This window comes from Phytophthora cinnamomi (genome assembly GCF_018691715.1).
Source record: "Phytophthora cinnamomi strain GKB4 chromosome Unknown Contig81, whole genome shotgun sequence".
NCBI classification, from domain to species: Eukaryota; Oomycota; class Peronosporomycetes; order Peronosporales; family Peronosporaceae; genus Phytophthora; species Phytophthora cinnamomi.
The window spans coordinates 1,032,565-1,140,850 of record NW_027151014.1 but is presented as its reverse complement, the minus strand read 5'-3'; the positions used below and the strand labels follow the sequence as shown (position 1 = coordinate 1,140,850).

The window sequence follows — 108,286 nt, the reverse complement described above, 5'->3', positions numbered from 1 at the left end:
CGCGGAGCAAGCTTGCTTGCTCCGAAATCGGTAACTGCATGTTTAGGCAGGTTTTGCGTAGCTAACAAAACCAATGAACTAACCTTGAATTCATTTGTGTTGCCTCTGCCCACATTGTCCGCGTTCAGCTTCTGTTGGTCAACAGAAGCTGCTATCGCGTCCTGGACAAACCGAATTACGGCTTGTCAGCGATGGATGAAGTCTATCGCATCCGAGCTGAACGAGTTCAGTTCGCTTTCCGCAAGAGGGCCGGCCTCTGCGTTGTTCTCCGGTGGTGTCTGCGCCCTGCGCAGACCCGTGGTCCTTGTTCCTTGTGGAGTCTGTACCCTGCCCAGACTCGTTCTCCTTGTTCTGGGTGTCGGCCCCCTGCGCCGACCTCGCTGTCTTGTTCCTTGTTGTCGCGGCTGACACTATGCAAGTGTCAGCGGTTTTCTGCGGCTGCTGTATTGTAGTCGTAGATCCTCCCCCACTTAAAGTGGGAGCCATCACTCCGAGTAAACTCGGTAGACGTGGATGCCACATAGCATTCACGTAGAACGGTGTATGCCCGGTCGAGGCATGCACTGAGTTGTTGATGGCGAATTCCGCCATCGACAAACACTCGCTCCAGTATTGGAACGAGTGAGCGTAGCTCTTCAGAATGTCGACGAGCACGCGATTCACGCGCTCGATTTGGACGTCCATCTGCGGATGGCCCGCAGTCGACATTGAAAGCTGGCTCCCAAGAAGTGTAAACACTTCTTGCCACAGGTGCGCTGTGAAGCGCGGGTCTCGGTCCGACACAATGTCGGTCGGCATGCCATGGTGTTTGAACACCATGTCAACGAACAGGCGGGTCCTCTGTTTCGCAGTCACTTCTGCCGGTACCGCAGCAAGATGTACCATCTTGCTGAAGCGGTCGACGAAGACCACAACACCGGTATTCCCTCCGCTGTCCGGGGGAAGACCAAAGATGAAGTCCAAAGACATGGACTTCCAACACTCCGACGGAGTCGGTAGTGATTGCAGTGGAGCCTGCGCGAATGGCGCAGGCTTTACGCGTTGGCATACCTCGCAAGCACGGATGTACTTGCGCACCCACTTATACTGGTGGTGCCAGTAGAAGTCGCGCGTGAGAAGGACGTAAGTCTTCTCACGTCCGAGATGTGCCGCAATCGGGGCATCATGATACTCGTACATGATCCTGAGTCCCAGGTCATGGTCATTCGGCACGACAACGCGGTCCGCGTTGTCGTCGACTGCATTATAAAGAAGCAGTCCGTCGTGCACCAAATATCGATGTGCACGCGCACGAAGGTGCTTGGGCAACTTCTGACGAGCCTTCTCAGAAGGTGTTGTGCCATAGGCCAGCAAGAGTTTCGCGTACGTGGCCTTCACATCGTCCAACAGAGACGATGTGGGTTTGCTCGATCGCATGGCGTCAATGGCATTGACGTCAGCAGCTTCTGCGTAGTCCGGCCGACGTGATAACGCGTCGGCCACCACATTCAATCTTCCGGGTTTGTATTCGACCCGGAAGTTATACTCCGCAAAGAATGAGAGCCATCTCGCCATTCTTTGTGATATGTGTGGCGACTTCACTGCGGTGCGCAGTGAAGCAAGGTCGGTGTAGACCACAAATGGTCTACTCCCAAGCAAATACACTCGGAACTTCGCGAGTGCATATTTCATGGCAAGGAGTTCCTTGTCATGTACCGGATAGTTGCGCTCAGCTGGCTTCAGCTGACGCAATTGGTAGTAGACGACACGATCACCGCCCTCGTGATCGTGCTGCATCAACGCGCATCCGATCGCGAAGTCGGATGCGTCGCACGCTACGTGAAATGGGCGATCTTGGTCAGCCACTGCCAAGATCGGCGCCTCAGTCAAGCCCCGCTTGACTGCATCGAATGCCTTTTGGCAATCGGTTGTCCAATTCCACACAGCTTCCTTCTTAAGAAGCTGTGACAGCGGGCGGACCTTGTCCGCGTAATCCTCCACGTACTTGCACAAGTACGTGGCCAAGCCAAGGAACTGCCTCAGTTCCTTGACACTTGAAGGCGTTGGCCATTCATTAATCGCTCTGACATTTTCCGGGTCAGGGCGAACGCCATTTTTCCCTACGAGACACCCGAGGGCGGGTATCGCGCTCGCCCCGAAGATACACTTCTTCAGGTTCGCGTAGAGCTTATGTTTTCGCATAAGATCAAGTAGCTTCTGGAGATGCACCCTGTGCATCTCTACGTCGGTCTTCCCGTCCACAGCTCGGCTGTGGATGAACACATCATCGAAGTAGCTCGGTGCGAAGTCGCGCACCGAGCGCAACAAGTGCGTCACGCACCTGTTGAAGGTCGCAGGGGCGTCCTTATGCCCCTGCGGCATTACCAGCCATTCCCAGAGCATGTCGCTCGGCGTGCTCACTGCCGTGAGAGGGATATCGCTCTCACGCATTAGGATTTGATAGAATCCGTCTCGTAAGTCGAGAGCACTGTAAACGGTGCTCCCGGCCATCGAATCGATGATAACATCTTTTCGCGGTATCGGCGTCTGCGCCGGTACCGTCGCATCGTTCAGCTTGTTATACGCATGAACGATGCGCCATCCGCCCTGTGTTTTTTTGACACAGAACGTCGGAGCACTGTGCGGGGACTTTGATTGCCGCACTTGTCCTGCTTTGCGACGACTTTCAAAGAAGTCGTCGATCGCTTTTACTTGCTCTCGCGGCAGTGGCCACTACCGCGTAACACAATACTTCGTGCCCGGCACGAGATCAATCTCGTGCTGAATGCCCTTATCCTGCGGAAGCTCCGAAGGAATCGCTTCCGGGGGTACGTCTTTGTACTCCCTCATCAATTCGTAATAGGGACTCGACTTCAGCGAGTCCCAGCCTTGTTCCTCGAAGCGCTATCGCTTCGTCTTCGCAGTGAGAGTGTCTTCACTCTCAGTGGTACTTCCCATGAAGAGCTGCCTCAGCTCTTCGCTCTCGCTCTCCGTTCTTTCGCTGTCCGAAAGAACGCAAACCTGCTCGATGCGTCCATCGTGCAAGTCGCGCGTGAAGCGCTTCCAGCTCATGACTGGAAGCGAAGTCAACTCCGACGCCGTCGTCGGAGGACTAGCGAGTTCCATGTCACGATACTGGAATCCAGTATCGGTGCGCGTCAAGACGCTTAGCGTCTCGACATCCGGCGTCACCGCCTAAGTCTGCCCAGCAGACTGCTCTTGTAGCGTCTCGGTCCCGGACCGAGACTTGCGCAGCGTTCTCCGCTTGCGCCGCCTTCTTGTTGTTCTTCTGGTCCAGGCCCGGCCGTGGACAGTTGTTCGCCGGCGGACCCTGTCCGCGGGCGCGCGGTATCAAGCCCGGCTTGATCGCATGGCGCTTCGTCGTGCAGCGGGCTGCACGACAGCATGCAAATTGCGTCAGTGCGGTACGTTTGCAACCGTCCGCACTGTTTGCAGCGTCAACTCCCGGAGTTGACACGCCTTCGTCACCTCGACGCCATTCATTGGCGGAGCCCCTCATGACCGAGGGTGCGTCGGCTCCCGGAGCCGACGCGTCGTTGTCGACCTGACCTCTTCGGGTCAGGGACTGTCCCTTACACGCTTGAACGTGGGTGTTGGTTCCCGGAACCGACACATCCTCATCTTCTGACGTCGGCAGCACCGCCAACTTTGGTTTCACTTGTGCGCGCCCTCGCGCACTTCTTGGGCACTCCGGGTCAGCAGCATTAAGCGCTGTCTCGACTGGGGAGCCGCGCACACCTGCTGGTGCGTGCGCTGCGGTAACAGGGCCATCGCTCTCTGTTCCGCTGTCGCGACCGAAGCGCACGAGCGTGCGCTTCTTCCAGTCTACACCGGATCATGCCGTGCAAGCCACGGCATGCCCATAACAACGTCGAACTTATCGTCCAGGTCCAGGACGATAAAGTGTTCGACAAACACTCGTTGTTTGTACGAGAAGCGCACGTTCACGACACGCTTCTCGGTCTTCACGATGGCACCTGTTGCCAGTCGTACCTCCAGAAGACTTCGAGGTGTATCTACCTCGTCGAAGTCAAGTCTCGACAGGCTTCGTAGTCGAACAAAGTTGTTCGACGGGCCTGAATCTACCAAAGCTCGAAGAGAGTCACTCGCTCTCTTCGAGTAAACCTTCAAGATGACTAGGTTTGGCCTGTCATCTTGTTTCTTGCAGTGAGAGCTGGTCTCACTGGGGGCTGCAGTCCTCAGTGTCGCGTGCCCGATGTCGGCACGCGTGACTGCGTTACCAGTAGGGCGCCCCGCGCCTACTGGATGTTCGCGTTTTTTGTTGGTCCGCGGCGATGCCTAGCGTCGTCACGACGGCCACCTCCAGGGAGCATGGGAGCTGTGCACTCCCGTGCAAAGTGACCGATCCTTCCGCAACGGAAGCATGGCACGTTGCCTCCCTGCTGCTAGTTGTTGCGTTCGAGAGGTCCATTGGTTCCGGACCTCCCGTGCTCACTACCGGGCGCGGTTGCGACCTCGGCACGTTTACGTGGAGTTTAGCCTGCCACAGGCTAAACTCTTCTTGCATGGCAAGGGTGATTGCAGCTTCGAGAGTACTCGGGTACTCTCGGAAGAGATAGGTCTTCACAGGCCCATCTCTAAGCCCCTTCATGAATGTGACGACCTTGGTCGCCTCGTCAATCGGGTTAGTCACGATATTTGATACCAAATATCGTGCGCGCTGCGCGTCAGCATGGACGTCATGCTTACCCTGCTGAAGGTCGAGGAACTCCGCCCTCGACCGGAACTCGTTTTGCGGGGGCTCAAACGCTTGTTTGAGCTCCTCTTTGAACACTTCGTACGTGCTGAAGCACGTAGGATCGGACAGTCGGCGTCCGTACGCCCAACTCCTTGCGCGTCCGCCAAGGCAGGACATGCCGAACGCGACTTTCGACAGCGGGTCGACGATGCATCGAGCCGCTATGGCTGTGTCGAGCTCGACAAGCCATCGGAGGAGAGGCTCGCCCTCTCTTCCCACGTAATTGCTTACGCTCAACTTTAATGGTTGAGCACGCGGTGTCGTCCCTGACGACGCCGTCACTGAGGAAGCAGAATCACGCTGCTCCTTCATGATGAATCCCAGAGCAACACCATGTTGCTCCGTCGGCGATAGCGTACGCAGCATCGTAGCTATCGCCGCTTCTCCAATGACTGTTGACAGTCGTTGGAGGGCTTCCCACTCTGGGTCAGACAGGTGGGGGCAGTCGGCGCGTGCAATATGCGTTGCAGGAGTGTTGGAGCTCTCCATGGGCACCTCCGTGCTCACGTGGTTCTCGGCTCCGCGTTCGTACACCTCGTACGAACGTCAAGCAGTCGGTCGTTGGACGGACTACAAAGTGCTACCAGGTGTAGTGGGTCTAACTTGACTCACTACTTTAGCTTACACGTTGCGCAACGTGTATGAGGAAGCGTAAGCACTTAGTAATTACTTAGATTAATTATATTTGAATACACAAATACAATTTAAATCAGATAAGACTCCAAGTGACTTAGATTAGGTGAAATGAGAACTGTATTGTTTGTATATTGGTCTTCCTCTAAAATCTGCTAAAACTGTTTATCATCTATGAAAGGAGTTGGCAGCGGCTGGCTGTCAGAGCCCCGCTAATATGCATGTCTCTGATTGGTAGAAATATGCTGCTTTCTACCAATAGGATCTTAGGGTAGGTGTGGCCCACTCATTGTGGTGGCCCACTTCAATGTATCCATTGGTGTGACTTACACCAATGTGAGGAAGTACCTATATTCCAACAGATATCCTATCTGTTAAAATCACAAGTGGCTTGTAGCCACTTGTATGTGTAACCCCGTTACAGTATTCCCTTACTTATTGAGGGTCGTGCGCGAACACTGAGTGCGCATCCAGTACTGACCAGTGTACTGGGTGAAGACTCGATTGTTGACTGGTGTATAGACCCCCCACCCAAGGACCTCAAAGCATAAGTGGTAGCTGTATATTGTGTGACGTTTAGCTTGGCATTGCATTTCTGTATTTCTGTGTGGTTGGTTATTCTAAATTACGGGTCTGACTGTGACTCCTACCATTCAGTTTGATCATACTCCATTCAGGACAGCCCCGTAGCGATTTACATTTCTGTATACCCAATTGCATATTATTAACAACTTCAGGTGACAAATCCGGTCCGCCAAATATAAACTCACCGACAGGGGTTGACACAAGGACACTCGTCAATACTGGATCCCCGATTCAGTAGTCCTGATGCCGTTCCAGTTCCAACTCATTTAGTGTGTTGGTGACTGGATCGTGGTGACAAGACACCAAAGGTACTCCGAGGGTGGAATTTCATTTCCAGTCCCCCACGGGCACTCGCACTATACACCTGGACGATAAAAACGTTCATCCGCCTCGCCTCATTAGCACCACACAAAATCCCGTTGAAGGAGTTCACCAACCTTCGTAAGAAGGCTGAGGACAAGGGTGGACTCCATCCAGTTTCAGGTTATCCCTGAGTCAAGCCTTCCGAGGCTATGACCTGGATTGAGGTGGAAGTCCTCTTCTGGAGATACGTATCTGCAGCGGGGCTGCCGTAGCTTTGTGTCAGAGGAAGACGGGTTAGAATCACCGAGTCTTAGCTAAGGATAGCGGTCGTTCTAATACGTACGAGTCCGCACACCCTGCGGACTCCAAGAGTTTATGCTAGACGCTTAGTTGTAAAACCCATACTGAATGAATTCTCTTTATTCTGGTGTAAATGTATGACGCTCACTATCTATCATAGTGAGCTCTATTCTCTTACATATCCATTGGTAATAAAGTCACCTGCTGATGTTACCACTGATTTAGGTTAAGATGTGGACACCACAACTCCTGTGTGTATCACACTCTGTACCCATCGGGTAATCTTCGTGTAACCCCATTGCAGTACCTCACAAAGGGTATTCCGACTAGGGGTATAAAGAACTCCGCGAGGACCGCTTGATATCTGCTATACTGAACAAGCGCGACCTCCGCGTCGAGTTCAACGACCTCGTGAGCAAGCGCAAACTCTAACCAATGACGGAGGAGCTCAAGCAACAGGCAAAACCCGAAGCTCGTGAAGAGCGTGGGCACGGTGCGACTGCGTCTGCTATCGTGCCCCGTACATCGGCCAAGATGCCAAGGGCTAACGGATTTCACCGATTACAAACCCTTCACAAAATAGAAACCCGGTCACGTTTTAAATTTTGGATCAGAACATAAAAGCCCTGTACAAAATATAAACCCGGTGGTACAGTTGATATCGAATGAATGACAGACGTGAGAGCTTCTTTTTTCAGCCATCAATGCACCGGACCAGTGACACGCGCGTCGCTGGTTGAGCGATTGAGGAGCTCAGTAACGCACTTGACGACGTCGAAGTCGTTGACGAGTAAGGCAAAAATCCATTTCGTTTAAAACGTGAAGTACCGTACTGTCGTAGTTGTTGGCGACGTTTAATACTTGGCGACAAGGCCAATGAGCCAATCACACATATAGAAATAGACCATATGACAGCTGCTGATTTTAGCTTTGGTTCAGTCTAAATGGTTGGCGCCATTTGTCAACAGCAGCTCTACGGATGGGGAGGCCATGCATCAAGGGAAAACGGAAGCAGCCACAAAAGTACGAGCGGGTCGCAGTAGACTACGATCCTAAGAGCATGCTACTTGAGTACTTGTCAGCAGGATATACAATCGGTGAAGCTTTAGATCATTTTTTACCATGACTTGGCGGGACGACAACGTAGGGCTAAACAACAGCTTTTAAGCAAGTGGAGAGCTAATAATGCGACTATTGAGCTGACTTGTGAGACCGGAAGGGACAGCCATCTTAATTTACGTGAGCGCGGTGTAGATACGGTTCTAACCCCGTCAGCAGAGGAAGCGATCGTGCAATGGATCAATTGTTTGCGAAAGGATGACGCTCCAGTCTATCGCACAATGCTCGAGTTGAAAGCGAACGAAGTTGCTGCTGAATGCGACCTCAGATAAGATCGATTTAGAGCAACATCCACTTGGATGAGGTTGTTTATGTGCCGGCATCGACTTTCCCTCCGAACGCGGCAAGGACAAACAACACCAGAGGACTCGAAGGAAAAGTATCGTTAACTCAGCGAGCCGGTACGCCGGACATCCCGGGTGTCGTTACTCTTCAAGTCGGGTTGTTCCTGTCCGGTGGTCTTTAAAAGTGCTCGAGGGCCGCTGTTCATCCTTTGGTAGAGAGCGCAGGAGCTTGTGAACGGAGTCCGCTAGCTCGGCGGATCTCCGGAGAGTGGACCTCGGTTGGCAGGTGTCGACCAAGGGCGAGACCCCGCTGTGCCGGTTGGGCCAAACCGCGAGGGGATAACCCCTGGACAGGACAACAAACGCCGACCTAACTCGACGCTTGTCGTAGTTTCCGCTGAGGAATCCATATCTGACGGTATTTGTGTGTTCTGCAACACCGCAATTTTCGCATTCGTTCGAGAGGATTTCCTCCCCATCGAGATACATGGGAGTTGCGGAGCGTCTTGCTGGAGGGCGTTTCCGGAAATGGTGAAGACCGGTACGCACTGGAGCGGCAGAAGTAGTACGAGCGTTGCGATCATAGCCATCACCCGGAGCCTCGCGTGCTAGGAACTTAGCACGCTGCGCCTGCAGCGCTCGGGCTTAGAGCGCCAGCAGCAGAGAGTGGAGTGTCGCGCTTGCTTCGCAAATGCTTCGAACTCGAAGCGTCTGATTCATGTGAGATTGGGTTTTGACTGCGGAGTGGAGCCACCGGACCGAAGTCTAACGGCGTCGAGAGTTTGAGAGAAGACGACCGAGGTCTCCTATTGGCTACTCACATTCACCGCGTCAGAGTGACAGAAAGCTAGTTAGTGATTGCGACGCTTGGCGGGCCCTAATAAATTCTCGCTGAGCTCTCCAGATAGTCATAGTGGATACACCTTTTGCCTCCTATTAGGAATCCGAACTTAAGACGAAGGCTCGTCCGGTTGTAGGATTAGACCGAAGGCTCGGTCCATAATAGATATTTGTATAGACATTAGGGATTAGTTATAGTCGAGGCCTCACCGCCTCTAACTATTAAATCAGAGCAGAATATTCCCCCCAACCCATCAGGGTCAAGTCCGTCTACGGTAAGTCTAGCTAGCTTCGCGGTAGGGTAAGGATACGCTCGGCCGACGCGGGGTATGTCTGCCGGTGAGCTTAAGGTACATTGACCGAGAGTTCGCCCTGGTAAGGCCAAGAGTGGATAGTGGCCGAGTGTTGGGAGGTAGAGAGTCCTCCCTGTACGTTTGTACGTTGTCCTGGGTGCGTGGCGTGGCCCCCCAGTGTATTTGACTCGTTGGCCGAGGTTTCACCTCGGCGCCCCTGTCAAAAGCCTTGACCGGCCCGGTACCCTTCCTTTCTGAGGGACCACAGTGGGTTTAGCGCGAAAGCGTTTATATTTACGCACCCCAGACGTCGCTCGTGGTTGGTGGTGCCTGTGTGTGAGTTCTACCTACCTGACCAATACTTCGACACAAGGCATGTTTCCAGTCCGGTGTAAGGGATCGGATCTGGTCTTCAGGTTTAATCCCACCAATCTTCGCCGACCTTTCAAGTGAAGCGTGTGTTGTTGGTAGGACTCGTCCCATTTGTCGAGGCTGAGGGACGAGGACTCGTAAAATCGTGAATTCATACACGACAACTGGTGCCGCGACCCGGGACTGGTGTGACCGAGTGTTTGTTGTTACGGTCTGTGTAGGTATTGCCCATTAACGAGCATTGAGGAGAGAAGGAAGAAGAAGAAAGAAGAGAACAAGAACAAGAAGAACAAGATGGCGAACGGATCCAAGTCAGCGGTACCAGCAACGCCGGCAAAGTCGACGCGCGGACCCACCGAATACTCGTCAACCGTCGCAAGCGACTTGACGTCTCGGTTGTCGGTGATCACCGAACGATCGGTCAGCTTCGAAGCGTCGGTGGATGAAGATTCCGACGCCTTGGATGAAATGATGGACTATGATGACCTGGAAGAGAAGTCATCTGCAGCGATGCAGGAGACGGACGACCAGGAAGACGCGATGTTGTCCGCGGGATACAGCGGGGTTCCCCGCTCGCTCTCGCGAAACCTCGTCGAAGAATTTGATGAAGTGGCGGAGCCGGACCACGCCTACGACGACTATGAGGACGGCACCGAGGGCTCGAAAGCCCTGGTGCAGGTTACTAAGGGCCCTCAAGTTGCCCAAGGCAACCGACCGCCGATGAATGGCAGCACTCCAGCTGCAAACAAGGTGCTTGGACGAGTGTTCAAGCAGATGATGGAAGAAAGCGAGTGGATGCAGCAATACTCGCCCAAGTCGGTCCGACCGGTCATTTGGGTGGAGCTGAAAGGCGAGCTGGCTTGGTCAGTGAACTCTATTAGCACCACTCAAGTGGCCGAGGACACGGTGTCACTCTTACGGGCTATGGGGTGCGAGCCCCAAACTCACCCGTCGGACGCCGCAATCCGTGACTGGCCCCCTGCCATAGCGGGCCGTGAGCTCCAGAAGTGGAAGCGCAAGCTCCGTCTGAGCTTTGGCACCACAGACATCGGCCTGGCTGGCCAAACCAAGGCCTCGGTGGAGCAGAAGGACGACGACCCGTCGAAAATCCCACTCCCACAGACGCCTCAGAAGAAACCAGAGAGCTCGGCCAGACGGCAGACTACTTATGGTGTGTTTTCGGTCCGTACCGAGGGTACGCCGTACTTCCAAGATTCGAACATGGTGACTCCCCGGTCGACGAGCCGCGCGGAACGCATTTCGCGCACCGAGGGGTCGAAGCCCACTCGCAGTACACAACGTGGGAAAACAAACCGACGGTTCGCCCCTCGGTCGGCCTCCTCTGACGAGGATGATGATGATGATGATTACCTGGACCACGTTGACGGCCGCGACAGTCCTAGTGACGAATTGGCCCGCCAGGTCCGGGAGGTGAGCGAGATGGAGCGCTTGAGCTCGACGCCGAGACTTGAGCTCGCGACGCACCGACCCCTCGCTCAGATCAAGCATTTTTCCGGAGCCCGCAACAAGAGTGAAAACTCGATGCAGTGGCTCCGAGCTTTCGTCTACGAGATGGAGGGCACTCACACACCGCCCAACGGCGTTAAGCCTTCGGGACGGTGCCCTTCACTGGTACCGTCAACTTCCGAGGAAAACGAAACGTCAGTGGAAGTTGCTCAGCGACGCCTTCATTAAGTACTACTCCTCACAATTCAAGCAGTCTGCTAAGGCTCGGTACTACTCGGCGAAGAGGGATGGTGCCGAGCACATTTGCGACTACCTAAACCGACTGAATGGCTACGCTCGCAACGCTGGCCTCCAGTTCGAGAAGGATGGTCTCGATGCGAAAGACCATGTGCACCGATTCCTCGAGTCGTGTGGGGACCGAGGGCTTGAACGGTGGCTCTGCCACGTTCGAGTGAAGGACATTCACGAGTTGGAAGACATGATTAATGACATCTTGAAATTGGAAGAGCGTGGACAGTCCCGCGAGACTTCGGCTTACCCACCGAGAAGCCGTGAGAGTACTCGCCGACGCGATGACAAACGCCCCGAGGCTTCGCGGGACAGTCACCGACGCGATGACCGACGCACCGATTCTTCGCGTGACGGTTACCGTCGCGACCGCTACGATCGTCGGGACCGAGACTTTGACCGCCGTCACGATGACTCGCGCCATGTGCCGCGAATCTCGCTGGCAGAGGCTTCGCTCGCCGACATGATGACCGAACTCCAAGTCCGAGGGTCTAGGGGTGGCCGGACCGAGCGTTCGTCACCACGCCGACACTCGTACAGCAGTAGCGAGAGCGAAGCTGGCAACGGCCTCTACTCTGAGGACGATCAAAGCGGCGGCGACTATAATGATGACTACAGCTCCGAAGATGAAGGTGGGCACGTAGCCGCGGCGAACGATCATAAAAGTCGTACAACAGCAGACGGGACCTATGCCCGCTCCGACCACCGTCAGCGCAAGAGTGGCGACTTCGGTCGAAACCTCGACCGAGGAAATCGAAACCTCGGCCGCGATAACCGCGAGGGTCGCCCCCGTCAATATGGACCGTGTGTTGTATGCGGAGGGCTCGGTCACTCGGCCCACTACTGCTACCGTCGCTGTAAGCTATGCCAGCAAGTGCATGATGTCGGAAAATGTGAAGCTCTTCAAGCGCTCACTTCTCTCCTTCGAACGAAGGTTGAGAAGAAGGACCTCACGCCCGAGCTCCAAGGCCTAGTCTTCGGTGGCCATTTAAACTAGGCAGCCCGCCAACTGAAACTGGGTTGGTCCCAATCGGGCTGCCACAGTTAGCCGAACCCGCGATCAACGCAGACTGTGTCTACGCGTTCGTGGGGAAGTGCAAATGGCAGAACAATGACAAGAAATATATGAACCCGATGGAAAATGAAAAGGAGAGAGGTGGAAACCTCGGTGGAGGTGAAATGAGTGACGCGAACGATGAAGATGAAGATGGAAATGGCACAGAGGTTTGGGTTTCAAGCGCAGTGCCGGTAGGACGCACCAGCCCAAAACTCGGTGGAGTGCTGAAGCTACTCCCTGGCGAGAGGCTGGGGTGGTGGTCCGCATGGAAATTCGACCAGAGGGCTCGAATGAGAGCTCTGGCCCGAGGCACGGTGAATGATGTGCGCACCCGAGTCCTTTTGGACACAGGAGCGAATGTGAGTGTGATCTGGGAGAGATTTGCAAAGAAGTTGCGGCTGCGTGAAATTCAGGGTCACGGCCGCTGTATGGAAATACAAGGGTTTACCAAAGGAACGATGGCTACAGAGCGCCGAGCTTTGGTCAAAGTGACGCTCGGCTGGGAACGAGTGTACGAGGTTGAATTGTGGATTATGGATCATGGCGCCGGTGTGGACGTAGTCCTCGGCACCGACTTTATGATTCCGGCTGGTGTGCGCCTGGACATGTTCCACGCGACTGCCGAATTGCCGGGTAAGGTGAGCATTCCGCTCATCAAGACGAAGAACATGCTCGAAGAACGAAGTCTCGGTCCGCACATCAACAGCGGACCCGCCGAGGATTTACTTATCCCCGGTCACGATTGGGTTGACTATCGACCACCGAGGCGTCAACCCTCGGAGGAGACCCACGAGCTGTGGATACACCGGGCCGAGACGTTGGTACCCACGGTGAAAGCGTTTAGACGGGGCAAGGTCTCTCGAGTACGAGTGACCAATGTGAGCGACCGGCTGTTGTCTTGCCGAGCTCACACGCCTCTGCTTCTGTGGGTCCCAATTGGGGACCTCCCGTATGATGAGGGGTACACTCGGTTGGAGTCGACCAAGTACCGAGGGTGGCAGGTGGCCGCATTTGAGGAATCTCGCGACGAAGATTTGCTCCAGCGCGAGTACGAACTCTACCAGAAGTGGCTCGCCGCGCAACCACCGGCAGTTGATCGGCCGAGTTATCCAACCCCGGCCGGAATAAAACCTCGGCCGCTTGATGACTCACCGGGTCAGGCGGGTCGTTTAAGCTGCGCCGAGCTTTGGGAACGAGAACGCGCGAGGCGCGAAGAGATGGCGCAACTTGCCGCCGACGGCTCACCAGTGGGTGATGATCCGGCGGCGCTCCCTACTCAGCGCACCGAGCTTGAGTACACTAGTACCGAGACCTCGGCGAAAGTAACGAACGAAGTCACGTTCGACCAGCCCAGCGGCGATGGCTCCGACGTGAGCTCAGAACTAAGCGTGTCTGCCGATGAGGCCCCAGAGGCGGTGGAATCCACTTATTACCAACGTAAGCCCGGGCTGTCTGAAGACTCGGCCGAGGAGTCGGCGAATGAAGACTCGATGGATATCCTAGAAGCAACGTACCTGTCTATAGCTACTGCGTTGGCGACGGAAGAGGGCACAGATGACGGGGGTGATCAACCCTCGTCGGAGCACATGCCCAATGAAATCAACTTAGAGGACTACGCTCACGAACTGGCGTTCCTTCCCGACCTAACAGAGACCTCGGTGACAGACCTCGACTACTCGGCGCCGAATGTGCGTCTCCCAGGGGTGAGTGCGGAACGCCAGGATCGCGTTGTGGAAGTGCTCAAGAAGCACGAGAAGATCGTGATCTCTAGTGGGAATGCTTTGCCTCCGCCCGCTTATGGGGTGGTGTGCGATATCGAGGTGAACGAACACTCGCCCATCAAACAGAGAACTCGGCGAGTGCCCCTTCGGTACCTACGGAAGTTGTACGAACTGCTACGAGGCCTGCTCAAGGCAGGCCTGATAGCGTTTTCGAACAGCCCGTGGGCTTCGCCAATCGTGATTGTGTTGAAAAAGAACGGCGAGGACATCCGGCTATGCATTGATTACAAGATGGTGAATGCCATCACCGCAATCATGGAATATGCAATGCCTCTGGTCGATGACCTTCTCACCGACCTCGAGAAGTATCTGTAGTACTGCTCGTTGGATGCGGCAAGTGGATTTTGGGCGATTATGATGACAATGAGGGCTCGCCAAATCTCGGCCTTCGTGTGTGCCCTCGGTCACTTTGAGTGGCTCAGGATGCCTTTTGGACTAAAGAATGCACCGAGGATTTTACCAACGCATGCTCGATAATGCACTGTGGGGGTTGTACAACCGAAAGGTGGATGGAAACACTACGCAGAATTAATGCGGTGTGCGGAGGGGAGTGACCGAGACCTTGGTCGAACCCTCGGACGGACCCGGGCTGAACCGTCGGACGATCCGTCACCTGACCCAAACCAAACACCCACGAAGTTTGAAGCAAGCTGCGACAGCACTCGGGCCGAGGACACGGTCGCGGAACTCATTAATAGCCCGGCGGCCGACATGTTCGCAACTGGAGAACAGGACGAGTCCTCGCTAGTCCCGGAGTTTGAGCGCCGATCATTTGTGGACGATATTTGCTTCGGGGGTGAGTCGTTTGACGACTGCCTCGAGACTTTGGACCGACTGCTCGCCCGCTTCGAAGAGTGCCGTATTAGTGTGAGCTTTACTAAGAGCATCTTTGTGCAGCCCAAGGTTGATTTTTGTCGCATGGGGTGACGCGAGAAGGCATTAGAGCTGACTCCAAAAAGCTCAAAGCAGTAGCCGAGCTTTCATTTCCTCGATAAAAAAGGGGGTACAAGCATTCCTCGGTGCGCTAAATTACTACAGCCGGTTCATCCAAGACTTTGCAGTATATGGAGCGGCACTATATCAGCTGAAGGACGAAGATTTCACGGACGGGGGTGACCTCAGGGCCGCCAAGCGAAGCTTTGCTGCGTTACAACGAAAGGTCGGTGAGGCACCGATCCTCTGACACTTCGACCGTGACCGAGCAGTCCACGTAACACTCTTTGCAAATGAGTGGGCGCTCAGTACAACGCTGATGCAAGAACACGGTGGAAAAATGCACCCGGTACGATTCTGCGGCCGAGTCCTCAAGGACGCAGAGATGAATTATCGCCCGGCCGAAAAGGAGGTCCTGGCCCTGCTCCAAATATTGAAGGTGTGTTACACCCAACTCGCAGGTCGGACCATCCATGTCTTCACGCGATTTTCAACACTCGACTGGGTCCACAAGTCGAAGACTCTGTTTGGACGAGCCACCCAATTTGCGGTATTACTGTCGCCGTGGCACCTGGTGGTGCAGCGAGTTAAGGAGAAAGATTGCGCTTTTGCACAACTCTTGCAGTCGACCATTACTAGTTTCGTCGACCTCGAAGACTCGCTGGCCCCGGTAACCCCACCGACACGTGGTTCCCCGACTGTTCGTATGGACCCCTAGTTGCTATATGCGCGACTACCCCGTGCACACCGAGGTTTTGTACTCTCGTTCGATGGATCAGCCAAAACCGAAAAAACACGGTGGCTATGGCAGTTGTGCCTGGATTTTGTGGCAACTCCCGGAATGGAACATAGTGATCGCTGCGAGTGCTTTTCTCGAGACCACGACGGTAAACCTCGCCGAGTACACCGGCATGAACAATGGCGTCTCGGCGGCCCTAGAACATGGGGCCGAGGACTTAGTTATCGTGGGAGACTCGAGACTCGCAATCCAGCAATCCCTAGGGGTGATCGCTTGTCGTAAGGAGTCGTTAATGGCACAACTAAACAAGCACAAGGAACTCACGGCGAGACTTCGCTTGGTGAAATACCTGCATGCAATACGTGAATTTAATGCGGCCGCTGATTCGCTCGCGAGCGAAACATTGGAAAAGAAGGCCTCGGTAGTAGTGGACAGTGATGAACGGAAGCAAGAATTGATGGAGTTGAATCGAATCCGAGAAGTTATCTACGAAGGCTCGGCGGACGCTTCGGAAAACTCGGCGGAAGAGACTACATGTTCTGTCAACTCAGTTCAAGTACTGACACCGCACGACCAAAACCGTAGTCGAACTTTTTTCGATTTTGTACGGGAATCAGGATATGTAGCTGCGGTGACCAGACGCCAAGCAAAAGAGCGGCGAAAACATGTCCGCTTTGCGAAGGAAGTCTCGGTGATCGATCCAGGCCGCGTAGAACACGCGTCAGACCCAACTGGGGCCAACACCGAGGGTTTAAACGACGAACAGGTCCAACCGAGGCTTGATGCAACAGCGGTGCACAAACCGAGTGCAGACGACATTGACCCCACGGTGGTGCAGGAAGAGCGCCGCCGACGCATAAGCGCCGCCCAAGATGAAGAATTACGCTGGTCGAAGCTAAAGATGGTGCTGAAAGGAGAAGAGGCAAACCTGAGTTACAAAGCCGCTCGCGAAGCCTGGAAAATGGCCGACAAGTTTGCACTGAGTGAAGATGGATTGCTTTATTTCCTTGGAGTGTACCGTCGGTGGGGAAAGGAACGGACCGACGAGACTACATTTAGGATGGTGGTGCCGACAACGATGGTCCAGGAGGTCCTACAGAGCTGCCATGACTCACTGGAGGGCGGATATCAAGGTATCGTCCGCACCTACCACCGAGTTAAGGCGGACTATTACTGGATCGGCCTGTTCGCTGATGTGGAGCGGCATGTGCGCTCGTGCCCGGACTGTAGCTCAAGTAAAAGCGTCCCACAATTCCGTGGGTACTCACCAGGGAACATCCTGGCCGAGCGACCGATGCAAATTGTATCGATGGACTTCGTTATACCTCTGCCGAGGTCTCGGCGAGGGAACACCGCACTGTTGCTATTTCAGTGCGCATTCACAGGTTTTGTCATGGGCAAAGCCATGGCCGACACTTCAGCCCTCTGTGTGGCACAAGCGTTCGAGGAATGCGTCTACCGAAGGTTCGGTGTGCCGTCGTTGATACGTCACGACCGAGATCCTCGTTTCATGAGCGAGGTCTTCCAAGCATTCACCGAGATGATGCAATCGAGGTCTCGGGCTACACTAAGCTACCGTCCACAAGCAAATGGCCAGCAGGAACGCTCGGTTATGACCGTAATGCAGTCTGTGCGAGTGTATGCGGAGGACCCGCTCCAGCAAGATTGGGATGAGATTGTGGAAAAGCTCATCTTCGCTATCAACAATTCGCATGATGCTACAAGGAAGGACACCCCATTATATCTCGTGCATGGTTGGGACGCTCGATCGAGCCTTCGAGCGATGTTTACGTCTCTTAAGCGAGGGCTCGGCCGGCAGTCCAACGCCTTAGCGTGGCGACGTGAAGTCAACCGACAACAAGAGATCGCCCTGGCTATGGCTAAAGAGTATCAGGCGACCGAGAAGGCTCGGCGTGCTGAGAAGCATAACGCCACGCTGAGCGGACTGGAGAGGGCAGCTATGCCTGGGTCAGTACAGGACGACGTTTCCGACGGTGCACGAGGAGTCGGCAGAACTGATGGAACCGACGAAGAGTCGGTGGCGAACTCTCTGTTCAAACCTGGAGATCCAGCGTGGTTATACATGGAGCGCGTGAAACCGGGGCTGACAAAGAAACTTGCACATCGCTGGCATGGACCTTTCCGTGTCAAGAAAAAGGTCGACGAGTATGCATATGAGTTGGAGCTTCCTGGTCGAAGTGGATACCGGTTCTACCCGGTGGTACATGTGTCGCGATTAAAAGCTGTGAACGAATTTGGCGATCGACCGAGAACTCGGCTGACCCCAGAAGTCACCGAGGGATCGAGACTTGACTTTGACGAGGAGCTGCTGCCCGAGGACAGCTGGGAGCCAGACCAGCTCGCTAGCGAGTACGAGGTGGAGGCGATCTGAGACGATCGAGTTCCGCTTTCGAACAGCACCGAGCGCTCGGTCAGAGAGTTTCTGGTGAAGTGGGCCGGTTACGATGAGCCCTCGTGGGAGCCAGCCGCCAACTTGTCTTGTGGCGGCCTGCTGTATGACTACTTGCGCGAGAAACGCCGCGACCGACGGTTGCAAATGGTCCAAGTCGCTGACGAGGACTAGCTGCAACCTGTCGCGAATGATGAGCTGCCGGTGGGGCGATGCAGCCCACCCAAGCAGACGAAAACGACTACTGCACCAAAATGATTGTATATTTGCATGTAATTGGAACGAGCTTACGAGTGGAGATTACGATTGGAGAAAGGTGATGTGCTACGCGAAGATGACGAAAAGACGATTAGCGAAAACCTGAGAGCTAGCTACCCTTACGCTACAATCACTGAGAGACCCTGAGCTAACTACAGCCGCAAACATGAAAGAGGAAACAAGAGACCGAGGGCTCAAGGGTCCGAGTTAGAGGCGACCCGAGCGAGTACTGTGAGGCGCGCCTCTTGGGGCTCCCCAGTTCTGGGTTGAGCCTCCGACCCTCCAGCTTCCGGAGCAGAGCTACCGGCCGCGCGCTCGTCGTCGAAGTCTTCGTCGCTCGAGTGCTCGGCCGGAGAAACTGCACGTGCTCCCGAGCGAGGACTGGCAGCTTGAGCCTCATCCACGTGACCGTCGTGAGCGTCCGCAGCCTCTTCAACCGAGCCTTGGGCCGACCGCTCTGACGACACTCCGCCGTGGGAACGCGCAGACTCCCCCTCCTCAGTCTCCGAGCCCTCGGCTGCCGAGTCTTCAGCTTCAGCAGGGGCCATAGTATCCAGCGAAGCGTGGAAGCGGGTGAACTTGCGAACCCACGGCGCGGTGACCAGCTTGGGGTCCAGCGAGGGATCGACAGTGACAGCCGACGCAACTTGTTGTAGGGTCATCCCACGGGGAACGAAGACCGGGACCGCTGGGTTGCAGGGGGCGAAGATCGTGTTGGAAGGATGCGCCGCAGGCACATCCATCCAACAGTTCCGCCAGGGCTCGTGGCCATCCAGCTCCGTCACCTCGGTGCACCAGTCCGCAGTCATAAGCGTCCACAGCAAATTATCCACGGAGTAAATGGGAACCGAGGGCTCGAACATGACTTCCGGGGTGCAGTGGATGCACCCGTGCGAATCTGGGTAACACCGAGGCCACAGACGGTAGGGGATCCGGAGGCGGAGACGATCGGCACGCCCATTCCGATTGTAATGGTAGTCTGTCCAAGCTTCGAGCGCCTCGACGTAAGCGGGAGAACCCTCACCGAGCTCTTCGGCAAGTTGCTGGAGCCATCGCTCGACAGCAGCCGGGGAAATCCAATGCGAACGCTCGTACAAGGCAAAACCCAAGTCGTTCTTCTCGGTGGGGCCGACTGCTCGGCCGTTGAACTGTCGCCAGAACTTGACCACCAACGGGAGACCATCTACCCGTATCGAAATGCGCTCGTACGGCATGAATTCGGCGGCGCTGAACAAACAAGGATCGGCAGGGAAGCTCGCCAAGAATTGCTGGTACGGATGGGCCGAGCTTTCCCAATCCGCGAAGGCAGCAATGCCCTTGGCCGAGTACTCCACCGCGACTTCACTGTCAGCAGGCCGAGGCACCCGAACTTCCTTTTTTTCTGCCAGCAGGCACGAGCACCTGGGGCCGTGAATGGAGGCTCGGGACGATCCAACGCGTCGTCCGGCGAGGTTTTCGTGGAGCGACCAGAGGTTTTCTTGGACGAAGCCGAGGTGTCGGTCTTCCGAGCTGGCCCAGTCGTGGCATCCTTAGAAGTAGTTTGCCGGCTTTTCGTAGGCTCGCCACGTTCACGCCGGAGACTCGGTGGCGGCGATGTCTTGCGCTGCCGACGTTTCTTGGAAGGAGCTTTTGAGGGAGGAGCAGCAGGCTTCTTCCCCTTGCCCGGCTTCTGCTGCTGGGGAAACCTCTTTGACAGACTCTCCCTCCAGAAATTCTCGGACGGCTTCCCAAACCAAAACCCATCTCCAGCATCACGTCCAGTAACGTCCGTGACCTCGGGTTCCGCCTCCGAGGTTCCATCGAGGCCCAAGACGAAGTCATCGGGAACATTTTCCTGCTCGACCGATGATTTCGACTGGAGTGAGGCCACGGTAGAAGCAGGATGAACCGGACGGCCGTCCCGACGACGCTTGATCACCACCGACTCCTTGAATGGAGAGTCCAGGTCGACAGGGGCCGGCGCCTTCTCTTCGAGATCTCGGCCAGCTTCCAGCTCGTCGTCCGGAGACTCCGGTGGGGTCGGAGGCGAAGTTGGAACCTCTGCGTCCTCAGGCTTAGCTGGCGAGCCGGGCAGTGAGTTCGTCGAAGAGTCGGACGGATGCGGCGATGGAGGCGCGTGGACCGAGGTGTCGGCGTCGACCTCCAAGATTTCCAGTGGTGACTGAGAAAGAGAACCACTACTCGCCGTTGAAGGCCTGTCGGCCGGCCGAGTCCTCGTGCTGCCAGTCCCGCCTCCACGTAGAGGAGACGACGCGTGCGGTGGCGATGACGAGTCCTGGGCGTTGGGTCGCGGAATAGTACCAGAATCTGGCCGAGACTTGGCTGCTTTCGCTGCTGCTTTGGTCCTCAGATCCACCGACGGCTTACCAAGGCGTTATGTACGCTTGGCTTCGACTTGGGACTTCGTTGCCGCAAGCGTCGGCGGAAGCTTGGTATGAGACGTCGGCTTCGCCGAGACCTTGGCTGAACGCTTCAGACGCTTGGCTGGCGGGGCAGTAATGGTCTCGTCGTCCGACAGCTCGACCGAGGAGTCAGGTGGAATGCTGATGCGAGCCGTCTGTGATGGTCCGGAGACATTTTGGGAGCGGGCGACGCTTGAGCTGGTCGTCGAGGCCGAGGAGATCGGGTGAGGACGCTTGGAACCCACCGCGACCTCGGACAATCGCAAGCCCAGCTCGTCGAGCTCTCCGAGCAACGAGGAAACCACAGGCGGAAGCGACGAGTCATCGGGGAGGTCGAGGCCACACAAACTGGCTCATTGAGCATCTTGCTGGCGGAGGAAGGTGTCAAACCTCTCCACTGCCTTCGTGTACGAAATTAGCCCCGACTTGAACCCCTCTCAGTCTTTCTTGATGACCGTCCGAAGTTCCCTGATCGAGCTCTCATTCTCGGAGCATCGAGCCTTCAAGTTGTCAGACATCTCAGCGCTCTGCCGGAGTGCATTCACCGCGATGTCCATCTTGCGAGAAAGGAAGTCTCGCTCCTCCCGAGTGACTCGAAACTTTTCAGCGAGCTGGTTGCGCTCGAACGAGGCTTGGTTGCAGAGGACCTCGAACTTGCGACGCTCATCAACTTCTCGGCGTAGCAGCGCATCACTGTACGTGAGCTGATATTGATAGTAACGAACCTCCGCCCGAAGGTCAGCCACCTCTGCGTCCGGGGGCAGGCGACGGCGCATCTGGAGCCAATGTACGGATCACCGCGCCGAGGGTTTGGGCGTCCTCCAGGCGCTGGTCGAGATCAGAGTCGAGACGGAGCGGAGGATGCCGCACCAAGCCCACCATGAGGTGACCGAGGTCTGCGAAACGCTGCTCGGTGTGATCCTGCAGCTCTCGGACCATATCCTCGGCGGCGTCCCGGACAGCGTCTTCAAGGACATCACGACGAGGGTCCGGAGGGCGCCGAGAAGGCGCCTCCGAGACCTGACCCTCCTCGAGTCGGCAATACTGGGTCGGGTTGGATGAAGTGCCGCCAGGCTCGTCCAACCGAGGGCTCCGCGGAGAGCAAGGAGGCGAACCCTTGACGCGACCCGAACCCGCGGCCTCAGAGCTCGTTACCACTCCGCTGTTCGAATCAGAGTCGGGAGTTGGTGGCGAACGAGCCGAGGCACTGGGGTTGGACGCAGCGTCACTTCTCGGCGGAAGGTCGCGCGCAGGAAATGACGGGAGACCTCGGGGTGCCCCGCTGTGCGAGTCAGAGGCGGAAGTTGGCCCCGCCGAGGCCTCAACCAACCTAGCCGTGAACTCAGGAGGGAAGGGCACGATGAAGGCATTTGGATCATACTGTGGCATGCAAAGAAGACATGGAGGATTAGCATGAGGAAACCAGCGAAGCTTCGAAGACACTACATAGCTTACCCTGAGAGCGCGGCCGAGAGCTTCCGACGTGAAGACCCGCAGCCCTTGCCGAGGGCTCGAGGGAGCAGACATGCTGGCAGCAATGACGTGCACCACGACGCTCACCACCTGACAGGTTCGCGTCGAGGTGGGGGCCGTTGTGAGATTGGGTTTCGACTGCGGAGTGGAGCCACCGGACCGAGGTCTAACGGCGTCGAGAGTTTGAGAGAAGATGACCGAGGTCTCCTATTGGCTACTCACATTCACCGCGTCAGAGTGACAGAGTGACAGAAAGCTAGTTAGTGACTGCGAGGCTTGTCGGGCGCTAATAAATTCTCGCCCAGCTCTCCAGATAGTCATAGTGGATACACCTTTTGCCTCCTATTAGGAATCCGAACTTAAGACGAAGGCTCGTCCGGTTGTAGGATTAGACCGAAGGCTCGGTCCATAATAGATATTTGTATAGACATTAGGGATTAGTTATAGTCGAGGCCTCACCGCCTCTAACTATTAAATCAGAGCAGAATATTCCCCCCAACCCATCAGGGTCAAGTCCGTCTACGGTAAGTCTAGCTAGCTTCGCTGTAGGGTAAGGATACGCTCGGCCGACGCGGGGTATGTCTGCCGGTGAGCTTAAGGTACATTGACCGAGAGTTCGCCCTGGTAAGGCCAAGAGTGGATAGTGGCCGAGTGTTGGGAGGTAGAGAGTCCTCCCTGTACGTTTGTACGTTGTCCTGGGTGCGTGGCGTGGCCCCCCAGTGTATTTGACTCGTTGGCCGAGGTTTCACCTCGGCGCCCCTGTCAAAGGCCTTGACCGGCCCGGTACCCTTCCTTTCTGAGGGACCACAGTGGGTTTAGCGCGAAAGCGTTTATATTTACGCACCCCAGACGTCGCTCGTGGTTGGTGGTGCCTGTGTGTGAGCTCTACCTACCTGACCGATACTTCGACACAAGGCATGTTTCCAGTCCGGTGTAAGGGATCGGATCTGGTCTTCAGGTTTAATCCCACCAATCTTCGCCGACCTTTCGAGTGAAGCGTGTGTTGTTGGTAGGACTCGCCCCATTTGTCGAGGCTGAGGGACGAGGACTCGTAAAATCGTGAATTCCTACACGACACTCATCCTCCTCACACTGGAGGGTAGTTCCGGTGTGAGGGTCGAGTGAGTCTCGACACGGAATTCTTGTGGTTTGAGGACGAGCACGGCTCGTCCTCATGTCCTCGTTGTTGTCTTCGAAGTCAACGACGTCACCGTACTTTTCGCGCTATCGCGCGCGGTATTACTCAGTAGAGAGGTTACCATCAATCGCTTGGGTGTCTTCTCTTATTGCGCGCTCATTGTTGAATGAGCGCGAGTTTTTCTTTCTACCAACGCGGAGAATTGACGAATGGTCAATTCCTATATTGATTCGAGGTGGCCCCCGCGCGCCTGAGCTTAACGGAGGGATGGTGTAACGAGGTTACCCGCGCACAAGTGGCTACAGCCACTTGTTGTTCTAACAGATAAATATCTGTTAGAATTTTTGGATGCTTCCTCACCTTGGTGTAAGGTACACCAACGACTACATTTGAAGTGGTCCACCACAGTGAGTGGTCCACCTATACCCAAAGATCCTATCGTAGAAAGCAGCATCTTTCTCTCAATCAGGAACTACATGTCGACGGGGCGCTGCCAGCCAGCACCCGGTAGAGCTCTGTCGTAGATGATAACAGGTTTAGGAGGAAGATCAACTTAAAATCAATACAGTTCTCATTTTACCTAAAACCGCTACTCGGTGGCTTTATTTGCATTAAATTATACTCATGGACTCGAGTATAGTTAACTAAACTAAAGCTAAACCTAACGCTTCCTCATACACATCGCGCACGTGTAAGCCGTAGTAGAGAACCAAAGTATGCTCACTACATTCGCGCTGTCGCGCTCCTCTTGGGCACTCCGGTTCAGCAGTATTAAACGCTACATCGAGTGGTGAGTCGCGCGCAACCGCCGATGCATGGGTTGCGGTAACGGTCATCGATCTCTGTCTTGTACGGGGTTTCGGTTAAAATTGAATTATGTATTGAGAAGGGCATGGTACTCATTTGTGTCGCCCTTACACGACAGTTTCTTGCATGTGAACCACCCGATAAAGCGCAAAAACGCGAGTATTAGCGCATAGCACGTCTTTCGCTGCGTCTTTCACAACTGCATTCGAACCCCACCCCAAAATGATAAAAATTGAGCGAGTTATGGGCCGCATAGGGGTGGTCCTACAATTTTGGCGCGCACTGCGTCATAAAGCGCACTTGGTATTAGCCAATACCGCGGTACCCTTTACTACTTGCAATCTCAAGACATTCTATACTTAATAAACAAAGTGATGATAACCACAACCCATGCAGACCAGATAAGCCTTATCAGTTCGATTACGCGGCATTAACGTAGAACGGAGAAGTACGTAATCTTGGATTTGCTTTGATCTAGGGATCTGTTCGTCGTTCCTACAAACTGTAGGACCTACTGTATTAATAGACTATGTGTGTGTATGTAGGAATCCTACATACACACACATAGATTCGGTAATAGTGCAGTAAAAACCAGGCGAGTATCACAATACAGATGGTCGTTGAGAACACAGGACCTCTGACGCAACACCGCTTCAAGGTCTACACAATATTAATAAACGATGAACAATGATAAGAAGTTGCGAGGCTCCGCTCGACACGTACACCATCACTGCCTTCTGTGCTACGGTGGCGATGCTTCTGCGTGTATACTGGCACGGGCGAGCACACTGCGGTTCGCGCCTACTGTGGCTCCGACGGACAGTACAGTAATACAAAACCCGACTAAGAAGAACTGTACCACAGCACCGCTGCTCGAGTCCACACAAAGCTGCTTTAGAGATCGACAGCCACCGCATGAGCTCGGATCAGCTGTCCATTCAGTGTTTGATATCGATCTTGTACCGTATCCTATCACCTGATGTTTTTGCGTCGCAATTCTTGCAAACCTCTACTGTAGTGTACGCAGATGTACAGTCTGTGAGAAAAGGTTTTCAAAGGCAACAACTCCGCGTGTGTGTCCGACACACTGTGTCGGTCCCCAACGAGCCCCCCCCCCCCACACACACACACATTTTAAATTGAAGTCTACCCTCGCTTGAATGCACTGGTATACATGTAGGTATGCTGTTGCCAACTTCATAGTACATGTGGAGTAGTGTAACATGGACTGCCAATATTTGTGTGGTCTGTAAGAAATTTTTCATACTATGATTCATACTTCGAAGTGCAAAGCAGTGTTGCAAAACCTTTATCAGCGGTTGCGAGTTTCGTCAGATGCATGTAATACTGCGTTCACATAGTGTACTCGAGGGCATCGATGGGGGTGACACTTTTACGTGTGATTTCCGCACTATACACGTAGTAGATTAACCGCTAACCAAATTTAGCGGCACTGAAAACGACACAACGAACCAATCAACCTATCCTTTCTTTTATCCTAGCCCAGCCGTGCTGAATCATCACTGTTTGCAACTCGAGACACACCGAATATATGGTACGGCATAGCCCACAGTTCTGTCGGTATCTACGGTAGCTCGGGGATTGGAAAGACCCCCGACGAGCTCGAACCCGAGTTCATTTCCGGTTTCGCCTCCTACCTCCAACAACAAGCTCAAGCAGCGACAATGAAGTTATTGGCCCAGACCCTGACGGCGGCGGCGCTCCTCGCAACTGGTGTTGTCGCGCTCCGAGACGGTGTAATGATTAGCGAGACCTATGGCGGGCCGCACGGAAACAAGTACTCGGACATGGACAAGGTGAGCCCAGGTCAAAGCGTTAAGTCCATTACCATTCGCACTGGCGAGCGCGTGAACGGCGTCGGCATCAACTTTGTCAGCCCCGATGAGGTGCCATACGATCTGTACCACGGCGGCGGCGGCGGTCGTGCCACCACCCTCACTCTGGGCGAGGGTGAGTATGTGACGGGCATCGAGGCTCACTGGGGTGAGTACCACAGCCACACGCGCGTCCGGTTCATCGAGTTCACCACCAACAAGAACAACCGCATCTCTGGGGGGACCCGAGCGACCAAGATTGGAGCTGACCACGCTGAAGCCGGCTATCAGTTGGGTGGGTTCTTTGGTACCGATGGAAAGGAACTTGACTCGGTTGGTGCTATCTGGACGAGGATTTCCACTGCTCAGGAGACCACTGCTCCGGTGACCACGACGGCGCCGCCAACTTCCTCCTCCGGATCTGAAGTAAGCGCGTCTTAGCTGGCTGTTGGTCGGTCGGTTCATTTCAGACAGAACTTTGCATGTGACAGATCTCGCTGTGAAGGTGCTGCCAGGTTAGGAGGGGTGGCACGTGAGTTACTGCTGGTGGGTGTGTAGTATGCATAGGACTCCTGCTCTACTCCATGCTACAAAGCAGTAGAAGTACGAGCTTACAAGTCAGCTGTAACTACCACGATATACGTATTCACTCTCCATAATACTCTCAACATCGCATTTTGTCCTTCCAGTGCGACCTCATTTCTCGCGTTTGTTGGTCCTCCATTGATATTGCTGACCTCGCTGGTATAGTACTACATCTACTGGTGGTTTGGCTCGCGCGTGGTTACCTCTCGCGCACTGGTGATTCACTAGTGCTGAGTGTGCCGCCATCGCAGCGTTTTCGTTTGTTGTCTGTTTGTGGATTAACCTGCAGCTATTGACGACGCCAAATTGGCGTGCCCGATGACATCTTATAAGTACCCTTCAGCGAGAAAATAAAAAACTTGTGTATTCACGTTAATTTGTGCAATTCATGTCAGTTGGATCGTGGCCTTGGGGAGTTTGTGTCCATCAAAGTTGGTACGCTTGCCCTTCGGCAGCTCTTGCCGGAGGACCTCGGGCCCCTTCTCAATATTGTAGTGGTCAAGCTTCACACGTGACGCATACGTCTTGGATCCTTCAGAGCTCGCGGTGCTGTTCATCATCTTGTGGAAATAACCGTACGGCGTGCTCTCATACACGCCCTTGGACCAGAGCTTCACGTCCAGATTGTCTGCGCGGCCGGCATACTGCTCATTCATCACAGGACGATCTCCCACGCTTTCGTTGGACATGTTGGCGCCGTCCCGAGCGATAGCGTCCTCTTCCTCCCGTCGGCGAATCACTCGCTTCGCTGGGTCGTCCACTTTGGCTCGATGGTTCAGGAACTTGGCGTCGCTCAGCGGGTTATACTCGCTTTCGATAATGATATCACGAAAGAGCCCGCCCTTCTTGTTAGTGATATCCAGGAACTTTTGGTACGCTTCCGCCCTTTCGGCACTTCGCTGCTTGCCGTCCATGGCCTGAACTTTATTCAGGATCGGGTCATTGAGCTTGTGGTAAACCTCTGTGGTCCACTCCTCATGCATGCGGGAAAACTGCCGAGTCTTGGATTGCTGCTGCAGCTCCAGCTTCTCGTGTAGCTCCTTCGCGAGTATTTTACCATCCTACATCGCAAAAGCTAATTAATCGGAAAAATTAACGTAGTTTGGTCAAGGACTAATACCTCGACGTCCTGCTGCAACTTCAAGTATCGTCCTTCCTTCTTGCTTTTCTGTCGCTGCAAGTTCTCGGCGATGGTCTCGGCGAGTTTCTTTTCCATTGCTTCCTGCTCCTTCATGTAGAGCTCGTGTTTCATGGCCATGCGTTTCTACATGAAAGCTTCATCAGTTTCCCGTCATGGAATGAGAAAAACTCTAAGGATTTTACCATGTGCGTCTCCTTCGACAGAGCGGAGGCGGTCATTTTACTGCTGGCATTTGTAGACGGGGAGACCGTCGACCGTGATCTACGACGCACAGCAATTATAAGTAAGATACGGCAGCTTCAACAACGGAAGAAAATAACCGTGCTCAGCCTACTTCGACGACAGAGACGAGCTGCTCAAGGCACTTTGACGGAGCTCTTCGAAGTGCTCCGAGTTATGAACTCGGATGTTCATGCTGGTCAAGCGAGTATGGCCTCTTGGTTCCACGACTACAGAACAGCCAAATGATCAGCGTGCCCGAGGTCTTGAACGTTCTGGGGTCAGAACGCGAGCTAATGATACACTTGAAGCGCTCGAAAATAGCCGATGGTCTAGCCAAAGCTGACGTCGCTCTTAGCAACCTCTGAAATAGTACAATGCCGATGTCCTAGCTACATACCAAACCCATCGATAAGAAGACATCAACGAGAATAATCCACACTAGGTTAGCGTTGTTGCTATTGCACCAGCCTTCGTGGCAGCAATGTAATGCAGTCGCCCGCAGTTTTCGTCTCCGGATGCCCCGACAAGCGAATGCTACCTATGACTGGGTTCGCAAGACTTACGGCAAGGCGGCACACGAAGCCGAGCCGAACCGAGCTCAAACCTCGAAGCAATCCTTGGGGGCGTTATCGTCTGCATCCCACCCCTGCGACAGAGGCTGGCAAGGCCAGTCGAACCTGTCTCCGTCAACAAGCTGAACAATTTCCAGCTTACACCGTCTTAGCACTTCGTTTTCGTTGCAAAAAGGCAAAGCCCTCGCCACGAAGCTCCAAGTGGGAGTTCAATATGTATCCTAGCAACCAGAATAGTGCGCAGCCTTCGATGGTCGGCACTTGCAGTGCAAGTTGCACTGCCTCCCATTTCGTCTGTTTGTACCGCCAAGTCATGCCACGGAAGTACATGTAGGATTCAGTGGGTCACAGGGCACAGTATATATAACCAATTGTAACCTGGGCCACGTGTGCGTTCTCGAATTCCCAGTGCCACACAAAGCAGCAGTTAAGCTGGAGAAGGACGAAATTCCCCTACATTTATATGTACATTATATATGGGGCTCCTTGTTGAGGCAACTATTGTCATGCTTTTACATGTATTATAATAGCTAGTACGGAGGCTGGGTTTACCAAGGCAACGACGCGCGGTTCACGTCTCAACTTGCACAAAGCTCCGACTCGGTCCTTAGTTGGTCGACTATCACAATGATCTGGTGGTTAAACCGAGGTAATCCGTGATAGATAGGATACTGAATTCCCATTCCAACAAATTCGACAGTGGAATAAATAAATATGACACCCTGTCTACAATTACCGATCCTCGTTTTTATGATTCGTATCGTTTTCCTCCGCAGCTCGCTCACTCGTCAATCAACCAAGACAAGCTCGATGCCCCGACGTGACTAGCATGACAGCCCGTACGCAGCAGCTGCGCCAGCACATTGAGGCGTTGATCCGCCGAGACGCCGCCAAGCGCTCGCTGGCCGTGGACGAGCGCGCGCTGCGCCGCCGCGTGGACGACTACTACCTGCCCATGTTCCGCTGGACGACGGAGGTCGTGGAGGCCGCGCAGCAGAAGCAGGGCGACGCCAAGCGCTGCGTTTGCATCGGCCTGAGCTGGCGGCCTCCGTTTACATGCAGGAGGCGCTGGCGCTCATGGGCACGAAGTGCGCCGTCATGTCGCTGGACGACGTCTACTCGAAGTACGAGCAGCAGGTGGCGCTCGCCAAGGCCAACCCTGGCAACCCGCTGCTCCAGGTGCGTGGGTGATATAATTGCTCGTAAGCTTAGTGCGAGAGGTGGCACTGACTTTGCTGTACTACTTACTGGGGCGTGTTGCAGTACCGAGGAAACCCGGGCACGATGGACGTGCCATTCCTGATGGACTTGGTTCGCGAGTGCAAGACTTCCACCGCCGAGATCGCTCTGCCACGCTACGACAAGTCGCAGCACAATGGCCGCGGCGATCGAGCGCCTCTTTCCGAGTGCAGCACTTGGCACGCTTCCATAATGGATGGAAACGGAATAAATTATTATAAGACGTTTCTGCCTGAAGTCAACAACTGTAGTGTTCATGTACTAACCCAGACACCAGTGCAGCGAATTCCACTGTCCGTCAAACGCAGCTTTCGTCCGATCGTCGCGACGCGACGAGAGAGTTCTCGGCTCTTGTCCGGCACAGCGGTCGACATTTCGCAAATAAATAGCGTTGGACCATGCTTCTAGCTCCCAACACACTCTGGCCACCTCACGGACAGACTGGTTGAGTGTCATCTTTCTTTTCGCTAAAAAAGAACCCGGGCTCTTTGTGAATACATATATATTAATATATGTATTAAAATACACGCCTGTGGAGCTCGCGGTTTGAAGGAAATTATCTTCTCAATCTCCTTATTTTTTTGCGGGACGTTTAGTGTGAGCGCAATATGATGTGTTCGTCGTTCCTACCTTCATACATAAACATTGATTGGTTATACAGTAGTGCAGTAAAAACCAGGCGGGTGTCACAGTTTCTTGCATGTGAACCACCCGATAAAGCGCAAAAACGCGAGTATTAGCGCATAGCACGTCTTTCGCTGCGTCTTTCACAACTGCATTCGAACCCCACCCCAAAATGATAAAAATTGAGCGAGTTATGGGCCGCATAGGGGTGGTCCTACAATTTTGACGCGCACTGCGTCATAAAGCGCACTTGGTATTAGCCAATACCGCGGTACCCTTTACTACTTGCAATCTCAAGACATTCTATACTTAATAAACAAAGTGATGATAACCACAACCCATGCAGACCAGATAAGCCTTATCAGTTCGATTACGCGGCATTAACGTAGAACGGAGAAGTACGTAATCTTGGATTTGCTTTGATCTAGGGATCTGTTCGTCGTTCCTACAAACTGTAGGACCTACTGTATTAATAGACTATGTGTATGTATGTAGGAATCCTACATACACACACATAGATTCGGTAATAGTGCAGTAAAAACCAGGCGAGTATCACAATACAGATGGTCGTTGAGAACACAGGACCTCTGACGCAACACCGCTTCAAGGTCTACACAATATTAATAAACGATGAACAATGATAAGAAGTTGCGAGGCTCCGCTCGACACGTACACCATCACTGCCTTCTGTGCTACGGTGGCGATGCTTCTGCGTGTATACTGGCACGGGCGAGCACACTGCGGTTCGCGCCTACTGTGGCTCCGACGGACAGTACAGTAATACAAAACCCGACTAAGAAGAACTGTACCACATCACCGCTGCTCGAGTCCACATTCGTCGGACTAGCTGCGTCAGTGAAGACGACGAGTTCTGTGCAGTTACCTAGGTATCTTACCAGTCGTTGCTGCGCTTCTTACCTTTGTGGAGCAAACGGAATTTTTTATGCAAATTACGTGGTTGAATGGAGGTGCTATCCAGGCCATAAGAAGGGATAACCCATTGGACAGGTGCTGTTTGAGCTGGTTGTTGTGCTGAAGTCACTGGGGCAGGTCTAGTGCCTATGAGCCAATCGTTACATGAGCACAAAAAAGGCAGTTTTGTTCCCTCCCATTCAACCACGAGACACGCGAGCACAAGAGCAGTTCAGGCAGGCGAAAATACGCGAGTAGATTTTGCTCGTGTCTTCGCTCTTCGATTGGTCAATAATATGATACACAGTGTGAAGTTTCGGCGAAAATTACGGCTGAATGGCGTAAATTAAGTCATGATCTTGGGGTCATCACCAATTTGGTCTTGCTGGACGACGGATTTGGTCTCTGGCTTCTCAGTATCGCGAAATATTGCGAATGACAGTCAATCCAAAAACGTGTTGTTTCAACCAACGGTCTGACCCAAACACGAGCACTTTGAGAGACAAAAATGGGGCCGGTTTCCCCCGCTCAAAGCGATCAGTGAGGTTGACAAAAAACGAGAAGCGTCTCCCGAAGTTTTGAAGGAAACTGTTTCCTCGTTGCTTCAAGGTACCAGTAAGATCATCCGTGCCACAGCTGTTGAGGATAGACCGGTTGCTCCAAATGCGGCCGCATATTCGTTCTCAACCGGTACGGCCGCATTGCACATAACTGTGCGATGCGGTGCGTCTGCATAGGTCCGGTAGAGAATGGACCTTAGAAATCAATAGCCAGGCCTCTCAAAATTAGGCAGAAATACCTACCTACCTAATTTGACCTCGATTAGGCATTTTGGGAAAAGTCTAAATAGGTAGTTCTTAAGTAGTTCGATACAAATGGCTCAAAAATCCAAATTAGGCATGGACGTGGTATACTTTATTCAAGTGAATTGTCTTAGCTACATGGACTCCTAGCGACGCGATCAGCTAGATCGAGCAAAAAGAAGTACTGCAGCGACTGGAGTTGGCCTTCCATTGCATAGTTGGTCAGAGCTGTTCTCTGCGGGTTCTTGACGGGGATCCATTTTTGTCGCTGCTGTAGAGGGGTGATTTTAGTTTGCACAAGGGTAGTGTTGACACAGCTGTTTGCACCAGTGACTTAGGCAGTGGTGCGGTCTGTTGGTCTCAACGAGCACCCTTCTTAGACCCTCGCCTTGATCCTTTTGTCTTCCCCATTCGTGCTAGGAGGTGGAGATCGCCGGCAGGTGGAATGCACAGGCAGCGACGCGAATAGACTGCGAGCTAGGGTGGTTTCAGGCATGTCCGCAATTAGGTATTTTGAAAAAAATAGGATTAGGCATTTTGCACTTTCCCTTCACACACTACCTAATTTTGAGAGGCCTGACTATAGCCGCAGCATGAATTCAGATCAACTGTCGATTCAGTGTTCGATAACGATCTTGTACCGTGTCCTATCACCTGATGTTTTTGCGTCTAGTTCTCACGCATTTCTTGCAAACATGTACCTACTGACCCGCCCCCCCCCACACACAATTTGCGTGTATTTAACTTGAATTCTACCCTCGCTAGGATGCACTGGCATACAGACAACGACGAAAATATCCGGCATGACTGAATGCCATCCTAGATAGTATTGCGACTCCACAGTGGCGACATCAAAATCCGGCACCAGAAAATAAAGCTGTACGAATGGCCATAATATTACTTTTCGTTCAGAGAAAATCCAAGATTTACATATGACAGCACAGAAACGGAGCCATTTTAAGCATTTTTGCTCATCAAATCCCTAATGAGGTGTTTAAATTGGTTAATAATTTGACAGCCAAAGTACATAGTATCACTCTGGCTACCGGATTTTTGTGTTGCCGGGTTGTTCCGTCGTTGTCTGTACATGTATGTGTGCTGTTCCCAACATCATAGTATATGTACAGTAGTGTTGCATGGACTGCCAATATTTGTGTGATCAGTAAGAAGTTCTTCATACTATGATTCATACTTCGAAGTGCAAAGCAGTGTTGCAAAACCTTTATCAGCGGTTGCGAGTTTCGTCAGATGCATGTAATACTGCGTTCACATAGTGTACTCGAGGGCATCGATGGGGGTGACACTTTTACGTGTGATTTCCGCACTATACACGTAGTAGATTAACCGCTAACCAAATTTAGCGGCACTGAAAACGACACAACGAACCAATCAACCTATCCTTTCTTTTATCCTAGCCCAGCCGTGCTGAATCATCACTGTTTGCAACTCGAGACACACCGAATATATGGTACGGCATAGCCCACAGTTCTGTCGGTATCTACGGTAGCTCGGGGATTGGAAAGACCCCCGACGAGCTCGAACCCGAGTTCATTTCCGGTTTCGCCTCCTACCTCCAACAACAAGCTCAAGCAGCGACAATGAAGTTATTGGCCCAGACCCTGACGGCGGCGGCGCTCCTCGCAACTGGTGTTGTCGCGCTCCGAGACGGTGTAATGATTAGCGAGACCTATGGCGGGCCGCACGGAAACAAGTACTCGGACATGGACAAGGTGAGCCCAGGTCAAAGCGTTAAGTCCATTACCATTCGCACTGGCGAGCGCGTGAACGGCGTCGGCATCAACTTTGTCAGCCCCGATGAGGTGCCATACGATCTGTACCACGGCGGCGGCGGCGGTCGTGCCACCACCCTCACTCTGGGCGAGGGTGAGTATGTGACGGGCATCGAGGCTCACTGGGGTGAGTACCACAGCCACACGCGCGTCCGGTTCATCGAGTTCACCACCAACAAGAACAACCGCATCTCTGGGGGGACCCGAGCGACCAAGATTGGAGCTGACCACGCTGAAGCCGGCTATCAGTTGGGTGGGTTCTTTGGTACCGATGGAAAGGAACTTGACTCGGTTGGTGCTATCTGGACGAGGATTTCCACTGCTCAGGAGACCACTGCTCCGGTGACCACGACGGCGCCGCCAACTTCCTCCTCCGGATCTGAAGTAAGCGCGTCTTAGCTGGCTGTTGGTCGGTCGGTTCATTTCAGACAGAACTTTGCATGTGACAGATCTCGCTGTGAAGGTGCTGCCAGGTTAGGAGGGGTGGCACGTGAGTTACTGCTGGTGGGTGTGTAGTATGCATAGGACTCCTGCTCTACTCCATGCTACAAAGCAGTAGAAGTACGAGCTTACAAGTCAGCTGTAACTACCACGATATACGTATTCACTCTCCATAATACTCTCAACATCGCATTTTGTCCTTCCAGTGCGACCTCATTTCTCGCGTTTGTTGGTCCTCCATTGATATTGCTGACCTCGCTGGTATAGTACTACATCTACTGGTGGTTTGGCTCGCGCGTGGTTACCTCTCGCGCACTGGTGATTCACTAGTGCTGAGTGTGCCGCCATCGCAGCGTTTTCGTTTGTTGTCTGTTTGTGGATTAACCTGCAGCTATTGACGACGCCAAATTGGCGTGCCCGATGACATCTTATAAGTACCCTTCAGCGAGAAAATAAAAAACTTGTGTATTCACGTTAATTTGTGCAATTCATGTCAGTTGGATCGTGGCCTTGGGGAGTTTGTGTCCATCAAAGTTGGTACGCTTGCCCTTCGGCAGCTCTTGCCGGAGGACCTCGGGCCCCTTCTCAATATTGTAGTGGTCAAGCTTCACACGTGACGCATACGTCTTGGATCCTTCAGAGCTCGCGGTGCTGTTCATCATCTTGTGGAAATAACCGTACGGCGTGCTCTCATACACGCCCTTGGACCAGAGCTTCACGTCCAGATTGTCTGCGCGGCCGGCATACTGCTCATTCATCACAGGACGATCTCCCACGCTTTCGTTGGACATGTTGGCGCCGTCCCGAGCGATAGCGTCCTCTTCCTCCCGTCGGCGAATCACTCGCTTCGCTGGGTCGTCCACTTTGGCTCGATGGTTCAGGAACTTGGCGTCGCTCAGCGGGTTATACTCGCTTTCGATAATGATATCACGAAAGAGCCCGCCCTTCTTGTTAGTTGTAATGGGGTTACACGAGGGATTACCCTTTCGGTGTAGCTTATACAAGGGTTAACCCTGGATGAAGTACGGCCGCGGCCGCGGGCCAACCATTAGGAATGAACTAGAGCTAGTTATAGCTGATAGTGAAGTGCAGATACTTGCACCTTAGGCGGCGAAGCAGCAGTAAAGAAGTCAATACAGGTTGCCTTTTGCAAGGAAGTCTCTGTGACTTGTTCTGAGCGGGTCCTCGGATAGGACCCTGCTGGACTCTCGGAGTCGTTAAACCTTCCTCTGTGCAAGGAGCTACGGAAGACCCGCAGCACTTGGTAGCACTTGTATTCAACCCCTCACCTGAGTCTATCAGACCGTACCTCTGTGAGGATGAAGCAAGCTGCGTTCGCGAACCTGGCCCCAGGCCAACAGCAGGCGCTTAAAAAGCTGGTGCCCCTGTTGGGCCAGGAGGGCGTAGTGCACCTTGCCTCGCAATGCCCGGACGCAATTAACGCGCGTCTGGAGGCGTTCTCAAGTTATCAGAATGCTCTGCTGGAGCACATCCAGCAACTGATGAGCGCGACGACACCTACGATGGTGTCGTCCGCCCCGCAGGGCGGGTCGTTTAGACCCAAACCACTCATCTTGAGTGTCAAGACGTTTGAAAGTCTAGAAGGAGAAAATCTCTTACTCTGGATTCAAGAGGTCGAGATGGTCATGCGCTCCACCCTGCTTCAATCGGAGCACCAGCGCGTAGCGCTTGCCATCTCCAAGCTCAGTGGACGAGCACGTGAGTGGGCGCTTACAAGCGGTTTGTCGGTGGACCAAGCCTTCCCGACATGGTATGGGCTCAAGCGACAGCTCTCGCGAGTGTTCTCGCCACCGATCCACGCGTACAACGTACGCTCCAAGTTCTTGACCACCCGCCAAGGGAAGAAGGATTTAGTGGACTGCGTCCAAGAGCTGCGCACGCATTGCGTGTATGTTCGCTGAGCCTCTGCCAGAGTCGGTCACCGTCACGGTGTTCATGATGGATGGTCTTCGGACCGGAGTGGCTCGCACGGAAGTCTTCCGCAGCCGCCCTACCTCCTTTGAGGAAGTCGTTGCCGTGACATTGAATGCCGAGTACAACTTCAAGTCGGCTCGCGTGGGCTGGAACGCGGCACAGACGAGCATGTCGGCTGGCCTCGAGCCCATGGACCTCAGCTACGCTGAAGACGAAGAAGCTGATCCTCGAGCAGCTGAGCAGCGCCGTGGTATTCGCAGGTGCTTCACCTGCGGAAGCACCGACCACTTAAGGCCAGGTTGTCCGCTGCGTAAGCCGCAATATGGTCGCTCAAGCCGAAGCACCGCTTCGGACCGGATATCTGGTTCGTCGCGGGGAAACGGCGACACCCAGTAGGCGCGGGGCGGCCTGCTGGGGACGAACTAAGTTCTATTGAGCCTCAGCGAAGTGAAGATCAGCAGGGCCCCGCCCCGAAAAGAGCCGTACTCTCTAGCACGGAAAGGAAATGCAAGCCGGGCTTGCTAGTCGTCCAAGCGACTGTGAAGGGCTTTGAAACGCCCTGGACGGTCCTGATTGATTCGGGGGCGTCTGGCAATTACGCCAGGCGATCCACGGTTGATGGAAGCCAGATGTATGCTCAGGCGCTGCGAGCGCGCACGTGTGACATTGTCACTGTCCGTCTAGCGACGCGCACTCGTGTCACGGTGCCCAAGGTCCCCATGGATTTGGGCGTGAAGTTCCTTGACTTTGACAGCTCGGAACGCTGTCTAGTCTTGGACTTGAATTCAAGGTATGACCTCATCCTTGGTATGGCGTGGCTGGAACGCCACGAGCCATGGGTCGACTGGAGGTCGAAGACGTTAGGGGTTACGCGTTTCTCTCCTGGTGGAGCTTGGCGAGTCATGAAACCATCTCTGCTAGGACGCAGAAGCGCTTTTGGCGTGAGCACTGAACCGAGTCGGTCAACGTGATTGATATCCGAGTTTCCGAGTTGATGGACACTGAGTGTGTCGAGAGGGAGCGTTCCGAGCGTGGCTCGGGCGCTGAACGTGGTGCGGCACAACTTCCGCTAAGCGGTGATAGCCAGGAGGGCGAGGCACTGCTGCGTGCTAGTGAAAGCAGAGTCAGCGTGATGCCGAGGGGCCGTGGGCGATGCCCGGCTGAAGCAAGTGGAGCGGCACTACATCCGCTGAGCAGGAGCGTGCCTGAGGGCGACGCCTCGCTGCGTGCCAGCGACGGCGCGGTCGGCATGACGCCGAGGAAATGTGGGGAGGCACATAATCCACTGAGTGGAGGCTGTCGATCGAGCAGCTCTTCGCTGGGTGTCGGTCGAGACACCGGAGCTCTTCCAGAGCTGACAGGTTTACAACACCTAGCGCTGGTTTGGGCGCGGAGTCGAAGGTGCCTTCGAGACAGACCACGTCTGCGAAGAGGAGGCAGCGGCGCCGTGCGCTGGCTGCGAGGCGCAAGGCGTCTGAACTCGCACGAGTTGAGAATGAATAGTGTGTCGCGCGGCATGGCTCCACGCGAGAGCGAGCAGCTCGACACACTTGTGATGGGCGACGTCGACGGGAACATCAGTCTCGGCGCCCTGCCCGCGCTCGAGGCTCTCTTGGGGGCAGGATGAGATGTCCTTGGCCGAGTTCGGCGAAGCCCTGAAGGTTGGCGAATTGACCGAGGTGGTTGTGATACGGTCTGAAGAAGAATTAAACTCGTCCTCGCTTCTTGATGAAACTGTCCTCGAGGACACCAAGAAGGCGCTGAATGCGCGTAGCGGGTCCGCGGTCCTGAAGGACACTTCGGACCCCTTCTACCAGGTGGTAAAGGAGTACCAAGATGTGGTCTCCAAGGACCCGCCCTCGGGGCTCCCTCCAGATCGAGGAGTACGTCACGAGATTGATCTTGTTCCCGGAACGAAATACTGCATGACAAGGCAGTGGTCTTTACCGAAGGAGCAGTATGACGTCATTAACGCGTTCCTCCGTGCGAAGTGCGAGGCAGGCATGGTGCGCGAGAGCAAGTCTACGCACTCTACCCCTCCTTCTGTGTCAGAAAGCCGAATGGCAAGTGGCGCATCGTGCATGCTTTTAACAAGCTCAACGCCGCCACCATTCCGGCGCAGACGCCGATCCCGAGGAAGGCCGTCCTTCAGAACAACATGATGGGCTGCTCGATGTACAGTGCGCTCGACTTGGTCGATGGATATTATCAACTGCTCCTGCGAGCAAGTGACATACCTCTCACGGCTGTGAGTACTCCGAGCGGGATGCTCTGGGAGTGGCTGGTCATCCCCTACAACTAACAGAGTCTTCGGTGTGTCTGTCTCCTGTTCGTCGTATCCCGCCCTTGCGGCATCAGTCTGCCGTAGCGCATCGCCCTACGGCCCTGCATTAGCGCATTAGTAACCTGCCCTATGGCATCTCACCATCTTCCGGACTGCCTTATCTTTGCCCGAAATTACAACGCATAGCCATGCGTTATTTTTATTCGTGCTGTGATTGGCCGATTTTGCGTCAGCGCTCACATTTCCTTTTTTGAATTCCGCGCGCGGCGGAGCGAGGAAGCGCTCGGACGTCGGGCGCCGCTGCGAGCCCCACAGGACGCGAGCGCCGCACATCGACAACGGTGCGCTGCGTCCGCGACATAGCAACCAGTACATGCGCGTTATAGCGCCCTAACGTAAATAGAGGGCGACCTTCTGGGCGTGAGCTAAATACATAATATATTATTACTGCTCTGTGATTGGCCGAAACCCTCTCTGTTAGAATACATTGCTATTCGGCGTGCCACACACATTTCGCGGTACAGCGCGCGAAATACAAGACGTGCGCTGGACAGGGGTGTGTCTGGACCTTCGAGCACGTCCCACACGACCTTCAAGCACGTTGGACCTTCAATCATGCTGGACATTCGAGCACCGAACGCGATCGCGTCGTAGTGGAGCGAGCTGGAACAGCGAGCGTAACGGGTTGTGACGACCAGTAGATCAAGTAGTAGAGCGAGCTGGCACAGCGAGCGGAACGGGTTGGGATGAACGGTATGGCAAGTAGTGGAGCGAGCTGGCACAGCGAGCGTAACGGGTTGAGACGAATAGTAGGCTAAGTAGTGACGAGAGCTGGAACAGCGAGCGGAACGGGTTGAGGCAAGCAGTAGGCTAAGTAGTGGAGCGAGCTGGCACAGCGAGAGTAACGGGGTACGACGAACGGTAGGTCAAGAAGTGGAGCGAGCTGGAACAACGAGCGTAACGGGTTGTGACGACCAGTAGATCAAGTAGTAGAGCGAGCTGGCACAGCGAGCGGAACGGGTTGGGATGAACGGTATGGCAAGTAGTGGAGCGAGCTGGCACAGCGAGCGTAACGGGTTGAGACGAATAGTAGGCTAAGTAGTGACGAGAGCTGGAACAGCGAGCGGAACGGGTTGAGGCAAGCAGTAGGCTAAGTAGTGGAGCGAGCTGGCACAGCGAGAGTAACGGGGTACGACGAACGGTAGGTCAAGAAGTGGAGCGAGCTGGAACAACGAGCGTAACGGGTTGCGACCAACAGGAAGTGAAGTAGTGGAGCGAGCTGGCATAGCGAGCGTAACGGGTTGAGACGAACAGTAGGCTAAGTAGTGACGAGAGCTGGAACAGCGAGCGGAACGGGTTGAGGCAAGCAGTAGGCTAAGTAGTGGAGCGAGCTGGCACAGCGAGCGTAACGGGTTGGGACGAACAGGAAGTCAAGTAGGGGAGCGAGCTGGTACAGCGAGTGGAACGGGTTGCAACGAACGGTATGGCAAGTAGTGGAGCGAGCTGGCACAGCGAGCGTAACGGGTTGCAACGAACTGTACACCCTCCGGAGCGAAGCGGAGGGGGGCTATGGCAAATAGTGGAGCGAGCTGGAACAGCGAGCGTAACTGCCTATGACTAACCACACCCACCGCCGCGAAGCGGCGGCGATCGGCTAGTGCCCCAGGGGTTGTCGAATGCGCCGGCGATGTTCAACCGTCTAGTGACGCAGTTGCTCCGACCCCATCGGGCGTACGCACAAACGTACTTTGACGATATCTTCGTCCACAGTCGTGCAGAGCACGGGAAAACTGGCGTGGAGAACCACGTGAAGCACCTGCGAGCGGTGCTCGAGTGCATGCGCACGAATAAGCTGTACGCTAACAGTGATAAAAGCATCTTCGGCGCAGAGGATATACCCTTCTTGGGGTGCTTCATTGGGAAGCGAGGCCTGCGGGCCGACCCAGTCAAGGTCAACACCATTGTTGACTGGCCGGTTCCCATAAACCAGAAGGATCTTCTCAAGTGGCTTGGCCTCGCCAATTACTTACACAAGTACAGCGAGAATTACGCTGGGATGGCTCGGCCATTGTCTAACCTTCTGAAGAGGGATGCGGACTGGCGTTGGGATGCCTAGCATCACGATGCGTTGACGGCTATTAAAGCTAGCCTGCTTCAAGCGCCTATTTTGGCTTTGCCAGACCCCGCTCGTCCGTTTAGTGTCGTCTGTGACGCTTCGGACTTTGCCATTGGCGGTGCCCTGCTGCTTCAAGCTGATGCCGAGGGCGCGAGCGCGTGGTCGCGTTTGAGTCTCGCCAGCTTAAGGTTGCTGAGAAGAACTATCCAGTTCATGACAAAGAGCTACTTGCGATGAAGTATCCGCTCGTCAAGTTCAGGGTCCACCTGTTAGGGCTCTCAGCCGTTCGTGGTCTACATGGATCACGCGTCGTTACGCACTGCGACTCAGCCGCCTCACCTCTCGCAGAGAATGGCCAGGTGGCTGTCCTTCTTTGCGGAATACAACTTCGAGGTGAAGTATAAGCAAGGCAGGCAGAATGTCCTCGCGGACGCGCTGTCGTGCAGACCGGACTATGAGCTCGCTCACGTCGCGACGGTGGCTTCGTCACTACCGGATCTAATCCGAGCGGCTTACACCAAGGATTGCACTTGTGTCGCGTTATAGAAGGCTCTGGGGAGCAAGGGGTTTGAAGACTCGGACATTGGGTTGTCGGCGCGTGGAAGGTGCGCCCAGGGTGGCGCACGCGTGGGACACCCGAGTGTGTCCCGCTCTAGAGTTTGTGGAGATTTGGATACCCGGCAACGTATAACCCCACAGGTTCGGAGGCGCTTGCAGCGCCCAGTCCGACCGCCGGCCTTGTTTGACCGTGGGTATCCCGACAGAGGGAGCCAAGAGCCCTCGGTGAACGTATCCCGAGGTGCCACCCGCCTGGACGGGGCCGGAGCATCCATCGACATCAACCACAGCCCAAAACAAGAAGACACCCATCCACCAACACCCAAGAGAAATATCGACACCCCGAAGGAAGATACCATCCAGGTTGCAGAGCTGAAGAAGACGCCGAGCGAGCCACACTGAAGTTAAAGACCTCAAGCAGCGAGACTACGTGCAGCGCCCGAGCTCCTGGAGGCGCCCGCAACCTGAATTGGAGATTGGCCACTTGAGTGGAGAATGTTCCACCCGAATCGAAGACGCTCTACCTGAATGGACGAAGTTCAGGGTGAACAGCCCAAGGCCAACCCGAATTGATAATGGCCAACCCGAATGAAGGGATGCCAAGTTACTGCCAATGACATCAGCCCCAGGAACGTGCCTGGTCCGCGAAGACAGCGGCCAGGATGACGCCCAAGTGCCAGTTCCAAGCTTGACTTAAGTTCACTATGGAGAGCTAGCCGGACCGCGCCCGAAGTGTCGACGGTGCAGCAGATCCTGCCGTCAGGCCCCAAGTCCCTCCGACATCAAGTGATGTATGTGCGCTACCACACGCCCAGGCATACAAACCTCAAGAGATCCTGAAAAGGTGTGGAGAATTACGAAGAGACACGAGCAGAGGAGACCGCTGAAGAATCCAGAGTCCCTCAAGGTAATGAAGAAGATAGCCCAAGAAAAGAGATAGGAAAGAGAGATAAGATCAAACAGAGTTCGTTTTGCGTTCAAGAGCACAAGTGGTTCCTGTACATCCTAACCTTTGGACGCATCTCATCAAGAAGCGACGGCGCTGTGGCAAAACTAATCCCCCGCCCTGGACGGATTGCCTAACGGAAGGCCCAGGGGCGCGAGCGGTAACCGAAGGACGCTGAAGATCGCGTGCAGCAGACTCGCGTGGAATATCCAACCCAAGTCAGGTACCCCAAAAGCTATCGGTCCACTCGGACTGGTACACCTGTTTCATTTGACCAGTTGCGGTGTACCCCCCGGGTGTACATTCGCATTTCATATTCCTGTTTTAGGAGGTTGTAGCAATCGCCCCCTAGGATCCGATTGTAGATTGCGTGTGGTAGGACGGTACCTGTATAGTTCTCTCGACGTTTCGGGAGTGGTGCGCGTGGGGCATCCTGAATTGACCTGTGTTCAGGGTGCAACCCAATTACTGACAGGCTGCATATTGTGTGTACGAACTCTGTATTGATCTAGGTTATCTATTTTTGGAGAAGGTCTTTGCTCGTGATCTAACTCCTCATTCAGGACTCCCCAGACGTGCAGCGCCTGGAACTTCTCTGCGTTTCTGTATATTGATTCCGAATTGATAGCAATCGGTGTTCGGTTAACAAGCTCGGTCCGCCGGAGATAAACGACGCCTATTGGGATTGCACAAGGTCACACACCAACCGGGATACTCGATTTTCTATCGCGCATTTCGGGTTACCGTACGTTAGCCCCTCCCGAGTCTACGACTCGCGGAGTGTCTAGGGCATCGCTATACACCTGGACGAGAAAGGCGTTCATCCGCCTCGCCTCACATGACGTTCATACTTATGCGCAGTGCACAGGGTACTTGTTCTCAAACATCGTGACCAACTCAATTGACGAGGCGACCAAGGTCGTCGCGTTCATAAAGGGATTCGGAGATGGGCCCGTGTTGCCTCGTGTCAACCGCCCCTCTGGTCTCGGGCTTCCACTGAGGAAAATACCACCGAAGTGTTAGGCCATGAACAGACCCCCTCACAGGTGTATCCACTCCGGGCGAACAGCCATCCTGAATCGGCGGGCCTCCGGGCCCCTTCCCAGACTGGCGAACCTTCTTCGTTCAGTCCAAGCTCCAACTGTCAAGTCCCATTCCATTCGAGGCATCGCTCCTCGTCCACAACGCAAATTCCTCTCCTTCAAGCAACTCATGAGTGACTCCGCTGACACCGCTAGCCGGGCGTCTGATGGCGGCGCCCCTGCTCCCGGACCCGAGCAACTTTCGGGCGCCCCTCCAGTGGGAGGTGACGTTTCGGGCTCGGCCAGTGCGGAGGGTGACCGCGGCGCAACTTCCGGTTCGACGAGCACGGCGAGCGCGGGCGAAGAAGCTCAAGACACGCAAGGTCAAGGTGGCGGCGACAACGCGGGCGCGCCGAAGCAAGGCGACGGCGGCGAGCGCGCGCCGGAAACCAAGGGGGACAAACCGAACACAGCTCCGCAAGACAGTGGCAATGCGGGCGCGTTGGGTGGCAAGGGCGGCAAGTCCGGGAAGGACAAGCCGGGCAAGGCGCGTAGCGTTAAGTCAAGCCGCGGCTCAAGCAAGGGGCGTAGCGGCAAATCAAGCCGCAGCTCCAGTAAGGAGTGCAAACGCCGGGATGATGATGGGGGCTCTAAGCGCAAGGACAGCGCGGACGTGCCGTGCGCGAGCCTGAGCGGGGTGATGGCACCTCTCGCGTCGTCACTTACCAAGACCATGTACCAAGGCGAGCTGATCCTCCGGGATGAAGCGTCAGGCACCGGCCCAACCGCGCATCCGGCTCCGGCTGGTCAGATACCTCCCACTCGGGTGCCAATTCCTGGGGAGAGCGGCCGCACCTTCGTGGGCGTGCCGACTCGGGTCATGGATGTCCACCGAGATTACGTGGTCCGAGATGGTTTCGGCGGTCTGGAGTCAATCTGGACAACCCAGAACCTGTCCGACTCCGAGGTTTAGGCGCTGCAGGGACAGATCGACCTGGAAGTTGACGTCCGGCGCAACGCTCCGGTTCCTCGGACGACCGGCGGCCAGCATTCAGTGGCGGAGCTCCGGGACCTCTTGAGCGACATCGGCGCGCAACGCGAATTCGCATCTCTTCTCCAGCATTACGACATCGAAGACCTCGCACGCAAAGGCTTCGGTACCGCCACGCTTCTCAAGCGCACATTCAAGCACTACCAGGCGGTGCGTCAGCAGCTGGACTCGAGCGGTCTCAACGCGAGTCGAGCGCTGATTGGCATGGAACTTCAGAAGGTCGAGAGTAACGTCGCCCTCCTGAATCGCTTCTGGGACGACCAGTTCAAGGTGGCCAAGAGTCAGGTGGAGCAGGAGGCGAGCGACCACGCTCAAGCGTTCAAGCGCGCCGCACAAGCACACGCTCGGGAGGAGCAGGCTCTGCAACTCCGGATCGACGAGCTGTCGCGTGAAAATGATGACCTGCGCACGCACGCTCGGATGTTGGAGGACCGCCTCAAGGCTGGGTCGCTAAACGTCGGCAATGTGATGAACTTCCTGAACCGGCACAACACTCGAGTGGACGGCAACTGCCCTCGCCTGAAAGCACGCTTGGAATACGCCAAGGACAACCGCCTGCCTCCAGGTGGCTGGGCCACCCAGATCATGGTCAACGCAGTGGACGACTTCAGCGTGCTGCCTGGGCCATTCGCGGTGCAAGACGACGGGGACCCGACGAGGAAGAAAAGGAGGGCGATGACCACGACTCGAAAGAAGGGTCCAGGGACGCGCCTCTCGACTTCACTCAGGACTCGTCGGCTCCGTCCACGCCGCCTCAGCCTTCCAAGCCACGTATCTCCAAGCCATCCAGGTTATCCAATAAGTTTCAGGCGGGCAACTAGCAGCTCCGCCCGGATTCGTACGCTCCAGTCTCTGAGGACACGTTGGATCCGCTGACTCCATATGCAAGGACGGCTGCCGACGCTCGGGCGTCTCTCGTGGATCACGCCATGATCTGGGACAAGCAGCACTCGGACTTGCAATTCGCGATGCAGTCTGGTCTCGACTACCTGGGTGCGTTCGACTTGATCCAGGGGGACAACGTGGTGCACACTCGGTTCCACGCTCTGGATGTCACGGCAATGCTCGTCCGGATGATGTACTGGAGCAAGCTAAGGCAGACTCCGTGGACCAAGTTGGCACTTCGAGACGGCCGAGTCGTAGCTCGAGAGTCTAGATCACCCCCCTGTCCGCTGGCCAGCGCTCAAGAAGGTGCGCCTGGATGCCACCGCGGAAATCACGGAGGCACTGTACTCGGAAGTCGGCGGCGACGAGGGCGACGAGAGTCGAGACGAGACCTTTCAGGCGCACAAGCCGTTCGTGGCCAGGCTGGACGTCCGTACCACATCATCTCGGAAGGCCAAGCGTCGGGACAGCGTCACGTCAACCACTTCAAGTGCTTCTGAGTCGCAACATCCTGACTTTGCAGCTCCTCCGGCCAAGCGCGCACGTCCGAGCCGGGAGCGCTTTCAATCTCTGTTTGCAAGGAAGGAATACTCCGAATTGACGGCTGACGAGTTGTACATCGTGGATATTCCGGCTCGTGGCATCCTTTCGTGGCGGCACGACTGCTCAAGTTCCAGCCGAGGACCGCCAAGGCGGTCTGCCAGACGGCTGAATTCCCGGATTACACCCCGAATTTGAGCAAGAATGGGGATCTGGACGCCGTTCGGGTGCGCTGGAAACTTGAAGAGGTGAAGGAGCTCTGGGTTGACGCCCCTTGGGACGACCGCATCGAGAACCGCCTGAAGTATCTCATCCTTCACGTGTCTCCACCACCAGGCTCCGTCCAGCAGATGTATCTGGACAAGATCGTCACCTTCATGAGCAACAACCGTCGCGCATTCTGGAGGATCGGTCACTGGTTTGTCATTCACCACCAGCTGGATGCGTACTCTCTGGGGCTGCAATCCAAGCGCAAGAACGAATGCGACAAGGCTCGCATTTTGTACCAAGCCCTCCTGGATGAAGCGGTCAACGCGGGCTGCCACAGTCCATGCTCGAGGAGCCGGGCGTCTGGACGTTCCCATCAAAGTGCTGCACCTGGATCTGGATGGCGGACTCGCACACCAAGTCGGATGGCACACCGTTCACACTGCAAGAGCAGTTCGAATTGATGGACCAAGAGGACCCTGCTCGGGCGCAGTGGAACACGTGCGCCTCGGATGACGATCGCATCGCGCACCTGCCGGCTCATGTGCGGAGCCTGAAGCACCGGTCTGCGGTGGACTGCCGCCGTTACCTGGTTTCCAGCAAGTTCTCGTGAGCACTCGGGTGCGCCTTCCAAGGCGAGTCCCAAGCGTCGTTCTCCTAGTGCCTGCATACGTAGCGTAGCTTCAATTAACGCACGATCAACGGCTCACGTGCATTCAGGGATTTACACGGTACCCTGTGTTCTCCTTGAGGCGCACCCGAAAATCATCCCGAATTTCTTCAATCCTGAATGTCCCATGTCAGAGGTGTGTTAACTTTCTGCTCAATCCTGGTTGCACTTTCGGGGTGTACAGCCACACAGCGTCGCCCTTCTCGAAACCTGACTTCAATCGCTCTGAAAGCTCGTGCCACTTTCGGTTCTGCTCACCCGAGCGGGCACGCTTCGCCTCCTTCTGGAGGATGTCGGCGCAGGCTCGAGCGTAGCTGTAGTCGCGTTGAAACTTCCGTCGCCACTCGTAGGCCGTCCGCTGGGGAATGCTGGAGGGTTTGGCCCTAACATTGCGGCCACCGTGCCTTGCGCGTCCCACCCGTGCACCAGGTAGAACGGGGTGTCCATGCGGGTCGCGTCGAACGACGTATTCAGGGCGAACATCAGCCTTTCGGCGTGGTCGTCCCAATCTGACTGGTCGGCTTTCGCAATGTAGACCTTGACACTCTGGATGACGGTCTGCACGGATCGCTCCTGCGGTCCGTTCGCCGGCGGGCGGTACGCCAGGGTGGCGCGTTGCTTAGTGCCCAGAAGCTCCCTGAATCGAGTGAAGACTTCACTCATGAACCTGGGGTCCTGGTCGTGTCTGATCATGGAGGACGCTCCGAAGCTCCAGAACACCCGTTCTTCGTACGCCTCGGCGATATCTTGCGCGGTCGTGGAGGACATTGGCTTGCACATGACGTACCCGGAGAATATATCCTGAAACAGGAGCAGAAAAGTGTTCCCTCGGGGAGATTGTGTAATGTGCGTCACGAAGTCCATGGACACCACCTCGAATGGTCTCGACTCATTGTTGGCGGGTGACGGTCCTGGATTGGGGGGCGGCCCCTTGCCTTTTTGCGTAATCTGTGCATCCCTTCACGAAGCATTCCACGTCTGCGTACATGCCAGGCCAATAGAACTCCGAACGCAGGCGCTCGTGAGTCCGGGTGATACCCTGGTGGCCACCTTGGTAATCCTGCTGGGCGTAGTGCAGCATGTCCTCCCGAAGTGTTTCGGGGACGACCAGCCTAAGATCATCCTCAGCGTCACGCGGGCGATCCCGGGTGGACCGCGCCAGGCGGTACAACACGCCTCGGGCGTCCAAAGCAAACAGGTCAGCCACCTTGGCAATCTTCCTCAGACGTCGGGGGGAGAGTCGCTCCACCGCTCCATTCAGGAAGTCCTTGATCTCCATGAGGTAGTCGTCCTGAGCTTGGTGCGCCCTGATGCGTCGCCGCTTGGCATGGTATTCCAGGGGTCCCATCGCCGGTGTTTCATCCGGGGGATTGGCAGCCTGAGCTCGGGTTAGCACGGCCATCACTCGAGCGGCGAGTGGCAAGGGCGCCGACTCTGGGCTCGAAGCGAGGTCACTTCCGGGTGCTCCGCTAGGCGGGCCTCCTGGACTGTCCTTTACTTCTGCGGGTTCCGCACAGGGTTTTGGCTCCTGCGTCTTGACCAGCTGCTCTTGGATTTTCGAGACCACTTCCAGGTGTCTCCGTTCATCGTCCTCCTGAATGATGCAATCTTCTCTGACGGTAAGCGTCTTGGTTGTCAGGTAGTCGGCTGCTTGGTTAAATTCACGCTTGATGTGCACCAGCCTGACCGTCCTGATTTTTTCCTTCGGCACCTGGCTCTCAGCTAACCTGCGCTGCAAGTTAGGTTGACTACAGTTAATCAAACCTTGGACCTGCTGGATTACTATCCTCGAGTCACCTATCACCACGAGATCCTGAGTCATCCGTTCGAGCGCCATAGTCATGCCTTTGAGCAGTCCGTAATATTCCGCGTCGTTTACCGTGACCCCATCCAGAATGTAGCCTCGGGCATCCAGGACGGTCAATTCGGGTAGCTGCCATAGTATGTAACCACAGCTGCCCCGCCGGGTGGACCTCTGGGCCGCACCATCGAAACTGAGTGCCACTCAGGAGTAATCAGGTTCGGGCATCTCGACGCTCATCACGGGCGGCGCCCTGACACGCCCCTTGGCTGGGATCAGCGATTCGGCGATCGCATCCAGGAGCTCCCTGGGAGGGATGCCTCTCAGGATGGCTGCCAATCCGTCTTCGTCACGCTGTACCTTCCGGATATCCAGAGCGTAACCGGAAAATGCGACGCCCCATGGCACCGTGCGGCCATCCGCAGTCTTCGACTTGATCACCCACTTCAGAACCGAGTAACGGGTATACACGATCAGAGGGCATCCTTCGACCAGGGTCTTGAACACCTGGATCACCCGAATTACTACCAGAACTTCCTTTTCCGCGATATGATAGCGGAGCTCCGCATCAATCAGGACGCGCCCCGTGAATCGTACAGGCTGGATCACGCCATCATACTCCTGACCTAGGACTGCGCAGGCTGCCCACTGGTTGGCATGCGGGATAATCACGAATGGCTTCGACCGGTTGGGGTGCCTCAGCATCGGGGTGGACACGATCTTCTTTTCACGATGTCGAATGCCTCCTTCGCCCGAATCAAGTCTCGTCCGGCCCGAACTTGGTCATCAGTCAACTCGCACCGCACGGCAGCAACCACTGGTAAATCTTCGATGAACTTGTGGTAGTAATTTAAGCTCCCGAGAAAAGATTGGACCCCTTTCAGGGTCTTCGGGAACGGTAAGTCCTGAATCCCTTTGACAATCTTCGGGGTAGCCCAAATTCCTTCTGCACCGATCTCGCGAGAGAGGTACGGTATAGTTCGCTTCCTGAATTCACTCTTCGGTAGGCTGACAGAGATATTCTAGTAGCGCAGCCGGTAGAGTAGCGCATCCAAGTCGTCACACAGTCGGTCCCAGGTGGCAGATCCGTGAGCGATGTCGTTGATGTATGAGCTGCGTCCCAAGACTGGTCCCATTTGGGGCGGCGCAAGTAAGTTCCGCTTGAACACCGTCATCTGGTCCGTCTGAGCAGGTAGTTGCCCTTCCGAATGTTGACCACCTGAATGTTTCTTGGCGCCGGCACTTCCACGGTCATCTGGACTCAAGTTCAGGTAATCCAGGACATCTTGGGCCACGAAGGCCTCCTCTTCGGGTGGCAGTCGGACGAATCCCCACACGCAGTTGTTAATAACGTGCTGGTATATCAGCGGCGCGTTCTTCAACCCGAATGTCATCCGCATCCACTGGAAGAGCTATTACACCTTGACTGCGAGGTGCGGGGCGACAGATCGAGGACTTTGGGCAACAGGCTTTGCGTCACCCACATCCAAGTCGCGTACCACTCCACAGGCAGGTGCTGGGGCAGCATTGTCATCACCTAAGAATATCCTCCGATGATATTTCAGGATTCCCCGCAGCCTGCTGTCGCCCGAAACTCCCACGTCTGCCTTGTCAACGTCACACTCGGGAGTGAGATCCGGCAATTCATGCAGCAGAGTCAACTGATCCCTCAACTGGGCCTTCAGCTCGCTTCCATCGTGAATGTAGACTGCCGGCTCCACGTCCAGCACTTCAGCGCTCAGTCGAATGCATTGTGCGTATTCCACCTCAAGCCGCCTGAGTGGGGTGACCATCGACGGGTCAGGTTTATCATCCTCCGGATGGTCTCCATCCGGGAGGCTCGGCTCAGACTCCGGAACGAGTTCACTAGGACCGCTTCGTCATGCGCTTCCTGGATGTAATTCCAGAGAATCCAATTCATCGTCTTCCGTGATTTCCACTTTGCACCTCTAAAGTTCAGCCTCCGACTCGTAGACTGTGGTTACGACCGACTCGAGTGGCCCGGCTGCTTCAGCCTTGCATACGCCACACTCGGGACACTTGCTGTCCGCCACTCATGGATTCGCGCTAGCCAATGAGTCCGACTTCTCTTGCAGCTGCACCACCCGAACTGTTTCGGTCTTGGGGTGCGGCCGCAACAATAGCTTCGTATACCACTGATATTCGCGCGTCTCCACAGCAGGGGGCTGCGCATCCTCGAGCATTTGGGCGGCTAACGCCGCATGCAGTCGGTCTAGCCTGGACATTGTGCTCTTGTGGTGGCTCTAACTTGACTCACTACTTTAGCTTACACGTTGCGCAACGTGTATGAGGAAGCGTAAGCACTTAGTAATTACTTAGGTTAATTATATTTGAATACACAAATATAAGTTAAGTAAGATAGGATTCCAAGTGACTTAGATTAGGTAAAATGAGAACTGTATTGTTTGTAAATTGATCTTCCTCTTAAATCTGCTAAAAACTGTTTATCATCTATGAAAGGGGTTGGCAGCGGCTGGCTGTCAGAGCCCCGCTAATATGCATGTCTCTGATTGGTAGAAAGATGCTGCTTTCTACCAATAGGATACTTGGGTATGTGTGGACCACTCATTGTGGTGGCCCACTTCAATGTATCCATTGGTGTGTCTTACACCAAGGTGAGGAAGTATCTAAAACTTTTAACAGATATCCTATCTGTTAAATCCACAAGTGGCTGCAAGCCACTTGTGCGTGTAACCCCGTTACAGCTCTCCTGAATGAGTTGCTGTCATTCTTGGTACCTTCTCGCTCCAGGGCGCACATAACGTCCTCCACTCGGAAAGTTCCCATAATCGATCACCCGAGCGAGGGGTGCCCGAGGGTCAATCCAGACGTCCCGCTTCGAAATATTCACTACTTCCACATCCGTAGCCCATGACCTTGCACCGTACAGCACCTTGGGCACCCAGAGGTCGCCGCGGCCCACCCAAATCACATCACGTTGGGGGTTGCAACTGCCGTAGGCAATTCGCACAGTCGCGCTTTCGCCGGGTTGCAGGTACAGGCTGTAGGGTGACACAACCGGGTTATCCTGGTGATGACGCATCCGAATGGGATCGCCATACATGAGGACTGACTCCTCATCCGGGAGACAGACAAGGCCTTCCCGAATGCTCAGTCGCACTCCTGCAGATCCATCCCGAGTAATACGTCCACACCTTCTCCGATGTTCGTGACCCACAATTCCATAACGTAAACTAATCGACGCCCCAAGGTGATCTTAACGTGAGCTCTCGCCGTGATGTAGCTCGGAACAGCTCCTAATCCGGACACCTTGATGCGCTTCCGTGAGTACAACCTGAGTTTGAGTCTACGCGCAAGATTCTGACTCATCATACTCACAGTCGCTCCAGTGTCCAGAAGAATTTCGGTCCTGAGGTTGTTCACTGCACCATGAACCATCGCAACTTGTTGTCCTTCACCTTTCGAATCGCTCTCCGCCCACCATCCGTATCGCTCACCCGGAACCAACTTTAATTCGGCTGGTTCTTCGGGTCCTACCGATACTGGTAGTCCCGAGCAATCCACAAAGTTCCGCTCGGGTGGCACAACTCGTTCTTCAATTCGGGATGACATGCATTGTTGGTTATCTTGGTTCAGAGCTCTGAACTCGGGGCCGACATAAACTAGGACACACAATTCTGAGGGTTTTCTCTGCCCGACACGTACTGGATCTCCATCCGGCGGGCTTAGTGGTTTAACGGTTTCCCCTTTGAATTGGCGTCACCATTTAGGATGTTTTCCCGAATGTGGCTTGGCAGATCCGCCAGGCCACCTTGGCGCAGCAGCTTCTTGATCTCGTGGAGTGCCTTCCAGTCTTCGCATCTTCCTTGGTGAAATTCGTCACACTTCAAGCAAGGCTTTGCCTCGCACACCCGAGCGGGGTGTCCTTGGCGCCCACAACGGTCGCACGTCATCGGACCCCAGCGGTTCTCCGGCCGATGCCCCCACTTGTGACAGCCTTCGCAATACTCGTTCCGACCCGGGTTGACTCTGGGTGGATATTCCTGAGCGGGGACTGGCTTGGGCGCTTGTTGCTGCGGTGCCCCTGGGGATGGCGCGTTGGTCATGCGGCCACCCGGCGCGATCCATCGCACGGTACACTTCATACGCAAGGTCTTCTCGCGTCACCGGGGTTCCTGACGTCGCATTCGGGAGGCTTGGAGCTTGTACTTCCTGGATTGCTGTCGCCTCCGGTGTGGCTTCAGACCCTTCGTCACCCCTTCGTCTGAGTCATCCGCGGCGGCGACGTACGCCCGATCTCGACGCTTGGACCTGAACCGTTCACGTGGCAGGTTATCCGCCCGGAAGTCCCGAGTCGCGGTGCTCCTGGAAGGAGCGTCGTCGTCGTCGTGCAGCTCCTCGCAGCGCTTTAGGAGGTACTCCAGGTCAGCGACTTTCTTGAACCGATGGTCCTCCAAAGTCGACTTGAGCTGGTCGCCCTGGAGCCTTCGGATGAACTGACGCACATGCAGCTCGCGCTGCTTGCTGAACTTCCGGAAATCCACGTCCGCGTGCTCCGCGGCGATATTCAGGCGGTACAGGAACGCCAAAAGTCCTCTCGTCCTTGCGCTGCGTCATAATGTAGTAGCGCTCGGTCTCGGATACATTGGACTTGCCGTACTCACACCTGAACGCCCGGGAGAGCCGGGCCCAGTCCTGGCAGTCATGCTTGGAGAACTGACCACGCCAGTTCCGGACTTCCAGGGACATCTTGAGCTTAAGCTCACAGACCTTGGTCTGGTCTGTCCACCCGTCCTGGGACGCAAGGTTCAGGAACTTCTCTCACCAGCGCCTCCGGGCGGGGAGCGTCGCGTCCTTGGCGAAGTCCTCCAGGGCGACGGAACTCACGTACGACCTGAATCTCATGACCGTAGTGCCGCCCTGGGTAGTGGTCGTCGCGACGTTGACGTGCGCTTCATCCACCGGGCTGTCGGAGTCTTCATCGCTCGAGCTCTCGTCGCTAGAGTCCGAGCTCGAGCTGTCGTCCGAGGGATCGCCCCGCTTGCTTGAGCGCTTCCTGTGTGAACTCTTCCGAGCGGCCGGTTTCTTGCCGTCGGAGTTAGTCGAGCTCACAGGCTTCGATTCAAGTTTCGGAGCAGACGCTCGGGATGCGCTGGGCTTGGGAGCCCTGGGCGTAGCTTCTTCCTTCACATACACAGTTCCAGTCATTGGGGTCAGCATTTCTTGAAGCTGCGCTGCACGAAGGTCGCCATCTGATTTGTCACCCGCGTGTCTCTTGATTAAGCCACTGGATTATTGGTGCATAGCCGGGCGCACTGGCTCTCTCTTGACCTCAACAGTCAGGTCGGGAGCAAGTGTCGCTTGAGCAATTTGAATGTGTGTCGATGTAGTCGGAATATTGCGCGAGCGAATTCTCCGAACGTTCTCGTCGTACCGAACAGTCGTCTGGTCCTGGAGGCGTTGATCTTCCAGCAACTTGATCTGTTGCTCGAAGTGTCGGCGCTGTTCGTCCAGAGCCTTCTTGAGCCCCTCTTCCTGCGCGTACTCCGTCCGGGAGGCGTGCCGCGCGCGCAGAGAGGCCTCCGCTTGGAGGGCCTGGACCGCTTGCCGAAGGCTCTAACCTTGGACGGCCTGGGTGGACTCCATTCGGGCCAGCGCAGCTTGGGGCGATCCCATGGTGTTCCAGGCCACCTGAGAAGCGCCTGGCATCGCGGATCGGCTGGCCTCCCCTGTCATGGGGTTACACACACAAGTGACAATAGTCACTTGTACATGATATTAGTCACTAGTGGTTCTAACAGACATATATCTGTTGGAAGATAGATACTTCCTCACATTGGTGTAAGTTACACCAATGGATACATTGAAGTGGGCCACCACAATGAGTGGTCCACACCTACCCAAAGATCATATAGGTAGAAACCAGCATCTTTCTACCAATTAGAGATGTGCATATTGGCGGGGCTCTGACAGCCAGCCGCTGGCAACCCCTTTCATAGATGATAAACAGTTTTAGCAGATTTAGGAGGAAGATCAATTTACAAACAATACAGTTCTCATTTTACCTAATCTAATAAGTCACTTGGAGTCTTATCTGATTTAAATTGTATTTGTGTATTCAAATATAATTAATCTAAGTAATTACTAAGTGCTTACGCTTCCTCATACACGTTGCGCAACGTGTAAGCTAAAGTAGTGAGTCAAGTTAGACCCACTACACCTGGTAGCACTTTGTAGTCCGTCCAACGACCGACTGCTTGACGTTCGTACGAGGTGTTGCTCTAGGGTTCATCATGAAGGAGCAGCGTGATGCTGCTCCCTCAGTGACGGCGTCGTCAGGGACGACACCGCGTGCTGAATCATTGAAATTGAGCGTAAGCAATTACGTGGGAAGAGAGGGCGAGCCTCTCCTCCGATGGCTTGTCGAGCTCGACAGAGTCATAGCGGCTCGACGCATCGTCGACCCGCTGTCGACGGTCGCGTTCGCCATGTCCTGCCTTGGCGGACGCGCAAGGAGTTGGGCGTATGGACGCCGACTCTCCGATCCTACGTGCTTCAGCACGTACGAAGTGTTCAAAGAGGAGCTCAATCAAGCGTTTGAGCCCCCGCAAAACGAGTTCCGGTCGAGGGCAGAGTTCCTTGACCTTCAGCAGGGTAAGCATGACGTCCATGCTTATTCGCAGCGCGCACGATATTTGGTATCAAATATCGTGACTAGCCCGATTGACGAGGCGACGAGGGTCGTCACGTCCATGAAAGGACTTAGCGATGGGCCCGTGAAGACCTCTTTCTTCCGAGAGTACCCGAGTACTCTCGAAGCTGCAATCACCCTTGCCATGCAAGAAGAGTTTAGCCTGCGGCAGGCTAAACTCCATGTAACCGTACCGAGGTCGCAACCGCGCCCGGTAGCGAGGACGGGAGGTCCGGAACCAATGGACCTCTCGAACGCAACAACTAGCAGCAGGGAGGCAACGTGCCATGCTTCCGTTGCGGAAGGATCGGTCACTTTGCACGGGAGTGCACAGCTCCCATGCCCCCTGGAGGTGGCCGTCGTGGCGATGCTAGGCATCGCCGCGGACCAACAAAAAACGCGAACATCCAGTAGGCGCGGGGCGCCCTACTGGTAATGCAGTCGCGCGTGCCGACATCGGGCACGCGACACTGAGTACTGCAGCCCCCAGTGAGACCAGCTCTCACTGCAAGAAACAAGATGACAGGCCGAACCCAGTCATCTTGAAGGTTTACTCGAAGAGAGCGAGCGACTCTCTTCGAGCTTTGGTAGATTCAGGCGCGTCGAACAACTTTGTTCGACTACGAAGCCTGCCGAGACTTGACTTCGAGGAGGTAAATGTACCTCGAAGTCTTCTGGAGGTACGACTGGCAACAGGTGCCATCGTGAAGACCGAGAAGTGCGTCGTGAACGTGCGCTTCTCGTACAAACAACGAGTGTTTGTCGAACACTTTATCGTCCTGGACCTGGACGATAAGTTCGACGATAAGTTCGACATGGTAATGGGCATGCCGAGCCACGGCATGATCCGGTGATAGACTGGAAGAAGCGCACGCTCGTGCGCTTCGGCCGCGACAGCGGAACAGAGAGCGATGGCCCTGTTACCGCAGCGCGGCTCACCAGCAGGTGCGCGCGGTTCACCAGTCGAGACAGCGATTTGTGCTGCTGCCCCGGAGTGCCCAAGAAGTGCGCGAGGGCGCGCACAAGTGAAACCCACGTCGGCAATGCTGCCGACGTCGGAAGAAAAAGATGTGTTGGTTCCGGGAACCAATACCCACGTTCAAGCGTGTAAGGGACAGTCCCTGACCCGAAGCGGTCAGGTCGACAACGACGCGTCGGCTCCGGGAGCCGACGCACCCTCGGTCATGAGGGGCTCCGCCAATGAATGGCGTCGAGATGACGAAAGCGTGTCAACTCCGGGAGTTGGCGCTGCAAATAGTGCGGACGGTTGCAAACGTACCGCACTGACGCAATTTGCATGCTGTCGTGCAGCCGGGCTGCACGACGAAGCGCCATGCGGTCAAGCCGGGCTTGATATCACGCGCCCGCGGACAGGGTCCGCCGGCGGACAACTGTCCACGGCCGGGCCTGGACCAGAAGAACAACTGTGCGGAGCCGGGATCCGCACAACAAGAAGACGGCGCATGCGGAGAACGCTGCGCAAGTCTCGGTCCGGGACCGAGACGCTACAAGAACTGTCTTCCGGGCAGACAGAGGCGGTGACAACGGGCGTTGAGGGGCTGAACGTCTTGTCGCGTACCGATACTGGATTCCAGTATCAGGAACTGGAACTCGCTAATCCTCCGACGACGGCGTCGGAGTTGACGTCACTTCCAGTCATGAGCTGGAAGCGCTTCACGCGCGACTTGCATGATGGACGCATCGAGCAGGTCTGCGTTCTTTCGAACAGCGAAAGAACGAAGAGCGAGAGCGAAGAGCTGATACAGCTCTTGATGGGAAGTACCAGTGAGAGTGAAGACACTCTCAGTGCGAAGACGAAGCGAGAGCGCTTCGAGGAACAAGGTTGGGACTCGCTGAAGTCGAGTCCCTATTACGAATTGTTGAGGGAGTACAAGGACGTACTCCTGAAAGAGATTCTTGCGGAGCTCCCGCAGGATAAGGGTATTCAGCACGAGATTGATCTCGTGCCGGGCACAAAGTACTGTGTCACGCGGTAGTGGCCACTGCCGCGAGAGCAAGTAAAAGCGATCGACGACTTCCTTGAAAGTCGTCGCAAAGCTGGACAAGTGCGGGAATCAAAGTCCCCGCACAGTGCTCCGACGTTCTGTGTCAAGAAGCCACAGGGCGGATGGCGCATCGTTCATGCGTATAACAAGCTGAACGATGCGACGGTACCGGCGCAGACGCCGATACCACGAAAAGATGTCATCATCGTTTCGATGGCCGGGAGCACCGTTTACAGTGCTCTCGACTTGCGAGATGGATTTTATCAAATCCTAGTGCGTGAGAGCGACATCCCTCTCACGGCAGTGAGCACACCAAGTGGCATGCTCTGGGAGTGGCTAGTAATGCCACAGGGGCTTAAGAACGCCCCTGCGACTTTCAACAGGTGCGTGACGCACTTGTTGCGCTCGGTGTGCGACTTCGCGCCGAGCTACTTCGATGATGTGTTCATCCACAGCCGAGCAGTGGACGGGAAGACCGACGTAGAGATGCACAGGGTGCAACTCCGGAAGCTACTTGAGCTTCTGCGAAAGCATAAGCTCTACGCGAACCCGAAGAAATGTATCTTCGGGGCGAGCGAGATACCCGTCCTCGGGTGTGTCGTAGGGAAGAATGGTGTTCGCCCTGACCCGGAAAAGGTCAGAGTGATTAATGAATGGCCAACGCCTTCAAGTGTCAAGGAACTGAGGCAGTTCCTTGGCTTAGCCACGTACTTGTGCAAGTACGTGGAGGATTACGCGGACAAGGTCCGCCCGCTGTCACAGCTTCTTAAGAAAGAAGCTGTGTGGAAGTGGACGACCGATTGCCAAAAGGCATTCGATGCAGTCAAGCGGGGCTTGACTGAGGCACCGATCTTGGCAGTGGCTGACCAAGATCGTCCATTCCACGTCGTATGTGACGCATCTGACTTCGCGATCGGATGTGCGTTGATGCAGCACGATCACGAGGGCCGTGATCGTGTCGTCTATTACCGCTCGCGTCAGGTGAAGGCAGCTGAGCGTAATTATCCGGTATATGACAAGGAACTCCTTGCCATGAAATATGCACTCGCGAAGTTCCGAGTGCATCTACTTGGACGTAGACCATTCGTGGTCATGCATCACTGCGCACCATAGTGAAATTGCCACACATATCACAAAGAATGACGAGATGGCTCTCATTCTTTGCAAAGTATAACTTCCGGGTCGAATACAAACCCGGAAGATTGAATGTAGTGGCCGACGCGTTATCACGTCGGCCGGATTATGCAGAAACTGCTGACGTCAATACCATTGAGGTCACGCGATCGAGCAAACCCACATCGTCTCTGCTGGGCGATATGAAGGCTGCGTACGCACACGACGTGGACGCGAAGCTCTTGCTGGCCTATGGCACAGCGCCTTCTGACAAGTCTCGTCAGAAGCTGCCCAAGCACCTTCGAGCGCGTGCACACCGCTTTCGAGTGCACGACGGATTACTGCTTTATAATGCAGTCGACGACAACGCGGACCGCGTTGTCGTGCCGAATGACCATGACCTGCGACTCAGGATCATGTACGAATATCATGATGCCCCGACTGCGGGACATCTCGGACGTGAGAAGACTTACGTCCTTCTCACGCGCGACTTCTACTGGCACCACCAGTATAAGTGGGTGCGCAAGTACATCCGTGCCTGCGAGGTATGCCAACGCGTAAAGCCTGCGCCATTCGCGCAGGCTCCGTTACAATCACTACCGACTCCGTCGGAGTGTTGGAAGTCCATGTCTTTGGACTTCATCTTTGGTCTTCCCCCGGACAGCGGAGGGAATACCGGTGTTGTGGTCTTCGTCGACCGCTTCAGCAAGATGGTACATCTTGCTGCGGTGCCGGCAGAAGTGACCGCGAAGCAGACGGCCCGTCTGTTCGTCGACACGGTGTTCAAACACCATGGCATGCCGACCGAGATCGTGTCGGACAGAGACCCGCGCTTCACAGCGAACCTGTGGCAAGAAGTGTTTACACTTCTTGGGAGCCAGCTTTCAATGTCGACTGCGGATAATCCGAGCGCGTGAATCGCGTGCTCGTCGACATTTTGAAGAGCTACGCTCACTCGTTCCAATACTGGAGCGAGTGCTTATCGATGGCAGAGTTTGCCATCAACAACTCAGTGCATGCCTCGACCGGGCATACACCGTTCTACGTGAATGCTATGTGGCATCCACGTCTACCGAGTTTACTCGGAGTGATGGCTCCCACTTTAAGTGGGGGAGGATCTACGACTACAATACAGCAGCCGCAGAAAACCGCTGACACTTGCACAGTGTCAGCTGCAACAATGGACAAACCACATGAGTCTGCGCAGGGCGCAGACTCCTCAAACAACAAGGACAACGACCACGGGTCTGCGCAGGGTGCAGACACCGCAAAGAACCACGCAGAGGCCGGGCCTCTAGCGGAGAGCGAGCTGAATGACTTCAGCTCGGATGCGATCAAGTTCCTTACCAAAAGATAAGCCGTGATTCGGTTTGTCCAAGATGCAATAGCAGCTTCTGTTGATCAACAGAAGCTGAACGCCGACAATGTGGGCAGAGGCAACACAAATGAATTCAAAGTTAGTTCATTGGTTTTGTTAGCTACTCAAAACCTGCCTAAATATGCTGTTTCGGATTTCGGAGCAAGCAAGATTGCTCCGCGCTTCATCGGGCCGTTCACTGTGTTGACACGGCACGGCAACGCTTACACGCTAGACATACCACCGTCTAGCATGCGCCTCCACCCGACATTCTATGTCTGGCGGTTAAAGCCATACCTTCAGCACGGGCTCATGGCTCGTCTGACCCGAAGATAAAGACTCAGCAGGGGAAACCCTCCTCTCCAGCGCGTAGTCGCGCTGGTGCAGTTAATACAGTCGGGCCTACAGTCCGAGGTTAGGATTGTTTTCGCATTCTCTGGAGAGGTTCCCTCCCCAACACGACGCGTGGGAACCACGGAACGTCCTGATGGAAGACGTTCCGGAGATGGTGAAGGAAATCGAAGCCCAACACGCACTACCAGCAAGAAGGTAGTGCGAGCGTTGTAGTAATCTACAACGCCTGACGACTCACGTGCTAGATAATTAGCACGGAGATCATTGAAGCTTTCAGGTATACATATAGTTGACCTGTTGAGGTCGCGGTTGCTAACACGCACCGCCACCTGGACGAACAGTGCGCACAGCACACGGACGTCAGCCTCCACCGCAACGGCGTGGAGCTTTCAATGCTTGCCTCGCTTCGAGAAGGACTCGAAGTGCTTTGGCGCTTGCTTAACCGGATCACGGTAAGCAACATGAATTCGTTTAGAGATGTCGACGCACAGACGCAGTCGACATCAAAGAATCGTACACAGACACTGCGTTGTCTGTTCCCGTGGTAGCGGCGCACCTCGCCCTGCCGCGCATGGTACTCAGCAACAAAGAGCTTACCCTCTGTTGCAAAGCAGTATTCAGCTTGGTCGTGCTCATGCGGATGAGCGCGTATCTCCCCAACACAAACAATTGACAAGCGGTCAATATTAATGGACATGTCGAGACCGACACGTCTAAGCTTAACGGGGGGGGGGGGGGGGGGGTAACGGGGTTACACACACAAGTGACAATAGTCACTTGTGCATGATATTAGTCACTAGTGGTTCTAACAGACAGATATCTGTTGGAAGATAGATACTTCCTCACATTGGTGTAAGTTACACCAATGGATACATTGAAGTGGGCCACCACAATGAGTGGTCCACACCTACCCAAAGATCATATAGGTAGAAACCAGCATCTTTCTACCAATTAGAGATGTGCATATTGGCGGGGCTCTGACAGCCAGCCGCTGGCAACCCCTTTCATAGATGATAAACAGTTTTAGCAGATTTAGGAGGAAGATCAATTTACAAACAATACAGTTCTCATTTTACCTTAAACTAGCTACTTGGAGTCTTTATTTGATTTATATTCTACTTGCGGACTTAAGTATAACTAATTCAAATTATTAATAATTTCCTACGCTTTCTCATACACGTTGCGCACGTGTAAGCAAAAGTAGTGAATCAAGTTAGTCCCACTACACTCCCGCCCATTCGGACCTCTCCGAACGGCTCGGCAACCTCTTCGACCTGGACTTGCGCCTCGACGTCCGAGCGCGCCTGGAACGTCGTCGGTCGTCGTCGTCCGATCGACTCGCTGGATGACCCACCTGGGCTTGGCTTCCTGGATCGGTGTCTCCAGGAGGTCCTCCACCTGCGTCCACTCCGGGTGCTGGTACAGCCCGACTCCGACGGCATCGTCTTGGTCGACCAGCACTAGTGGGGCAGGGAGGACTATCTCCGTGCATTGGACACCCCAACCTTCGCCAGCTTGGACGGCATCGCCTTGGGCGGTCGTCATCATTCCGGATGGAGCAACGTACGGCATGTGAGTGCCGGCTGCTTCTCCGAGCGACCACATAGAGGACGGGGACGGCGAATGCCACCCAGAAGATCGTGACCCAGGTGCACCGGGGCTGGACTCGCCCGATCCCACCACGGTCGTCACGAACAGGCTTGACTCGATGCACTCTGGGTGGTCGAGATTCGACCGCTCGGGATGTCTGCGTCCTGGCTCGCCTGAGCTGACGATCGGAACGAAATGTGCGAGCTCAGCGACGGTATGGGCGACGGGCGCGGCGGCCCGAGTCACAAGCGCTTCGCTTCAGGCTTGCCAACAGCCGAACTTGCTGGGCTTCGGGTGGCACGGACTCCAGCCACCTCCATCTGGAGGAGGCACTCCCGGCCGAGTAGCCCAGCTTCGTATTCTGGGATCAGTAAGCGTCCGCCTGGGATCTCCGTCTTCACGCCCTCCGCAGCGGCGGCTTCAAGCGCTCGGATGATCACCGTGGGTACGATTCGGGATGGCACACCCGAAGTGATGTCGCGCCATTCGAGGAGCTCCGAGGCGAGCAACTGCTGCAGGTCTCCGGTGACCAGGCGGACCAAGGCCTTCTCAATCTGGGAGGCGCGGGCTTGGAACCACGCAGGGATCAGGTTGCGAAACCTGGATCCCGCCTCGAAGAACATCGTCTGGACGAGGGCCCCGCACTCCCGGGGAGACAGCGTCGCCATCGGGATCGTGATCGCCGTTATGTCCGCGGCGGTGTCAGGAATATTAAATGCGAATGTACACCGGGGGGGGGGGGGTACACCGCAACTGGTCAAATGAGGTAGTCACGCGCTGTGCGCTCGGATCTGCCGCACGGACCTCAACATCTCGCGCGAGGCGCTACTGGACCTGTGAGAGAACTCGATCAGGTCCGAAGGCGTAATCGTCAACTGCGTGCGGGAGTCGCTTGACCTTCCAGTAAGCCCCATCTAAAGCAATACACCCGTCGACACTGTAGTAGCCGCACATCGGAAGCTGAAGGGCAGTTCGACCGCGAAGGGGCGATGTTCCCAGATACCACTGTCATCAAGCGATGAGTGATGCCGTGAAGAAGGTCGACGTCAACAGATCGAAACATAGTCAAGTCAAGTCAAGCATGCTGAAAGGTTTATTAGACGTTGACGAAGTGATAGCAGATATCTAGTCAAACGTAACAACAAACAAGAATTCAATTTGCCGAAAACAAGACAAGTCTCCCCCCCCCCGCCGCCGAGAGCAGCTCGACGGACCCGGAGGACGACGTCCAGCGCAGCGTGGAGGACAAGCTGCCCGGAACATTGCCCGGGGCCGAAGACAACGGTCGGTTTGAGGCCTCCCCGACGTTACGAGCATTGGGTGAGTGGCTTCTCGATTGTTTCAAGCCGAGGCGGGCAAGGACTGGGGTATCGCACCCTGGGATGATCTGCTCTAGCTTCATAACCAAGTTGCCACGTCCATTCAGGACGTCCATTTCATATTTCCCAACTGTTATTTCAGGTGGTTGTCGGCGGTTACCCCTTCGACTGAATTGATTTACTGCTGTGTGATAGGACTGCATTTTGTATTGTCTTGTATTTGTAGTGGGTCTAACTTGACTCACTACTTTGGCTTACACGTTGCGCAACGTGTATGAGGAAGCGTAAGCACTTAGTAATTACTTAGATTAATTATATTTGAATACACAAATACAATTAAATCAGATAAGACTCCAAGTGACTTAGATTAGGTAAAATGGGAACTGTATTGTGTGTGAATTGATCTTCCTCCTAAATCTGCTAAATACTGTTTATCGTCTATGAAAGGGGTTGACAGCGGCTGGCTGTCAGAGCCCCGCCAATATGCACATCTCTAATTGGTAGAAAGATGCTGTTTTCTACCAATAGGATCTTTGGGTAGGTGTGGACCACTCATTGTGGTGGCCCACTTCAATGTATCCATTGGTGTGACTTACACCAAGGTGAGGAAGTATCTAAAACTTTTAACAGATATCCTTACTGTTAAATTCACAAGTGGCTGCAAGCCACTTGTGCGTATAACCCCGTTACACCATCCCCCCCTTAAGGTTAGACGCGCGGGGCTTCGCACGTCAATCTTCTGAATTGATTATTCGTCAATTCTCCGCGTTTGGAGAAGAAATCCGCGCTCATTCAACGATGAGCGCGCATCAAAAGAAGCCTTCAAAGTCGGTGGGGAGTCATCTCTCAATCGACGACTACTTCGTACGCCAGAAGGCGAAGTACGGCGACGTCGTCGACTTCGACGACGACGATGAAGATATGGAGGGCGAGGAGGACTCGCCCTCAAAGCTCAAAGACTCAGTGTCGAGCGATTCGCTCGTCCCTCACGCCAAGAACATTCGCCCGCGTGAAGGGGACGAATCGGACGCTTCGAGTTCGAAGCGTTCGCGAACTGAGAGTGATACTCCACTCGCTTGCGCTGGGGCTCTCAGTTCTCCGCGCGTTGCAACTGCAGCGCGTGAGTCCAAAGCTCAAGGCTCTCCGCGAGCTGCGCCTGCAGCGCGCGATCCGTGGATGCCGTCCGCGTCCGAGATCGCGGACCGGTATGGGAACTCGGTACCTCCGAATGAGGTGCCGCTGTACGTATGCAGCGCCATCAAAGATGACGCTGTGGCTGCCGAGCTGCACGTTGATGCGGAAACGCATCAAAGGCGCGATTACTACATCAGCCTCTTTCATGAGCTCCGATGGTTTCAAAGCAAGAAGACATCTTCTCGCAGCAAAGTACCCGAATGGCAAGCACTTTGTCAAAGTTGGAACGCTTTTGTTGAAAACTTCAACAAGAGGCCGAGTGCTTACCGTGATCGGATTAAGCAAGCGTGTGATCGCTTTGAGACATACTCGAAGCCTGAGAAGTTGGAGCAACTCCACGTTGCTGCGGAGGAGGCAAATGTGCTGTGCGCTGTGCCCGAGGGCTTTCAGTGCGCGAAGTGCTTCCCAGGCGCGGTCCGCTTGAGCGACCGCGACCTGAACGGGTACACGTCGTTCCGTGTGCCCGAGAGTCTCAAAGAGCTCCGTGCTAAGTTCTTAGCACGTGAGGGTTCGGGCGCTAGCGATGATCGCAGCGCTCGTATTACTTCCGCTGCGCCAGCGCGTACTGCTCCTCGTACGCCCTCACCATTTCCGGAACGTCCTCCAGCAAGACGTTCCGCGGCTCCCATGTATCTTGATGGGGAGGAAATCCTCTCCAACGAATACGAAAATGAGCCCCTTGAGGGTTCGTTTTCGGGATACTATGGTCAACAATCCGCTCAACAATCCAGCGGGTTGAGCCGCGGGCGTCACGGATCGGCGGTGGCGGGGGTGGGAACACGCCCCGGGTATGATCAGCCCCGGGCTGATCAGTACGCGTCTCTCCACGACCGGGTGACCGCCGTGGGGCGTCTGCAGGGCGCTGAGTTCGCCGCCCTGAAGCAGGAGCTGGCGAACCAGAAGGCCCAAGTCGCGGCGGTCTCGCAGACCGCCTCGAACATCCAGGTCGAGCTGGGGACCCAGATGAAGGGGTTGCTCCAGCGCGTCCGCGCGCTAAAGGAAAGGCTGCTCGTCGCCGAGACCAAGGCTTCCGCTTCTGCCTCGGCTGCTGCCGAGGCTTCGGGTCAGCCGAGCTAGATGGCTCGTGCTGCAGGTATGGCTTCAGCCGTCCGACGTAAAAGGTCGGATGGAGGCGCATGCTAGACGGTGGTATGTCTAGCGTGTAAGCGTTGCCGTGCCGTGTCAACACAGTGAACGGCCCGATGAAGCGCGGAGCAATCTTGCTTGCTCCGAAATCCGAAACAGCATATTTAGGCAGGTTTTGAGTAGCTAACAAAACCAATGAACTAACTTTGAATTCATTTGTGTTGCCTCTGCCCACATTGTCGGCGTTCAGCTTCTGTTGATCAACAGAAGCTGCTATTGCATCTTGGACAAACCGAATCACGGCTTATCTTTTGGTAAGGAACTTGATCGCATCCGAGCTGAAGTCATTCAGCTCGCTCTCCGCTAGAGGCCCGGCCTCTGCGTGGTTCTTTGCGGTGTCTGCACCCTGCGCAGACCCGTGGTCGTTGTCCTTGTTGTTTGAGGAGTCTGCGCCCTGCGCAGACTCATGTGGTTTGTCCATTGTTGCAGCTGACACTGTGCAAGTGTCAGCGGTTTCTGAGGCTGCTGTATTGTAGTCGTAGATCCTCCCCCACTTAAAGTGGGAGCCATCACTCCGAGTAAACTCGGTAGACGTGGATGCCACATAGCATTCACGTAGAACGGTGTATGCCCGGTCGAGGCATGCACTGAGTTGTTGATGGCAAACTCTGCCATCGATAAGCACTCGCTCCAGTATTGGAACGAGTGAGCGTAGCTCTTCAAAATGTCGACGAGCACGCGATTCACGCGCTCGGATTATCCGCAGTCGACATTGAAAGCTGGCTCCCAAGAAGTGTAAACACTTCTTGCCACAGGTTCGCTGTGAAGCGCGGGTCTCTGTCCGACACGATCTCGGTCGGCATGCCATGGTGTTTGAACACCGTGTCGACGAACAGACGGGCCGTCTGCTTCGCGGTCACTTCTGCCGGCACCGCAGCAAGATGTACCATCTTGCTGAAGCGGTCGACGAAGACCACAACACCGGTATTCCCTCCGCTGTCCGGGGGAAGACCAAAGATGAAGTCCAAAGACATGGACTTCCAACACTCCGACGGAGTCGGTAGTGATTAACGGAGCCTGCGCGAATGGCGCAGGCTTTACGCGTTGGCATACCTCGCAGGCACGGATGTACTTGCGCACCCACTTATACTGGTGGTGCCAGTAGAAGTCGCGCGTGAGAAGGACGTAAGTCTTCTCACGTCCGAGATGTCCCGCAGTCGGGGCATCATGATATTCGTACATGATCCTGAGTCGCAGGTCATGGTCATTCGGCACGACAACGCGGTCCGCGTTGTCGTCGACTGCATTATAAAGCAGTAATCCGTCGTGCACTCGAAAGCGGTGTGCACGCGCTCGAAGGTGCTTGGGCAGCTTCTGACGAGACTTGTCAGAAGGCGCTGTGCCATAGGCCAGCAAGAGCTTCGCGTCCACGTCGTGTGCGTACGCAGCCTTCATATCGCCCAGCAGAGACGATGTGGGTTTGCTCGATCGCGTGACCTCAATGGTATTGACGTCAGCAGTTTCTGCATAATCCGGCCGACGTGATAACGCGTCGGCCACTACATTCAATCTTCCGGGTTTGTATTCGACCCGGAAGTTATACTTTGCAAAGAATGAGAGCCATCTCGTCATTCTTTGTGATATGTGTGGCAATTTCACTATGGTGCGCAGTGATGCATGACCACGAATGGTCTACGTCCAAGTAGATGCACTCGGAACTTCGCGAGTGCATATTTCATGGCAAGGAGTTCCTTGTCATATACCGGATAATTACGCTCAGCTGCCTTCACCTGACGCGAGCGGTAATAGACGACACGATCACGGCCCTCGTGATCGTGCTGCATCAACGCACATCCGATCGCGAAGTCAGATGCGTCACATACGACGTGGAATGGACGATCTTGGTCAGCCACTGCCAAGATCGGTGCCTCAGTCAAGCCCCGCTTGACTGCATCGAATGCCTTTTGGCAATCGGTCGTCCACTTCCACACAGCTTCTTTCTTAAGAAGCTGTGACAGCGGGCGGATCTTGTCCGCGTAATCCTCCACGTACTTGCACAAGTACGTGGCTAAGCCAAGGAACTGCCTCAGTTCCTTGACACTTGAAGGCGTTGGCCATTCATTAATCACTCTGACCTTTTCCGGGTCAGGGCGAACACCATTCTTCCCTACGACACACCCGAGGACGGGTATCTCGCTCGCCCCGAAGATACATTTCTTCGGGTTCGCGTAGAGCTTATGCTTTCGCAGAAGCTCAAGTAGCTTCCGGAGTTGCACCCTGTGCATCTCTACGTCGGTCTTCCCGTCCACTGCTCGGCTGTGGATGAACACATCATCGAAGTAGCTCGGCGCGAAGTCGCACACCGAGCGCAACAAGTGCGTCACGCACCTGTTGAAAGTCGCAGGGGCGTTCTTAAGCCCCTGTGGCATTACTAGCCACTCCCAGAGCATGCCACTTGGTGTGCTCACTGCCGTGAGAGGGATGTCGCTCTCACGCACTAGGATTTGATAAAATCCATCTCGCAAGTCGAGAGCACTGTAAACGGTGCTCCCGGCCATCGAAACGATGATGACATCTTTTCGTGGTATCGGCGTCTGCGCCGGTACCGTCGCATCGTTCAGCTTGTTATACGCATGAACGATGCGCCATCCGCCCTGTGGCTTCTTGACACAGAACGTCGGAGCACTGTGCGGGGACTTTGATTCCCGCACTTGTCCTGTTTTTACGACGACTTTCAAAGAAGTCGTCGATCGCTTTCACTTGCTCTCGCGGCAGTGGCCACTGCCGCGTGACACAGTACTTTGTGCCCGGCACGAGATCAATCTCGTGCTGAATGCCCTTATCCTGCGGAAGCTCCGCAGGAATCTCTTCCGGGAGTACGTCTTTGTACTCCCTCAACAATTTGTAATAGGGACTCGACTTCAGCGAGTCCCAACCTTGTTCCTCGAAGCGCTCTCGCTTCGTCTTCGCACTGAGAGTGTCTTCACTCTCAGTGGTACTTCCCATGAAGAGCTGCCTCAGCTCTTCGCTCTCGCTCGCCGTTCTTTCGCTGTCCGAAAGAACGCAGACTTGTTCGATGCGTCCATCTTGCAAGTCGCGCGTGAAACGCTTCCAGCTCATGGCTGGAAGCGAAGTCAACTCCGACGCCGTCGTCGGAGGACTAGCGAGTTCCATGTCACGATACTGGAATCCAGTATCGGTGCGCGTCAAGACGCTTAGCGTCTTGACATTCGGCGTCACCGCCGCAGTCTGCCCGGAAGACAGTTCTTGTAGCGTCTCGGTCCCGGACCGAGACTTGCACAGCGTTCTCCGCATGCGCCGTCTTCTTGTTGTGCGGATCCCGGCTCCGCACAGTTGTTCTTCTGGTCCAGGCCCGGCCGTGGACAGTTGTCCGCCGGCGGACCCTGTCCGCGGGCGCGTGATATCAAGCCCGGCTTGACCGCATGGCGCTTCGTCGTGCAGCCCGGCTGCACGACAGCATGCAAATTGCGTCAGTGCGGTGCGTTTGCAACCGTCCGCACTATTTGCAGCGTCAACTCCCGGAGTTGACACGCTTTCGTCACCTCGACGCCATTCATTGGCGGAGCCCCTCATGACCGAGGGTGCGTCGGCTCCCGGAGCCGACGCGTCGTTGTCGACCTGACCTCTTCGGGTCAGGGACTGTCCCTTGCGTACTTGAACGTGGGTGTTGGTTCCCGGAACCAGTACACCTTTTTCTTTTGACGTCGGCAGCATTGCCGACGTTGGTCTCACTTGTGCGCGCCCTCGCGCACTTCTTGGGCACTCCGGGACAGCAGCATTAAGCGCTGTCTCGACTGGTGAGCCGCGCGCACCTGCTGGTGCGTGCGCTGCGGTAACAGGGCCATCGCTTTCTGTTCCGCTGTCGCGGCCGAAGCGCACGAGCGTGCGCTTCTTCCAGTCTATCACCGGATCATGCCGTGGCTCGGCATGCCCATTACCATGTCGAACTTATCGTCGAACTTATCGTCCAGGTCCAGGACGATAAAGTGTTCGACAAACACTTGTTGTTTGTACGAGAAGCGCACGTTCACGACGCGCTTCTCGGTTTTTACGATGGCACCTGTTGCCAGTCGTACCTCCAGAAGACTTCGAGGTACATTTACATCCTCGAAGTCAAGTCTCGGCAGGCTTCGTAGTCGAACAAAGTTGTTCGACGCGCCTGAATCTACCAAAGCTCGAAGAGAGTCACTCGCTCTCTTCGAGTAAACCTTCAAGATGACTAGGTTCGGCCTGTCATCTTGTTTCTTGCAGTGAGAGCTGGTCTCACTGGGGGCTGCAGTCCTCAGTGTCGCGTGCCCGATGTCGGCACGCGCGACTGCATTTCCAGTAGGGCGCCCCGCGCCTACTGGATGTTCGCGTTTTTTGTTGGTCCGCGGCGATGCCTAGCATCGCCACGACGGCCACCTCCAGGGGGCATGGGAGCTGTGCACTCCCGTGCAAAGTGACCGATCCTTCCGCAACGGAAGCATCGCACGTTGCCTCCCTGCTGCTAGTTGTTGCGTTCGAGAGGTCCATTGGTTCCGGACCTCCCGTCCTCGCTACCGGGCGCGGTTGCGACCTCGGTACGGTTACATGGAGTTTAGCCTGCCGCAGGCTAAACTCTTCTTGCATGGCAAGGGTGATTGCAGCTTCGAGAGTACTCGGGTACTCTCGGAAGAGAGAGGTCTTCACGGGCCCATCGCTAAGTCCTTTCATGAACGTGACGACCCTCGTCGCCTCGTCAATCGGGCTAGTCACGATATTTGATACCAAATATCGTGCGCGCTGCGAATAAGCATGGACGTCATGCTTACCCTGCTGAAGGTCAAGGAACTCTGCCCTCGACCGGAACTCGTTTTGCGGGGGCTCAAACGCTTGTCTGAGCTCCTCTTTGAACACTTCGTACGTGCTGAAGCACGTAGGATCGGAGAGTCGGCGTCCATACGCCCAACTCCTTGCGCGTCCGCCAAGGCAGGACATGGCGAACGCGACCGTCGACAGCGGGTCGACGATGCATCGAGCCGCTATGACTCTGTCGAGCTCGACAAGCCATCGGAGGAGAGGCTCGCCCTCTCTTCCCACGTAATTGCTTACGCTCAATTTCAATGATTCAGCACGCGGTGTCGTCCCTGACGACGCCGTCACTGAGGGAGCAGCATCACGCTGCTCCTTCATGATGAACCCTAGAGCAACACCTCGTACGAACGTCAAGCAGTCGGTCGTTGGACGGACTACAAAGTGCTACCAGGTGTAGTGGGTCTAACTTGACTCACTACTTTAGCTTACACGTTGCGCAACGTGTATGAGGAAGCGTAAGCACTTAGTAATTACTTAGATTAATTATATTTGAATACACAAATACAATTTAAATCAGATAAGACTCCAAGTGACTTAGATTAGGTAAAATGAGAACTGTATTGTTTGTAAATTGATCTTCCTCCAAAATCTGCTAAAACTGTTCATCATCTATGAAAGGGGTTGACAGCGGCTGGCTGTCAGAGCCCCGCCAATATGCACATCTCTAATTGGTAGAAAGATGCTGTTTTCTACCAATAGGATCTTTGGGTAGGTGTGGACCACTCATTGTGGTGGCCCACTTCAATGTATCCATTGGTGTGACTTACACCAAGGTGAGGAAGTATCTATCTTCCAACAGATATCCTATCTGTTAAAATCACGAGTGGCTTGTAGCTACTTGTATGTGTAACCCCGTTACAATATTTCCCTTACTTAGTGAGGGTGGTGCGCGAACGCTGAGTGCGCATCCTGTACTGACCAGTGTATGATCGTTTCCAACACCGTCGCGTTTGGGACAAATGATTCAGTTGTCATTGAGCCACCCATGAGCGCGTGGCGTGGCGGGTTAGCTGCGGCGAGGAAGTTCGCGAATGAACAGTGTTGCAGTCGGCTCGCTTCTGAGCTCCTCCTGAACATATCTGTAGCGTTCCTGCGACAACGGGAAACTACGTCTTCGTCAGCAACCGCTCTAACCTAAGTTACTCCTGCCGCTTCCCGTAACCTATAGCAGGAGTTCGATAAACACTGTGCTCGATAATACAAACGATATCGGGAGTATTGTAGCACAGTCGATATTGCAAAATGGTATATTCTAATCCGATATATTTGTAGCGGAGGTTTCCGTGCCGTTGTTATAGAGTGAATTTTAAAAAGTATTCTTTGTCGGTTGGGGTTATTTCTCTGCGAGTGCCTCTCATCAAAGTACTTACAGTATTTTTATTATTAATGACCCTGCGCGGTTTAGAAGCCCCCCTCCTCCCAAATGTGATTGCTTTTTGTGGGCAAAAGCAAATAGTGACCTGGGAACTGTTCCGTGAAATCTGTTGCTTACGATGCGTCCGCTGCTTCTCGTCCCAGATCGCAACAGCCTTCAAGTAGTCAGATTGGAGCTGTTCAACAGGCTCTCATGAGTTTTCTGACTCCGGGTGACCCTTCCACATCACGAGAAGTTGGCCCTTGCCGTGGAGATGCCGCTCCTGGAGGACCCGTTCCACGTGGAAGTGGAGCTCCCATTCCAGCCAAGGATGACAGGCGGTGGCCTCGCACGACCATGGCTACGAGCCGAAGACGTTGTCGCTGCGCTCCGAAAACCCGAACCAGGTCGTGGCCCTCACCAAGAAGAGATTCGTCTTCTCCGAGAGCGCGTGTATTCTCTCGAGATCGTGGTGGGGAATTGCCTTGGTGGCGAAGATTCCTCTCGGGCTGGTTAGTCCGGCGCCGTGGATCAGCTTCGTGAGGACGTTATCTCACTGTTCCAGGAGGTCCGCTACCTCCATGCTCGGGTCGAGCGTCGGGCTTACGCGTTGGACTACAAGTCCCTGCGTGACGGTCTTGCGGGCCTTCGGGCAGAACATCGTGGCCGCGTGCCATATCAGGAGCTGCAGCCTTTCTCATACCCGGCTCCGTACGGCCACGGCTCTTAAGGGGGGCCTGCTTACGGCACCCCGATGTACGCCTCGTCATCCTACGACCAGCGGTCGTACCAGCCGCCTTAACCGACGCTGCGCTTTGAGGACCTAGGTCCAGAGATTGATAGTAGCGGTACCTAAAGCTAATAATGCGGTAATAAGTAATAAATATCTAACAGCTGGATAATAGTCAAACTATTAGTGTCGCGGAAGGCTCATTTTAGTAATAATATGTAAGTATTAACCCAGATTGTGTTCAGGTATTAAATCTCATTACTGGCCGGTTTAGAACAACAGTTCAAGCTGCAACAGGCTTCACAGATCGAGTTTGTCATAGTGATAACAAGATATTTGCAGGGGTCGCTCGCTTTGTGCAGGTCGACACTCGCGAACTGCAAGTCAAACGAGTACGCGGTTCGTCGCACGAGATGGCTTCGTGAACCGCCGCATGCCGTCACAAATTGGGGCTCTGAAGAAGCTCAGAAGCCGAGCGAATGACCAGGTTCATCACTCATTCTGAAATGTTCCCTCCCCCGCCTCTCCCCACCAACAAACCAACGATACTATGAAATGTGCCAGCGTCAATTGCTCGTGTGCCGAGGTTGCCGTGACCAATCGCTGCGTGGTGTGTAGCCATGGTGTTCACAACATCTGCAGTAGCGAGTTTTACGACTAGGAAGCTTTCGGAGCGCTTTTGCAACGTGGCGTGTGTGTACCAGTGGAAGAAGGCTGCGTCTTCTCCGTCGGCAACGGCGGAAAGCTCGCAATTACTTTGGACGACCAAGTCAGGTGTTGGCACTACTGGATTCGCAAGCCTCGTATCTGCCGCTCGGCCAGTTTGACGACATCGACGGTGGTGGGCATGACGGTGTCTTCCGCTGCATCCCCGAGTTCGTCTTGCCATCCGTCAGTCAGGAGTCGATGCTTTCGGGATCCATCTAGAGGTTTATCATTATCGCCAGTTGTGTTCCCCCATTACGCGTGGGATGTCTCATCCCTTGGAGCAACCATACAGCAAGACGCGCGAGCTCGTATTTGGTTGGGGAGCCCCCCCCCCCTCCAGCGCGCTTCAAGAACGCACCTTCTCGATTGGTGGGATCATGATGAGCAACTGGCGCACTCGAACGGCCAATCGCCGCGCTGAGATGCAAGTCCTGTTGAAGCACAACCAAAAGGTGATCAAACACGTCGAAGCTTACAACGGCGACAGCGCTGCTTAAGTGCTCGTCATCTTGGTGTTCGTCAATATTGGTGATCGACAGTAGTAATACTTCACTAATATAGTAGTACTGCTATATTAGGTCAGGTTGTTGGCCCCAGATATATTACTTTATTATAAGATTTGGATGGGGTCCTCGGGTATTACTAAATTATATTGGTCAAAATCGTCCTAGGGTCCGCTGAGCCCAAGCACATCCCGTTGAAACATCTGAGCCCAGACATGTAGATTCCAGCTGTTCCAGCTGAGATCCCCGAGCTCAGAATAATGAGATCTGAACCCAACTGACGTCGGCTGAGACCAGCTAGTCTCAGTGATCCAAGATGAGACCAGAGGCTTCAGCCGTCTAAGCCGAGACTTGGAGACATCAGCGGCTTCATCACCAAAGCTGATTGACTCTCAGCCAAGTCGCAACGAGTGCAGTCGAGAACACGTTGGCTCATCTTATCGCGCATGCAGACATGCAATGGTGTCTATCCGTGATATCTGAGCTCAGCGTAGCTCAGCGGGCGACCCCAACCCAAACTTCGCAGGAATTAAGCCAATGCATAGTCAACTTCAGTCACCGTGGCTTCAGAGTCACAGCAGTCTCAGCGAAGTGACTGAGACTCCCAGCTGAGAATTGCGACTTCGGCCGAGAGTGTATCCACACCTCCCAAGCCAGTTCTGGTTGAAGCGACGGTTCATTGAAGCCAACTACTCCCCCATCCACTAAGGCTGTGTCTGGGACGTAGAGTGCGTTGTAGACAGGCTGATGACGAGTTCGCCGGAAAGATCGTCTAACCACGTCACAGAGACCTGCCGTTCACCTCTGCATTTTGACAAACGTTGTTCTAGGCACTCGGCAGTTTATGGCTACGGCAGATGCCTGTAGCTGAACAGCCAGATAGAGCGCGTCAATAGAGTGCTCGAGGGCACCCTCCGCAGTATCTGCGCGGAGAATCCCCGCTCTTGGGCTGAGCAATTGCCCATGGTTGAGTTTGCCCTCAACAACGTGGTGCATGCGTCGACGGGGTTCACCCCATTTTTACCTCAATGGGTTACGACACCCTCACGTGTCACTCACCTTACGAGGCGGTACCGAGGCTTTGGTCGTACTAGGGGGAGAGGCTCGGAAAAACCTTTCCTCCCAGGTCTCGGACGTAAGTCCAGCTTCACTGTGGAAGTAATTGTCCTCGTTTGTCGAGGACAGGCTGAATATCATCAGCAGGGCTAGAGATGCAGTGGCACCACCCCAAGAAAAAACAAAAGGAGAACTCTGACCGAAAGGGACGAGGAAACAGGAACGTGTTTAAGGTGGGCGACTTAGTTCTCCTAGGTGCTAGAAACGTACCGCTAAACACAGTTTGCTCGGCCGAGGGCAACCAATTGAAGCACTGCTTCATTGGACCTGTCACGGCCCTCACCCGAAACGGTGCTGCGTGGACCATAGACTTACCTAAGTCGATGACAACTCACCCGACGTTTTACATGGGTCGTCTGAAGCGGTACCATGACCCTCAGGCTCCGGCTGCCCCGCAGGAAGCGGTGGGCGGTCATGTGGAGGACGGTGCAGCTCTTAGATAATGCGGACACTGGCGGACGCTTATGTCGGGGGTATCAGTTGGAATCTCGTCTGAGACTATGGGGTCTTGGAATTGCGGATGGGAACACGGTGAATGCGCGTCGCTGGAGGGTCGCGTCATCAATGATGACGGACTCATATATCAGCTGGGATGGGGTCAGCTGTGCCTAGATTACGACAAACGTTCGGCCAATGAGTCACCGGGGATCAGCCACTCATCACTGAGACATCGTTGAAGCTTTGCTGAGCCTGGCCCTGACCACCCTGAACTTGGACATTCATTGGCTAAAACTCAGGTTGAAGCGCCGAATGCCTTAGGCACACTGGCAGCTCTCAGGATGGTCTTAGCACCCTTTGTGGCTACTCTCCGAACGGCGCTGTGCAACCCCACGTGATAGGTCTTTGTTTGCATGTGTAATAATTGAATCAGAATCGAATTTGCCCCGAAGGACGCAAGTGGGAGTGTTTCCATGTGTAAAAGGGTGCAGAGGACCGGTTCCATCAAAACGCACGTCCCATGTAGAATTTTGGTGTGTGCCTCGGTGTGAGGAGGGGTCTAATTGGCTATTTCATAGTTTTACGTGTTCGGGACGGCAATACCGACACGTATTTCATTTTTCGGGGAGTAAGCGACTCTCCTGAGGTTTCGGCGTAGTGGCTGCGTGGGGCTGAGATTGGCTCAAGTCTTTGGTGTGGTTGCTGGATTTCGCTCATATTTGAGCGTGGTGCGCGGGCGTCCCTGGATACAGAGCGAGAATCTAGACTACAGACAGGCTCAAACTGAGCCAGTTTTCTCGGGGCCATTCTAAGTATGAGGGGGCGAGTGATGATATGTGGAAACGGCTCTCAGCTGGAGTCGCCGGAGGAAGTGAAGAAGCTACAGAGACCGGGTCCAAGGTTTCGGAAGAGGTGGACAAGTTACGTGTGGAGTGTCGTGTTTTGTATTGAAGAAAACCCGGGGCAGACTGTGTAAGCTGAGATCTGTTGAATGGGGAACAGGTTTCCTCTGGAGAGTACTGGAGACATCTGAAGTGTGAACAAGGTTGCTGTGGTTGGCTAACGTCTAGGCCCAATGCGTAGCCCTAGGAAAAGCCGTCAATGGGATTGCAAGGGAGGTGCCCACGCAGCGCCTGACCAATGATCGGAACTGGGAAGTCTCAGCCGAGTCGTTGTTGGTTTCAGTTGAGCTATTTCAGCTGGAACCCCAAGCCTCTGAGCCTTCTTTGCTCTAGTCCTACGTTCGGCGGTCTACGTTTGCTCATGGTTCAATCTGGAAGCTGGGAATTTACCCGCACCTCACCGCTTCTCGATAAGAGACGATGATCTCGGGAAGACCGTGGTGACTAAAGACACAGTCCATGAACAGGCGAGCGACCTCGTCACCAGTGACGGCGTCGCGGACTGGTGGAAACTGGACCATCTTGCTCAGACGGCACACAAACCACAGCACCAGTGTTGCCACGGTCATCGGACGGAAGACCGAAGGCAAAGTCGAGACACATCGACTTCCAGCAGTCATCTGGGATCGGCAGGCTTTGTAATGGAGCCGAGACGTCACCAGCAGGCTTCACCCGCTCGCACGTCTCACACCTGTGGACGTAGGTGCGACTTACTTGTACATGTGGGACCACCAGAACTGACGAGTACGTCTTCTCACGGCCGAGGTGACCACTGGACGGCGCGCCGTGCGCTTCCATCAGGATGTCGTACTCGGGGTCCTCGTTGTTTGGCACGACAATACGGGGGGGGGAGATCCTCGGGCTCCACCCCATAGTGGAGCAGGTCATCGGCCCACTCATAGCAGTGAAGCCATGCCCGTTGGCAAGGCGTAAGCCACTCGATCTTGGTGTCCCGTCCAGCGGCTAAGAACTGCACAAGAGGCTCAAGGCTGGCATCGCCACAATACGCAAACCGGATGCGATCATATAGATCCGTCGTGACCCGACTAATATGAGCGAGCTCGTAGTCGGATCAGTGCGACAGCGCATCGGCAAGCACATTCAACTTTCCGGCTTGTACTCGACACAGAAGTTGTATTCAGTGAAGAAGGACAGCCAGCGCGCCACCCGGTGGGATAGGTGCGGCGTGAGCCTCAGCCCCCATTCGAATGCGGATCCGACCAGGCGAACGAGTCTGCGAGTGTCGACGCCGTCGTTACCGTACGCGTTCCGGACGTTACGTATTGGAATTTGTAGTTGAAAGGTTTGGTAGTCGATCAAGTAGCTGAAAACCTGCGTGTGGCTGGATTAACCAGCAGGAATACGAGTAACTTTGGCGGGGAGGACATATGTGCCACTAGGACGAGGCGAACCAACAGTAGCAGACGCTTCCAGACGAAGCCAGCAGCACAGAGGGGGTGAATAATGTCCGACCACCGAAAGGAAACATCATCGGGGATGATGATGGAGCTAGGGGGAGAGAGTAAGCAGAGCGGTTTTCAGTGTCACGCTGATTCGTGAAGGAGACCGTCTACAATGGACAACGGGGAGCAGGTGATGTTTAGTGTGGTGTTTGACGACGATGGCAGCAGGATACAACAGCAAAGTGACGTAACGGACCAAGGGCGGCAGGCATCGGCGTGGAAGCATTGCAGTACCAGCGAGCGCGAGGGCACCGAAGGGGTGAGCAAGGTGACGGCGAGTGCAGACCGCCATGTCATTGCATGTATGAGTGACAATTGTGCGACTGAGGCGTGCTGGCAAACGCCGCTGTCAAAGATCGCCCGCCCTAAAAGACACGCTCAACCAGGACCTAGGATAGCGGACCCAGAAGACGGCTCAATCTAAGATCTGCGGAGTCAATGGCAAGCCGATGACGTGGAAGAGCGTGCGCTGCGAAGCAAGCGCCAACCAGAGCATCGTACCTGCCGGTACAGGCAGCAACAAGCTAACGAAGAGATACACTTGAGTTCCTGAGCTAGCATCTACTTGAGCCAACTAGAGGAGCACTAGTGAAGAAGCCACTGTCGAACGAAGTCGCGCGGAAGCAGCTAAAGCCGAAGCAACCTGTAGTCACCGTAGTACTCGTGACGTTTGTCGACAGGCACCACGGTAGAAGACCGTTGGAAGGGAGAACACGAAGGCTGTGCGCGCACGTGGACACGGTCTACATAGTGACAACTCCAACCAGCCATATCATCTCTGGGCCTAAAGGGGGAGCGAAGGGTCGAGGGCACCTACAAGCAGTACCTGGGACAATTTCGGCGATAGCGAAGCTCTGCCTGTCAGTTTATATTGTATGTTGCATAAGTAGTCGAGCTGGCGTCGATAGCCACCGATGACCTCACGACTGCAGGCGAGAGATTCGGGCAAGGTACAGGTGGTACCTGACAAGACAGAGGTAGCTTACTGAACGGATAGTCCTACCAAGTCCCACCTCCTATTTTCAGAAATTACACTATACACACACTGTCCTCCCAGATTAAGGGCCGTTCTTAACGGAGCGGTAGACTGGGAGGGCGGTGTGCGTAGAGAGTACCACTCTGCGCGTCATCGTTAAGAATGACGGAGTGTAGGGCGGTAGGCCGCTGTACCAGACTGTACCTGTGTCCGAGAAATTGTCTCATTCACAAAACGCCCCGAACTCCCTGTGGCGGATACTACGTATGTTCGTTCCCTCAGCTAGTCGATTCGGACGACGAGGAATGGAGCAGTTCGTCCACTGATGAAGAGATGAATGACATTGCCGTGTGTGTCGCTGCAGCGACGCAGGCGCTTGCCATTAGAGAAGATTGTTCAGTGGAGCTCGCGCTGGGCTAGACAATGGTGCGCAGCAACTCTCGAGGGCGATCCATTTGGGTGGGGAGTCTGAATCTGGGCAGCCTACCACGGACAGCGCACCCCCCCCCCCCCTCGTGTAGGGCGTAGGGAGCCTACCGATCCGTGATCGAAAATTCCCTCGAGGTAGTCCCGACTGCTGCACAGAGCCGGTGCGCAGCCTACCCGGGCCTACCGAGCCTACCGCACACCCGCTCCGTTAAGAACGGCCCTAAAGCTTTACCTCTAGTTGGTAGGGTGCGGGTGCCCGATACCAGATCTGCACACAGTCGGGCGGGTAGGGTGACCCGTGACCTCTGTTTGCAACCTCTGGTACAGACGAAAGAATGGCGGTGACAAGCATCCCAAGAGTGGTGAAATGCTTGCACTCGTCAGTGCGAGAGAGGTAACCACGCGCGAGCCAAACCACCAGTACATGTTTAGTAGTAGTACGATACCAGCGAGGTCAGCAATATCCATGGAGGACCAACAAACCCTTGAAATGAGATCGCACTGGAAGGACAAAATGCGATTCTGAGAGTATTATGGAGCGTGAATACATATATTGTGGTAGTCACAGCTGACTTGTAAGTCCGTACTTCTGCAGTTTTAGAGTGGAGTAAAGCAGGAGTTCGATGCATATTACGCACTCACCAGCAGTAGCTCAAGTGCCACCACCCCTACTAACCTGGCAGCACCTTCACAGCAAGATCTGTCATGTGCAAGGTTCTGCCTGAAATGAACTGACAGTCCGACAGCCAGCTAAGACGAGCTTACCGATGGCGGCTGAGTCACCGGAGCAGGGGTCACCGGAGCAGGGGTCACCGGAGCAGTGGAAATCCTCGTCCAGATAGCACCAACCGAGTCAAGTTCCTTTCCATCGGTACCAAAGAACCCACCCAACTGATAGCCGGGTTCAGCGTGGTCAGCTCCAATCTTGGTCGCTCGGGTCCCCCCAGAGATGCTGTGGTTCATGTTGGTGGTGAACTGGATGAACCGGACGCGCGTGTGGCTGTGGTACTCACCCCAGTGAGCCTCGATGCCCGTCACATACTCACCCTCGCCCAGGGTGAGGGTGTTTCCATCGCCGCCGCCGCCGCCGTGGTACAGGTCGTTTGGTGTCCCTTCGGGGCTGACAAAGTTGATGCCGACGCCGTTCACGCGCTCGCCAGTGCGAATGGTAATGGACTTAACCTTTTGACCTGGGCTCACTTTGTCCATGTCCGAGTACTTGTCTCCGTGCGGGCCGCCGTAGGTCTCGCTGATCATTATACCGTCTCGGAGCGCGACAACACCAGATGCGAGGAGCGCCGCCGCCGTCAGGGTCTGGGCCAGGAACTTCATTGCAGCCGCTTGAGCTTGTTGTTGGAGGTAGGAGGCGAAACCGGAAATGAACTCGGGTTCGAGCTCGTCGAGCTACCGTAGGTACCAAAAGAACTGGCGGCTACGCCGTACCATACATTCGGTGTGTCTCGAGTTGCACAACAGCGATGATTCAGCACTGGTGGGCTAGGATAGAAGAGAGGATAGGTTGATTGGTTCGTTGTGTCGTTTTTCCCCGCCGCTAAATTAGTTTAGCGGCTAATATACTGTAGTGCGGGAAACCCACGAAAAAGTGTCATCCCCGCGATGCCCTCACGTACACTATACATGTGTATGAATGCGGTATTACATGTAGTAATACAGGATGCATTATACATCGGACAAAGCTCGCAATCGCTGATAAAGGTTTTTGAGGTACCTACTTCAACACTATTCTGTACTTCGAAGTATGAATCATAGTATGAATAATTTCTTCCAGATCACACAAAGGGCGGCTGAAACATACGCGCGCAAGGAAATTGTTGCCTTCGAAAACTTTTAATTCAGACTGTACATCTGTATTCACTACTAGTACACTATAGGTTTGCAAAGATTGCGTGAAAACCAGACGCAAAACCATCAGGTGATACAGGATCGTTATCGAACACTAAATGGACGGTTGATCTGAATTTATGCGGTGACTATTGATCTCTAAAGCAGCTTAGTGTGGACTCGAGCAGCGGTGCTGTGGTACTGCTCTTCTCATTCTACCCTCGAAGTGTTGTATTACTTTACTGTCTGTCGGGGCCACAGCAGTCGTGAACCGCATTGTTCTCGCTCGTGCCAGTATACACGCAGAAGCATCGCAACCGTACCCTCATTTTTCATCGATTATTGTGTAGGGCTCGAACTTCGAGGCTCGAGTCGAAGCGGTGATCGCCAAGTTGGCGGTCGTTGAGAACACAGGCCAACGTCCTGTGTTCTCAACGACCGTCTAGTCGCCTGGTTTTTACTTGCTTTACAGTATTACCGAATCTATGTGCATGACATATTGTGCACTGTATGTATGTAGGAACGACGAACAGATCCCATTGTGCTTGTGGCCCACAAGCACAATGGGATCTGTTCACAAGTTGTGGCGCGTATTTTAATACAGTACAGGTCCATTCTCAGCCAGCCGCACCGCATCGCACAATTATGTGCGATGCTGCTCCATCGGTTGAGAATGGAAATGCGGCTGCATTTGGGCGAAATCCTTGTTCCCAGACAGATGGTGCCAGCTAAAAGCGTTCCAACTGGGGGAAATGGGTGTTTGCAGACTGCAAATGCAGTCAACTTATGGCTATTAATAAAAATAATACTCGAAAGCTCGCACGTGAAAAGCGCCTAGAGTGCATTTCACCGTCAATGCCGCTTTTGGTCCATGCCTGGAAGCATCAGCTGGTGTGCTGTGATTGGTGGCTCCTCATGCGTCCCCCACCCTCACCGTGAGGCAACTTGCAGTCAACGGATAAGCACCTATTTTTGCTCCCCGACGCAATCTCCTCTAACCCGCGAGCTCGACAGACGTGTATTAAAACATATATACACAACGAGCCCGGGTTCTTTTCTAGCGGAAAAGCACAATGGCACTCAACCAGAGGTGGATTGAGTGTGTTGGGAGCTGGAAGCATGACGAAACGCTATTTATTTGCAAGGCGTCGGCCGCTTTTGTCCGGCACAGCGGCCGACACCTTGCAAATCAATAGCGTTGGGACGAGAGCTCTCTCGTTGCGTCGCAACGATCGGACGAAAGCTTTGACGGGCAGTGGAATTCGCAGCACTGGTGCCTGGGTTACATGTACACAGTATTAGTACACTACAGTACAGTTGTTGACGTACAAGGCAGAAACTTCATAATAATAATGTACGGTGGCAGAAGTGTGCCAAGCGCTGTTGTAAACACAGCATGGCAATAGTTGCCGCCGGCACACACACGTAGGCGAATTCTGTCCTTACCCAGCTCAACTGCTGCTTTGTGTGGCACAGGAACGCACACGCGATCCAGGTTATAACTGGTTATATATAACCTTACCGCCTACTGTGAGCTGACTCCTACTTCCGTGGCATGACTTGGGCGACGAAATGAGAGGCAGTGGAACTTGCACTGCAAGTCCCGACTATCGAAGGCTGCGCGCTGTGCCGGTTGCTAGGATACATATTGGACTCCAACTTGGAGCTTCGAGGCGAGGGTTTTGCCTTTCTGCAACGAAAGCGAAGTGCGAACACGGTGTAAGCTGGAAATTATCAGCTTAGCTTGTTGACGGCCACAGGTTCGACTGGCATTGCCAGCCTCTGTCGCAGGGGGAGGCTGCAGACGACAGCGCCCCGAAGGGCTTCTTCGAGGTTTGAGCTGGGTTCGCCTCGGCTTCCTGCCATGGACAGCACCGCCTTGCCGTAAATCTTGCAAACCGAGCCATAGGTAGCATTCGTTTGTCGGGGCATCCGGAGACGAAAACTGCGAATTAGTGCATTTCAGCTGCCACGAAGGCTGATGCAATAGCTACAACGCTAACTTAGTGTGGATTCTTGTTGATGTCTTCTTATTGATTGTTTTCATATGCAGCTAGGACTTCGACATTGTACTATTTCAGAGGTTGCTAAGAGCGACGTCAGCTTTGGCTAGACCATCGGCTATTTTCGAGCGCTTCACGTGTATCATTAGCTCACGTTCTGACCCCGGAACGTTCAAGACCTCGGGCATGCTGATCATTTGGCTGTTCTGCAGTCGTGGAACCAAGAGGCCATACTCGCTTGACCAGCATGAACATCCGAGTTCATAACTCGGAGCACTTCGAAGAGCTCCGTCAAAGTGCCTTGAGCAGCTCGTCTCTGTCGTCGAAGTAGGCTGAGCACGGTTATTTTCTTTCGTTGTTGAAGCTGCCGTATCTTACTTATCATTGCTGTGCGTCGTAGATCACGGTCGACGGTCTCCCCGTCTACAAATGCCAGCAGTAAAATGACCGCCTCAGCACTGTCAAAGGAGACGCACATGGTAAAAGCTTAGCATTCGTCTCATTCCATGACGGGAAGCTGATGAAGCCTTCATGTAGAAATGCATGGCCACGAAACACGAGCTCTACATGAAGGAGCGGAAAGCAATAGAAAAGAAACTCGCCGAAACCATCGCCGAGAACTTGCAGCGACAGAAAAGGAAGAAAGAAGGGCAATACTCGAATCTGCGATAGAGCGTCGACGTTATAGTCCTCGACCAAACTACGTTGATTCTCACGATCAATTAGCTTTTTTGCGATATAGGATGGTAATTTTTTCTTGAAGGAGGTACACGAAAAACTGGAGTTGAGCAGGACATAACTAACAAGAAGGGCGGGCTCTTTCGTGATGTCATTATCGAACCCGAGTACAAACCGCTGAGCGACGCCAAGTTCCTGAACCATCGGGTCAAAGCGGACGACTCAATTGAAGCGAGTAATTCGCCGACGGGAGGAAGAGGACGCTATCGCTCGGGAAGGCGCTAACATGTCCAACGAAAACATAGGAGATCGTCCTGTGATGAATGGGCAGTATGCCGGCCGCGCAGTCAACCTGGACGTGAAGCTTTGATCCAAGGGCGTGTATGAGAGCACGCCGTACGGTAATTTCCACAAGATGATGAAGAGCACCGCGAGCTCTGAAGGATCCAAGACGTATGCGTCACGCGTGAAGCTTGACCACTACAATATTGAGAAGGGACCCGAGGTCCTCCGCCAAGAGCTGCCGAAGGGCAAGCGTACCAACTTTGATGGGCACCAACTCCCCAAGGCCACGATCCAACTGACATGAATTGCACACATTAACGTGAAAAAAGTTTTTATAAAAATTATTTTCTCCCTGAAGGGCACTTATCAGATATCATCGAGCACGCCAACCTGGTGTTGACAAAAGCGACATGCTAGCCCACACACAACTACAAACGAGACGCTACGATGGCGGCAACTCACCCGTGCGCGAGAGGTAACCACGCGCGAGCCAAACCACCAGTACATGTTTAGTAGTAGTACGATACCAGCGAGGTCAGCAATATCCATGGAGGACCAACAAACCCTTGAAATGAGGTCGCACTGGAAGGACAAAATGTGATTCTGAGAGTATTATGGAGCGTGAATACATATATTGTGGTAGTCACAGCTGACTTGTAAGTCCGTACTTCTGCAGTTTTAGAGTGGAGTAAAGCAGGAGTTCGATGCATATTACGCACTCACCAGCAGTAGCTCAAGTGCCACCACCCCTACTAACCTGGCAGCACCTTCACAGCAAGATCTGTCATGTGCAAGGTTCTGCCTGAAATGAACTGACAGTCCGACAGCCAGCTAAGACGAGCTTACCGATGGCGGCTGAGTCACCGGAGCAGGGGTCACCGGAGCAGGGGTCACCGGAGCAGTGGAAATCCTCGTCCAGATAGCACCAACCGAGTCAAGTTCCTTTCCATCGGTACCAAAGAACCCACCCAACTGATAGCCGGGTTCAGCGTGGTCAGCTCCAATCTTGGTCGCTCGGGTCCCCCCAGAGATGCTGTGGTTCATGTTGGTGGTGAACTGGATGAACCGGACGCGCGTGTGGCTGTGGTACTCACCCCAGTGAGCCTCGATGCCCGTCACATACTCACCCTCGCCCAGGGTGAGGGTGTTTCCATCGCCGCCGCCGCCGCCGTGGTACAGGTCGTTTGGTGTCCCTTCGGGGCTGACAAAGTTGATGCCGACGCCGTTCACGCGCTCGCCAGTGCGAATGGTAATGGACTTAACCTTTTGACCTGGGCTCACTTTGTCCATGTCCGAGTACTTGTCTCCGTGCGGGCCGCCGTAGGTCTCGCTGATCATTATACCGTCTCGGAGCGCGACAACACCAGATGCGAGGAGCGCCGCCGCCGTCAGGGTCTGGGCCAGGAACTTCATTGCAGCCGCTTGAGCTTGTTGTTGGAGGTAGGAGGCGAAACCGGAAATGAACTCGGGTTCGAGCTCGTCGGGGGTCGTTCCAATACTCAAAGGAACATGGAAAAACGACACAACGCACTACTCAACCTATCCTTTCTTCTATCCGAGCCCAGCAGTTCTGAATCTTAATTACTTGAGGTTCAAGTAGGTGTAATGTACAGGTGGGAACATCGCAAGGATTGCTTGCTGCCCAAAGAACCCGACGCAAAAACATCCGGTGATAGGACATGGTACATCATCGAACACTGAGTGGACAGTTGGTCTGGATTTCAGTGTTCGACGTTGTGCGAAGCGTACTGTCCGTCGGAGCTACAATAGGCGCGAAACGCAATGCGGTCGATCGTACCGGTGTACACGCACAGATCGTGTACGTGCCGAGTGAAGGCTCGCAATTCTTATCATTGTTCATCGCTTATTGTGTAGATCTCGAAGCCGTGCTGGCCAAAGTCCTGTGTTCTCAATGACCGCACACTCGCCTGATTTTTACAGCACTATTACACCGTACCGAATCTATATGTACAAAGTATGTTCTACATAGTACTAGTACATGTACATATTACGTATGTAGGAACGACGAACAGGTCATATTGTGCTCTTAGTAAGCACATACACTATTACTTACTAATCTAATTAATATTAATTAATTAATTAATAATTAGAGATGGAGTAGAAAAGGCATTTTCCCAGCTCGACAGGCGTGTACCGTAAACACGGGTAAAAAGTTCCCGTCCTATATAATTTGTTGGCAAATTATGAGTTTTTACGGCGCAAAAATTTAACGTGACCAGTCATCGCATACAGTAATTTGCGGATTTCAAGAAATGCTTAGCCTTTTCCATACAAATATTAAGATAAGACGTTGTGTCACCCTCATAGATCTGACCTCTGCACCGTTTTTGCCGAAAACCTGAGAGGCCGTGCGTTGTGGAGAACCCGTGGTTTACGGTATTAATACATGTATTCACAAAGTGCCCGGTTCTTTTCTAGTGGAAAATAACGGTGGCACTCAACCAGAGGTGGATTGGGTGTATTGGGAGCTGGAAGCATGACGAAACGCTATTTATTTGCAAGGTGTCGGCCGTTGTGCCGAACAAGAGCGGCCGACACCTTGCAAATCAATAGCGTTGGGACGAGAGCTTTCTCGTCGCTTCGCAACGATCGGACGACAGTTTTGACGGACAGTACAATTCGCAGCACTGGTGCCTGGGTTACACAGTATTAGTACAGTACAGTTCTTGACATGAGGCAGGAACATCATAATATTAAGGCTGGCCCTACAGCCCATATTTGCAAACATGGTTAGGGAAAGGAGTATACTGAAAACAAATAAAATATCCCAAACGTGGTGGACCATGTCCAAACATGTTTGGCTTGTGGGACGGGTGTCATCATCTGCAAATCTGCTACAAATCCTATGGGTGAAGGTGCACTACTGGTGCCAACTCTGGCAGCAGGGGGTCTCCCAGCCCTAGACCACAGCGGCGACGACAGCGTACGCGATCGCGGTCTGGGCCTCCTGGAATTGTCCAGCTCAAGGATGAAGTCCATAGTAAGTGGCAGAGTTCCTGCCAAACGTAGATCTATCGGTCGCTAAAGCCCGCTTAAGACTGACCCAGCGTCAACCAGGGAATCGTAGGACCAACTAGGACCATGGGGCTGAGTCTGCGGGCTGTCCATGGCTCTTAAATGCCACGGGGGTCGATTTAGCTTGAGCGTTCCTGCTAGATTTGAGAATCGTTTCACCCCCTCCGACTGAAAGCATGGGCTGTACATTTTCCGTAATGTGTGCCAAGCGCTGTTGTAAACCCAGCCCCGTACTATTGCACACTAGTGGCCAAAAACGCTTGTACCACGAATTGTAACCCGGCCAGAATTTCGAGCGTATTAATAACCCCTCTAATATTAGACGTGGGATGGTGAAACGACCCTCAAAATAATGCTGAAGATCTCTGTAATTGTCCGTAATATACTGGACAAGAAGGCAAATGACACAGAGATCTACCGGACAGGACGTCCTACGAATTCTGAATAGCGAAAATGGTATTCCATATATTTTTTCATATAAAGCTCGATCGGTTACGCACGGCTCAGAATTTACAGGATGCGTTTCCTACACAAGATTCACGCGACTTTTCATTCCTAAACGAGATGGAGGGGGCAGAGCACAGCCGGTTGTTCGGCCTGGAAGAAGAAGTCACTGCTGCGCGCGCAAACCCAATCTCTGTGAAGTCGCGTGTTTCATGTCAGGGTTCTACAATCCGATTTCTCATGTGGATGTTTAAGAACAAGCCGTAGCTCATTCCAGCCGCGTTTGCACACGAAGGTTTTTTAACGAGTGCGGTATCAGTAGTAAAACATCAATTAGACGTGCATTGGCTTCGGCTTCTGACAATCCTCCTATTCGTTTTGATAAGATAACGGAACGTGACTACATGAGTTGGATTGTGTCGCTAAAGGATTCTATCACAGTTTTTCTACGTACGCTGGTCATCAGTCAGCATTTTATAATATTTTCCAAGATTGTCATCGAGTGATGCCTAGTAATTTTGCTCATGAACTGAGCAGTCACTTCAAGGGATTTCAGTGCAAGGTTGCCGAAGCAATCGGGCAGGGGCGTTGTCAAATCAATAGAAAGGACCCAATGCCTCTGAATCTGTACAAGCAAGTTGCCATGTGAAGGCTTACTAGTTCCTTGCGGGATATGATATTTGCTAGGACATTTATGATAATGTCTTGGAATTTGATGTCACGAGCTGCGAACACGGCATCTATATGTTATGGGCATTTGGAATGGCGCGAGGATGCTCTTTATGTGTATTTCGCGCACATGAAAAACGATTAACGGGGCTCCCGACCTCGAGACTCACAACACGTATACTCGAATCTAACCTCTCCAGAAATCTACTCCATTCTCGCACTCGGTAATAACTATGTTTGAATGACTATGCGCACAATAATTTGGTAGGTCTAACTAAAATGTTGATATGATAGGCTTGCATTGGGCTTCATACGGTGTTGACGTCGAAGCTCCACATCTATTTACAGGTAATGACCAGTATGAACGCTTCAGAAAAGTATTAGCACGCGTGCTACAGACACCATCTATTGCAGCTGAGCTTGTCCACCGCGATGTGGATGCTAATGAAATCGGAACGCACTCCATGCGCAAAGGGGAATTTACATTTTGTTCGTCAGAGTCCACAGCATGTCCTCCGGCGGTTGCACTTCATCTCAGAGCTGGATGGGCCATGGGAGCGGTTCAAGACTGGTATTTAAGGCATGATGCAGCTGGAGATATGTTCGTTGGACGAACAGTTAGCTGTCTACGGATTTTGAAGTCTGATTTCGCTATTTTACCTCCTCATTTTACTGATGGCAACGAAGCAGTTCATAAGGCAAATCGGCTTTGCTTCCTAGGATGTAACGGGGTTACACGTACAAGTGGCTGCAAGCCACTTGTGAATTTAACAGATAGGTTATCTGTTAAACGTTTTGGATACTTCCTCACATTGGTGTAAGACACACCGATGGATACATTGAAGTGGTCCACCACAGTGAGTGGTCCACACATACCCAAAGATCCTATTGGTAGAAAGCAGCATCTTTCTACCCAGGAGAGTCATGCATATTAGCGGGGCTGTGACAGCCCGCCGCTGTCAACCCTTTCATAGATGATAAACAGTTTTTAGCAGATTTTAGAGGAAGATCAATTTACAAACAATACAGTTCTCATTTTACCTTAAACTACCTACTTGGTGTTTTATTTGATTTATATTATACTTGTGGACTCAAGTATAATTAATTCAAATTATTAATAAACCCCTACGCTTCCTCATACACGTAGCGCAACGTGTAAGCTAAAGTAGTGAGCCAAAGTAGGCCCACTACATAGGATTACCTCGGTCTGCTGCACGTTTTGCAGAATTTTGCGCTAGCCTCGGTTATCTGTCATCTGGACTTCCTTCACCAACACCTCCAATAAATTCATACCCTTTTCCAGTCACCATTATTTGCTGATTCTGCCTTAATCGCTCACCTGAGCTCGGTTGTGAAGACAGATGGATTAGACAGTGTTTTTCAACCTACAGGTCTACCGCCACACGTTACAATTCTCGATCAAATTTGTGCAGTCTAAAATTCACTAATAGATGGTCGAAAAACAGATATGAAAAAATGATTTAATGAAGTAAAACGATACGTTTCATTTACGTTGGTTTACCAGTATTTTTGCGGCTGTAATGGATTTCATCCGGCTTATTCTCATTTGCATCTACACCCATGAGGATGGCAAGTATTGGAAACGTGGATGGAAATTTCAGGAGAATGTGTACCTAGAGGAAATACTGCATGTACGGCAAACAGGTCGAAGTTTAGTGCAGCTACGGATGCAAATTAGATAACAAATAGAAAAACGCGATAAATTTTCTACAATAGAAGTGTTTTGTGGTGTAGCGGGATCAGCAAACTCTGCGAGATTGCTAGATCCAACTTTCCAACAGCGCCCGGACACCGACTAACGGAAGGGGTACTCCGATGATCCGTGATCAGTGCTGAATCCCTCACCTTGTGCACCCGTTGGTAGCGCTGGATCGTGCTCCTCTTGTAACTTCTGAAGAGCCCAACTGTTGAAGTAGGAACGTCTTGGCGAGACGCGGGGATCCGGTGGAGTAGCGCGGAAATCTTCGATCTGCTCGTGGTTCTTGGTCCAGATTAAGTGATTCCCGACTTGGAACTGGCGGTCTGGATCTGGATCCTGCCGAGTGGTTGCCTTGTGGTGTGTTGTTGGCGTTTGTTGCGACTTGGTAGGTCGCCCTTTGTCGTACTTGCGGCTTCCTATAGCGAGATCAGGGTAGTTGAGAATGAAGGATCCACCCGGCCAAGTAGTTAACTCAGGGTGATCTGGGAACTACACTTGTAGGGAGTTCACTAGGAAGGTTGATCTGGTCAATATATATTATCCAGATTATTCAACCAACACTAGATCTACTACCCAATACCTTGTTACTTCTTGTCGGACCAATGTCGTTCCCGATTCCTGGCGAAGGCGAAGGCACTCGCGTTGCCCAAGGCAAATTTGACTCTTTGGGGGGTGAGGGCCGCTTGCTGGCGCTTGGCAGTGTTGGGGTGCGTGTGGAGGCAAATCCAATCTCCACAACGTACGTCGAGCGGGGCCAATATGCGTTTCCCCGCCGCGAGTTCAGATCACTTGAGCACTTCCAGGCAAATTCGACTCTGATTTATGGTTATGTCCAATCCTATCCCAAAATCCTATCACCCCATCCGAACTATCTTCCCATCTGTACCTGCCAGATCTACGGACCACCTCTACCTTCATTGCATCGTCGCTTGTTTCCTCCGTTGAGCTGTAATCGCCAGATCACCCACTGAGTTCCAGACCAGCCAGATCCGGATCCGCCTGATTCCCAGATCCGGAGCTGATTCTCAGATCCAGATCCGCCTGAGTCCTGGATCTAGATCCGCCGACATCCGGAGTATCTTGATCTGAAGTCCAGATCCGCATGGGTATATGTGATCTGGATCTGGATCCACATGGGTGCGTGTGATCTGGATCTAACCATCTCGGATAGTGCTGATCTAGCCCTCTGCCGTATGTAGACATCTTCTGTGTCATCTTGTAGTATTTCCAGTAGTCTCCTTTCGACGCCACACACATCTGATAGCCTTCCACCCGCATCACCAGATCCACCTGATCTGGCTTCACCGGTGTCACATTCACGATTTTACAACCACGCCGAGATCCGTCTCGTTGTTGATAACTTCCAATCGCCACTTTTCCGGAATCTACTTCTCCACAGTTTTGTTGTCGTCGTGGCCATAGCACATGTATCCTTGTGCGCATCGCTATTCCTGCTCATTCCCCCAGTAGTGGGTCTAACTTGACTCACTACTTTTGCTTACACGTTGCGCTACGTGTATGAGGAAGCGTAAGCACTTAGTAATTACTTAGGTTAGTTATATTTGAATACACAAATATAAGTTAAGTAAGAAATGATTCCAAGTGACTTAGATTAGGTAAAATGAGAACTGTATTGTTTGTAAATTGATCTTCCTCCTAAATCTGCTAAAAGTGTTTATCATCTATGAAAGGGGTTGACAGCGGCTGGCTGTCAGAGCCCCGCCAATATGCACGTCTCTAATTGGTAGAATGATGCTGCTTTCTACCAATAGGATCTTTGGGTAGGTGTGGACCACTCATTGTGGTGGCCCACTTCAATGTATCCATTGGTGTGACTTACACCAATGTGAGGAAGTATCTAAAACTTTTAACAGACATCCTATCTGTTAAAATCACGAGTGGCTTGTAGCCACTTGTACGTGTAACCCCGTTACCCCCCCCTTAAGGTTAGACGCGCGGGGTCTCCGCACGTCAATCTTCTGAATTGATTATTCGTCAATTCTCCGCATTTGTGTGGCGAGGCGGGTGAGTGCCTTTTGCCGCCCAGGTGTATAGCACGATGCCACGGGGCCGCCCGTCCGGAGAATTACTCCTCCTTCCGGAATTCCCAATCGGGTCAGAATCCGATAGCAGCACTAGGTGCTCCAAACGGAGGTGGCGTGTGACCTTGTGAATCCCTGTAGGTGTCGTTTATCTTCGATAGAACGAACTTCACCTGGTGAGTTGTCTTCACAATGATAAGGTCTTGGGTGTAGAGCGCTTACGTTACTTCAAACGTAGGTCTCCACGACTGGGGTTGAGATCACAAGCAGATCCTTCCAGCCAAACCTTCAAAATCAGAGAGTTAATATACAAATATACAGCCGCTACTTATGCTTTGGGGGGCCTTGAGCGGGGGGCCCGTACACCGGTCTACTGGAGTTTCCTCCGGACCACCGGTCGAGTCCGAAAGCACCCTTCAATCACGCGCACCAGCTCCCGCAAGGAGATAATTAGCTCCAGGCGGAAGACTTTCCAAACGTTCAACTCCAAAAAAAAAAGGAGAACAACCTCCGGTCAGACAATATACAATCCTATCACACAGTAGTCAATCAATCGGTTCTAGGGGTGACTACACACAACCTCCTAGAAACGCAGTTAATATGAAATGGGACCTCCGAACGAAGGACCAACAACTGGAATATGAAATAGGACAGGTCACCTCGGAGCGCGCGTCGCCCGATCACCGCCTAACTTGGTCTTAGCCTTTGGGAGCGGTATTCGCGGTCACGACGCGTCCAAACGCAGGTCTTGTAGCTTAGGGCCGCCGGCAGGGTTAATCCCTCCGGTCGAGGCTTGTTCCTCTCGCTTACTTGACAGCACACCTCGTCCCTGGGGACGGGGAAGCACTTGCGCCCTTCTTGGCAAATTGAACTCTCTGATTATCTTTTCTTAGGCTTCTGTATCTACTGTTCTCTCTGGAATCAGCTCTTTTATCTTGGTTTCACTATAGTCGGGGCGTGGCGTAATCATGTCGCGTGTCGAGCAGGTCATGGATAGGGCAGGAATCTGGTCGGTGCATAACATATCATGGTCGGTCGTCTTGGTCGGTCGTTAACATCTTGGTCGGAGTATACTTGAAACTTGGAAGGTCTTTCTGGGTACAAATCAGGCTGGGACAGGGCGCGACCGGTCGCCCATCAAAGATCTTCGTCTGGAGCCTGGTGTCTGGAATCCTGCGTCCGGAGTCCGGAGACCAATGAGTCTGGAGTTTGACTTGACTTCACTATGGCGGGAGTCTGGACGATCTTGAGCAATCTTCTTCGGCTCTCTGTCTGGACTTGCTTGTGCCTTATTTCTCGCTTGTGTCTTCGCTCTTCTCTTGTGCTCTTCCGTCGCATGTCTTACGGGCCTGTCGCTGGCCGGGCCACTGAGCAGAGACTTGGGCGAATTTTCTGGAGCCGCTTCGTGTCAACCGTCCCTCTCATCCCAATCTCTCATAGAGGAATTTACTCCCGAACTTATAGGTTGTGATGAGACCACGCGTAGCAAGGCGGACGAAAATGTCCAAACGCCGGAGTGGTCCGGAGGGCGGCAAGGTAGCCCAGCTCGCGGAAGTGGTCTCCCTTTTTTGTCCCATGTCGCATCAGCCAATCGGGTCGCAAAACGTCAATCGGAAACTTCTTTCATCGAAACGCAGCCAAATCGCGATTTCCCGTCAGCCAAACAAGACGATGGTGGTCGCGCCTGCAGCGAGCGCTGCGAGCAGCGCCCCGGTCGGGGCTGGCTCCGCCACACCAGGCGTAGGCGAGGGACCTCCTCCGAGCGCCTCTCGTAGCTCGAGCGATGAGAGCGAGGCGGAGGAGGAGGAGGAGGAGGAGATGGAGTGGCAGCCGCCCACCCCGAAAGGGGGGACTCCGGACTCCGGGTCCAAGGACAAGGCGCCCACGCCTCCACCCAGCAGAAAAGCCTCGAGCCCGGCGAATCAGCCACAAGGGTCAGGTGCCGCGGTCCCCAAGAGCCTTCAAACGCTCGACACAGAGCAAGCGAAGGTTCTCCAAGCGCAGGATCAGCTTTCGTCCGGGCAGGGCTCCACGCCTAGTCAGCCTGCGGCGTTTGACATCGCGCCAGGGGAGGCTCCAGATGCCACCGTCCGGGTTGTCGGGATTCCGGCAACCGAGAGACACAACGACGGCAGGACCTTCCTGCAAGATGGTTTCGGCGGTCTGGAGGCATTGGTCCAGATGGAGAGTCTGGGGGCGACTGAGTTGGTCCACCTCTATGACTTCTTCGAGGAGGACGACGTCATCAGCGACTTCATCCTGACTCCGCGCGAGGATCCGCTTTCGGAGTCCGAGCTCACGGCCCAACTCAAGAGCTTCCGGGTCAAGCGCGAGCTGGCGAGCATCCTGTCTCAGTTCGACGCCAAGCAACTGGCCTATCGAACGTTCGGAACGGTGTCCCTCCTCCGGAAGGTGACAGCCAAGTACGACATGACCAAGCGTTGACTGGAACAGGACACAGCAGTGAAGTCGGAGATCGAACTTCAGGAGGAAGTTCTTCGGCTCAAGCGCGCAGCAATTCCAAGCAGACTACTGGGTTTCCAAAGTGGAGGACTCCAGAAAGAGAAGAACGCGGCCATGGCTCAAGCACGTATTGACTTCCTACTTCTGATCGAGGAGCGGAGATCGACGTCCGAGGTTTGCGTGCTCAAGTCAAGGCTTTGGAAGCGGAGTTGAAGGTCGCGCGGGCGTCTCGACCGACCCCGACTCCACGGTCCCTAGGACTGCGTCTCCGGACGGCTCATGTGATGAATTTCCTCCACGCGCACGCGACGGTCATGATGAATTGGCCTAGGCTCCGGGACTTCCTGGACCATCTGGAATCTGGAACCCCAGTCCCTCCAGAGTGGCAGACTGTCATTACGGTCATGGCCAACGACAATATGGGATTCCAGGCACCAAGCTTCGTCCGGCTGGACCCGCCTGCGGACGAGGATGAGGAGACCAAGGAGAGTGGGCCTCCTCCGCCGGGTCCTGTCATCGACTTGTCGCAGGGTTCACCGTCCAAGACGTCCAGGTCCAAACGCAAGCGTTCAGGTCAAGCGGAGTCTCTTCCCAAGTCGAGGTCCAAGTCGAGCAAGGTGGCCCCGGACCAGGCACAGGAGTTCCCAACGGACTGGGTTCCGGACTTGAACTCCCGGTGCCGTCCAGAGGAGTCGCCTCTGCCTTTGTCGAGCGCGGAGGCCCGGGCGCACTTGGTGGACTATCCAGTCGTCTGGAAGGACTTGCGTCCAGATCTCCAGCTTCTGATGAAGGATGGTCTGGAATTCCCGGATGCACTGGACTTGATCAATCAGGACAAGTGCCTCCACTCGAGGTTCCCCCTGTATCACCTAGTGGCCATGCTCGTGTCGATGATGCGCTGGCACCGTCTGGATACTGCGCTGTGGACTAAGCACGTGCTGCGTCGTTACCTGTCAGTCGCCTCGGTTGCTCTGGACAGTCTCCGCAAGGTCGACGACGATGTTCCAGAATAGGATGGCTCGCTCCCAAGTCTCAGTCCAGACGTGGCCGAGCTCGAAGAAGACGAGGACGACGACGATGACGAGGTTGAAGACAAGGACGAAGAATACGACCCTCAGCAAGATCCGGACGACGGTGTCGACGACGAATATGACGGGGGCAACGGGGATGATGACGCAGGCGAAGTATCCGATCACGGTGAGGTAGACGATGATGGTGACGGCTCTCCGGATGGCATCCCTCCTAGCATTGCTAAGCGAGCCTCCAAGCGTCGACGTCTAAGTCAATCTTCAGCTGAATCGGGCACGCCCAAGAAGCTCAAGCCGGAAACCACGTCCAAGTCGTCGGGCAGGAAGAAGTCCAGGTCCGGGACCAAGTCGGAGTCCAAATCTGGAAAGTCGAAACGCCGGAACCCTGGAGGCCCGACTGCACTCGCGGCCAAGCGTCCGGCCAAATTGACGGCGAAAGAGCGACGACTGATTGAGTCACCTGGCCCGAACGAAGTGTCATGGATGTATTTTGGCGTCCGTATGAAGCCCGGTAGTCCGACCGCACATGCACCGTTCCAGACGCTGGGTTTTCCGGACTTCGAGCCAAATCGACACGATCTGGACATCTTGAAAGACCGTTGTCAACCCGACGAGCTCAAGGAATTCCTGGCTACACATCCCTGGGTCAAGATGTCAGGCGAGCGCCGGGCGGAGTTCTTCTTCCACCGACGTTCCAGTCTCAGCACAAGTGCGATCAAGGCAATCGAAGATTGGATCGATTTCATGGAAGACAATGCAGAGGCGTTTTGGCATGCGCTCCATTGGATCGTGCTGGATCGGGACTGCGACTCCAAGTTTGTCCGGAAGCTCAGCCTCCGGCGTGGCAAGAACCATGAGAGTGTCAGAAAGCGGGCTGCCACCAAGGAGAAGCACATTGACAAGGTCGTCCCGGCTTCCATCTGGAACGAGCCGGGCATCTGGAAGTTTCCCAAACGTGTCTGCTACTAGATCCTGATGAGTCGGGACCACACCAAGCCTGGAACCGACGTCCACTACACTCTGAAGGAATAGATGGAGCTTCTGGATGCTCGCGAGCCGGCTCCTACGGAATGGGGCTCTGCTCTTCGGACGACGAGCGCATCGCCCATCTGCCGGAAGATGTTCGCCGTACTCTGATTCCAGCCGGACAGCGTGACTCGATCGAAGATTAATCTCCGGACCAAGTCGCAGGCGTAGCGTCCGCACTCATTCTGCGTAATTCCTCTTGAATACATCTTCTCCTTTTCCTCATTCTTATCTTTTGTCACCTTAGTCCTGAAACCCCAAACTCTCAAACTCCAAGCTTCATTTTCCAAAACTCTCCACTCGTTCTCCACTTGAAACTCCGAAATATCATATCTGAACTCACATCGCAAATCTATCGATTCAAACCACATTCCGTCGAGGGGCACATCCACGCAGTCGATCCAGTTCAGACATGTACTAGGCTCTGGGGTGATCGTCCCCAGCCTGCATCGTCTGGAACCGGGCTCGTGCACGTACACCTTGATTGAACGCGTACAGCAATGCTCCACAACGGTGCTGAGACAAGGGCAACCATTCGGGGTCGTCGTACCCTTTCCACTTAACGAGGTACTCTCGAGTGCGTCTAGACGTTCGGGTCCGTTTGGACCACCTGAGGTCCAGAATATTCTCCACTTCATACTCGTCACGCTCTGAGTCTGGCTCCCAGCTGTCCTCCGGAAGTAAGGCCGCGTCGAAGTCATCGTCTCCGGACACTTCGACCTCTCCGACTGGACGCTTCGGGAGGAGGGCACGCGGCTTAAGTCGACTGACATGAACCCAGGGATTAACCCGGTACCCAGTGTCATCAATCTTGAGCTTGACTCAAGTCGTCGTGCATCTCCTCAATCCGGAAGGGGCCATGCCACATGTGGGCAAGTTTACGGCTGAGACTTGGCTGGACTTTCGGAATGTACAGCCAGACCGAATCTCCCTTCTCGAACCCAGACTTCAGTCGTGAGGACAGTTCTTTCCACTTCTGCGTCTGGACCTCCGAACGCTGGCGTTTCGCCTTCTTTTGCAGATCCTCAGCACATGCTTGCGCATAGCTATATTGCCGCTGAAGCTTCCGATGCCACTCATAGGCAGTCCGCTCCGGAACGCTAGAGGGTTTCGGACCCAACATCGCAGACAGCGTCCCAACCATGCAACAGGTAGAAGGGTGTATCCAGACGCGTGGCATCGAACGACGTGTTCAGAGCGAACATGAGCCTCTCCGCGTGGTGGTCCCAGTCACTTTGGTCCTCAGCAATGTACACTCGGATACTTCGAACGACAGTCTGGACGGACCGCTCCTGTTGACCATTAGCTTTCGGACGATAAGCGAGAGTGGCTCGCTGCTTGCTTCCCAGAAGTTCTCTGAACCGTGTGAAGACCTCACTCATGAAGGGGGGGGGTCCTGATCATGTCGGACCATGGAGCTCGCTCCAACCCTCCGGAAGACACACTCTTCGTAGACCTCTGCGACGTCTTGAGCAGTAGTCGACCGCATGGGCTTACACATCACGAATCCGGAAAACGCATCCTGGAACAACAGCAGAAAAGTGTTTCCACGTTCGGACTCCGGCATGTGAGTGACAAAATCCATCGAGACAACTTCGAACGGACGTCTGGGTTCAATATTTCAGGGCGACGGTCCTTCGTTGGGCGGTCGTCCCTTGCCACTTGCACAGTCGACACACTCCTTGACACAGCGCTCAACATCAGCGTACACCCCTGGCCAGTAGAATTCCGAACGGAGTCTCTCGTACGCCCGGGTGATACCTTGGTGACCACCTTGGAAATCCTCGTGTGCGTAGTGCAGCATGTCTGGTCGCAGAGATTCCGGAATCACCAGTCTCGGCTCATCTTCAAAGTCGCGAGGGCGGTCTCGAGTCGATCGGGCCAGACGGTATACCACATCCCGAGCATCTAACGCAAACAAGTCCGCCACCTTGGCAATCTTGCGGAGCCTTCTCGGCGAGAATTTGTCGATATCCCCTTTCAGGAACGACTTGATTTCGGACAAGTAGGCATCCTGATCTTGGTGCGTCCTGATACGTCTCCACCGTTCGGCCTGATACTCGAGTGGACCCATGGGTCGCTGAGGTTCACCGTCACCAGGAAGAGCAGTGTCCTCAACTCCCAGATCCGGACGCCCGGCATCCCTGGCCTTCGACCTTGTCAACGCGGCAAAGACGCTTGCCGCATGAGAGAGCGGCGCGGACTGTGAGTCTGCGGCCACTGCGTCAACTTCCATCTGGACCGAAGTCGGACGCGGAGATGGGTCTCCGTCCAGATGGACCACCTTTGGCTTCATCAGTTTCTCTGCGATCTTCGACACTATTTCCAGGTGATTCCACTCTTCGGAATCCAGAACAGTCCAGGACCCTCCGAGCACCAGCGTCTTCGACGTCAGGTAGTCGGCAGCTTGGTTGTACTCGCGCTTAACATGGATCAGTCGCAAGATCCGGAACTTATCCCTCTGAACTTCACACTCAGCCAAGTGTTTCTGGAGGTTCGGCTGGTGACAGTTGATGAGACCTTGGACTTGTTGAATCACGATCCAAGAATACCAAGTCTTCGACCTGACGGTCGAGCGCCATCTGGACTCCTTTCAGGAATCCATGATACTTCGCATCGTTGACTGTCACGTCGTCCAGAATAAAACCTCGGGCTTCGAGCACCTTCCAACAGGGGAGCTGCCAGAAAATACATCCGCAGCTTCCTCGCCGAGTCGACGTCTTGGCCGCACCATCGAAACTCAGGACGACGCCCTGATAGCTATCGTCGAGCATCTCCACACTGAGAACTGGCGGCTTCCGGACGCGTCCCTTGGCAGGTATCAGGGCTTCTGCGACTTCGTCCAAATGTTCACGTGAGGTGATCCCAACTCCCATGATAGCCGCCAGACCGTCTTCATCCTTCTGGACCTTCCGGACGGTGATGTCCCAGTGTGAGAGCATAACTCCCCACGGAACACAGCGTCCGTCGGCAGATTTCGACTGGAGTGTCCACTTGAAGACTGAGTGCCGAGTGTAGTCTTCCAGGCGACAACCCTCGAGAAGTGTTCGGAAGACTTGAAGGACTCTTAGCACAGCAATCACCTCCTCCTGAGCTATGTGATATCGGAGCTCAGCGTCGTTCAGAACTCGTCCAGTAAACCGCACCGGTTGGATCTTTCCATCGTATTCCTGACCGAGGACCGCGCAAGAAGCCCAACGGTTGGCATGCGGGATAATATCAAACGGCTTTGTCCGGTCTGGATGCCGGAGCAGTGGGGTCGAAACGATCTTTTTTTTGAGAATCTCGAACGCAGCCTTGGCCCTAGTGAGGTCTCGTCCGGACTGCACTTGGTCGTCTGAAAGCTCGTACAAGACTGCAGCCACTACCGGAAAGTCTTCAATAAACTTATGATAGTAGTTCAGACTTCCAAGGAAAAACTGTACTCCTTTCAACGTCTTCGGGAATGGCAGGTCTTGAACTCCCTTAGCGATTTTCGGAACTGCCCGAATCCCCTCCGCGCTAATTTCGTGCGACAGGTATGGAATCGAAAGTTTTCCAAACTCACTTTTCGGAGACTCACAGAAAAGTTCCAGTAGCGCAAGCGGAATAGAAGAGCATTCAGATCCTCACAAAGCTTGTCCCAGGTGGGCGCGCCATGTGCGATGTCATCAATGTACGAGCTCCGTCCCAAGACCGGACCCATGCTGTTTGGAGCAGGGATGTTCCTCTGGAACACCGTCGCTGTATCCGTCAACGCCAACACTTGGTCTTCAGAATCACTCCTGGACGGGTCCAAACCCAAGAAGTCCAGAACATCTTGGTCCACCTCCGATTCTTCTTCCGGGGACAGTCTCACGAAACCCCACAGGCAGTTATTAATCACTGCCAGGTAGACGAGAGGAGCATTCTTGAGTCCAAACGGCATCCGAACCCACTGGAAGTGCCCGAACGGACAGACGAAGGCCGAGATCAGCTTCGCACGCTCAGTCATCCGGATGGCCCACAATCTACTTGCCATGTCCAGACTCATAAACCACATTGCACTCTCAAGGCCAATCAATAGATCGTCGATCAAAGGCAGAGGATAATTGGACAGTTGAATGAATCCATTCACCACTCGGTAGTCGATACACATCCGAATGTCCACGCCGTTCTTCTTCAGGACGATGACGATCGGGGAGGCCCACGGCGATTCGGAGTGTTCTATCAGTCCTGTCTCCAAAAGCTTCTTCAGCAACTCGTAGACCTTGATCGCTAAGTGTGGGGCGATTGACCTCGGACGCTGAGCAACTGGTTTAGCATCACCGACATCTAGATCACACCACACACCACACACCACGAGCCGGCGCGGGGGCAGCATTCCCGTCTCCCAAGAATATCTTGTGGTGATACCTCAGGTGCATTCGAAGTTTCTCCTCTTCGGTCGAAGTAGTCCGTCATGGTTCTCCAACGTCGGCCTTCTCGATATCACACCTTGGTCTCAGCTCTTGGAGTTCCGGAAGCATGGCCAGTTCGTCGCGCAGCTGAGCCAGTAACTCACTACCTTCGTGTATGTACACGGCTGTTCCAAGTTCAGCTCTTCCGCACTCATCTACATGCACCGTTCGTACTCCACTTCGAGCCTTCGGACCGGAATAGACAATCGTCCAGGACTCCGTTCAACCTTCGACTCGACTTCGACGGGGACTTCCGGAATGCACTTGGTCAGACACTCATCGTCAAAACTGATCGCGTCATAAAACTCGTCCGAGTCCGAACCAGAGTCTTCATCCGGGCTCCTTTCAGGATCTTCGATAGTTTCCGGCTGGACCTTTACAACTTCAGACACCGAGCTCGCATTCTCAACATTCTCGCCTGGTCCGGGTACCTCACCTGGGGCAGCCTCAGGAACCGTGCATTCTCTTTCGGACGCTCCGGAACTCTCGGTTTCCGAAAGTCGAGGAGTCTGATCCGGACAACGCCCTTCCGCCTTCACGCCAGGTTTAGGCTGTACGCGCACCATCTGCACCTGCGCCGAGTCCACTGGTGACCGAGTGAGTAACTTCGTGGGCCACGGGTAATCGGGAGTCTGGACACACGGTGGTTCGGAACTCTGATGCACTCGAGCGAGTTGCTCCTCACGCTCTCTGAGCTCCCTCGAGTTGGTACTTTCATAAATCATCACTTGCCATTCTCGATACCTCCATAATCCCGGACAGACAAACCTTCCAGCCGTCGGGAAAAATCCAAACGCCACAACCCGGGCCACTGCCGTTCGAGAGTCGATCCAGACTGTCTTGTCCGAAATGTTGACCACCTTCACAGCAACTGGCCAGGACTTCGCAGCATAGATAATCTGCGTAACCCAGCGGTCACCTCGACCAGCCCAAACGACTTCGCGTTGCGGATTGCTCTGACCGTAGTCAATTCGGACGACGGCCGCCTCACCTGGGGCTAAGTACAGAATCTCTTTCGGAGTGACGGCCAGGTCCAGGCCACGTCCCATGTGGTCCGCAGTCCGGCCAGCTAACAGTACCGTCTCTTCGTCCGGCAGCTTGACCAAACCTTCCTGAGCACACAATCGAACCCCAGCCGAGTACATGAAATTCATACCGAGAAGCACATCCACACCTTCGCCAATGTTCGCGACCCATAACGGAAATTCCCGATTAATACCCTCTACCCAAATAGTACCCTCTCAGAGTAACCCGGTAGTAACCCTACAGTAACTCACGTACCCTACCCTGCTCTGATGACCAGTCATCTTGTTACACCTGACTTCACTGACAGCAACACTGTCATTAACTCACTCTCTGCTGCTGGGTTTGCAGACAGCTACCTGGACTGGCACGTTGCGAAGCACGACGTGTATGGTGAGCAATTCTGTACAAGCTGGGAAGCCGCTGACGAGGACCACGAGGATATGGACGACTTTAACCTGGACGAGCTGCACGACGCTCTTGATGATGCTGCACTGATCGACGAGTAAGCTAAGGTAGCGATGTAACCTTTTGGTAATACAGAGTAACCTTTCGAGATTTTGTGAGGGGTACTATTAAATAGTGCCCGGGGTATTATTCCGTAATTTCCGTTAGTTCCATAATGTAGACCACGCGAGGTCCCAAGGTAATTCTTCACCTCGGTAGTAGCCGTGATAACCGTCGGGACACCACCCAGTCCAGACACCCGGAGCTGTTTGCAAAACTTAAGTCGGAGTTTGAGCCTACGCGCAAGGTCCAAACTCACCATGTTAACAGATGCTCCGGAGTCCAGGAGGATATCCGTTCGATAATTGTTCACAGCACCATGCACTATCGCCACTTTCTTGGTGTCCTCAGGGTTGTGCTCTTTCCACCATCCGTACCTTTGGCCGGGCCCCAGTCGGAATTCGGGAGGTTATTATCCCCCAGACGACTTTCTTCCAACCGAGACCGCTCCAAACGCTGTTGATCGGATAGGTACTTGTCGTTTTCCTCTGAAATCACAGTCATGCATTGATGGTTATCTTGGTGCTTGCTCCTCAACTCTGGTCCAATATACACTAGGACACACAATTCCGGGGTAGTCTTGAGCCCGACGCGTTCTGGATCCCCATCCAGCGGGCTTGTTAGTTTAACTGTTGTTCCCCAGAATCGACGTCCCTACCCAGTAGTTGATTCCGGATAGCGGACGGAAGGTCCAGTGTACCTTGACGAGCGCGAGTCTTCACAGCTTGGAACTTCTTCCACTCTGCACATTGGTCTTCATGATACTTCTTGCAGAACAGGCAGGGTCGAACTCTGCACAGGCGGGCGGGGTGCCCTTTCCGGCCGCGGCGATTACACTTGAGGTCGGTCCAGCAGCTCTTCGTAGAGTGTCCAAAATCATTGCAGCGCTCACAGAACTTGGTGCGGTTCGAAGTGTCGAAACGAGGAGACCGAGGTGGTGTTCGGAAATCTCCGCCCGAAGGATGTCTCCAACCGGAGTTCTCCATAATCCGGAAGACAGTGCTTGAAATATCTTGCACGCGATCTTCGTCTCGTCTGGAATCACCTCCGGTCGGCGCACTTCCAACAGCCGAACTTGCCGTCGACGGAGTGGCAGGAACTTCTTCCACCGCATCTTGGAAACGCACATCCCGATCATCTTCGTCCTCGTCCGACACATCTTCGTCCTGAACCACATACGCGCGTCCGGAACGCTTCGACTGGAACCGTCCATGCGGAAGATTGTCCGCCCGGAAGTCCCGCTTGGCCGGAGGAGCATCATAGTCATCGCCTTGGGTCATCTCTTCGTGCTGCTTTAGGACGTACTCCAAGTCACGTAGTCTCCGGATGCGTTGGCCTTGCAACGCCGTTCGAAGGCGTGAGTCCAAAAGCTTCTTCGTGAATACCTTCAGATGACGTTCCCGCTGCTTGGACGATGAGTCGAAGTCAATACCCGCCTTATCTGCCACCTTGTTCAGGCGATAGTAAAACTCTAGCGGGCTTTCGGACTTCCTCTGAACCATCGTGTAGTAGCGTTCGGAGTCTGAGGTCTTTGCTTTGCAATACATCTCACGGAACTCCTTCAGGAACTTCTTCCAGTCTCGTCTCACCTTCGGACGGAGGTTCGCGCGCCAGTTCTGGACGGCGGCGGACAACTTGAGCTTCATCTCGTATATCTTGACCTTGTCCGTCCATCCGCCCTGAGCCGCGATGCTCTGGAATCTCTCCAGCCACCTTGTCCGGACCGCTAGTGACGCCTTCTCATCGAAATCCTCCAGACTGTTCGCATTCACATACGGCCTGAACGTGAATAACGTCCCTCCAGGTCCTGCAACAGTCGGTGTGTTCGGGGCAGCATCTTCGAACGACGAGCTATCGGAGCTGTCGGAGTCCGAACAACTCCCGTCGGAGCTTGAGCAAGAATCGGAACTATCCGGGTCACCACGGTGTTTGGGGAATTTCTTCGATTTCTTTCCACGGGACGAGGCGTCCCTTCCCCCTCGCACTGTCGACTTGCCACTCGCAGACTTCGCCCGCTTCGCCGAGCCAGCTTGCGCCTTGCGCTGCGGCACGCCCTCCGCCTGCGCCTTCCGTTCGGGGCGCGCGTCGGCGTGTCCCCGTGCGGAGGCGTCGTGGGCGCTCTCGGTCTTGACGCGCGGCGGCGCTGAGAGTCGCCCGAAGCTGGGCCGCCAAGAATTCGTCGAGGTTCGTCGAGGTCCGTGTGACATCTCCCCTGATTACGTCATCATTGATTACGCCACTGGATTCTGGACGCCTGACCTGACGACTGGTCGCCACTGGATTTTCCGTTGTCGTATGAGGGTCCCGAGTTGCCGAATCAGGTCTGAATGCGAATGGTCGCGGGGGCGTCTGGGCGGATGTTGCACGAAGGTGCGCAACTGTCCAGTCAGAAACTTCTGGACATTATTGGCCGCATCTCGCTCCTGGGCCCGCCCCGCGCGCATGTCTTCTAGCTCGCGCTGCAAGGACTCCATCATGACCGCCACGCGCTGCGCTTCCTCGGCTTGACATGCTCCGTCTGGGCACGATACTGTGCCAGGAGTGCGTCCGCTCGCTCACGTTCCAGACGCGCGGCTTGCAGTCGAGCGGCTTCCCGGGTCTCCGCCTCGCGGCGTGTCCAAGTGTCGTCGGCGGGGCTCCGGGTGGACACCACCTTCGCAGGTGGGTCCCGAGCCGGGGGTCCGAGCCTCCGAGCGACTTCCAAGTCCAGCTTGGTGTTCAGCTTCTCGAGCGCGGAGTCCTGGTGCTTTTCCCTCCGGGCGACCGCTTCCTGCACCTGGAACATGGCGTTCAAGGCGACTTGCGTGCTTCCAGAACTGGCTGAATCATGTGATCGTCCCGAGCGGTATGAACGTTCAGACTGGGAGCGTCGGCTGGACCTGCGGCGTTGGCTATCATCACCGCTGCTGGAGCTTTCGGATGGCGACGGACTTCGGCGCTTGGAGCGACGTCGGAATGCCTTCAACCTCCGTCCCCGGGCGTGCGATCGTTCGGACTCCGACATAACGACATCGTCCTGATCTACGCGCACCGGGTTCGGAGGGAGAGCTTCCTGGGTGACGTACATGGCCATCGCGGATTCAACCGGAGCCGCACCACCAAGCGTCTGGGCAGTCATCGCCATCGGAACGGCCGGCATGTGTAATCCAGCGTCCCGACCCCAGCTCAGTCCCGAAGCTCCGGACGAGCTGTCCCTCGAGGTTCGCGATCCGGACGTGGCGCTAGCAAGCGACTCGTCCGAGCCACCTGACGTCCCGAAGAGGCTTGACGATGCTCGAGACTCCGACTTCACTGAGGCATCCAGACCGGACGCTACACTGCCAGGTCGAGCGCCTTCCAGACTTCGGAAAGCGGACGACGACACAGACTGTGGGGACTCAGGCGTCAGGATGGACGACGGAGGTGCGAGCGCCGGCACACGTTGGACGCGCTTGGGCCCAGGCACACTCACCGCGGGGCTTCTTGGACTTCGCGGCGTCTGAATTCCAGACACCTTGAGCATCGGGATGCAGCCGCGTCCCATCAACTCGACTTCGTGGTCGGTCACCTCCGCGTCAAGCTCCGGTGCAGCCGAGTCTGGACGCGGTCGTTCGGGGCGAGCCGTTTGCGCCTGGACTTCGGACGCCTTGGTCATCAGCTGCTTCAGCTCGGCCATCTCGATGGACAGCAGCAGGGGCATCTCTTCGACGTCGTGGCGGACCAAGTCCGGGTGCGCCTTGTTAGCTCGTGTCCGGAACCAGCCAGGAACCAAGTTCAGAAAACTGAAGCCGGACTCGAACAGTTGCGTCTGAAGGATCGCAACACACTCGCGTGGGGAGAAGAGTCCGACCGGAATCGTCGCAGCCGTCCAGTCTCGGGTAACTCCAAACGTCCGACGTGTCAGCTCCATCTTGGCGATCCAAGCGTCCGCCTCCACGGCCATCGACGTCCGCTTCCGTAAGTACTCAGAGGTAGTCAGGATAGCAGACATGTAAGCCGTTGAATCCAAATGAGCTTGAGGCCATTCATACTTGACGTTTGGAGGAACACTTCTTTCGGAGACGTCCCTCTCCCATCGTCGCACTCGGTCAGCCACATACGCTTTCACTTGAACTTCCGATGGAGACACCGGTGCCGGTCGGACTTGAGTCGGCGTTCGGGCAGAAGCCGTTGCGGAGGACTTCGGCGAAGACACTTCCGTGTCCTCGAGCACTTGATCTTCCTGAACCGTAGACAGGTGGGCTTCCTTCTTGACCGCCGGTTCGACCTTCACCAGCTGCACATCGTCGTCCGGCTCGGAGTCAACTTCAACAACTTCGACGACGTCAGCCGGACCCTCCAAAGGCTTCTACGTATTGAACTTCGTCGTCGACGTCCGAAGCCTTGACCTCATGGTCCGGTTGGGGGGAGTCCGAGACTCGACGACCACCCACCGGGGGCTCAACCACATCGGCACCTCCCGCAGACGCCTTGGTGGACATGTCCGGAGTGGCCTTGTCCTCGTCGTCCGGACCCAGCTTCGAGTCCGCCGACATGGAAGTGTCAGCATATTCCGGAGCCGTCTCCTGATCGCCGTCCTTGGATACTTGGTGCGCGTCTGGAACAGCGGGTCCAGAAGTCGTCTCGCCTGGAGCCGACGCTTCCTTCGCTTCCTTGGCAGCCTTGCGTTTTGCCACGTTGGCCTTCCGGGCGTCACGTTCGACGTCTTCTAGAGGTCGATGCGGCTCGACTCCCAAGTTCGCGACTCGGCGCGACTGCCGGCTTGGTTCAGACTCCGCCGACTGCCGTCGCCCTTCCTTCTTCCTGCTTCCACTTCCAGCCATATCAACCACGGTTAGGAGATCGTTATCAGTCAACACCCTAGATCTCAATCAATATAATATAAAAAAACAACTCGGTGAAAATCCACGGACTACCAAATCCGGGCACGCGCACCAGCTGTGGCGAGGCGGGTGAGCGCCTTTTGCCGCCCAGGTGTATAGCACGATGCCACGGGGCCGCCCGTCCGGAGAATTACTCCTCCTTCCGGAATTCCCAATCGGGTCAGAATCCGATAGCAGCACTAGGTGCTCCAAACGGAGGTGGCGTGTGACCTTGTGAATCCCTGTAGGTGTCGTTTATCTTCGATAGAACGAACTTCACCTGGTGAGTTGTCTTCACAATGATAAGGTCTTGGGTGTAGAGCGCTTACGTTACTTCAAACGTAGGTCTCCACGACTGGGGTTGAGATCACAAGCAGATCCTTCCAGCCAAACCTTCAAAATCAGAGAGTTAATATACAAATATACAGCCGCTACTTATGCTTTGGGGGGCCTTGAGCGGGGGGCCCGTACACCGGTCTACTGGAGTTTCCTCCGGACCACCGGTCGAGTCCGAAAGCACCCTTCAATCACGCGCACCAGCTCCCGCAAGGAGATAATTAGCTCCAGGCGGAAGACTTTCCAAACGTTCAACTCCAAAAAAAAAGGAGAACAACCTCCGGTCAGACAATATACAATCCTATCACACAGTAGTCAATCAATCGGATCTAGGGGTGACTACACACAACCTCCTAGAAACGCAGTTAATATGAAATGGGACCTCCGAACGAAGGACCAACAACTGGAATATGAAATAGGACAGGTCACCTCGGAGCGCGCGTCGCCCGATCACCGCCTAACTTGGTCTTAGCCTTTGGGAGCGGTATTCGCGGTCACGACGCGTCCAAACGCAGGTCTTGTAGCTTAGGGCCGCCGGCAGGGTTAATCCCTCCGGTCTGGAATCCTGCGTCCGGGGTCCGGAGACCAATGAGTCTGGAGTTTGACTTTACTTCACTATGGCGGGAGTCTGGACGATCTTGAGCAATCTTCCTCGGCTCTCTGTCTGGACTTGCTTGAGCCTTATTTCTCGCTTGTGTCTTCGCTCTTCTCTTGTGCTCTTCCGTCGCATGTCTTACGGGCCTGTCGTTGGCCGGGCCACTGAGCAGAGAATTGGGCAAATTTTCTGGAGCCGTTTCGTGTTATTTGGAGAAGAAATCCGCGCTCATTCAACGATGAGCGCGCCTCAAGAAAAGAAGACTCCGAAGTCGGTGGAGAGTCATCTCTCCATCGATGACTACTTCGAACGCCAGAAGGCGAAGTATGGCGACGTCGTCGACTTCGACGACGACGATGAAGACATGGAGGGCGAGGAGGACTCGCCCTCTAAGCGCAAAGACTCAGTGTCGAGCGAATCGCTCTACCCTCACGCCAAGAACATTCGCCCGCGTGAAGGGGACGAATCGGACGCTTCGAGTTCGAAGCGTTCGCGAACAGAGAGTGATACCCCACTCGCTTCCGCTGGGGCTCTCAGTACTCCGCGCGCTGCAGCTGCAGCGCACGATTCAAAGCTCAAGGCTCTCCGCGCACTGCGCCTGCAGCGCGCGATCCGTGGTTGCCGTCCGCGTCCGAGATCTCGGACCGGTACGGGAACACGGTACCTTCGAATGAGGTGCCGCTATACGTATGCAGCGCCATCAAGCATGACGCCGTGGCTGCGAAGCTGCACTTTGCTACAG

General features: G+C 54.4%; 7 protein-coding genes across 7 annotated transcripts; 5 read left to right on the top strand and 2 right to left on the bottom strand.

The window, feature by feature from the left end:
• Positions 1 to 25,926: 25,926 nt before the first annotated feature.
• IUM83_12549 (uncharacterized protein) lies at positions 25,927 to 26,501 on the top strand (the record flags this gene model as incomplete). Its single annotated transcript, XM_067937181.1, has 2 exons — positions 25,927 to 26,371; positions 26,446 to 26,501. 2 exons carry the CDS (start codon positions 25,927 to 25,929, stop codon positions 26,499 to 26,501), a joined length of 501 nt encoding a protein of 166 aa, XP_067785364.1.
• Positions 26,502 to 27,047: 546 nt separating this feature from the next.
• On the bottom strand, positions 27,048 to 28,216 carry IUM83_12548 (phosphatase PTC7 family protein; the record flags this gene model as incomplete). The annotated part of the gene is made up of 4 exons (XM_067937180.1): positions 27,048 to 27,722; positions 27,782 to 27,925; positions 27,985 to 28,063; positions 28,137 to 28,216. 4 exons carry the CDS (start codon positions 28,214 to 28,216, stop codon positions 27,048 to 27,050), a joined length of 978 nt encoding a protein of 325 aa, XP_067785289.1.
• Positions 28,217 to 29,425: 1,209 nt separating this feature from the next.
• Positions 29,426 to 34,347, top strand: IUM83_12547 (putative kinase; the record flags this gene model as incomplete). The annotated part of the gene is made up of 5 exons (XM_067937179.1): positions 29,426 to 29,572; positions 29,659 to 29,775; positions 29,860 to 30,002; positions 33,682 to 34,217; positions 34,292 to 34,347. 5 exons carry the CDS (start codon positions 29,426 to 29,428, stop codon positions 34,345 to 34,347), a joined length of 999 nt encoding a protein of 332 aa, XP_067785288.1.
• A 546-nt stretch (positions 34,348 to 34,893) lies between these two features.
• IUM83_12546 (phosphatase PTC7 family protein) lies at positions 34,894 to 35,304 on the bottom strand (the record flags this gene model as incomplete). The annotated part of the gene is made up of 1 exon (XM_067937178.1): positions 34,894 to 35,304. The coding sequence occupies one exon, from the start codon at positions 35,302 to 35,304 to the stop codon at positions 34,894 to 34,896; it is 411 nt and encodes a 136-aa protein (XP_067785315.1).
• A 420-nt stretch (positions 35,305 to 35,724) lies between these two features.
• Positions 35,725 to 36,327, top strand: IUM83_12545 (Retrotransposon gag domain; the record flags this gene model as incomplete). The annotated part of the gene is made up of 1 exon (XM_067937177.1): positions 35,725 to 36,327. One exon carries the CDS (start codon positions 35,725 to 35,727, stop codon positions 36,325 to 36,327), a length of 603 nt encoding a protein of 200 aa, XP_067785287.1.
• Positions 36,328 to 43,456: 7,129 nt separating this feature from the next.
• IUM83_12544 (uncharacterized protein) lies at positions 43,457 to 44,239 on the top strand (the record flags this gene model as incomplete). Its single annotated transcript, XM_067937176.1, has 1 exon — positions 43,457 to 44,239. One exon carries the CDS (start codon positions 43,457 to 43,459, stop codon positions 44,237 to 44,239), a length of 783 nt encoding a protein of 260 aa, XP_067785358.1.
• Positions 44,240 to 44,260: 21 nt separating this feature from the next.
• On the top strand, positions 44,261 to 101,774 carry IUM83_12543 (uncharacterized protein; the record flags this gene model as incomplete). Its single annotated transcript, XM_067937175.1, has 6 exons — positions 44,261 to 45,014; positions 45,498 to 45,631; positions 45,874 to 46,288; positions 87,746 to 87,769; positions 87,840 to 87,893; positions 101,617 to 101,774. The coding sequence occupies 6 exons, from the start codon at positions 44,261 to 44,263 to the stop codon at positions 101,772 to 101,774; spliced, it is 1,539 nt and encodes a 512-aa protein (XP_067785363.1).
• Positions 101,775 to 108,286: the final 6,512 nt, after the last annotated feature.